The sequence below is a fragment of the Mustela putorius genome, unplaced genomic scaffold (assembly GCF_011764305.1).
Source record: "Mustela putorius furo isolate JIRA1106 unplaced genomic scaffold, ASM1176430v1.1 tig00003869_pilon_pilon_pilon, whole genome shotgun sequence".
Taxonomy (NCBI): Eukaryota; Metazoa; Chordata; class Mammalia; order Carnivora; family Mustelidae; genus Mustela; species Mustela putorius.
The window spans coordinates 22,976,919-23,121,097 of record NW_025422021.1 but is presented as its reverse complement, the minus strand read 5'-3'; the positions used below and the strand labels follow the sequence as shown (position 1 = coordinate 23,121,097).

Below are 144,179 nucleotides of genomic sequence, written 5' to 3'. Positions count from 1 at the left end.
TCCCTACTAACGACTAATTAACTCAAGTTGTTTGGTACCGTGCAGTGACTTTTACAAGGCTTAATTCATGTCAAATTTCACTTTTCAAACAGATCACATCAGCATATCCTTAACAATATTTATTGAGTTTGCTAGAAAGAATTAGAGTGGAGGTTGTTCTCTGGGCTTTCACTTCTGAAGGGGCTACTATGAGAAGCTTCAGTCTACGTGTGACTTTAAAATATTGTCTAGATTGTGTGCCTTGTCAGGCTTCCATTTCTTCATCCCAAACTTCAGTCTAGTTACCTGTAGTGTGTTGAAACTACACTACAGTAGTGTGTGTTGTAGTGTGTTGGGTATTCCCTTTCAACACCATAAGAGTCCTTAAATAAAGTGAAAGGCAGTGTTTGTCTTAGTCTTTCCCCATCACAGCTTTCTACTTTCACTGAAAGATGTTCAAAGTCCATTTCCATTCAAGATTTTTCATTCTCTTTTTGTGTTTGCTTGTTTGTTTGTTTTGTTTTCCCAACACAGGGATCAGATTGTATACTTACAGAAAGAGATAGAAGTCCTAACTGGTTGTACACAATTCCTATTGGGCTGTTGGTGCCCAGTTAATTTTCTTTACATTATAAATAAATATACATTAGCATGTTTTCTGTAATCTTAAGTAAGCTTTCTTTTATTCTATTTTTTCCCATAAGAGCCAAAGAAGCTGATCTTTTTGCTCACACCATGACTCAGGCATGGAGTTGTCATGCATGAAATTACTTCTTGAATTTAAATTATAGTTTTTCCTCAATATTTTTAGCATCTTGCTGTTTTTCAACCAAGGAGTATTCTCTTTGGAGACTTTATAGCTGTTTGTCATTGTGAAAATAGAAGACACCAACATGTGCCTTACAGGAAAAGCATATGTTCCACCAAACACAAAAGAATTCATTCAGGGAAAAATTCACCCTGACACCATCTACTTAAAAATCCAGACTGCTTTCATTCTGTATTTGACAAAACAAAAGATCCTAGCAAACTGCTATCTCCAGTGGATTTCCTGATCAGATATTTGAAGGGGTCTCTGGGCACCTGGGTGGTGCATTTGGTTAAGAGTCAGACTCTTGGTCGTGATATCAAGGTCATGAGATTGAGCCCCCAGTCAGGCTCCATGCTCAGCTCAGAGTCTACTTGAGACTCTCTCCCCCTCTCTCTCTGCCCCTCTCCATTGTGTGTGCATGCTGTCTCTCTCCTAAATAAATAAATAAATCTTAAAAAAAAAAAATTAAAAGGGTCTCTACATGCACTTTGAGATCCCTGCCTGTGATAACTTGTTATATTGGAAACAGAAAGATAAGGGCAGAGAAATTATTTAGTTCATTTCATGGGGCTTAAGGCTTAAGTTTTATAAATTACCTGTGTTAATATAAAAGCTTAATAATAGTTGTTCCTTACTACATCCCACTGCTACATAGGGACCGCAGATAGTCTGGGAGGTATCCAGGCAAAGTGGACAAACCCCCAAAATTGCCAGTCACATCCCTGTCTTGCTTGACATCTACAATTTTATGTGATGTTATAATATTTAAAAAAAATAATTCCATATTTTGCCTATTAAGGTCCAAGCTAAGCTAAATTGCTCAAGGTCTAAAGAACCAACTTCAGTTTTGAGATAAGATGCTTATGGCTGCAAAAGAAGAAATGAGTGATTAATTAATACGTGTTTATCCTGAACCTGATTTGGAAATGGCTTCAACATAGGTATCTTCTGAGAAGTAAAATCTAAAAGGCTTTGTGTTTCTTAGTCTCTTGAGTTTATCTGAAATATGTCACTTAAAAATCAATGTTCTTTTTATTGTCTCATTTTCTGAAAGAACACAATTAAAATTACCTTCATTACCTGGTAGATTTCTTTAACAAGAATTAGATAACCATTTTCAGCTTACATAGATGCTTAGAATTTTTCTATAGATCAAATAAATTTATAATATTATTTTAAAATGTATGTCAATAGTAAGCTTTTAGGATAAACCCATTTTTAAAACATTTACATTTCACAAGGTGCCTGACACAGATTTAGAGACACTAAATAAATCTTAGTGGACTGACTTATTAAGAGACTGATATCATTTTGTCAGGTCAAGGCATGCCAATCAGTTAGACCAACCTATGCAGTCTCAGTCTTGATGCTTCTGGAACACTTTTTAAGGTGAAACCCACAGATAATCAAGACTACTCCCTTATCTGCCTATAGCAGCTTTGAGCTTTTGAAGGATCTGTCTGGATTGCTTTTTCAACATCACACTCACAGAACATCCCATGCAAAAACTACCATCCATATTCAGTCAGACAACGTCTGTGTACAAAATGGAAGTTCCTCTCACCTTCTCTGAATGTCATTTCATCAACACTTGTTTCTTGGAGAGAAAGATCCGTGATAGCCTTATGAACAATAAAAAGATTCTCTTCTGGTTTTTCTGGGGGGAAAAATACTCACAAGATTAATACTATATTTAAGCAGTTTAAGTTTAAATAAATTATCAATTTAGATTCTAGCTACATAGATCGATTTGATTTGCAATTGTGTTCACTAAAAGTAACTGTTTCACTCTCCCAACTTATCCCTTCATTGGTTCCTACTTATAAACCTAAGGATAACCTCTCCTTTTCCATCTAGTAAGTTATAGAACCATGAATTCAGACAAGTTCAGGTATATTTCAGAAGGAAAACTTGAAATGCTGAATTTTCTTCACTTAAAAAATATCGGGGCTGTCCATAATAATAATAAATAATATAGTTAACATTTAACCAACACTTAGTAATCCTCACAACAACGCTTCAAATATCAGTACTTATATTTCTTTCTGCTAACTGGGAAAGCTAAGGAGGCTGGGGAAGTTGTCCAGGGTCTAAAGCTATCAAATAAATAAGCCTGGAATTGACCTGAGGCAGAGGGTTGGTCCTTAGTCATCCAGCCACAGTAGAATAAGAGACCACATTTGGGCAAGGACATGGGTAGGAGGATGGACAGCACATTTCCATCATAACAGTTTATCAAAAGAATTACGAATGAGTTTACAAATTGAATTGAGCAAATCAAGGAGAAAGGAAAAATGCTTTACCTTTTAGAATCTTCTCATCCGTGGACCAGTTGCCTACAATATTCCCTTGTAATTTTTCACTTTTCTCTTGATTTCCTTCTGTGGGTAGGTCTTCAAGATGGGGTTCTACGCGGTAGTATGGTGGGGTACCATCCACATCACTAGCTTCCACATTTGTTTTAGTGATCGATTGTTGACCACTTTCGGGTGGTGTGTCCCCATTGCACTCAGCTGGACTGAGTGTCCCTGGAACATCTGTCATAATGTAGAGTTGAGTCCAAGGACGCAGAGAGAGCTATGAGGAAACTGAGTGAAAGGATCCTTGATAGATGTGTTCTCTCCCCTTCAAGTTCTGTAGTTCCAACTCCTACTCTAAGAATACAAAGTATTTGCTTGAGTACCTGGTATCAAGCTGCTTTTCCCAAAGGTGTCCAAATAGAGCTTAGAACAGAAGCAACAGGATTTGTCAGATTTGCCACCAGCCCAGAAGCAAGCATCCAGCCAATCACCACCTTCTTTGTCTCTGAGCAGCCCACTTGCTGAATTAATGGAAGCATTTTGATTTACATAAACAAACAATCTGAGGCAATCAGGCTTTTGTGTTGGCCTGTAGAAGGGGACTTTCAGCTTGTCAGTCCCCCTCTGGGAACAGAGATTTTTGTCCCTTTTCATAATGGCCCTTTGTCATTTTCCTTGTAACAGGAGCCACAATTGTTCCACAGCTTTAATCCAGAGAGAATGACCACCTTGAGGCATATTAGTTCTGTGTAACCAGCTTAACATTTCCAAACGGATTTTGTTCAAGTAAAACCTTAGCTATTTTGTAGGGGATAATGGCATCGTTTCTTATTCATTAAAGAATAAAATCAGCTTATCAAAAACCTGTAAATAGGACAACTTTATTGTAAGTGGTTCTGGCAGCAGATTCCATGGTGTGCTTCAGGAGCCCAGAGGAAAGACCTAAGGAAAAAAAACAAACAAGAAACTCTACCATTTTCCAATATCAAAAATTTTACATTTAGATAATTCATTTGATCTGTAACTTCTTACTCTCTAGTTTATTTATGTTTATTAAGGCCCAAACTATCCTTTGAACCTGTAATATAATTTTCTCCATGGAGTTTTCCCTTTCCCCTATCAGATTTATTCTCAATATTCCCTACTGATGTTGCATGATGCTGGTAAAATCATATAGCACCAACATAGCCTGCCCTTGGGGAAAACAGATAATTATGGAAAATATCCACTACTTACCAACCTTTACTTTTTTAATTTTAATTATAATTTTTTTAATTTTTAAATTTTAATTTAAGATTTTTAATTTTATTTTAATTTTTAATTTTAATTGTTTTAATTTAATTTAATTTAATTATTTAATTTATGACACACTGAAAACTCATTAAGTTTCAATGGAAACACATTAAAGACTCATATGTTATTTTCCTTGTGATATTGAAAATATGAATTCAAATACACGTTCACAAACAAAATGTGCAAAATTTTTTCATGGCAGTGAATAATTCACTAGTTTGTTTTCTGTTAGAAACAAAATGAAAACCAACTTCTTAAAAGTTTAGGTTCTTTTCCATAAGAAAATTTGACTCATGGTACTCCAATAATTTGAGAACTAGAAAAAATTCCTTTAAGACTTAAAGGAGACAGAGCAATAACATCAAATAAACTGAAAAATAAAAGTGTTAGTTTGAGAATAAACTCTAATAAAACAGTGTGATTCCTTGTAAAGTAGATCAGCATTTTCTAGTGATTGGTTATCTAGATTAAATCTAGATAAAATCTAGATTAAAACCATACGAGTTGCTCTGACAAACAGGAGCAGAAAGATGGTAGTTTAATGTCGCCAAATGCTTTAAAAATAAGAATTGCTGCATTAGTTTCTCAGACTATCACAATGATCACTAAGTTAAGAAACCAGGTTTTTTGGTTTTTTTTTTTTAACTTAAATTCAAGTCACTTAACATACAGTGTAGTACTCGTTTCAGAAGTAGAATTTAGCAATTCATCCCTTACCTGTAACACACAGTGCTCATTACAAGTGCTTCCTTAATAACCATCGCCCACTTAGCCCATCCCCTGCCCCGCTCCCCTCCAGCAACCCTCAGTTTGTTCTACAGAGTTAACCCTCTTATAGTTTGCTTCCCTGTTTCTATCTTATTTTATTTTTCCTTCCCTTTCACTATATTCATCTGTTTTGTTTCTTAAATTCCACATATGAGTGGAATCATATAGTTTTCTCTTTCTTTGACTGACTTATTTCATTTAGCATAAAACACTCTAGTTCTATCCATTTTGTTGAAAATGCGAAGATTTCATTCTTTTTGGTCACTCAGTAATATTCCATTATTATATATGGGATTATATTCCATAATATTTCATTATATATATATAAACATATATAGGTATATATACAGATATATCACACATATACCATATGTATATCACACACATATATCATATACATATCACATCTTCCTTATCCATTTATTAGTCTATGTATTTTTAAATTTTTTTTCTTTAATTTCCTGGTTAACCCATTCATTTTTTAATAAGAAGTTCTTTAACTGCCATATATTTGTAGTCTTCCCAAATTTTTTCTTGTGCTTGACTTCAAGTTTCATAGCATTGTGGTCTGAAAATAGGCATGGTATGATCTCTATCTTCCTATACTGGTTGAGGCCTGATTTGTGACCCATTGTGTGATCTATTCTGGAGAATGTTCCACAAGCATATAAAAAAAATGTGTATTCTGCTACTTTAGGATGAAATGCTTTGAGTGTATCTGTTAAGTTCATCTGGTCTAATGTGTCATTCAAAGCCATTGTTTTCTTGTTGATCATCTGCTTAGATTATCTGTCCATTGCTGTGCATGGGGTGTTAAAGTTCCCTACTATTATTGCATTATTACCATCAGTTTATTTAAGTTGGTTATTAATTGATTTATATATTTAGTTGCTTCCAAGTTGGGGGTGTAAATACTTAAATTATCACATCTTTTTGTTGGATAGAGCTCTTCATTATGATATAGTGTCATTCTTCATTTCTTATTACAGTCTTTGGTTTAAAATCTAGTTTGTCTGATATAAAGATGGCTACTCCAGCTTTCTTTGATGTCCATTAACATGATAGAAGGTACCCCACTCCCTCATTTTCAATCTGGAGGTGTCATTGGGTCTAAAATGAGTCTTTTGTAAGTAGCATATTGATGGGTTTTGTTTTGTAGTTGTTTTTTTTTTTTTAATCTATTCTGATATCTTATGTCTTTATATTTGAGCACTTAGTACATTTACATTGAGAGTAATTATTGAAAGATATGAATGTTGTGCTAGTGTATTATGTGGAAAGTCACTAGCCTTATAGATTGTCTCTGTTCCTTTCTAGTCTTTGTTGCTTTTGGTCTCTCTTTCCCACTCAAAGCATCCCTTTAGTATTTCTTGCAGAGCAGACTTAGTGTTCATGAACTCCTTTAGGTTTTGCTTGTCTTAGAAACCCTTTATCTCTCTTTCTATTCTGAATGACAACCCTTCTGGATAAAGTATTCTTGGCTGCATATTTTTCCCAATTAGCATGTTGAATATATCATGTCACTGCTTTCTGACCTGCCAAGTTTTAGTGGACAGGTCTGCTTCACACAGACACACTTTATGTGTCTACTCTTACAGGATAAGTACCTTTTGTCTCTAGCTGCTGTCAGAATTCTCTCTTTATCTTTGTATTTTGCAAGTTTCACTATGATATGTCTTGGTGTTGACCTGTTTTGTTAATTTTGAGGAGAGTTCTCTGGGCCTCTTGGACTGAAATGCCTTCTTCCTTCCCCACATTAGGAAATTCTCAGCTATAATTTGTTCAAATAAACATTCCACCCCTTTTTCCCACACTTCTTTTTCTGGGATTCCTATGACATATACATGTCTTTATTCATGATTTAATAGCTTCCTTTCTGTCTTATTTTCAGCTTCATTATTTTCCATAATTTTATCTTCTAGATTATGAGATTCTTAAGGGCAGGATGTGACAAAAATTCAACAAAATGTCCAGCTATAAACATAGAAATGGAGAAATGCTCACATTAACTTTAAACACCTGACTCCAATCATTCACAATTACCTCAAGACTGCTGTACACTTCAATTCAGGGGTGCAGCGGAGTCTAGAGAGTTTAGTTTATCTCTCTCTTACACCTAGATTTTTGTGACCCTATAGCAATGTGCAATTTATACTTTAGTTTTTATGGGAGTTTCATTTTTCTTTTTTTGGATTATCTTCTTTCTGACTGCCTTGGTTTGACCTTTTTTAATTTTATCTACCATTAGAATTATTTCATATTTGGAACACAGAAAAATAACTCAGAGTTCTGTGTAATCAGAATGTTCACCTCTATAAAAAGCATAGTTTTAATGTTGTCCTATGTAATAACCATTTACTTGTAACTGGTTTATAACATGCATTATCTTTCATACAAGCACATGGCAACACAAGATACATTTAGTACCAAGATCTGTGCTAGATCACCAAGATCTACCAAATAAAATATAAGGTATTTCATCCATAAAAAGTAAGTTGTCACTGATTGTTTGTAATGTTGGAGAAGAACAACTTTCCTGTACCTTTCAAGACTCTTTTTTGGCCCAAGAATTAAATTGATGTGAGACAGATTAATAAGAGAAAAGCAAATGAAAGTTTAATAACACATATACATCCTATATACATAAGAGAGACCCAGGAAAACTAAATAACTCTCTGACACAGCTGAAGCCATCAGTTTAAATACCATCTTTAGCTAAAGATAAAAGATGTTAAGGACGGGGAGTCAGTTATGGAAGCTTACCAGGAAAAGCACAGTAAATAAGGGTAGGTTTGTTATGTGGATTTAAGTCATTGTCTTCCCCATTGATAAGAGTTTCTAGAGATTGGGTCACTCTCTGCTTTATGGTGGAGCAGCAAGACTCCCTTACAAATGGAAATTCCCTTTGTAAATGTGAATATCTCTTAAAATGGGTAATTTGTACCTGTTTTTTCAAATTCCTTTTTTCTATAGTTTCTTAAAAGCTTAAAATAATCAACATCCCAAAATCATATATTGGGGTAACAAAAATTTTTCCTCCTCCATAACAACCTATGATTTGCACAGTATGTTAAAATTTGCACTAATGATTCTTACTTCAAATACTATTGCATAATCCCCACTCATGAACTATGACTTTTTTTAGATGGTTTAGTTGGGTGTTTGTCTTCTTTCCTAGTTATTATGCTTAATGATAAAGGACATCATATAAATATAACCATTATCAAGTCTATAACAAAATATGATAATAATGAAAGAATCATCACCTAGGAATGGAAAGTATCAAAATAAAAGTACATAAATATCCACACTCCATTTGTCAAGTACCAAATGATTAATGTTAAGACTATGTTGGGTCCAGAAATAAGATTTCAGGAAAATCATAAAATTCTGACCTTTAATAATATGTAAAAAGCCAAGCCACAAGTCAATGTTATATCTAAGAGATGACCAATGATCACTGAATAACAACAATAAATCAATTTGAAAGATCAGCTTGGAGACAATTCTTATACAAAAAGATTTATATGACTGAAAAAGGGGTACTCTAACAATCAGGCTTGAAATAGAAGGGTAGAAAAACTAAAAGATCTATAGATCAATCTATTGCGATCTGTCTATCTACCATGCCATGGCCTAGGAATCAGAGAAGCTGAAGGAAGCTCCAGAGGAAGTTGGGGTAGTGCTGTCATTCAACAGGTAAGCCAACAGGTTAATAAGAGTGTGTGATTTACAAAACAGTTGCTGCTTCACTTTTGCCCCACAAATTTCACACAAGAATGTCTTTTTTAGTTCACATTTCTTTTCCTGGCAACAATTAGAAAAGGGAATTTTGGGAAATGTAGTTTAGACTGGCCAGCTTGACAAATAGCATCAGCACCATGGACTTTCAGCACCTCTCTGAGCCAATGTGGTACCACATGTAAATTTTCAGCTCAAAAGTCCTACCCATAACCCATAGAATCTTCTATATGGAATAGGTAATGCTTCAAGGGAATGTGCAGTACTGAAGGAGATGGCATAATCTGAATTGCTTCACTTAAGGGATTAACGTTCCAAATTAAAAGAGCAACCCAGCTAAAGTGAACAGAAATATAAAATATAACATAATAGAGTCTATCAGTATCCCTATATTTCACTTCAAAAAAAAATTGCCTGCCTCTTAGTATAAATTAAATAAAATTAATTATCTAAGATATCATCTTAGTACCTTGTGCTTATATTTGTGCCTGGTCTAAAATAACAGCTGCCATTTTGGCACTGTCAGATCTTAAAGTATAGAGGATGTTCTGTGGTTTATTTTGGGGGGGGGGGGGTTGTGTGTGTGTGTTTTTGGTTTTTGGGTTGTTTTTTGTTTTGTTTGTTTGTTTGTTTTCCCCCAGAAAGCCAATAGTGAAGCCTATGCATAGCATGTGAGTTTTAAGAATTTAATGTAATAGAATTTGAAAATTTAACCATATATCACAAGAGGCATGCTTTCCAATCTTGGAGGTAAGTCAGGATTGGGGGCTGGGGGATGCTTCTCATCTCTGTAAAGATGAAGCCTCTCTTATACCTCAGTAAAGGTATATCTCTGTGTGGTCCTAGAGTCTGTGGCCTGGAGTCTCACTGAGTCACTGTTCTTTTTAAGGAAATATACTGGAAGAAACAAGCTGGGTATTTGTTGAGGATGAGAGAAGAGTATACCCTGAAAGAAGGGAGCCACAACATAAGTCCCTGTGGCCAAGATAAGGAGGGGTGGGTGGGGCATGAGGATGAGAGCATCAACAAGAATTAAGAAGAACCCTCAAATAAAGGACAGATGGGCATTATCATCAGTGACCCCTACAGTGGTCAAGATGATGGACTCAGATATCAGGTGATCTGACAAAAAATCCTAGCTTTGCTGCTTTTTAACCCTGGGCAAGTGTACGAATCAGGCCTATTTGGGTTGTAGATGATAGAAAACTGATTTGAAGAATCTTAAACTCTGTGAACCTAACAGATCACTTAACTAGAAAGCCTAGGGTTGGCTTTCTACTTATTTGGATCCAAGCATTTAAACAGTGTCACAGGTAACCTTTCCCTCTCTATCACAAACAAGATGAATATTAGAAGATTAGGAGGTACTTGGGTCAACCTCAGGGTTCAGGCTTTTTCTGGGTCCCCTATCTCCGCTGAGTATAGTAGACTGAATGATGGCCACCCCAAAGGTGTTCAAGTCCTAATGTCTATAGCATGTGAATTGTTACCTTACATAGTAAAAAGACACTTTGCAGACATTAAATTAAGGAACTTAAGATAGAAAGATTGTCGTGGACTATCAGATCTAAGGTGATAATCACAAGAATCTTGATAAAAGGGAGGCAGGAAGGTCAAAGGGAGTGGTAGGAGATGTGCCAAGATAGCAACAATTTGGAGAGAAATTGAGAAAGAATCCTGAGCTAAAAACAGCCCAAAAAAGCTGGAAAGGCAAGGAAACAGATTCTCCCCTGATGCCTCTAAGTGAAATACAGCCCTACCAACAACTTGATTTTAGACTTCTAAACTCCAGAACTGAAAAAGAATAAATATGTACCATTTAAAGCCACTAAATTTGTTGTACTTTGTCACAGCAGTAATAGGAAACTAATACACTTAGTTTCTTGCTTCTTTGCCTTCATTTCCATTGACTGTGTAGAGGAAGAAAATTTAACTTTCCAACCATTTGTGGGATATATAGTTTTGAATTCCAGCTATCTTGGACTGTTTGTTATAAGATAAAAAGACCTCTCATAATAAATTGTATTTTCTTCTCTCTCATCTTTTTGATGGTACAGTTTTGACTGAAATTTGTAGCAGTTTGGGTGGAGTTCAATCACTGAAGGGATCTTTTTTATCAGTAGAAGACAATGTGGAGGCTTAGACATGCCTGCTCCTGAGACCTGTGTACATACATGGAGTTTAGATCTAATGTGGCTTCAGTCCTGTCCCTTCTCATAGTCCCTGGAAATATTTTAGCTATTGGCACCTTTAAAACGGCTTGTTATAGGGGATCATTGTAACTAATGGTGGCATCTGTTCCATCTAATAACACACACTGGGATGAGTACCATGACTTCATCCTTCTTACCTGGGATTGGGATTAGTGTGTGAATTCCAGTTTATGCTGACTACAAATACCCCATTGCACTGACTTGATGGAAACTAATCCTTAAAAAGTATGAAATAATAGGGTAGCTCTGTAAATCCTGACCCATGTACCTATCTCCCACACGAATCCATGTAGTAGAGAATGAATTATGTTTGAGAGTACTGGAGAGCAATTGCACAGATAAAAAAGAGGGAAGCCCCAGAAAATAAGTTTAAAAGTATACTATCCTGCATGCATAAGGGAGTGTCCCCAGTAGACTGGATTCTCTACAGCTTTTAGCCAGGAAGTTATAATCCTATTTTACCTACAGTGGGATTTTCCATGATGTTTTTTAGTGGAAAGAATTGTTTCTCTATTCATGAAGCGTCCATAAGTGCTCAGTAGATAGAAGTGGAATGTGCACAGCGTTTACAAAACCACAGAAAAAGAATTTTTAACTGTACATGCATATAGACTACTTGGTAGTTTAAAGGTATTTTATAATCCTCCTGGGGAAGCAGAGCTGTATGAAAGTAATATCACTATCAGCAGCATCTTTCCTGAACTATTTTGAATGTCACTAGGAGTTTAGGGTAGCATGTTGTTTTTCAGTGGAGAAAAGCAACAAAATAATTAGACACATTTTTCCTTAAAGAAAAAAAAAGCCATCTCTGCTTTTGTAAGAAGGTGATAGTGTTGTAACCATGAACAAATATAATTTTTCCTACGATGCCTCTGATAATTTGGCTCAGTTAACTTTGTCTCAGGGTACAAAAGAAAAGTTCTCGCATTCTTGATGAGTGAAATAAATCTACAGATACATTAGCAACTCTTGTAAAGCCTTTGTGTTGAGTCCAAGGAACATTGTATAGCTGTGTAGATTCTCCCGACCGTTAGATGAACAGGGTTTGTGGGGCAGGAGCCAGTGTTTTTAAAGCTTTATTGACTCACTTACTCATCCCCAAGCATTTGAAGGCAAACAGAAAATATACTTCAGGAGCTGAACAACTCAAGACAAAAGTTGTTAGTCAGCACACTCACTTAGTGGGGTTGACACAGTTAAGTAAATTGGGACCCTCAGATTTGTTCATGTGGACCATTTAATAGTCTTCTGCTACTATCTACAATCCTTTGTCCCCCACCTCCAAATTGAGATATTGTGAATAATCCCATAATACATTATCTGGTTTACTGCAGATGTTCAATAAAAATTGAATTTTTTAAAGATTCTCTCTTTGCCATAATCTACTACACACGCGCATGCGCGCGCACACGCATGCAAAGTTAGCTTTTGCCCATTTGCTCCATTGTTTGTCATTTTAAGTACAAACTCACAATGCGATGCAGCTACTTTTTAGGTTTATTACTAAAATTTGCCTCGTTCTTTTTCCTACCCTTCTCACTGACAGCTATTCTGTATTACCAAACATGGTTTCCTATTTCCATGTCTTGGCTCATTCTTTTCCATACATGGAACCCATCACCTAGCAACCTCTTCACTCTGTACATAAGTCAGAGGCTTGTTTCAAGGCCTATCACAAAATTATATCCTCTACAAAGTATATTAAGACACTTTTACTCACATTTTCTACTTAGATATTTTCTTTGAGCCTCCTTCACAATTAATCTCAAAGTTTTATTGAAACCTCATTATTTTGCCTTGCATTATTATTTGTACAATTATTTTACCTCACTACCAAAAACTTTTATGTTGTAAGAAATATCTCAATTTAAATCTCATTTTTGCACTGAAAATCTATATGAACTTAGGCAAATTACTTAATTTTCAGCACCTCAGAGCATCCAAAGAGTGCTAACCTCATGGAATTTTTTAAAAGATTATGTGACAAAATATATGTGGATAAACTATTACAGTATCTGACACATAGTGAGAGCCAAATTATAATAGCTATACTATTTATTAATATATTATCAGTTCCTTGCAAGTTTTTTATGATTCTTTTTTATTTTTTTCCTGCAGGAGCAAGCATTGCACCTGGTTCATGGTCTGTGTTACATACATACATACACTTTGAATTGTCCATAGTGGTTTCTATGTGACAGTAAAATTCACTTGAACATATCCCTGACCCAATTTTCCACCCTCCTTTTATAAATTTGTCTTTATTAAATATTAGGGATTCAGGATCTAAACATTCGTTGAGTTTTCTATAGTGTAAGAATTAGAAGACACCACCTACTGGTCAAAAGATAGAATTTAAGTTCAAAAATGAAACAGCTCTATGGCTAACACAGAAGGCTGTTCTCATCCACCTCCTGGCTGCTCACTGGACAGACCCTTTCTATAAAATGTACATTGGCTAATGTATTAACCAATGTACATTGTATTAGAAGAGTATATAAATATCCTGTAGTAGAGGGGTTTCTAAAGTCAGCCTTAATCTAAAAGTGAATATTTTTGGTCAAATTTCCCAGAGGAGGAGCATGTGCTCAGACAAGATAAGACTTGTTTGACTTGTTTGACATATTTGACATATTAGGGCCAGATTCTGGCGAGATAGACCCAATACCATCTTTCAGTGTGCTGCTTAGCAGCAGATCTTGGGCAAATCATTTAACCTTTGGTCTGAAAACCTGAGATTATGATATGATCTGCCCCGGGAGGCCTCTTGTGAAGATTAAGAGAGCCCAGTGGCTGGTGTCTGACACATGCTCTGGAAAGGGCCTGACACTGTGATTGAGCTAAAGCAGGGCATGCTGGCTCTACTCAGTTGTCATCAAAGTTCAGTTTGCCCCAAGTCGTCTGAGCTCCTCATTTAAAATATGGATTTCTACCAGATGTCAGATATTCTGATTTGCTTAGGGCCCAGAATATGTATTATAAGCAAGTACCTGGGTGATTCGGGTATACATTCTAAGAAACAGCACTACATTTTCTAACCTCCAACACACCCATAACCAAGGAAAAAGTAAAAGGCGGCAACTGTCTTGGAGGACTTAAAACTTAAAGTCTTGAGAGAAACATCTAGGAATAGTAATCATAAAAAATAAAAGTCCTAAGAGTCATAACCAACACACTCCAGCAGTTATGCACCAAAACTGGTCATAGAGCTTTTGTTCTTTCTTTCTTTTTTTTTTTTTTTAATGTTTATTTATTTATTTGGCAGAGAGAGATCACAAGTAGGCAGAGAGGCAGGCAGAGAGAGAGGAGGAAGCAGGCTCCCTGCTGAGCAGAAAGCCCAATGCAGGGCTTGATCCCAAGACCCCCAGGATCATGACCTGAGCCAAAGGCAGAGGCTTTAACCCACTGAGCTACCCAGGTGCCCCTCAAAGAGCTTTTAATACAATAGGTCTTTACTCTTCAAAACAACCCTTTGAGATAGGCACTCTTACTGTCTTCATTTTATAGAGGTGGAAACAAGGAATTTTAAGTAACTTGCCAAGGTCTTTCTGTACGGAACACAGCCAGGAGCCAGGTTCTGAACCAAAAAAAGTCAGGCTCCAGAGCCTATGCTCTTAAACTCAGATCCACTCTTTATTAAATGTTTTCAAACATTATTCTCATTTAGTTGTTATAGCATGACTATAAAGTAGTCAGCATTATTCCTATTCTATAAATGCAAAAACTAAGAGCCTCAGAAGTTGCATGTTTTACTCATTGTTTTACAACTATTAAGTGCCAGAGTTAGAGTGAAAAAACAAATCAATGGTCGAATAAATGGGAAATGCTACGAGTTCTTTATCCTCTTGGCAAAATCATGATGAACTTGAGCACATTAAAGATTCTAAGACAGTCTTCAATAAAGAAAATGGTTTACCTAAGGTATTTGAGGTTTGACCCTTTTCTTCTTTAATACCCAAAAACATTTTAGTGAACTGTTTTAAATATTTTGAAAGCTGATCCTCACTTTTGAGTCATGGTAATCTAAATGATGACTCAGAGCCCCACATATTTTTCATGTCATTGTTAAGGATCAGCTTACCTGTCCCGTCCTTGAAAAATGTGTTTTGAACCCAAGAATAGGAATTTAATTTTCTTCCTCCTTTATTACCTTTGGTTGAATTCATGTTATTGTTTTAGCTTGTCAATATCACAACTCTGTCATCCTGTCTGGTCACTTGGTATAACTCATTCTTAGACTGGCTCACCATATTTTCTTCATCTTTAGACAAAGAATTATAAATGTTAAACAGAAGAATTGAGAACTTCTATTTTCACCTTCAATATGTAATGAAGTTGGAAGTCATTCCTTCCATCCTTATGATGAAAATGTCTGGATAAACTAAAACCCAGTGACTTTTCTTGTACCCATCAGAGAACTGAGGTTTTAGGACAAAACATCACTCTAATCTGGAGAGACATAGTTGATATGTGTTTACTTAGAGCAGAAGATACTGGAATCCTAAACCATGAGGAACATTTACAGAGTAATTTTGACAATTTGTTAGAGGCTGAGTGAGGATTAGTGTGTGAAGAACAATTTCTGCATGTCACAATCTTAGGGGTGACCCCACATATCTATGAGCTTTACCTCCAGGAACCCAGCCAGCTTCTCCCTGTGAAGACCTGAGAAAGATTCCCTATTGTCTGTGGCAGAAACTGCAGGAAGAATCACCAGTGTGAAATATCCTGGAGTCTTCTCCATAACAAAAGCCTACCCGTGGGGGTGGAGGTCGGACTGCCCTGAGCCTTATTCTAGCTAAGGGAGGTCATTCCCCCAGACAAGCCCACTCTAGCCTTCCTGTACAACCTAGGGAGAAATCAAAGTTATGCCACTGAATAAACAGTTGTGAAGGTGACAGTCCAGAGATACAGCACCACCCCACAAAGAAAGACTGAGATTTAATCATGAAATTATTAAATGCTTCCAGTCCCCACACCTTCCCATCATAGCAATGGGCCTCTGATATAACAACAGTGGTTTACAGATGATAGAGTTGCAAGACAAAAGCTCTCTAAAAAAAGTACATAGAGAAGCCCAAATCGGGAGGGGAAGTATTTAAGAAACAATGTGAAGCCTCTGGTAACTAAAGTTCTAGTGAACATTATAGACAGCCCAACTGCTAGCCAGATTGACACAAATCCTTTCATGGAAGTCTTATTACATATTTACCTGACAGGTTTTCAAACAAAATAATTACAAAGCACCAAAAAGTAAAAATAATACAGTCTGAAGAGACAAAGCAATCCTCAGGAACCAGACTCGAATATGCCATAGATATTGAAATGATATTGAAAATCAGAATGGGATTTTATAATATAATTTCAATGGCTAATATGTTAGGGGCTTTAATGGAAAAATTATACAACATGAAAGAACAGATGAGTAATGAAAGAAGAGAAATGGAAAGTTGAAACAAGAATCAAAAGGAAATTCTCAAAATAAAGAAAAAAACCCTGTTCTAGAAATGAAGAATGCCTTTAATGGGCTCATTAGTAAACCCAATACAGCTGAGGGGGGGAAAAAATCAATAAATTCAAAGATGGTCAATAGTGACTTCCTGAACTAAAATGCAAAGAGAAAAATGATAAAAAAAAAAAAATAGAACACCTAAGAACTAGGGAATAATTTCAAAATTCATAACACATGTGCAATAAAAAATCAAGAGAGGGGTCTCTGGGTGGCTCATAGACTAAGCCTCTGCCTTCAGCTCAGGTCATGATCGTAGGGTCCTAGAATCAAACCCCCACATCCAGCTCTCTGCTCAGCAGGGAGCCTGCTACCCCCACCCCCCGCCCACCTGCCTCTCTGCCTACTTGTGACCTCTGTCAGTCAAATAAATAAATAAAGTCTTAAAAAAAATCAGGAAAAATAGAATTTAACAGAAGAAATATTAGAAGTAAAAATGGCCAAGAATTTTCCAAATTAATGACAAACACCAAACCATTGATCCAGGGAGATCAGAATTCCATGCAGGATAAATAAGATAAAAACAAACAAACAAACAAAATCACCTCATCATATCATATTTAAACTGCAGAAAACCAAACACAAAAAGGGAAAGTCATGGGGCACCTGGGTGGCTCAGTGGGTTAAGCTGCTGGCTTCGGCTCAGGTCATGATCTCAGGGTCCTGGGATCGAGTCCCGCATCGGGCTCTCTGCTCAGCAGGGGGCCTGTTTCCCTTCCTCTCTCTCTGCCTGCCTCTCTGCCTACTTGTGATCTCTCTCTGTCAAATAAATACATAAAATCTTTAAAAAAAGAAAAAAAGGGAAAGTCATGAACAAAGCTGGAAAGCTAGTGAGGGCGCCCACCTTGTCTACAGAGGGACAAGAATAAGGATGACAGCAAACTTCTGCAAGCAAAAAAAGAGTAGAATGTAATAGTTAGATTACTGAAGGAAAAAAAAAGTCACCAACCTAGAACGCCATTTCTGTGAAGTTATCCTTTAAAAGTGAATGAGAAATAAAGACAATTTTGTTTGTCACTCAGGCAAACAAAAGCTGAGTGAATTCATCACCAGCAAACCTGTCCTGCAAGAAACGTTAAACATGGAAGAATCCTGAGAAGTAACAATAAGAACCTCCTCTTTGGATGACAGCATTCTGTTAAGCACCCCTTGTTCAGGCATATGTGCACTGCCTTGCAATAGGGGATTATTTACCACTGCTTTAAATGCATACTTCTCCACCCTTTCCCCAGACACTTTATGAAAAAATTGCAGTGTGCCTGTAGAATATCAGATATACTCAGAAAGCAAGCAACGGCTTTTTGTTTGTTTTTCTTTACTAAAAATCAAAATGATGAATTATGTCATGAATTCATCATAGTGAACTTTTGCTAATCGTCTTCTAGGAGTTTATGAATCATCTCTTTAAAAAATTCATTCTGGAAGCTTGCCCAAAATTAATTTAAAGTTCACTAATCTGGAATGGCAGAATACACTCTTTTTTTGCTCCTCTTTTTAAAATTTGAATCTACATTTGCATTTTCCTATCTTTCATCTCCCCTTTGTCCTTAAAATTTCTTCATATATCACTGTCCTCATTTGCACCCCAGGATATTGTACTCTGGGGTTTGCTTTTCCCACTGCAGAAAATTCAAACTCATTTTTAGCAGCAGGTGTATCTTACACTACTTTATCCCATCTTCATCTTTATTCTTCCATACCAGTTCTCACTCTATAAAGTTTAGCAGAAACTCTATAAAGTTTAGTAGAAGTCAGTCTCTTTCACAGAAAAGATGAAGCAAAATAAGAATTAAAGAGTACTACTCTGCTATGTCAGCCGGCGGCTTTATCCCCGAATTGTGACATATTGTCCTATTCCTGAGCTCATTCTTTTGATGATCTTATTCTTGTCCTAAATGTAACTAAGATCTTTTGCTCATCTTTGGTTTTATCATAAGTTACAACCCATTTTGGACCTGAGCTTTTCTAAATCTGATCTTCAGATCTTTGCTTTCTACTGTGTTGTCACCTTATATTTATTTAACACTTACTCTCCCTTGTTTCCATTGCTCTAAATCAGAGGTCATCAGAAAGTCTAGTACACTTCCTATACTGCCACCCACATTGAATATCTTTCTTCTCCATACATCTAATTCACTCTATACAGATGCAGATAAATAAAATTTACTTCCAATCTAGAGCCCTCTTGAAATGATTCACTAGTAGACACTGACTATCTCTCTAGTTAATAAAATGCCTATCGTCAAGATATTGAAATAAGGGAAATTAGTTTCTTGATGAAAAAATATTTGCTGATTTCTATTCACTTATTTGAGATATTTCATAATAAAAGAGTTCAGTGAAATAGAGAAAGGCAAATATTGTATTATATCCCCTACACATGGACTCTTTAAAAAGCTGAGCTCATAGAAACAGAGAGCAAAATAAAGATTGCTAGGGGCTGTCACTTGGAAGAAATGGGGGAATATTGTTGAAAAGTTCAAACTTCCAGTTATATGATGAATAAGTTCTGGAGAGCTAATGTACGGCAACATGATTATAGTTAATTAGACTGTATTATATACTTGAAAATTGCTCCAAGAATAAATCTTAAATATTCCCACCACACACACACAAAAGGTAATTATGTGACATGATGCAGGTGTTATGTAATGCTAATGGTGGTAATCATTTCTCAACATATAAGCATATCAAGTCAACAGACTGTACACAATTTGTAAGTCAGTTATATATCAATAAAGCTGGGGAGGGGAGGATAAAAAAGAGCTAGAAATAATAGTTGTATAAAATATAACATAATGATATAATACAATGATCTTATAATGAAAAGAGCTTTGTTTTTCAAAAACTAGGTTTGTCTGTTGTCTAACACTGACTAAACATAGAAGGGATCTTTTAACCTCTTTGTGCCATTGCTTCCACAACTCTAAAATTGGGTTAGTAAATAAATACACATGCTGTTAGTGCTGATCTCATAAGGTTCTCGTATGGGTACATAAAATAGTGTGCAAGAACTTGACCTTGAAACCTCAAGAATTCCAAAGTGTGAGATCTGATGCTTTAGATGGCTGTTGGACATGGATTAAATAACATTATTAAGTCACATTGTAAGAAAACTATTTCAATTCTCTTTAATCTTTCTAGTTATATAAAGAAGAAAATCTCTTTTTGGTGCTACTATGGTTTCACACCTGTCTAGCACTTGTTAATCTCCCTTTTAAAACAGAGAGAAACTAGGTCAGAGGCTACCCTTCAGCTGGCAATAGCATTTATCTCTGATTTAATTACATTATTTTGTTTTAGTTGTATTTATTGTTAACACTACCTTCTATTTATGGCAAGCAATTTTATTTTCAATTTCCCATTTATTTTTCAAATAAACTAATTTAACCTTTTTTTAATTGATTTTTTAAAAGATTTATTTACTTATTTGACAGAAAGAGAGAGAACACAAGCAGGCAGAATAGCAGGGAGTGGGAGAGGCAGCAGCAATCTCCCTGCTGAACAGGGAACCCAAAATGGGGCTCCATTCCAGGACTCTGGGATCATGACCTGAGCCAAAGGCAGGTACTTAATAACTGAGCCACCCAGGCACCTCTAATTGATTTATTTAAATAACAAATAAAACCTATTACAGATGTGTTCAGCTTTGGCAAAAGTCATGAACTTAGTATATAAAAGACTGAGGAAATATTCTATAATTCAAAGTATATGCTTCTTTTGTATTATACAGTATTATCAATAAAGCAATATTCTTAATATGAATTACTTCTTATTACTAAGAAAAAATAGTTCTTTAGTGCTTGGTACAGGTTCTCAGACTGATTCTCGGAACTTCTTACATATAATTTTAGAAGTATTCATCAATAAATAATAAAAATACAACCTGTATTTGATATCTGGTTTTATCTCCTTTAGGTTAGTGGTAATATCCTGCCTCCTTTGCACGTCCTACATTAACCATCAGAATGTTGAGTGCACAGCTGTTGCTAAGTAAATATTCAAATGTTTGAAATGACATTTAGGCATATAGGGGAAGTTTATGTTTAAGATATCAGTGCCTCTCAGCTCTCCTCAAAGTACCTCCAGCTATTAACTACCAGGACAATTTCCACACCTAACCTGTACTTTCAAATTTGAAGTTATAGGTCAGATAAATTAGAGACGAAAGAATCCAGTTGGGAATCACAGAATCTTCAGCTATATATTGATTCTCTAACATGTGCCAGTACCCTGCTAACAGTCTGTGTGACGACTAAGACTAGATCAAGGAACTGTACTTTTCTCCGTAGTTTATATATGCTAAGCCTTTTTACCACGCTATATTGTCTCCTCTAATTCCTTCCCAATCCAGTCCCTTCTCCCCATCACCATGACAACACATATCTTGTAAAGAGCGCTTTTATCAATAGTCATAAGGTGAGACCTTTGATGTTACTCTTCAGGGATCTCATCTACATCCATACTCTCTGTGGGCTGCTGATATTTCAATGTCTGAAATACTTGAATCCTATATAACTAATAAGAAAGGGAAAATAACCCCTCTACATTCTAATCACAAAGGAAGTTGCTCAAAGTCCTAAGCCAAAAAGAAATGTAAAATGTTTCCAGAACCTCATCATGGAAGATATTTAAATATTCATGAGAAGCATTATTTTTCATTAGAATATCTAAAAGGAAATCCAAAAGCTGCAGAGGAAGGCCAGTCAGAGGTAGATTTAAAATCCTCTGCCCATGAAGCCAGGTTAGTAGGTTCATACCACTTCCAATTGATTAGCTGCTTCTTTAAGCCTATATAATCCTCTCAACTAGTACTATGCTTTTGCTTTATTTCTGACTCTTGGTCTTAAGGCCCTTAATAAGAAAGTGACAGGGATGACTGCCAAAATAACATAATTGGCTAGAAGTCAAAATTCTGACATTTGTCTGGCATGCTAGATTGTTCATGGAGCCTCCGTTTCTGAATCCTCTGAACACTGGGCTGGCTGACTGCTCGCTGATAGCAAGCTTTCTAGCAGTCTCCATCTGCCCTCAAGTAGGAATCTGGTTTAACTACTTTGTGAAAGCCCAAGCACCATTTTGCTTTTAAACAATTTCTCCCATCATCCTCCCAACAACCTAGTGAGGTAGTGTTGCTGGCTGCTTTATATGGAGTAAGAAACCTGAGCTTAGAAAGTTAAATAAGTTATTCAAGGTTATGGAACTTGTGAAGGGCAGAGCAAGGTTAAAATCCAGGTCTGTCTGAATGCAAAATCCATTCTCTTTCTATTACACCAGCTAGCGCCATAATAGTGTTATTCATAATGTCAATCTTAAGAATGTCTTAGAATATTAAAAGGAGTATTTCAATTGACTTGCATCCAATATTAGCTTATCATTTGCCTTGAAAAGCAACTATTCTTCTTCATCTGCCCAATCAGGAATTTAACTCTCAAAAGATATTTAGTATCCTCTCTGGCAACTTTTGATGGTGAAACAGCTCCTCTGTTAAAATGCTATTATTGTTAGTTCATATATACGTAGCTAAAATTAAAGATGGTTACTATGCTCTTGTCCCCTCTGCAGAAAACAGAAAATAAATGGACTTCCAAGTCTTACTAATGCTTACAACTGGACCATCATTCAGATTCCCAAGCTTCTTCTGTTCAAGTTCTATTATTCTACTTACCTGCTGTGTGGGTGTGTGTTTGTGTTTACCATGAATAACTTTTGACCACTTCTTTTTGGTCAAGATCAAGAAAGTCATACCTCTGGAGCTCATTGTCAGCATTTCTAACACACCAATATCAGCACTTAGAATGAGCAGACTGCAAGTAATATTCCTCCTATGAATGTATATGAAGCCTTGGGAAATATTCTATACTCCCTTCAGCTTTCTCAAAGAAGACAAGATTTCAGCTAGAGAAGAACAAACTTGGGACAATTGGCTGTCTTCTGAAAGCTTCCATATATAAGTCTGTGACTCACAAATTCTGACCAGGAATGCAAGTTAGCACCTGTTTATTGCATATAGAGACAGCATGAAATATAGGGATTTTATATTTATATATATTTCTTCATGTTCCTAAATAGTGTTTTCTTCCTTTACCATATCCTTGGATCAAAACTCTATTTACTCTCTAAAACATACCCTCCTTCTACATTTAGGGTACCCTTCTCTGAATTCTTCTAAAAATACAACTGTTAAGTGAAACCCCAACATGACCTCTACACCAACAATGTTCTTATGAAGTTCTAGAAGTCCTTGGACCACAGTTTCCGGAAAGCCCACTATTACTATTTATTGGAACAGCTTATTATCACCACTCTTCAGTTCCCCATAAGAACAAACTGCCACATCTCTCTGAAGAGAAAACAATGCGTCCTAAGTCATAGGGAGCCTGCTATGTTCCCCACAGTGGTTTCTATTGTCTTGGTAAGACCCTGACTGATGCAGTGATGTAATTTAATAAGAAATGAGATTGAGAACTTAGGTTATCTGACTCTGAGTTCCATGTTGTTTCTACCAAGAAATAAATGGTATCCTTGTGGAATTAAGAAAATTTCCATCTCCTTGGGTACAAACTAAAGTTCAGCTTACAACTGGATAGCACCTAAGAGTCATTCTTATAGATGAAAAAAACGAAGGCCCAGAATTATTAAGAGACTTGCCAGAATCACCCAGATAGAAAGTGGCACAGTGATAACATGAACATGAGTCTTTCGAGTGACATAAAAGGAAACATATTAATTGACTCGTTAACTTCCGTGTCACCATACAGGAAGATAAAGTCCTGTGACTAGATACAAGAGGGGGACAGATTGGGGTCTTGCTAAGAAAGGGAAGACAAATCAGGATGATCCTTCACTTTACAGAGGAAATTAGGAATAGAAAGGTGTTAAAGATTAGCTGTCTTCTCCAAATGTTGCTCACATACTTCACACACACACACACACACACACACACACAACCACTTATGTGTATGTATGGAAAGGAAACTATGGTTCTAACACAGCTGCCTTCTGTAGGATTAAAGAAGAAAGTCTGCCCTGAAATAGTAAAGGAAACTGTGAGGTATGAAAAGGTAGGGATACTGATTTCCCATCTGTGCTTGAGAGGACCCAGATCCCCTGCACCCACTACCTGGCAGGTGAAGGGCTGAAGGATAACGTGCATATATAAAATTCTCCAGAGCAGTGACACCCAGCCTGGGGACTGCAGATTTCCAAAGAAAAGGAAAGGGTAGACTCAGAATAATTTCAAGAGTTCTACCCAGGGTCGCCTCGGTAGCTCAGTCAGTTAAGCATTTCCCTTCAGCTCAGGTCATGATTCCAAGGTCCTGGGATGGAATCCCACATCAGCCTTCTTGCTCAGTGAAAAACCTGCTTCACCCCACTCTCTGCTGCTCCCCCTGCTTGTGCTCTCTCTCTTTCTCTGTTAAATAATAAAATCTTTTTTAAAAAGAGCTCTGGCCATACACATAGTTTCCTAACATAAAATTTTCTGTGGACAAATTATTACCAGAGGGAGGCAATGAGAATGTAAAGTAGAATGGGTTCTAATATTCCAAATGACAATGAAGACAATGAGTTGTATTTTAAAGCAAATATGCTAACTCAGCCACATCTTCTCCCTGCTCTGGCTTCCTTCCCTTCACTACCTCACTCTTTTCTGGTCTGCACACCACAGCTGAACGAGCAGCTGGGGCTTTTTCTCTGTGACTGCCCCAGACACCTGGGTGGGGAAATACAAGGGAAGCACTGTTACTTCTATATAAAGAGAGGATCCACCAAAACAGAGAAGTTGCAAATATGGTCCTAATCCTTGTCCGACTTTCATGTATTTCTTTCAATTTCTACCACAGGATAAACAGAAAGAGAAAAAAGTCACAACAAAACAAAACCTGAAAAGTCTTTGCAAATATTGGCCAAGATCACATTGAGATTGGGTTCTTAATTAAAATAACTACTTTATTGCAACCAGTTATTCATCTCAATAAGTGAGAGCTGTGTGTCTGATTTAGAAGTTGGGTTGAGATAGTCAAAGAAAGTCTGCAAGTCCCTAGACCCAATGTGAACCCACTCTAGGAAGTGAGAAATAGATGGAGAGGCACATGAGGACTCCACAAGGCACAGCAAAGAAGACCAGGTCAATACGCTTGGCAAGCATTCTCAGGAAACAGCTGTTGAATTGAATTGAATCAAAACTGCTAACAAAGTGGAATTTCAACTCGATATTTGAACACAAGATGAAAATAACTCTAGGTAAAAATGAATACTGTGAAGAATAGAGAAAGGATCATAGAGGAGTCTGGCAATTCCATTGGAAAACTGAAAACAAATGTCAACGTTTTTGTGGAATTATGTGACTAAATATAAAAACATATGAAGAAAAATCATAGAGAGTGAGCTAAAAATCTTAGCAAAAGAATAAAATAAGAGAAAATCTTGAACTCTCTATGGGTCAAATACATCACTTTCTTTATATTCATTATAAACCTAGAAGATGAATATTATTATTTGTACTTTATGTATTAGGAGGTCATGATTCTAGAAGGCTCATAACATGCCTGAGGTCACAGAGATACTCATGTTCCTGCAAAAGTTGGTAAGTATTCTACAAAATGAGTTCAATGGTAAATAATTTTTTTTAAAGATTTTATTTACTTATTTGACAGACAGAGATCCCAAGTAGGCAGAGAGGCAGGCAGAGAGAGGAGGAAGCAGGCTCCCTGCTGAGCAGAGATGTGGGGCTCAATCCCAGGACCCTGGGATCATGACCTGAGCAGAGGCTTTAACCCACTGAGCCACCCAGGTGCCCATAAATAATTTTATTTTGAAAAACAGCTCCCACTGTTTCTCTCTTCTAGAGATTAGGCTCTAAGAAGTCATGTAGAGCTCAATCTTTTTAACCTTTTTAATATCTCTTTAATGCAGAACTTTTCAAACTTATAACATGATGGGAAATGTGTTTGTGTGTCTGTATGTGTCTGTGTGCCTGTGTACTTAATCCCTTTGTGAGCACATGATTGTTTCACTGGAAGCATTTTGGAAAAGGCAGCCAAAGGCTATAATAGAACTAAACCAATAAGACTAAATTTAATGCAGATAAATTTAAACTAGATATTAGATATTTTAAAAGTCCAATGACAAACAAAACAACAACAACAACAACAAAATTCAGGCCAACAGTGCATTTTAAAATGTCCAGGAGAAGTGCTACTGTAAGTCTAAAGATGATGACAAAGCTAAAAGTCAATGGAATCCATCAGAATCCTAGAGGAGAACATAGGCAGTAACCTCTTCGATATCAGCCACAGCAACTTCTTTCAAGATATGTCTCCAAAGGCAAAGGAAACAAAAACGAAAATGAACTTTTGGGACTTCATCAAGATCAAAAGCTTCTGCATAGCAAAGGAAACAGTCAACAAAACAAAGAGGCAACCCATGGACTGGCAGAAGACATTTGCAAATGACAGTACAGACAAAAGGTTGGTATCCAGGATCTATAAAGAACTTCTCAAACTCAACACACACAAAACAGATAATCATGTCAAAAAACGGGCAGAAGACATGAACAGACACTTCTCCAAAGAAGACATACACATGAAAAAATGTTCTTCATCACTAGCTGTCAGGGAGATTCAAATTAAAACCACATTGAGATACCACCTTACACCAGTTAGAATGGCCAAAATTAGCAAGACAAAAAACAACATGTGTTGGAGAGGATGTGGAGAAAGGGGAACCCTCTTACACTGTTGGTGGGAATGCAAGTTGGTGCAGCCACTTTGGAGAACAGTGTGGAGAGATTCCTTAAGAAATTAAAATAGAGCTTCCCTATGACCCTGCAATTGCACTACTGGGTATTTACCCCAAAGATACAGATGTAGTGAAAAGAAGGGCTATCTGTACCCCAATGTTTATAGCAGCAATGACCACAGTCGCCAAACTGTGGAGAGGACCAAGATGCCCTTCAACGGACAAATGGATAAGGAAGATGTGGTCCATATACACTATGGAGTATTATGCCTCCATCAGAAAGGATGAATACCCAACTTTTGTATCAACATGGATGGTACTGGAAGAGATTATGCTGAGTGAAATAAGTCAAGCAGAGAGAGTCAATTATCATATGGTTTCACTTATTTGTGGAGCATAGCAAATAACATGGAGGACATGGGGAGATAGAGAGGAGAAGGAAGTTGGGGGAAATGGAAGGAGAGATGAACCATGAGAGACTATGGACTCTGAAAAACAACCTGAGGGTTTTGAAGGGGCAGGGGGTGGGAGGTTGGGGGAGCCAGGTGGTGGGTATCATGGAGGGCACGTATTGCATGGAGCACTGGGTGCGGTGCATAAACAATGAATTCTGTTACAATGAAGAGAAAAAAAAGTCAACGAAATCTTAGACTACATTAATAAGAGTATGCTGTCTATGTCAAGGGAGTTTAGGTGTGTATATCTAGCTCAAAATGAAATCTTACAATAGAATGTTGACAATTTAAAAGAAAATCAGACCTTCAGAGTGAAGTTGAAAGTTCTGGGAACTATATCACATGACTTTATTGGGGACTCTGGGAATATTTTAATTGATGTAAATTCTTGACTAGAGATATGAGGTTGCTAAGATGTGATAGTTAACATTCTTCCCATAGTTAAGACTGTGATAAGGATAGTAGTATAGACTTATTTGGTGTTTTCTTAGAGTCCTGAACTAGGAGTAACAATTTATAGTTATAAGGGATTAAGTTGAGGTGTTATATAACAAAATGATTCAATAAGCTGTCTCAGAAGAAAACGGACTGTTGCAGGATTAGGCTTTTTAGATAATCTCTTGAAAGTCACCAAGGATCAGAGGTATTTTTCCAGTTACTTCACTTAATAGCAGTACATTCTGAAAATTCAGTAGTAGTGAAAAAGGAAATCTCAGAAATGCCATAGCCATGTTTAAAAAAGGAATAAAATTTGATTTACTGGTGGCCAAAATTGAATAACCCACTTTGATTATCAAAGAACTGTTTTTGTTGGCCCAATGGTGACTTTAGTCATTGACAATGTTTGTAACAGTGCTTCTTCTCTTTGCTGCTCTAATTGCATTGACCTACCTCACAACCCACTGTCTTTCCCTCTTGTGGCTTTCCATACTTCAAGGCAGGACTTGCCTCATGGCTTCTCCTCACTAGCTTCTCTGTTATTTGGTTTCTGACATCTGTTCTGAGGATTTTCTCTCCAACTTAATCTTAAAACCTCCTAGAAGATTATTTTATTGGATTGGCCTGTTAACATTCAGTAGAGTGCAGCACTGTTAGATTTCTCTTACCATGATCTTACAGATGGCATGCTCTAGTCAGCTGCCTTTGAGACAGCCATCCAGCCATGGTCTACTCAGCATGACCAGGGTGATGTGATCACAGGATAGCAAACACTGTAACCTATATGACTGATGTTCTCAGGAGGGGATTTAAATGGCAGACATTCTAAATGATCCATTTAATACCACCATCTCATAGGAATGCTCTAGAATGTACTTCTGTTTTGTATGAGGGATTAAGTAATATCTCTTGTATAGTCCCTTCTGATACCAATATTCTATTATATACTCTAACCCATTAATTTGTTCATATTGGTAAACTAAATCTTAGGTCTTAAAGAAATAATGGATTACTGGTACTATATTTAATACAAAACACATCTGAACATAATATTACTTTTTCCAATAAAAGACTCTAATCCAGACCATTTATTAATGAGGGAGACAAAAGAGAAATGAGAGTAAAATGTGAATATACATCAACAAAATAATCTATTTTCCATGTTCCACCTTGGCTCTTACTTGCTGAATTTAAGCAGATCTCAATATGTCCAAGATGTGGTTTCCTCATTTGAAAATAGAGAGACTCTGACCTGACTTTCAGGGTGTGAGAATCACATTTTATAACATAATTATGATGATTCCTTCATAATTTGGACAAATTTCTGTAATGTCTTAACCAATAATCCAGAAACAATTCACATCACGGGATCTTGTTTCCCTCAGTATCCAGTTAGCAAAATAAAGTCTTTTGGGCAACTGCAGTGTGCCTGTTTGATGCTCAGAAGAAAACTAAACATCTGCAATTTTCAAAGGAACAAAAGAACTTGAGGCATCCTTCTAGATGATGAATTTACTATGCCAGCAGCTCTACCTTGAAGCTTACCTTTCTCTTCATGGTCTACCCTTTGCTTTTCAGCAATGATTCATAAGTATAGAACCGCCAATTATTTTATATTTCATATTAATCTCTGCAAACCAAACTGCATTCCGATTTAGACAATAAATCCTAGAGGAAATACACAAGAGACTGTCATAACACATTTCTCTTTCAAAGAGAAGAAAATGGGTAACAGAATAAGGAGAAGCAACAGCGATGGGGATGAGGAAGAACATCTTCAGATGGGGTGATTATGGCGGGCCCTAAGAGGTGAGGAGCTGAGAAGCCTGCGGCCTGAACACTGGAGCACAAACTAGTCAAAGCACAGGGAACTACAGTGGCATGGCACATTTGGGGAAGAAAGGCCAGCACTGATTATTGCAGAAATAAGAATGAGGTTGGAGATGTGGTCAGCATGACAGACAACAGCCAGATTCTGCATGGGCATGTGCATGGTGATGAGGAGTTTGTACTGAATCGGAATTCAATGGGAAGCAATTAGAGTCCAAGCAATGAAGCAATGAGATCTAATTTACATTTTTAAGAGTTTACTCTGGTTATTTGGGGGAGAATGGAATTGGGGAAATCACTTCAGCTTTTGAAACATTTAGTAGCACAGACCAAAAACAAGCTAATGGCTTAGACTACTATTATAGGCAGGTGGGGAGAAATGGTTATGGTGAGACATGGTCAGATTTAGGACACATCATGGAGACAAAGCCCATGTTTGTTTGTTTGTTTGTTTTTTTAATTTAATTTAATTTAATTTAATTTTTTTTTAGTGTTCCAAAATTCATTGTTTATGCACCACATCCAGTGTTCCATGCAATATGAGCCCTCCCTAATACCCACCACCAAGGCCAATGGATTTTTTAATTGATGTGACATGTGAAGCCAAAATGAGGGATGAAGGCAGAAATTTCTGAACCTTGTCCCTCAGTTTATTTTATACTAGTCTGTGTGTTGCATAGTCTTCTGTGATCACTGTAGGAAGACCAGAGATTCTGAATTTTCTTCTTCCTTCCTATGCAATAACAGATGAGTATACTTTGTCTTTGCATTTTACGCAAGACTGTACCTTTTGCATGATGTTGCATTAAGCCCACAGCCTTATTACCTAACTTCAATGAAATTTTGTCAGCACAGACATGGATGATGAAAAGAGAACTCAAAATAAAAGTGAAAAAAATATTTAAAGGTGAAGAGGATGAAAGAAATATAGGGGAGAAGCCTGAAACATGTCTGGGGAATACAAAGAAAGTTCATTTCTGATCAGCTCCTGTGTATTTTGAACTTAGGAAGTTTTGAACTGAGCAAGTTCAAAAAGTGGTCAAGACAGATAAAGTGTCTTTGTTAATGAAAAAGTTTAAAACCGAATCTATTCAAGAGAAGAGATCGAGCAGTTCTCTACTGAATTTCTCAGTGGCAAAAAATAAAATAAAATAAAATAAATAAATTTAAAAGTAAATAAAAATTAAAATCTGAACCTAATCTTTTAAGTTCAATATGTTAGTTTTCTTAGTGAAAGTGGAGTCTAATGAACCAACTTTCATGAAAAGCTGAAAGGGAAATGCTGCAGAAAATTAGGGCTGGAAACCATTGCATTTTAAGCCTTTCCCCTCTATTTTTCTTTTTTATCCTCTTTGTTGGCTCATCTAGGAACCATGGGTTAGGGCACCAGGTCATGCAAAGGTCTGAACTCTTTGTAATGGGAGTTGGCAATAATCACATTATGTCTGTCAAAGCTTTGTATTTCTGGAGGTAAACTAACGATCAAGAGAAAAAGTCGGCAATCTGTATTGGTATTACAGAGATAATGACCAGGACCTGTTGTACTTAGTGGAAGAATAATGTGGGATCGCAAGCTAAGTCCTTGAGGTACAAATATGATTGCAAAGGCTTCCAAGAGAAAGCTTCTTCTTTGAGCTTCATGGTTCTTGGTACTTGGTAAACCTAGGTTCATAGCCTTATAAGTCATGCAGGAGGAATTTCAATATGAATGTTATGAAAGTAGACTTGGGTTGTAGAAAATTTTATAAAGCTTTACTTCTGTAAGTCTTGAGGTAATTGTAAATATCTAACTTTTATCAGTTCATTACATTTGGGAAATAAGTCAGCTGCTTTTAGCCATGGAATAAAGAGCAGAAGAAATTTAAATAGTGAGAGCTCTACACTCTTTTAACTCATTTTTTACACAGTTACAGAAAATATTTTGTCAACATGAATAAGTAAAACCAAGTGTGACTTGAGTTAAAATTGGAAGTATTGCTTCACTAAATAAGTATATAGAATTATTAGCAGTAAAATGGCCAAGGTAAATTGGATAATGGGGCTGGAGGTAGGGACTATTATTTTTGGTGACATAATAGTAGAGAACAAGTTTTCCTTTTTTTTTTTTTTTAAGTTCCTGTGTGCTCCTCTAGAAGCAATATATTCCATCAATGGAGGAAAAAGAACTAGTATGTAGGAATAGTAAAAGAAAAATCTGTGAAAAAAATGTCAAAAACAAAATGCTTAAGCAAGATTTTAGATTAAGATATATATGTGGGCTACTTTATAGGAAGGCCATATGGTATTGCCAAAAAAAAAAAAAAAAAAAAAGCGCAGAGTATCTAGTAAGAAGGACATGTTTGCATCCATACCCCAACATTTACCAGCCAGGTGATCTAGGTCCAGTTACTTCACCTTTCTGAGCCTCAATGTCCTTAACTGCAAAATTAATTAAAGTTCAAAAATTAATCTCATAGAGCTTTTGGAAGACATAAATGAAACATAACCTTAAAAACGCCTCATCCTTGGTATGTAATACCTAAAACATATTCACATCTAATCCAGTGTCTTCACTAGTATAGGTAGCAAAATTAGATCAATTTGTATTTAAAGGAAATCTGCATTATTCAAGAAATAAGAAAACTAAAAGAATTCCATATTTTCATTTCTCTTTAAAATATTGCATCCTCCACTGTAGTTATACTGAGGGATTTTATTAGTGGCAATGAATTAACTAACTCTTCACACAAGTATACTTCTTTCTGCTACCTTCGAGTCTCAGTATAAAAGATAATGGGAAACTTGCCCTTTTTTACAGGCTTAGGGATCAAGGAAATAAGTTAAAGTAAGAGGCTAAAAAGATAGGCAATTTCTTCTCTTTCAATGGTATTTTTAGAAAGGGGATCAGAGCTTCTAGAGAAGAGCATCAAATGTGGAATTATTTAAGGTGAGTTTTATTAGTTGGAAAGTAATGACGTAAGTTATGGGTACTCAAGTAGGATTATCCAAAAATAAAGAGAAATTCTAGAACCAATGGAAAAACTTATCAATTTCACCTTTTTAAAAGAGTTGGGAAGATCGATACCAAAGTGTGGCAGTTTTTAAGCATAATTAACATTTACTGAATCTTTTTTGTGGACCAGGCACTGTATTGAGAGCTTCTATTAACAATCACATATAATTACCCAACAGTGTTGTGAAGTATGTAATATTTTGACATACATTTTAAAATTAACAAAAGAAGCCAAGATCATACAAGTTTTAGACAGAGGATACCAGCCTCTGATTCCAAAGTCCTAGCTCTCAACTACCCCACTGCACCATTTGGCAGCCCTGGAAAATGTCATGAGCCTCTGTTCAAACATTTCCATTTACACAGTCTCCTGGTATTTAGCCATGCTTTGGGGGATTGAATTCTTCAAACAGAGCAGTACGATATGAGATACAGTCTAACAATTTGTTGTTGTCATTTTCTTTAAGAGCCTGTGAAATTCTCCATATTGGGCTTCCTATTTTTAGTGAATTTATAAACACAGTGAGCCATTTTCTTTTCCTCTTGTAAGTGGCACTCAGTCCGAATCTCAGTAAACTCCCATTGTCAGATTGATATGCAGGAATTCTCTCCTGTGGTGTAATCTCTTGTTTTCAGTGGAGGTAAGAGTTATTTATTGTTTCTGTAGCTAGCATTTATTGAGAGCTTAGTATGTGCCAGACATTGTGCTAAGCTCTCTGTATAACTTATCTCATTTGATTTTCACAGTTTTCTCCAGTTAGATGCTGCTATTGTCTCCGTGGTATGGCTAAGGAAATAGGCCTGGAAAAAATAAGTCGTTGTCCTGCCCAACATTACAAAGCTAGCAAAAAGTAGTGGCAAGATTTTTTTATTCCAGAGCTATCTGATTACAAATCTGAACTCTTAATCATTGTAAAATTCATTTAAAATCACATTTTACTAAGTGTACGTACCTTGGGCAAGACATATTGATGAGGGAACAGAAGGCTGGCTGAGGGCAAAGCAAAGGCTGGCTGAGGAAAAAGCAAAAGCTGACACCTTGCAACCTTCCCCCACTCCCACTCCTGGGTAGGACATACTGCGACGTTCTTTAGGAATCTCCCAACTATCTTAATCTGAGACGTTCTTTAGGAATCTCCCAACTATCTTAATGTTAATACCTTGATAGAGGGAAAAACCTTGACAATGACAAGACCTCAAGGCATATGGTATCTTATAGGTCCTCTTCAGCATTTGAAAGTTCTATTGAAGCCTCCCTTTTTCCTTACCTCCCCCAACCCCATCATACAAAACCTGCCACCCCTCACATCCCAGGGCAAGGGGTCTCTCTGCCCACAGTTCCTGTCCTGTGCTTTAATAAACCACTATTTTGTATCAAAGATGTCTCAAGAATTCTTTCTTGGTCATGGGCTCCAGACTTGCCCCACTGAACCTCACCTATATTCTAAAACTTCATCATTATAACCTCACTGAGCCCCAATCTCATCCTGTGAAAAATAGGAATAATAATATAACTGATGAAGTCCCAGAACCTAAGTCAGGTTCAGTGGGGTGAGGTTGGGAGCCGACGACTAAAGAAAGAATTCTTAAGACGTCGTTGGTGCAAAAGGTGATTTATTAGAGCACGGGGACAGGACCCTGGGCAGACGGAGATGCGGCTGCCCCAGGTTGTGAGGGTAGGCAAGTTATATACCCTGCAGTTGGGGGAAGGTGAGGGGAAGGGATGGGAGGTTTCAACAGAGTTCTCACATGTTAAGGAGGGCCTTCAAGGTGCCAGGGGGAGGCCTTGCCCTTATGGCTTGATCAATGTCGTCTTTAGGTCAGGCATTAACATCAAAATAATTGGGAGATTCTTGGTGGGGTATTATGATCTGGCTATCATTTACATTCCCTTCTACCTCAGTCTCCTCCAGTTTATGGTGGGAGGGAGACATTAGGGCTTCAGGAACCAAGAGTTATTTGCCTCTGAAAATTTGTGCTATTGATAAGGTAACCTCCCTGTTTAGGTTTCTAGGACATCTGTAGAGCAAGGGAGATTCCTGTTCTGCAGGATTGCGATCCCTGCAAGTGAACTATTTATCGTTTTATGGCAGTCAGGGGTGCCTGAGGAATGCTACACATATGGAGGGGAGTGGGTGAAGAGGGGGTGCAAGGCGCCAGCTTTTGCTTTGTCCTCAGCCAGCCTCCTGCTCCCTCATCATAACTAGCTCATAGAGTAAGATGAGTAGATATGATATAACATACAGGTAAGAGTTTAGAGAGTGCTGGAGCATATAAGTACTAAATAATAACTAAAATTTTAATTCTACCCAACAGTGTTTTTTTTAATAGAATGCTAAACTCCATACAAATACCTTTGGGTATTTCTTGAGATCCTTGAAGCATCTGGTTGCAATAATAAGAGTGAGATTTCCTAGAAAGACCTTGACACAATCACATATTGCAGTTGCTTGTTGATGGTTACTTACTTGAACTTGTCTTTTGCAACCAACCCCACTCTTCACGTGAATTAGTGTCCAATTCCTATGAAAACGGGAGGCCATAAGTGAAAGCCCCCATACTATTTCTGGTGTAGAAACAGAAATGCAAGGTGCCACTTCTTTATGATCAAAGTAATATGGAGCAAAAAGATTCTCTTAAAAATGTTTTTCCAGGAAGAAGTTAATAGTGTATGCATTCTTTTGCTTTGTTGTTCAGGTTGGCCACCTTAGATGGCATCTCATAGTATACCACATGAAATGGATACCCCCCAGGCTTACATTGAGAAAGAAACGGGTCTTGTATCTAGCCCTATCTTTCTAAAATTGTTTGATTTGGAGTTTCAAGGAAATAATGCAGATTAAAGACATTTTTCTGTATTTTTCATTGGAATCTACTAAAAGTTCCAAAAAAGTATTAAAATGGGAAGAATATTATAAGTTCAGAAAAGAGCTATACAGGGCACCTGGGTGGCTCAGTCAGTTAAGGGTCTGCCTTTGGCTTGGATCATGATCCTAGTATACTGGGATCAAGGCTCACATTGGGTTCCCTGCTCATAGGGAGCCTACTTCTTGTTCTTCTTTTGTCGCTCCCCCTGCTTGTGCTCACTTGCTCCCTCTCCTTCTCTCTCTGTCAAATAAATAAAATCTTTAAAAGAGAGAGAGAGAGAGCTATAAAACAGACAAACATAGAAAAAAAATTAATGGGAAAATACTCACACCTAACAATTTCTGTAAAATATGAGCCAAAGTGAAGGAGAAAGCTATAAACTTAATACCTCTTAAAGTAAGTAAAAGGATTGTTAAAGACTGTCCCAATGGCATTTTATATAAAAGAAGAAAAAAACAAGGGCATGGTAGTCCACAAAAGAGTTAGAAAATTGCCCTAAGAAAGTCAAAGTCAACACTATGCAAAGAGCATAGGAGAACCTGACACTAAGGCTGGGATATTTGACTTCAAAAAATCATCTGGAGGTAATATGAGGAGGAGAAGAATAAAAAGAGATCAAAGATCAGAACTATAGTAAAGATGAATGCGACTGAGCAGAAATAAATCCAGAATGATCACTTTTAAAACCATAGTAAGCCAAGAGGTTGTGCTGAAACCCAAGATGATCTTGGACAAGTTCACCTGCTCACCCTTAAAAGAAACTTGCTACAAGGTCAGTAAACAATGTTGAGTTGATGAGGATTAGTGAGGCAACCCTCCTGATCTGAAGATGTCCATGGCCCCAGCTTTCAGGCCACTGGTGCTTTTCCACATTGCTCTGAATCTAAGTGCCAATAACATTAATTTAGTCATTCAAGAAGAGTAAAAAAGCATGAAGATTCCAGCACAAAACCCTCTACCAGAAGCTACAAAAAACCTTTTATTTAAAATGAAAAAAAAAGGGCAAGCAAATAAAATTATACACTAAGAAGACAAGCTATCATGTTCCATGCTCTTATAAAATCAAAGAGATTATGAATTTTGAAAAAGGAGTCAATAAAGAGCTACAGTGATCAAGAACACACTGTGAAGCAAGTAACCCTCAGCAAGAGTCACGAGAAGCAATAGATTGTATCATTATGGTCTTCAGATATTGAAGCTATCAGATACAGAATATAAAATAGCAGTGTGCTAGATATTTTTACAAATAAAAGAGTGACTTCTCTTTTAATGTACAAGGAATCAAAGAGTAATAAAATTTGAAAAAGAATCAGGTAGAACATTTAGAGAATAGAAACATTGAACTTGAATTAAATAAGAGATAAGCACAGATGAAAGTACCATCTGAAAAAAAGATGTCAAGAATTAGGTGTCTTTGAAGAAAGCAAGATGAAACTTGGAAATGGAATATGCAAAAAAGACGTGCAAACGCAGAATGGATTCTGTAGCATACATCTAATTTAATACAAGGAGGGGAAGAATAGAGAGAATGAAGGAGAGGTGATATTCAAGAGATATGGCTGAAAAATCCCAGATCTGATGAGAGCTAAGATGCCTTAGATACAGAAAATGATACAAACGGCATTCAGGATAAACCAAAGAATTGAACAGCTAAGCCCATTTCAAAAAATGTGAAATTTTTTATATTAAAAAATGGGAGTTTTTCATTAGACTTTCACTAAAAAAATCAGTATTGAGAAGAAGGAAAATGATGTCAGAAGGTCTGCCTAAGATATAAGAAGAAAAGGTAAGGAATTAATAAAGATAAGAGTAATAAAAGTTTACAAAATAATCTTTGTTATTATTTAATTTGTATGGGTAGAAGATAGAACTGAAATCCTGAGAAACAATAGCATACAAGTCAAGAGAAGTGTGATCACAGTTAGTAGGTAATATCCTTGCTTTCTTCAAATGAGGAGGTTAACTGTGTGTGTTAACCTCAGACTTTGCTAGGTTATTAAGTACACATGGTACAAGTTCAAATGTGTCCATTGAAAGAACAAACTAGAAATGCATAACCTTAAATCTAACCTAATAGAGTAGAAAACAAAAACAAAACCCATTCGTTTAAAAAGTATTTTTATTTATTTTACTTAATTTTATGAATTTATTTATTAAAAGATTTTATTAGAGAGAGTGAGAGCATGAGCAGGGGGAGGGGCAAAGGGAGAAGCCAGGAGCTCCACATGGGACTCTATTCCAGGACCCCCAGATCATGACCTGAATTGAAGGCAGATGCTTTACCAATTGAGCCAACCAGGCATCCCTGTATTTATTTTTTTTAAAGGATAATTTTTAAAAGCATAGAAAAAGAAAATCAATAGTACAACATAAGATAGTGGGACACATACTAATAAAATAATTAAACAAAACAAATAAAACTAAATATTACAAACAAAAGATAGACTTTTTAAGGATGGACTATTAAGAATCCAGCTATGTTCTATTTATAAGAGACACATGGGAAAAATAAAGATCTAACTATGTTGAAATTGTGGCAAAGGACCTGACAAATAAATAACAGCTATAAAAAAGTTCCATAATAGCTATTCTATATTAGAAATATGGATTTTATTCCAAAAAACATTAGAGACAAAGATATCTCTGCACAGTGATAGAAGTTTCCAGTAGTCAGAAAAATGTAATAGTTCTAGATACTTATATATCTATAAAATAACTTCAAAATATGTAAAGCAAAATTTTTTTAAACATGAGAAATTGACAAACCTAACACAAAGTGAAAAACTTCTAAGAATTTGCCTCCATTTAACAACCAAGCATAAAAAATTGAATTACAGGTAATTCTGCATCCAGAAATTAGAAATTACACATCTGCTCAAATGCATATGGAGCAACAACAAAAAGGCAACCATGTAACAAGTTAAAAACAAATCACAGCTATTCCTAAATAGTAAGTATCATGAAAACTTTATTATTTGCATTGTAATTAAAGGATGAAATAACACAAAAAAATAAAGTATCCCATGCATTTGGAAATATAAAACACAACTCTGTATAGCTCATTCACAAAATAAGTAATTATAATGCAAATTTAAGATGTTTAGAACTGAACAATAATAAAAATAATACATATCAAATATTTGTCAAAATACATGGGATGCATCCAAACTAAGAATTAGAAAGACATCTCTAGCCTTAAATGATTACTTTATTCTTTTTTAAGATTTTATTTATTTATTTGACAGACAGAAATCACAAGTAGGCAGAGAGGCAAGCAGAGAGAGTGGAGGAAGCAGGCTCCCTGCTGAGCAGAGAGCCCAATGTGGGGCTTGATCCCAGGGCCCTGGGATCATGACCTGAGCTGAAGGCAGAGGCTTTAACCCACTGGGCCACCCAGGCGCCCCTAAATTATTACTTTAAAAAACACAAGTCCATCCTAACAAATTGGAAATATATAAGTAGACTAAATTAAAAGTAAGTCGCAAAAAGGAGAACATTTTTAAAAAGCAGAAATCCAGGGGAGCTTGGTGGAGCAGTCAGTTAAAAGTCTGTCTTATGCTCAGGTCATGATCCCAGAGGTCTGGGATTGAGTCCCATACTGGGCTCCTTGCTCAGCAGGGAACTTGCCTCCCCTCTCCCTATGCCCCTTTTCCTGCTTGTGCTTTTGTTCTCTCTCTGTATCAATTAAATAAAAATAAAGCCTTACAAAAAAGCAAATTCAATAAAATAAAAGACAAAATACAGTAAATACAACAAAGATAAAATGTGTACTTTAAAGACTACTGAAATAGGTAAGCTTCATCCAAAATTGAAGGGGGAAATGAGAAGAGACAAATAAATATTAGGATAAAGATAACCAAATATTTAACAGAGATTAAAAAGAAAATAAAGTCAAACTGTGAAAACTATTATACTTAAAAGCTTTGGAAATTTATATGACATGAGCAGAGTCCCTGACGTATGTGAATTATTAAAAACATCTCAAGAAAAAACAGAATTTTTAAAAAATTAACATATAATGTGTTATTAGCCCCAGGGGTACAGGTCTGTGAATTACCAGGTTTACACACTTCACAGCACTCATCATAGCACATACCCTCCCCAATGTCCATAACCCAACCACCCTCTCCCTCTCCTGCTCCCCCCCAGCCCTCAGTTTGTTTTGTGAGATTAAGAGTCTCTTGTGGTTAGTCTCCCTCCTGATTCCATCTTGTTTCATTTATTCTTTTTCTACCCCCCTAGCCCCTCATGTTACTTCTCAACTTTTTCATATTAGGGAGATCATATGATAATTGTCTTGCTCCAATTGACTTATTTCACTAAGCATAATACCCTCCAGTTCCATTCATGTCATCACAAATGGCAAGATTTCATTTCTTTTGATGGCTCCATAGTATTCCATTATATATATATAGTATTCCATATATTCCATATATTCCATATATATAGTATTCCATATATTCCATAGTATTCCATATATATATATATATATATATATATATATATATATATCCACCCCTTCTTTATCCATTCATCTGTTGATGGACATCTAGGTTCTTTCCATAGTTTGGCTACTGTGGACATTGCTGCTATAAACATTCGGGTGCACACACCTCTCTGGATCACTACATTTGTATCTTAGGGTAAATACCCAGTAGTGCAATTGATGGGTCATAGGGTAGCTCTATTTTCAACTTTTTAAGGAACCTCCATACTGTTTTCCAGAGTGGTTGCACCAGCTTGCATTCCCACCAACAGTGTAGGAGGGTTCCCTTTTCTTTGCATCCTCACCAGCATCTGTCATTTCCTGACTTGTTAATTTTAGCCATTTTGACTGGTGTGAGGTGGTATCTCATTGTGGTTTTGATTTGTATTTCCCTGATGCCGAGTGATGTGGTGCACTTTTCCATGTGTCTCTTGGCCATCTGGATGTCTTCTTTGCAGAAATGTCTGTTCATGTCCTCTGCCTATTTCTTGATTGGATTATTTTCTCTTTTGGTGTTGAATTTGATAAGTTCTTTATAGATTTTAGATACTAGCCCTTTATCTGATATGTCATTTGCAAATATCTTCTCCCATTCTGTCAGTTGTCTTTTGGTTTTGTTAACTATTTCCTTTGCTGTACAAAAGCTTTTGATCTTGAAGAAGTCCCAATAGTTCATTTTTGCCCTTGCTTCCCTTGCCTTTGGCAATGTTTCTAGGAAGAAGTTGCTGCAGCTGAGGTTGAAGAGATCCCTGCCTGTGTTCTCCTCAAGGATTTTGATGGATTCCTTTGTCACATTGAGGTCCTTTATCCATTTTGAGTCTATTTTCCTGTGTGGTATAAGGAAATGGACCAGTTTAACTTTTCTGCATGTGGCTGTCCAATTTTCCCAACACCATTTATTTATTTTTTTTAAATATGTGGGAAGAGCGAGATCATTTATTTTTTAAGATTTTTATTTTTTTATTTGACAGACAGGTCATAAGTAGGCAGAGAAACAGGCAGAGAGAGAGGAGTAAGTAGGGCCCCCACTGAGCAGAGAGCCTGATGCGGGGCTTGATCCCAGGACCCTGGGATCATGACTTGAGCCAAAGGCAGAGGCTTTAACACACTGAGCCACCCAGGTTCCCCTCCCAACACCATTTATTAAAGAAACTATTATATTTATTCTGTTGGACATTCTTTCCTGCTTTGTCAAAGATTAATTGACCATAAAGTTGAGCATCTGTTTCTGGCTCTCTATTCTGTTCCATTGGTCTATGTGTCTGTTTTTGTGCCAGTACCATACCGTCTTGATGATGACAGCTTTGTAATAGAGCTTGAAGTCTGGAATTGTGATGCCACCAACTTTGGCTTTCTTTTTCAATATTCTTCTGGCTATTCAAGGTCTTTACTTGTTCCAAACAAATTTTAGGATTCTTTGTTCCATTTCTTTGAAAAAAAAAAATGGATGGGACTTTGCATTAAATGTGTAGATTGCTTTAGGTAGCATAGACATTTTCACAATATTTGTTCTTCCAATCATAAGCATGGACCATTTTTCCATTTCTTTGTGTCTTCCTCAATTTTTCATGAGTACGTCATAGTTTTCTGAGTACAGATTCTTTGCCTCTTTGGTTAGGTTTATTCCTGGGTATCTTATGGTTTGGGGTGTAATTGTAAATTAGATTGACTCCTTAATTTCTCTTTCTTCTGTCTTGTTGTTGGGGTATAGAAATGCAACTGATTTCTCTGCATTGATTTTATATACTGACACTTTACTGGATTCCTGTATGAGTTCTAGCAGATCAGGAGTGGAGTCTTTTGGGTTTTCCACATATAGTATCATATCATCTGCAAAAAGTGTTAACTTGACTTCTTTGCCAATTTGGATGCCTTTAGTTTCTTTTTGTTGTCTGATTGCTGAGGCTAGGACTTCTAGTACTATGTTGAATAGCAGTGATGATAACGGACATCCCTGCTGTGATTCCTGACTTTAGCGGAAAACCTCTCAGTTTTTCTCCATTGAGAATATTTGAAGTAGGTTTTTCATAGATGGCTTTGATGATATGATGATATCTATCCCTACACTTTGCAGAGTTTTGATCAGGAAAGTATGTTGTATTTTGTCAAATGCTTTTTCAGCATCTATTGAGAGTATCATATGGTTCTTGTTCTTTCTTTTATTAATGTATTGTATCACATTGATTGATTTGTGGATGTTGAGCCAACCTTGAAGCCCTGGAATAAATCCCACTTGGTCGTGGTGAGTAATCCTTTTAATGTACTGTTGGATCCTATTGGCTAGTATTTTGGTGAGAATTTTCACATCTGTTTTCATCAAGGATATTGGTCTCTAATTCTCTTTCTTGATGGGATCCTTGTCTGGTTTTGCGATCAAGGTAATGCTGGCCTCATAAAATGAGTTTGGAAGTTTTCCTTCCATTTCTATTTTTGGGGACAGTTTCAGAAGAATAGGAATTAATTCTTCTTTAAATGTTTGGTAGAATTCCCCTGGAAAGCTGTGTGGCCCTGGGCTCTTGTTAGTTGGGAGACTTTGATGACTGCTTCAATCTCCTTACTGGTTATGGGTCTGTTCAGGTTTTCTATTTCTTCCTGGTTCAGTTGTGGTAATTTATATGACTCTAGGAATGCATCCATTTCTTGCAGATTGTCAAATTTGCAGGTGTAGAGTTGTTCATAATATGTTCTTATAATTGTTTGTATTTCTTTGGTGTTGATTGTGATCTCTCCTCTTTCATTCATGATTTTATTTATTTGGGTCCTTTCTCTTTTCTTTTTGACAAGTCTGGCCAGGGGTTTATCAATCTTACTAATTCTTTCAAAGAACCAGCTCCTAGTTTCGTTGATTTGTTCTATTGGTTTTTATTTTTTTCTATTTCATTGATTTCTATTCTGATTTTTATTATTTCTCTTCTCCTGCTGGGTTTAGGGTTTCTTTCTTGTTCTTTCTCCAACTCCTTTAGGTGTAGGATTAGGTTGTGTGTTTGAGACCTTTCTTGTTTCTTGTGAAAGGCTTGTACTACTATATATTTTCCTCTCAGGACTGTCTTCACTGTGTCCCACAGATTTTGAGCTCTTGTGTTTTCATTATCATTTATTTCCATGAATTTTTTCAATTCTTCTTTAATTTCCTGGTTGACCCATTCATTCTTTAGAAGGATGTTGTTTAGTCTACATGTATTTGGGTTCTTTCCAAACTTCCTCTTGTGGTTGAGTTCTAGCTTCAGAGCATTGTGGTCTGAAAATATGCAGGGAATGATCCCAATCTTTTGATACCGGTTGAGACCTGATTTATGACCCAGGATGTGATCTATTTTGGAGACTGTTCCATGTGCGCTAGAGAAGAATGTGTATTCTGTTGCTTTGGGATGGAATGTTCTGTATATAACTGTGATGTCCATCTGGCCCAGTGTGTTATTTAAGGCCTTTATTTTCCTGTTGATCTTTTGCTTGGATGATCTGTCCATTTTAGTGAGGGGAGTGTTAAAGTCCCCTATTATTATTGTATTATTGTCTGTGTGTTTCTTTGATTTTGTTGTTAATTGGTTTATGTAGTTGGCTGCTCCCATATTAGGGGCATAGATATTTAAAATTGTTAGATCTTCTTGTCGGACAGACCCTTTGAGTATGATATAGTGTCTTTCCTCATCTCTTATTATAGTATTTAGCTTAAAATCTAATTAATCTGATATAAGGATTGCCACCCCAGCTTTCTTTTGATGTCCATTGGCATGGTAAATTGTTTTCCATCCCCTCACTTTAAATCTGGTGGTGTCTTTGGTCTAAAAAGAGTTTCTTATAGACAGCATATTGATGGGTTTTGGTATTTTTAATCCATTCTAATACCCTGTGGTATTTTGATTGGGACATTTAGCCCATTTACATCAGGGTAACTATTGAGAGATATGAATTTAGTGACTTTTATTGCCTGTAAGGTAACTGTTACTGTATATTGTCTCTGTTCCATTCTGTTCTACTACTTTTAAGCTCTCTCTTTGCTTAGAGGACCCCTTTCAATATTTCCTGTAGAGCTGGTTTGGTGTTTACAAATTCTTTTAGCTTTTTTTTTGTCCTGGAAGTTTTTTTATCTCTCCTTCTATTTTCAATGATAGCCTAGCTGGCTATATTATTCTTGGCTGCATGTTTTTCTTGCTTAGTGCTCTGAATATATCATGCCAGTTCTTTCTGGCCTGCCAGGTCTCTGGATAAGTCTGTTGCCATTCAAATATTTTTATCATTGTATGTTACAGACTTCTTGTCCCTGGCTGCTTTAAGGATTTTCTCTTTGTTGCTAAGACTTGTAAATTTTACTATTAGATGACAGGATATGGACCTAGTCTTATTAATTTTGAGGGGGGTTCTCTGTGCTTCCTGGATTTTGATGCTTGTTCCCTTTGCCTTATTAGGGAAATTCTCTACAATAATTCTCTTCAATATACCTTCTACTCCCCTCTCTCTTTCCTCTTCTTCTGGAATCCCAATTATTCTGATGTTGTTTCATCTTATGGTATCACTTATTTCTCAGCTTTTCACCTCATGGTCCAGTAGTTGTTTGTCTCTCTTTTTCTCAGCTTCTTTATTCTCTATCATTTGGTCTTCCATATCACTAATTCTCTCTTCTGACTCATTTATCCTAGCAGTAAGATCCTTCATTTTTTTATTGCACCTCATTAATAGCTTTTTTTATTTCAACTTGATTAGATTTTAGTTCTTTTATTTTTCCAGAAAGGGCTTTTATTTCTCCAGACAATGTTTTTCTAATGTCTTCCATGCCTTTTTCGAGCCTGGCTAGAACCTTGAGAATCGTCATTCTGAACTCTAGACCTGACATGTTACCAATGCCCGTATTGATTAGGTCCCTGGCCTTCGGTAACGCCTCTTGTTCGTTCTTTCTTTCTTTCTTTCTTTCTTTCTCTTTGTGATGAGTTTTTCTGCCTTGTCATTTTATCCAGATAAGAATATATGAAGGAGTGAATAAAATACTAAAAAGGTGGCAAAGACCCCAGTAAAATGTGCTTTAACCAAATCAGAAGAGATCCTAAATTGTGGAGGGAAGAAAAAGAAAAAAGAAAAAGAAAAACAAGTTCAGAAAAAAAAGAAAAAAATTAAAAAGAGAAGAAAAATAAAGAAAAACTATAAAAAAGAAATATATATATATATACTTTATATATATATATATATATATATATATATATATATATTAGACTGGTGACTAGAACAGGTTCAACCACTAAATTTTGGAGTATTTTGGTCTCCTAGAGGAAACTATCTTTCAAAATTTTAAACAATGAAAAACATATATAAAGGTAAACATGATGAAGGGATGGAATATGACTATAAAGATGAAAAAAAATTTTTTTTAATTCCTAAAAAAGCAGTTGATTATATAAGTTGTTTGGAAGAATAAAGAAAAAGAAAGTGGGGAGAATTTGTTCAGGCTGGAGACTAGAACAAAGCCCTGTGCTATATTTAGGGTATATTTTGATCTATTAGAAGAAGTTGTATCCCAAATTTTTTTAGAAAAAAAATACCCTATGTGTATACAAAAATATAAATTTAGATACAATGAAGGATAAAAGCTGACTATAATAATGAAGGTTCAAAAAGGTTTTTTTTTTAAAGGTATTGTTAAGATAAACTAGATTTATAAACGTTAAAAGAAGAATGGGTAAAAGTTAAAAAAATAAAATAAAATAAAAATTAATTCACTTTGCAAGACTAAAGAATAATGGGGAGAAAGCCATGAGTTCCATGCTTTGCTTTCTCCTCCTCTGGAATTCCACTGTTCTCCTTGGTAAGTCAACTTGGTCATGGCTAGATTTCTTGCTGATCTTCTTGAGGAGAGGCCTGTTGTAATGATTCTCAAGTGTCTTTGCCCAAGGCGGAATTGCACCGCCCTTACCAGGGGCCAGGCTAAGTAATCCACTTGGGTTTGCTTTTGGGAGCTTTTGTTCCCTGAACGCTTTCTACTTTCCATAGAGTTCGGAGGACAGGATTGAAAATGGTGGCCTCCCAATCTCCGGCCTGGAGGAGCCAAGAGCTCTGGGCCCTACTCCTCAGTGTGTCCTCAGAGAAAAGCATTAAGTCACTCCCGTCTCCCTGGCCTCAGGCTGCGCTCCAAGCTCACCCAACTTGTGACCAAGTGTCTTTGTCTCTGGCACACAGAGTCCTCAAACCCCACAGATCCCAGAGCTCTTGCAGGGGAGTCCCCCAGGTCTTGTGGGGCTCCCGCTCACAGAGCATTGACCTGTGCCATGGATCACGATAAGGTAACCCTGAGTTGAGAGCTCACCCCTCAGCTCTGTCTCTGTAGCCAGCTTCCCTGCTCTAATACCTGTGAGCTCTGTGACACTCAGACATCCCCGATCCTTCTGTGACCCCACAGGACCTGAGACCACGCTGTTCCCATGTGGATTTCATCCCTGTTTAGCCTCTGGAGCAATGTCCCACAGTGGAGCAGACTTTTAAAAGTTATGATTTTGTGCTCCATTGCTCTGCCGCTTGCCAGAAGCCAGCCCCTACCCCCGTGGTCTATCTTCCCATTGCTTTGGATTCACTTCTCCACAGGTCCTACTTTTCATAAAGTGGTCAATTTTCTGTTTCTAGAATTGCTACTCTTCTTCTCTTTGATCCCCTGTTGGATTTGTAGGTGTTCGGAATGGTTTGATAAGCTATCTAGCTGATCTCCTGCTACCTGATGTCTCAGCCTGCTACTTCTCTGCCATCTTGACTCCTCCCCAATTTTTTTTTTAAGATTTTATTTTTTCAAGTAATCTCCCCCCAGTTCTGGGCTCAAATCCACAACCCCGAGACCAAGAGCTACATGCTCTAACTGACTGAGCCAGCCAGGCAGCTCAAGAAGAAAGAGAATTCTTTTTCTTTTTTTTAATAGAATTTATTTATTCATTTGACAGACAGAGATCACAAGGAGGCAGAGAGGCAGGCGGGGCGGAGGGGAACAGGCTCCCTGCTGAGCAGAGAGCCCAATGCGTGGCTCGATCCCAGGACCCCGGGATCATGACCTGAGCCGAAGACAGAGGTCTTAACCCACTGAGCCACCCAGGTGCCCCAAGAAAGAGAATTCTTGAATAGTCCTATAATTAGAGGAGAAAATAAAATAAAAATTTAAAGATTTTTCAGAAAAGTAAATAGACCCAGATGACTTTATAGTTGAGTACTACCAAGCTTTCAAGGAATAGATCATGCAAATCTTTCAGAAAATCCTCAGGGGTAGAGAAAAAGAGGGAATACTCCTTAATTCAGTCATTACACTAGCATTATCTTGATAGTCCCCAAGGCTATCTTTCTCCAACAAAAATGAATATGACTCAGAGAATAATTCATGGCAGATTCCAGGAAATTTAGGATAATCTTAAACCTCAGATGGGATGGGAAGGATGTGTGTGATTGAATATATGCAACATAGACAAGGAATAAGAAAATCAAGAATCACCAGCATGTGCAGGGATGATCACAGTGAACAAGGCCTTTTATTAAGATCCAATTAATATACTAATTAGAATAGAATCTTTAGAAAAGTAATTAGTAATTAGTAAAAAGTAAAAGTAAATTGAATTTTAAAGGGTTCTAGATATTAAGAACTTGATTCTTAGTTTTACAAAAATAAGTCAATGTACCAAAAGGAAAAGTAGATTTTGATTTATGAAGAAACACCAACATAAATAATGAAAAATGAAGAAAAACAATGTCAATCCAGAGGGAAAAAAAGAAAAAAGACTTGGAGAACAGAATAATCAGATTTTTAAACTATAAAAAGTGGTAATTCAAGAAAAAGAGAAAATATAAACCAGAGCCAATAGACACAGAACAAAATAGGAGTAAACTATCAGTGAAGTGAAAAAGAAGATGAATTTTTTAGGTCAAAAGATCAATCTAAACAAGCTTAATACATATACACACACCACTCACACTCCTAGTCTGATTCATAGGTAAAATTTTTCCAGGAAAGTTTTCCAAGAATAAATATCCAAGAATTCCAAGAATAAGTATTACAAAATATACTTTGTAGGAGGAAAAAAAAAAAAAAGCTGGCTTTGATGAGAAAAGGAACAACAATTTTCATTACCATCCTGAGAAAGGGCTGCCATCCTAAAGCATTATCCCACTAACAGAGCATGTGAGAAAGCAAAGCAGAGACATTTTGATGTATCAAAGGTTCAGAAAACATGCATCTGGTGAAATTCAAAAATAAAGTTGCAGAACATTATAATTGGTAAAATTCAGTTTATGTGACTATATTTAAATGTTTTATGGTTTTTAGATATTAAAAACTGCAATTTAACATATAAATTATAAATATTTCTAAGTGCCATTTAATTTGTAAATGTCCAAAGGTCTTTAGTGAGGAAAACTCACTAAAACATTAACAATACTTCTGAGGATGTGAGTTGAAGTTAGCTGGAAACATTTTTAATTTGATTTAATAAAAGCATAAAAGTTATTTGGTCACTGCCAAGCAACTATATTCGTGGACATTCTCATTGGAGGATAGTTTGATAATCCATGCTTGACTCCCGGTAAGTAACACATGCTTGTTCTTTTCTTCTGACACCGCACAGGGGATTTTGTTCTTACAAACCTGATGTTTTAAATTCTTTTTTGTTTCTAAAATAAGCCCAAAGGGCACACATGTTTCTATTGCTTTCTAAATGACTGCCAAATCTTCATGTGTCCCATGTTTAGTGATGCATACACAACATTTAAAAAATGTTTTGCTTTTAAGACAAAAATGCCAATAAATATCATTTGGATCATTTTGTGTATTAAAATTTTCCCTTAAAATAGCAACAATCAAAGCCTTTGAATTACACAAAGGTAAAGCATATGGATTTTTTTTTATAATCCCGCAAAGGGTCAAGTCATCCTAGATACTGCAAACATGATCGATCACACACTAAATCCAAAGATTTGGCTAAAAGCAATGAACTCAGCATTGGTCTGACAACATACCGTTTCTAATTTCAGTGTATCTTTTTACAAGAGGCTGGTTCATCTGTCATTACCAATGACAGAGGAAGGGGGAGACCCTCATTTGTTATAACTGGCCTGCAAATTCTGAGACAGATTCTAAGTCTCTTGAGTATTCAAATATAATCCATTCAAAACCTTCTGATTAACAATAGGTTTGAGCACCTATCTGAGGCCCAGATGAGACTTCCAGTCAGCATTATTTGATCCCAAGTAAGATAGAGGTTTGAGGCACAAGAAACCAATATTTTCTACATGCATAGACAATGCTAGGTACTGTGGTAAACATGAAAATGAATAAGTAAACAAATCTACCTTTAAAAAAGATGGCATTTTTAGGGGCATAAGAACATGTATGGCTATATATTATACATTGTCATATATAACAAAGAAAAAAAAATTAGTGCTTTTAGGAAAATGAAGTGTAAAGACCAAGGAAAGCTAAAGGATGGAGAACTCACATCAGGGAGGAGAAATCAAAGGGAAAATTGTAGGTGTGTGTATGGATGTGTGTATATGTGTGTATTTGCACATCTGTAAGGTGGTGGGGAAGGTGGCATCTGAGGCCATTTGTAAACAATTTGCTGAATTTGAGAAAATTAGAAATGAAGAGAGGGGGACCAATAAACTATTGGAACAGCATCAATAAGACAACAATGTCAAGAAAGGTTGGGGTGAAAGGAGAGTATAAAATATCACATTTAACCCAAGAGAATTTGACATCCATTTCATCAATCTACAAAATTTGCTAAAGTAGGTAATCATAGAAATCTCAAGATTTCACCTAAAATACACAAGTGTAGATTCATTCATTGGCTTACACCATGTTTTCTAAAATTCAGTCACCAACATTTTGACCTAAAACCAAGTCCTCTCCTTTGAGTATGGATTCACTAATTGAATGCCAACAGTATCATTTGCCTATAACGTATTATCCAGAATATCCAGCCCCAGTTTCTTTAAAGTGAAAGGAAAATTAAAAGACCCACATGAAACAATCTAAGTGCAGAATTTTGGACTTTTACTCCTTTCTCCTTATGTTTTATATTGTTCTGTCCAATCTCAGCAAAAATTTTTAAATGACAAGTACAGTTGGGAGCACAACCAAACTTTGGAAAGTGTACACCCCCTCAACAAGAGAAAGCAGAAATCATATGAACACACCAAGTGTGAATTAACATGGACGTAGAGAGCTTGTATTGGTCTGATGAGACACTTATGCAGAGATCTGTTTAAAAAGCCTCTACTTCACTCCAGATGCATGAGATGCATGTAGGGAAGCAGGGGAAAATAAAATTGTGATTATGTTGAAGGGGGCATTCTGATGTTTTGAGGTTTTGTGGTTAATCTGCTGGGCAGTGGAATATTCTACTTGGGAAACGACATGTGCTGCAGTTCACTTTAGCCTTGGAAAGATTAATCTAGCAATTGAGTAGGGTGAGCAGGAGTAGGCAGAGAATGGAGTAGGAGTGTGGATTGCATAAGGAGTTTCTTCAACAATCTAGATTTAGGTCAGAAATTGCAAACTGGTTTCCAGGAGGCTAAATACAGCTAACAAATATATTTTCTTTGGCTTACACCATGTTTTCTAAAATTCAGAACTGAGTTGTCAATGTTTAGAAACCATGTACAGCTAAGTTAAAAACAGAAAACCTGGAAAACAATTCAATGGAGCTGAGTAGCAACTGACCTTCTAGCCAGAAGCCCTGCTGTCCTCATCTCTCTCTGTTGTCCTGACACTGAGGCTGATTTGTCTTTTTCCTGCCCACACCACTCACTCATGTATTGTATTCACCCTAATCTTTGTAGTTACAGAAAAGTTTGTCCATTTGATATAATTGAAAAGATATCTAGGAGAGAGAAGGAGTCGTGGGGTCAGATAGTTACATTAGAAGCAAGGAATTTGGGGTACCTGGACAGCTCAGTCAGTTAAGTGTCTGCCTTTGGCTCATGTCATGATCCCTGGGTCATGGGATCAATCCTTGCATTTGGCTCTCTGCTCAGTGGAAAGCCTGCTTCTCCTTCTCCCTCTGCACCTCTTCCTGCTTGTACTCTCTCTTTCTCTCTCTCTCTTTTGCTCACTCTCTCTCTCAAATTAAAAAAAAAAAATCTTAAAAAAAAAATAAGAGCAAGGAATTCTGGCCTAGGAAAATGACTGAGGAATACAAGTGATATTTCACACTATGACAGAAGATGAGAACCCCAAAGAAAAGAACAGAGAGAAGGAACAGCAGAGAGCAGAGGATACAACCTAAGGACTGACTCTATTTAGATCTCTGAAAGAGGAATTAGAAAAGGAATAATCAAGAAGGGAGGAGTACAGCATTTTGTAATGGAGAGAGTCTGATTGCAGACAGCAAATATTACTAAGAGATTGAGAAAGACCTAGATTAATTGAAAAAAAATATTTTAACATTGTTCTTTAGAAGGCAATCAGTGACAAGAATGAGTGATGACATCGAGCTGGACAGAAACTAGATCACAAAGGATGAGCCAACAAGTAACAGGGTTAGAAGGGTGTGAAGACAGTTAAGATGGGTTATGTTAAAGAAGGAAGAAGATACAGTAACAGATTCAAGTGGAAATCAGACAAGAGAGGATTCTCATATACAGATATATACATATACATGCCTTTATGTGTATTTGTATTTACATACATCTCTAGATTTACACACATATTTAAAACATATGAAATTATGACAGAATTCCCTAAGCCTAGGAGTGGAGACAAGTTATCTTCAACTATGATTTTGTTATTAAGGGAAGCTACTACAGTGGCTCTTTAATTACTAAATGTAACCTAATGTCCTAGATGTAAAGAAATAATAGGACTTTTTATCAGCTAACAACAGCTGTTCCTGATATGCAAAAGTTGGATAATGTTGTTGAGTCAAGAAATTGGGAAAGAAACACTGATTCCTTTCTTAAGGCTCTAAAATTAGTGATTTAAGAACTCTGATACATTAAGATTATCCTTAATGAGATCCACTCACAGGAAAATTATCCAAAGGTGACTTCACACAAGGAAAGGAGTAGTCTCAACAGATGGTCTTTGCTCAACATCAGAACCCTGGTAGGCTTTCAAAGAGGGTTGCTCCAGTATGAAAATTCAAGACCATAACTCCTTCAAATTCAGCCATTTTATCATGAAATAGGTCTTGAGGACAAAAGACTAAGCATACAAATTAAAGCTTAAAAGAACTGCCACCTTGGAAGCTCCAAGCTGAATTAAACACCAGATGACCTAAACTGGCCTCTTTCCAAAAAATCCCAAGATATTGAAGCCTTGGGATCAGAAACAATATTAGTGCCTTGAATTCTGGAAGGGAAGATGTCAGTAACAACATTTTGTGACACCAGAAGAAGCAACAGTAACTGAACCTGGGCTGCCTACTAACTTTTTACACTCTCCATTTCTCTTTTCAGGAAGTTTGGAAGCACGACCGACTAAGGCCCCAACATTCTCAGAGAATTTGGGGAAAAAGATGGAATAGGATCCATGAATGATAGTTTCCTTTTGCTAGGCTGAGAAAATTAGAGGCTCACAAAATGAATTACAATGTTAAGACATAGGACCTTCTTTTTACTCTATGCTGGAAAAGCAGATTAAATTCAAACAAAGAAAAATGGCAAATATTTATAGGCCTATTGGAAGGAAACTGTGGGTAAGTAAAAAAATATGAAATGTGGGGGAAACATGGATTCACATCAATCAGTACATTTTTTTCAGAAACAGGGGCAGAGGGAAAGGGAGACAGAAATCATAGGAAATAAAAGAATTGAGGGCATTCTTTTCAGATGCCTTCCATTTCAGTGAAGAAGGAGTCAGAATCACTCCTTGTTGAAAATTGAGATTGGAAAGAGTAAAAGTTTCACACAACCATGTTGGGAAATCTAATAGGAAACTACTAGAGGGTAGTTGTGTTCTAAAGACATTTAATTTTTGACATTTTTCATAAATTTTTTATACTTTTTTCCTTTTTCACTCAGAGTCCAACACTTTATCAATAACAGAGCTGGCAGAGAATAATGAGCTTCTAGAATAATGTTTCTCAAAGAATGGTTTCTTAGCTATCTGTGTTTAAAAAGAAGATTCCTAGACCCCACCCAGACCTATCTGATGGAATTTCTGGGCTCTAATGTCTCAGAATCTGCATTTTACAAATTTACCAGGTGGTTCTTATGCAACAAGGCAGTACTTGTCTGTTGTTTTAGAACCACTCTTGGTTCATGTCTAGTCCAGCATGTCTTATGCATGACTACTCACCCACATCCTGTTTTGAATCAGTGGCTGTCTATAGTTTTAAAACTAAAATAAACAGAGTCACACACTGTGGTGAGGAAATGACAACTGTGTCTTCAAGCTAGTTAGGATCAGACTCCTACTCATTATCATCTTCTGCATTTTACCTATTTATTTAATAAAAACCGAGTAGAGAGCCCGGACATGGACTTAAAATTCTATGGTCAAATAATCTTTGACAAAGCAGGAAAATATATCCAGTGGAAAAGAGACAATCTCTTCAATAAATGGTGCTGGGAAAATTGGACATGTATAAAAGAATGAAACTCAACCATTCTCTTACACCATACATAAAGATAAACTCAAAATGGATGAAAGACCTCGACTTGAGACAGGAATCCATCAAAATCCTAGAGGAGAACATAGGCAGTAACCTCTTCAACACTGATCATAGCAACTTCTTTCAAGACATGTCTCCAAAGGCAAAGAAAACAAAAGTGAAAATGAACTTTTGAGACTTCATCAAAATCAAAAGCTTCTGCACAGCAAAGGAAACAGTCAACAAAACAAAGAGGCAACCCATGGAATGGGAGATGATATTTGCAAATGACACTACAGACAAAGGGCTGATGTCCAAGATCTATAAAGAACTTCTCAAACTCAACACCCAAAAAACAGATAATCAGGTCAAAAAATGGGCAGAAGACATGAACAGATGCTTCTACAATGAAGGCATACAAATGGCTAACAGACACATGAAAAAATGTTCATCATCATTAGCCATCAGGGAAATTCAAATAAAAACACTTTTAAAAAATTGACTAGACATCATCTACTGATGGTCAAGAATGACAGTTATCATAATTAAGCATAATTATGTAATTTGATAGCATTAAACTGCATTATCTAGTCAATTAGTTTATTGTTCTCCAATCTTTTTTTTTTAAGATTTTATTTATTTATTTGACAGACAGAGATTACAAGTAGGCAGAGAGGCAGGCAGAGAGAACAGGGGAAGCAGGCTCCTAGCTGAGCAGAGAGCCCGATGTGGAATTTGATCCCAGGACTCTGGGACCATGACCTGAGTCGAAGGCAGAGGCTTTAACCCACTGAGCCACCCAGGCACTCCTTGTTCTCCACTCTTTAGTTGAGATAGTGATGAGGTTGAAAGATACAATATCTCAATTCTGAATATTTGAGGAAAAAGCAATTAGATAATTTCACTCTCCAAACAGCATAAATACCATTCATCTCATTTTCTTGCTGGCACTATAGGTTCATTAGCATTTGGAGATTCGGGTTATAAACAATTGTAGCAAGAATGGAAGACACTGTCTTCAAACATCCATGGAAAAGGGCAGTGGGTAATAGGCAGTATATTGTACTTTCATCACTTTGAGCATGGACATCAGTAAAGAATTTGTAATCCAGCCAGAATGTTCCCAAGTTATAACCACCAAACTGACACTATTGTAAAGTAAAGGAAAAGCTTACTTTAAATCCAGGTTATTTGCTTGGATGGACAATTTTTTTAATTTTTATTTTTTTATTAATATATATTGTATTATTAGCCCCAGGAGTAGGTCTGTGAATCCCCAGGTTTACACACTTCATAGCACATACCTCCCCCCCCCCCGCACAATCCTCAGATTAAGTTTCTTATGGTTTGTCTCCCTCCAGATCACATCTTGTTTCATTTATTCTTTTCCTACTCCCCAAATTCCCCACATTACATCTCACTTCCTCATATCAGGGAGATCATATGATAATTGTCTTTTTCTGATTGACTTATTTCACTAAGCATAATACCCTCTAGTTCCATTGGATGAACAATTTTATAATTTCCCTTATCATATATCTGACTTGATGTCATAGTTTGAAGTTCTTTGCACTCCTTTCTTAACTGATTAATGTACAAAAATGATCACATTTATAACTTCAAACTGAGTTAGGTGGCCCTTGAAAAGACTCTTAAAATATATTATGTATCTTCTTTACTTTAGAATTTATCATACTCTAATATGTGTCTTCTGACACAACTCTAAGTATTGAAGTGAGAGACTTTCATTTTGAGTTTCTAACACTGTTCCCACTAATTAAAATTGATCCATTGTTCATTGACTTCTTGACTGATTGAAGAAACAAAAGAAAATTGAACATAAACACTCTTGCTAGTCAAAATTCTTGTCCCTTTAATAAATGTTTCTTTAGCTAAGGGCTACTGAATTATAAGAAGGAAAATTGTACATGCCACCAAAGGTGAATTAAGTTGTGCACCTACAAAAGTCTAGCAGACAGCCTCATGAAAGATGTCACAAAGTGGCATTCTTTATCATGGAGGATTTAGTTAGTAGCTGGTATCCTCACTGCTGGAGATTTAGAAACTTGATTCTGCCAGGATCGTTATTGTTCCTTGTCATCTGCCTTTTCTCTTTGGCAGTTTTAAAGATTTTCTCATTGACTTAAGTGCTCCATGGTTCCACTATAATGTGTGAGTGTGGGTTTATTTTATTTACCCTGTTCATAAAAATGCAGTCTTTCTCAATCCCATAATTCATGGTTTGTTTGTTTTTAATGGATTCTGTTAAATTTTCATCCATCAGCTTTTCAAATACAGCATCGCTCTCATTTCTCTGTTTCATTCAATGTATATTAGATGTTTACATTCTCTCTTTCTGGGGAGCCTGGGTGGCTCAGTGGGTTAAAGCCTCTGCCTTTGGCTCAGGTCATGATCCCAGGGTCCTGGGATCGAGCCCTGCATCGGGCTCTTTGCTCAGCAGGAAGCCTGCTTCCTCCTCTCTCTCTCTCTGCCTGCCTCTCTGCCTACTTGTGATCTCTGTCTGTCAAATAAATAAATAAAATATTTTAAAAAAATAATTCTCTCTTTCCTATCTGTAACCTGTTTTTAATCCTTTTGCTCTTTTTATCTTTCACTCTTTACATTAAGGTAATTACCTAGATCTTTTAGTTAACAGATTGTCCGTATTTATGTTGTATGTGCAGCTCCTTCCTCCCATCCAGAGGACTTAATTTCAATGACAACGTTTTTAGAATAAAAATGTGTTTACATTTATTTAAATCTTACCAGTTAATCTTGATATTTTAAAAATTCCACTATGGGTGGCGCCTGGGTGGCTCAGTGGGTTAAGCCGCTGCCTTCGGCTCAGGTCATGATCTCAGGGCCCTGGGATCAAGTCCCGCATCGGGCTCTCTGCTCAGCAGGGATCCTGCTTCCTCCTTCTTCCTTCTCTCTGCCTGCCTCTCTGCCTACTTGTGATCTCTCTCTGTCAAATAAATAAATAAAATCTTTAAAAAAAAAAAAATTCCACTATGGTTTCTACTCCCTCCTTTTATTCTCTTTAATTAAATTCCATGTACTTTTTTTTTTTTTTAAAGATTTACTTATTTATTTTAGAGAAAGAATGAGCAGGTGTGTGTAGGTGAGCAGCACGGGGAGGGACAGAGATCTCCAGCAGACTCCCCACTCAGTGTCGAGCCTGAGGTTGGGCTCATTACCACAACCCTAAGATCAAAACCTGAGCTGCAACCAACAGTCAGAAGCTCAACCACCTAAACCACCCTGTGCCACCCACACACATACTTATTTTTAATAAAATTTATTATTTGAACAATTTTGGATTTACACAAAAATTCTGGAGATACTGCAGAGTTCCCATATACCCTGTATCCAGTTTCCCCTATAACCATCATCTTACGTTATTAAGGTACATTGGCTACAGTTAATGAATCAATATGGATACATTCTTACTAAATGAAGTCCATACTCTATTCAGAATTTCCTTTTACTTATTGTCCTTTTCTTGTTCCAGGGCGCCACACATGATAGCCCATTACATTTAGTCATCATGCACAGTTTGACTTGTCTTGGCTATGACAGCTTCTTAGACTTTAGTTGTTCTCTAAGACCTTGATCATGTTGAGAAGTATCAGTTCGCGTTTTGAAAAATGTCTTTTTTTTTTTTAAGATTTTATTTATTCATTTAACAGAGATCACAACAGGCAGAGAGGCAGGCAGGATTGGGGGGAGCAGGCTCTCCGCCAAGGAGAGAGCCTGACGCCAGACCCAATCCCAGGACCCCAAGACCATGACCAGAGCCGAAGGCAGAGGCCCAACCCACTGAGCCACCAAGGCACCCCTGAAAAATGTCTTTTAACTAGGATTTGTCTGATGTTTTTCTTATTAGACTCAGGCTATGGATTTGAGGTAGAAGACCACAAATATGTAGCCCTTCTCACTACATCATATCTCAAGCATACATAAACTGTCACTTTTGATATTGATCTTGATCACCTGACTCTGTTTGTCTCATATCTCTGCTGTAGAGTTACTTTTTTTCTTCCCTTTCTATGCAGTACTCTTTGGAAGGAAGTGACCATGTTTAAGGAGTGAGCTGTTATGCTCTAGCTCCTTGAGAGTGGGATATCTTACATAAGTTCCTTGAAATTCTTCTGCATGGAAGATTTGTCTCTCCACTCTATTTATTATTTATTTTATCATAAATACTATGTAATAAATAAATATAGTAAATATTCATCTATTTATATCAATATGGACCCATCCATGAATATTTACTTTATATCCTTGGCTACAGTAGAAGAGGCTGCTTTTTTAATTAGTTTGTTGCACAGACTTCCAAATTTGGCCATTGATTGGAGTCTTATTCAATTGATTTCTCTCCCTTTGATATATCTCTCTTATTGTGAGGTTTTGTTTTATATTTTAAATACTTTAAATATTAATATTTAAAATAAAAATACTTAAATACTTCCTTAAATTCTGGCACTGTAAAATAATCCGGGTTCTTATATATTTCCTGCCCCAGTCCTAGAATCAATCATTTACCCAAGGAATCTTGGTTTCTTTTATTGGAAACAGTGTTAGATATCAAGATGTACTATGTGCTAGTTAACTGAACACAATTTAAAAAAAAAAAAAGAAGGAACCAAGATCTTGATAGTAAGTTTGCTCATTCCTTCTATGTTTTTTCTGCTGACAGCAAATTAGTATGTATATTAACCCTTGTATATAACATATCTATAAATATTTTTCTATGTAACCATCTGTATCTATATTAAGCTAATATTGAGTCATATTGATGTCCCTATCTCTAATAACCCAATTCTGCATGGATCATCCTAGCCTCTTCCTTTACTTACCTGTAAACCACTGTTCCAACAGAAAATACCCTGGCTTCTATCATCAGTCAGTCATTTATCAGTTGTTCAATTCCAATATATATGCACAGCGGTATCGATGGTTAACAGCCACCTCCATGGGAAACAATATTTTCAACTGGATGAAAATGTTTATGTATGGTTTCTTTTGCCTTTAAGTTAGAGACTCAAATCATTTCCAAAGTCCTTCTATTATCTTAAGTAGGTTTTTTCATACATTAGTTGTACATTCAGAGTGTCTTGTCCCATTCTGCTTTCAATCCAGGCGTAAACAGTAGTTTTCTAACAGTTCTGAAGGCTGCTTCCAGATCTAGTACAAGATTAAGGTTCCATGGTGTTTGGTTTCTGAGGAGATCTCTCTTCTGGCTTGCAGATGGCTGCTTTGTCCTCAAATGGCCATTCCTACCTGAACCCTGCATGGTTCTCTCACAGTTCTCCAGAACTGTGAGAAAATAAGTTTCTCTTATTTAATCTGCTCAGTGTGTAGTATTTTATCGCAGTAGACTAAGTAGACTTAAGCAACTCTATAAAACTCACCAGGGTTTCATCTATTCAACTTTCTCCATCCTACCCTATCCTACCCCCAGACCCCAGGAAACCACTGATTTATTTACTATTAAGTATGACCTCTTCCAGAATGTCATGTAAATGGAATCATATAATAATAAACCTTTCCAAATAGTTTCTTTAACTTACCAACATGCATTTAAGATTTATCATGTCTTTTCCTGTCTTGATAGATCATTTTTTTTAGACCTGATCATATTCCATTATATGGACATACCACAGTTTATCCATTAACCTATTGGAGGATATGTCAGTTGCTTCCAATTTTGGGTGATTATGAATAAAGCTGCTACAAACATCTGTGTGTGGGTTTTTGTGTGAACATAAGTTTTCAATCAGTTGGGTTAATACCTAGGAGCACAATTGCTGAACCATATGGTAAAGCTATCTTCAGATCTTCAGCTTTGTAAAAAAAAAAAAAGGAAGAAAGAAAGGAAAAATGCCAAACTCTCTTCCAAAGTAGCTATACTATTTTGCATTCCTACCAGCAATGCAAAAGCATTTCTGTTGCTCCACGTCCTTGCTAATGAATTGGCATTGTTAGTTTTTTGGATTTCAGTCATTCTAACAGCCATATAATGGTATCTCATTGTTGTTTTAATTTTCAAATCCCAAATGACAAATGATACTGTATTCTTTCAATGCATTTATTTGTCATCTATGTATTATCTTTGGAGATGTGTCTGTTCAGATGTTTGAACATGTTTTAATTACATTGCTTGTGTTCTTAGTTTTGAATTTTAAAAGTTCTTTTTATATTTTGCACACAAGTCCTTTTTCAAATATGTTTTTTGCAAACATTTTCTCTCAGTCTATGTCTTTTCTTTTGGTTTTCCTTACAGTATCTTTCCCAAAGCAGAAGTTTTTTGATTCTAATAAAGTACAATATATCAACATTTTCTTTCATAAATCATCCTTTTATTGTACCTAAAATTCATCACAAAACCCAATATTTAATAACCAAACTGATTTTGATTTTCCCTATGTTATCTTGTAGAAGTTTTTTACTTTTATGTTTTATATAGAGGTCTATAATTTATGAAATATATGAAATGTGTAAGGTCGTGCATATGGATGTCCAATTATTCAAGAGCCATTTGTTGAAAACTATTCTTTCTCCATTTAACTGCCTTTACTCCTTTGTCTAAGGTCAGTGGTTATATATGTATGGGTCAATTTCTGGGCACTCTATTCTGTTCTGCTGATCTATATGCTGTTCTTTTGCCAATACCATGCTGTTTTAATTATTGCAGATTTATAGAAAGTCTAGAAGTTGAGTATTGTAATTCCTCCAACTTTCTCCTCCTCCTCTTTTTCTTACTCCTCCTCATTTTCCTTCTTCTTCCTCACTTTGGCTATTCTGTCTTTTGCCTTTCCATATAAACTTTAGAACCAGTTTGTCAAGTCCTATGAAACAGTTTACTAGAATGTTGATTGGGATTCATTAAATCTATAGATTAAGTTAAGAAGAAGTCACATCTTAACACTATTAAGTCTTCTAATCCATGAACACAGAATATCTCTCTACTTATTTATATTTTCTTAGACAGAGTTTTTGAGTTTTTCACACACAAATACTATATGTATTTTGTCAGGTTTATATTTAAGTATTTCATTTAGGAGGTACTATTGGAAAGTTACTGTTTATTTTCAAACACCAGTTCTTTATTGCCTGTGTAGTAACTTGTATTCTATGACCTTGCTATACTCACTTATTACTTCCAGGATTTTTTATTTGTTTATTATTCATCATTTTCCAGATAGACAATCGTGTCATCAGCAAACAAAAGTTTAGTTTCTTCCTTCTCACTTTGTATGCCTTTTGTTTCCTTTCCTTGAGTTAGTACACTGGCTAAAACTTTCAGCACCATGGGAAATAAAAGTGGTAAGAGGATATCCTGGGTTTGTACTCAATCTCAGGGGAAAAACAGCCAGTTTCTCACCATTATGATATTTACATATGTTCTTTATTGAATTGCATATGTTCTTTGCTTATGTTCTTTATTTGCCCTCTATTCCTAGGAAATATATGTCTATATTCTTTCAAACTTTATTTTCAAAGCTTTACTTTTTCTAGTTCTGATAATTCTGGTATTTGCATTACCTCCTGATTTTTGTTCATGGTTGATTATTTCCTTTTGTGCTTTGTAGTTTTGATTATGAGAATTTTGTTTTTCCATAGAATTCCTGTCCTGTGCTCATAAAGATGTACCCGTATAGAGGTGATAAATTTCATCATGCCAATCACTGATTCACTTAAATACACTCAAATTCCCTGAGAAGAATTTTAAGACAAGTAACTAGCTCACACTTTAATATTCTTTTAAAATTTCCTATCATTTCATGCACTTGAGGAACAAAGTCAGGAGATCAGAAACAGACCTACCTGGGTTCAGTTTCCTACTCAGCATTTTGGCTAGTTATACAATCTTGGCCAGGTTCTTTAATTTCAGAGATCTTACTACTTTTCTATTAAAAATTATAACATTTTTATATTTGCTTTATATTTGCTCAAAGGAGTTTAGAAAAGACTAAGTATATTAAGTTTGTAAGCTCCTTGAATTATGTTGTGAACAGATCCTAAGTTACCTCCTTGATCCCTACCTCTTCATGTTCACGTCTTGCATAATCCCTGCTCCTTGAGTGTGGTCAGATCCTATGACTTGTGTTTAACGAACATAACATGACATGGTTGGTAGGATGGTACTTATGTAAATATATTCTGCTATACGGCAAAGATGAGAAGATGTCACTCCTGTGGTTACATTGCATTATTTAAGACTATCTTGTCTGCAGTTTCTCTTTCCACTGCTAGCTTTTACTAAACAAGCTGCCATGAATCCGATGGCACAAAGAAATGATTCTGACAACCTGAGAGAGCTCCCTAGTGTATCATTCCCCAGTCAAGCCTCTAGGAGACCCTGAGCAGACTGAGCTAAAATTTGCCCAGACACATGATCCACAAAGAAACTTTGAGGTAATAAATGTGTTTTAAACCTCTAAGTATGTAGCAATTTGTTAAACATCAGAAAGTTAATACAAATGCAAACCCTCAATTAAGTAGGTCATGCCTTTTAAAAACCTCAAAGAGGTAAGTATGAAGACATTGTCCTAGATTTTTAAAAAATCTGCCTTGAAAACAATCATCTCATTTAAGGTAGGTAAGTAAAGAGATAGAGACTGAGAGATAGAGAGATGGGGCAAGGGACAGAAAGGGAGAGAAGAATGTTCTGACACTGAAAAATAGTATTCTTTATTTCAGGAAGGTATTGACATTTTTCACTGCCCATATTTCTGTAAGGAAATGTATTAAAAGTACCAATAATTTTGTGATCTGAAGGGTTCAATACAGTTTTTATGTATTATTTACTATGCTTAGATTATACACATCTATAAATACTTATACTATATGATCAACACACACAAACTGTGCCCGTTTGATTTCTTTAGTTCAAAGTTGATTTTTAACACTGTTTACATGCAACTAAGATATAAAAGTACTATAAAATGGAAAGTGATAAATTAAAGATCATTTTAAAAAATAGAGTACCAACCTGTTTGACATGGGGGGTGATGTGATGTTCCTTTAGCCACAGGGCATTCTCAATATGTTTGATTCGAATTTAGTTTATCAATGCCATACTACAAAAATGCATTTTCATGACCAATTGTCAATTAATGAAATCCACCAATACCACATATTTAACAATTTCAGGTAAGCAAAACCCAAACACTTCACTTTTCAATTCTTTTCCCAGTAAGTTACATCAAAGTGAGTCATTGTGCACCAGAAGATTAGAGAAATGAAATCTTCTAAAGTCCCGCCAAGGTCAGATACTCTGAAAAGCTATGCTGTGAGAAATTTACCCACATTTCCACTAAAAAATAGCTAGTTTTCTTATAACTTGTGAACACACAAAGCATGACATACCCTTCCTTCCTGTACTTTGGTTAAAAACTGCTTTTCTTTTTTTTCCAGAACATCTCAAACTCTTGACTCTAGTTCTTCTTAGTTTTAGTTCTAGTTCTTTGCTCTGTCCCTTCCCTGAACCTTTTCGGGTTTGGTATTTACCGTAAGGAGGAAGAATTACACTATATTTAACACTTAAAACCATGAGGAAAGCAAATAACCCATAATCTGCTTTCCCAGATGACTTGTGCAAGTTCTCAAAACACTGATGTGTTGTGCAAGTATTTAAAGTCATCTTTCCCCAAATAAACAAGATTCTTTCTTTCCCCTGGATTTGGCAAAACGGGATTAACAAGATATGCTGCATTCATGGAAGCAGATCTTTAACATGATAATTCTAGTCTACAGTGGGAAACAAGCAGTATCAGTCCAACCACAACTTGGACTTGCAAGACTTTGTTGCAATACATAAATGTATTGTTAACCATGAAGTTATTAATGAGCCTTTATTTGAAAACTTGCTTGTGGAGGCCAAGAGAAAGAGTCATTCTAAAAGTCTGTTTGTTCTCTTATTTACCAAAGACAATCTTTATCCATGCAGTATCTACAATTGTATGCTCTAAGTATTCCATGAGGGGCAGGGGCTGGGAGGAAGTCCTGTGGAGATGACCACACAGAACCAGTAAAAGAGTAAACAGTATCTAGATAGACTGAGACTAGACCAGAGCCCAAAAGAACTGGCTTTCAATTTCAGTCCTGCCACTGGCCATGGGAACTTCTCTGAATTCCTCCTCCTTATCTGTAGGGCTAACACCTGTCTAACAGAGTTGTTTCAGGGATCACATGGAAATCGTCTTTAACTTACTAGGTATTCAGTAAATTGTGGACAGCATTGTTATTTTTCCTGCAAAACAATGCACCCTGCTTTTCATATGAATGATTCCCTGGCTGAGCCCACTGGATAACTCAGAGTTCAAATAATTAATAGAAAGTAGGGTCTTTTTTTTTTTTTTTAAAGATTTTATCTATTTATTTAACAGAGAGATGGATCACAAGTAGGCAGAGAGGCAGGCAGAGAGAGGGGGGAAGCAGGCTTCCCACTGAGCAGAGAGCCCAATGTGGGGCTCGTTCCCAGGACCCTGAGTCAAAGGCAGAGGCTTACCCCACTGAGCCACCCAGGCGCCCCTAGAAAGTAGGTTCCAATTAGAAATCTTTTTATATTTTATTTAATATTCATTTCTTACCCTACAAGCTTCCTTACTTTCCCATTTCTTTCTTAAAATGACTCATTCTTTACTCAATTTATTTAAGTATGGTTACATTCAAAGTCACTTATCAAATGTCTCTATTTCTCCCAAACACACACACACACACACACACACACACACAGCTTTAAATCAATAAGGACTATTTATTACATTGTTGGCATTATCTACTATAGAATATAGAGTAGTCATGAATATGGCCAGAATGTAGAGCAGTCACGAGCTGCTGTATCACCAGAACAGAGAAATCATGGACTTGAATGGGTCCTGAATAAAAATGTGATTGAAAGCCTGAAGTGATACCAACATAACCAATGGACAAAAGCGTGCCAAGGCAATAACTGTTTGGAATATATAATATAAGGTGAGGAATAATGTGAAAAAATCTACAGGAGGAAAATCCATTTCCTGGCTCTAATTTTTCAAACTACAGACATTAAAAAAAAAAAAATACAAAGCTATATGCAGGATCTTGAGAATTCTAGACTCTCCATCAACGTTTAGGCAGAACAAAAATTAAATCGAGTAAGAATGACATTCTTACCCATTTTGTCTAGGCTGTCTATCTAAAAGCCCTTATCATAATCTGCTCAGTACCCATCTTAGACAACACGTTCCCATGGATCCCAAACCTTCATATTGAATCTTACACTTCCTGCTCTTTTTGTATCTTATACCTCCTGCTTTATTGTTGCTGTGGATGTGAAAAAAAGCTAATGATCCTCTGGTTTACGATCCTTCACAGATGTAAACAGAAACATTCAAAATGATCTATTGTTAAGCCTCCCTGGAGGCTACTGATCTTAAAGAAAGTTTTATGACCTACAATGAACGTATGGAAGGTAATCCAAATAATTATATTCCTTCACTCTTTTATTTACACTTGACTCTGAAAAGTTCTCAATTTTCCACATAATCTAGAAAATCAATATTTACCCTTGCCTTCTCAGGAAACATTAGAATGAGCAGGAATGTCCATTAATTTGTTATATTTTCCAGTTTATTACTCAATTCCCTTACTTTCTGTTTATAACCTGAGATTTTCTGGTTAAAAAAAAAAAATTTAAGAAACAAAACTTATGGTACAAAAATTTAAATAAAGGTCACATCATCCTAGTATGGTGTTTCAGTTTTGCAATCCATCTGCAATTTTCCACCAGGCTGAGTGGATTTAGTCTAAACAAGTCTAAAGATATTTATGAAATAAGCTACTATGAAAGGTCAAGACAAGCCATCAAAAGCGACTCTCTTCCTCTTCCACTGCACGGTGAAGGCCAGGGATGAATTTTAAGAGTTGTTTCCGGACACTTCCCCTTCTGTTTTTCCGGGGCAGGGTCCCAAACATGTTTGAGAAGTTGCCCTCCCACAAGGGTGACATGGACCCACTGCTGGCAGAACTAAAACTTCGGTCCCTCCTGGAAACAGACCTCTTCAGGAAATCGTCCCCATCCTTGGGGACAAAGCACTCATCATCTGTGCTTGTCTGTCGACTGAAGCCTCCCTTGCTTGAATCCTCAGACACACACGTCTGGTAGCCGTCCTCGCTGTCCACTGTCATGGAGCTCAGACAGCTGCTCTCACTGGATAGTCGATTCCGATCCAGGAGGGTTGAGCCTGACCCCGGCAGCATTCCAAACAAAACCGACTCATCTATGTCCGTGTTTTCAAAACTTGGGCAGTTACCTTTGTCACCTAGAATGCAGAAAACAAAAGACTTCTGTGGAATGGATAGGAGAATCACTCCCTACCAGCAAATACACCAATATTTCTCTTGAAAGGGTGCAAGAAAGAGTAAAGGTGAAAAATATTTTTCACTGAGCTTCACCTGTATGAGTAAGTGACTCTTTATGAGGCCACTCAATGAACCTTAGAGTGGGGTTTCCCAAACCATTGTTCATGGACTAGCTTTCATGTGAAAGGGTTCCACAGTCACAGAATCAGTCATGCTGAATTAAATAAATGTAAATAGATTCTTCACATAAGAACAGTCATCTCCTCTGATAGTGTGCCAGTGTGACTTGTCAACCTCCAAAAGTATCATTTCTTAAATGGAAGTGATCCTGCAACCTTTCACTAAAGTCCTCACAGAAATGGCATTCTGAAGACTGTACTGGGAAAAATATAAAAAATATAATATACTTAAGGGAATGCCATCTTATAAACTTCCTCCATTAAGTTCTTCTGATTTTCAGTTACTGAAATTTTTAAATAATTCTATGATTATCATAACATCACTTGAAGTATATGGGAAACACAGTTATAAAACCTGCACCTGTATGCTGATTTATAGAGAACTCAAAGGTGTTTACAATAGAGAGGATATCTTCCAATCTCAATATTCCATGTTTCTTCCTAGAATACTTTAATACTGAAATGCTCTGGAATGGTACAGTACCCAGAAAACAGCCCTGTCTTCAAATAAGTAGCAATTTATCTATAGAAGTTGACTTTTATCTGCTTAGCTGAATTTTTTTTTTTTTTTTTTGTCCAATCAACCTTTCATAACCTGTATCTGGGCTTTCCAAACTCAAATTTTAATCGCACCACCAACATCCTGTCCCTACCTCCACTTGCTTGGGCACTATCTGAGCTGGCTGGTTTGCTACTTAAAGGAAGTGGATTATTTGTTATACCACCCTGAGAACAACATAGTTAGAAGGTAACTCTACTTCAGGAAAAGTAATAGAACATTGCAAACTCAGAAATGGTTATACTTTGTGCTGATTATTTCTCTACTGTTGCTCTCCTTTGTCCTTGATTAGCAATACGAAAAGAGACTGATTTTCCACTTAATCTGCAAGGTTGAATACAGCCAGCTCTGCACTGACTGGCCAGAATGCTTTTCTTTTTTACTAATAAAACCTACCTTACTTCAATGGGTAATGAGTTGATGAATTGCTTTTGATCAGAAAGCAATTGAGAATCTCAAGCCCTGTATATTTATTCTAGAAAAAGTAAACTACAGAAATCCTTCAATTTCTCAAAAAAAAAAAAAATGTATACAACAATGGCTTTAATGAGGAGTCATTCCCCTTAATCTTGAACTAAAGACCTTCTCTATACAAGCTATTCCTATAGAACCCCAGGACTACCTATACATTTTAGGCCAAACCCCATCGCCACTCCAGAATGTTCGAGAAGTGGGGGCAAAGTTTTCCCAAACACCCTCAAGTCTACAAAAATCCAGGAGTAGCTGGATTTTATACCTCTATCCTGCTAGGAAGTTTCAGATCCCCCCAAAAATCTACTAATAATTTTTTAGCATATTAATTTTAAAACATACCAAAGAGAAGTAACTTACATAGAAGTTTCATTTAAAAAACAAAATTTCTACACAAACCTCTAAGCCATACATTAGTGCCTAATTATGAATTAAATATATCTTTTTTTCCTGTAAATAAATTATTACTTGAAACAAACATTCTAGGTTATAAATAAAGACTTTAGCTCAGTGGTATCTTGAGAAGGTAGAACCTACATTTCACACCCACATAGCTAGTGGTTTCAGTGAATTATTTGTACAAAAAAGTTCATTCCTCAGGTAACACCAGTCACATAGCAAATGTCAGATCAACAAAATTTTATTTTATTTTTTTAAGCAGGCTCCATTCCCAGTATGGAGCCTGATGCAGGGCTCCAGCTTACGACCCTGAGATCAAGACCAGAGCCGAGATCAGGAGTCCAACACTCAACCGACTGACTGACCCAGATGCTCCCAAATCAACAACATCTGAATTCAACCTTTCCCTTCAGAATTCACACAGTGGCAAGAGCCATGCCTTTACTGTGAGAATGATCATTGGTATTTCTGATGGGTTTACAGGCCAAGAAGAAGCATTTCTCTGCATTCACATAACTTGTATAATATGAACAAATGATAGGAGCTCTACCCAAGAAGCATGCTACCATTCCAGCCTCAATAATTTCTGAGAACTACACAAGCCACACACATTCTCAGAAATTTAATTCATCTACAGCAGTAGTAGGAAAACCAGGCTGTCATTCCTACCGCTCTTCTAAAATCCCAGGTACCTCTTGCACATATGTGCATATATACAAGTGTGTACAAGTTTTTGTGTGCATATGTGTTATATGTATGGAGGAGGGGATGTGACTTGACCTACTCATCCTCCAAAAACATAGGTCACTCCAAAGGTCAGGCCAAAAAACACAGTCTAGATCCATTCTTGATCCATGCTAGACAATTTTTTCCTATAATCATGATAATCTTGCAATAACTTAGAGGCAGAAATACCAAAAAGATGAATGTTAGTGTGGTTTCTGAACAGGAAATTACATTTACCATGAAGCAGACGCTGTTCCTGTAACTGCAGAGATCTGAACTCCACCCATTTTTTCTTCAAGGTTTGCTGATAAAAAAGAAAAAAAAAGTGTTAATAACTGGGAATTCCCATTGAAGATAACAATTTACTTCTAGATGATGAGATTTATCATAATTTTTTTTTCTTTCTTTCTAACACTAACAACTCCTCCCATTCATTGGAAGATTATTTTCTACATAAAAGGGAGATACTGGGAATACTGCTTTCTCAGGAAATAATCTAGTAGCATCAAGTTAAAATACTAACATTGTTTCAATAGAAACAACAGACAAGAGAAACCATGACATTTATTTATTTGTATATTTTTAAAAATATTAGAGAACCAGATTGTTTGGATTTGTGTCCATTTACTAACTGTTGAGGCAAGGATCTACTCTCCAGGCTTCCCTCCCTCCTCCATATATAAGATGAAAGCAATAACAGAACCAAAACCCTGGGACTGTCCTGAGAATTCGGAGAGTTAGTAGATGTAAATGTTCAGAACAGTGACTAGAGCTTAGTAAATTGTTCAGCAAATATTATCATACTGTAAGCCTGGGGCATTAAAGCTCTGTTTATTGCTACACACCTATGTATTTTTCACAGCAAAAAGGGGAAGCCAGCCTGTCTGAAAGGCTTCCTTAGTAGGCTAAACTTAGAACACTGATAAGCACTGTGACTTCTTAACTGCTTCCTTCCTCCGCTGCCCAGCACATGCGAGCAGTGGCCCAGGATGGTAATGAAGGGGCTGCTGTCACGGTCCAGACTGCTCACAAGGCCTGGCCCGGCCCATCAAAGGGGCTGAGGTGATGAGAGACAAAGCAACCAGGCAGAGGCCATCTGTCAAGGACACCTAGAGGCTCATTCTCCCTCCCACCTTTTGGCTTTTGCCCAGCCCCTTCCTTGCCAACTCAGATCCCCACAGCAAGCCCAGCAGGCAGGCACAGCTCAGCTTTGCCTATGGACACTTCATCACATGGAAAGATAGCCCATTGGCAACAAGTACTCCTTTGTAAAAAGCAGTCTGGGAAAGGTAGATGCAGGCTAAAAAGGAAAAGGGGGGATAAGTATATTTGGAAAGGGAAGACCGAAGGAAAAGCAAATCATACAATTTTAAGAATGTCATCAAATGCTTAAGGGAAGAATGGCTGGTTCCTCAGTTCCAGGGGCTGAACAATCACAAGGCAGGATTCTCCAAGCCTTGATCACAGTAACGTCTAGGATCAATCTTTACGGTTACCTATATAATCTGCAAGCACTAAACCAAAGTTGTAAGATGCCTGGCTTAGTTAATTGCTTGTTCTTTCTTCACTATAGCATAGTCAGTATGGCTATGAGACTGTTGGGCTCTCTGAGTCACAGCTCCTTTTATCTGTGCCAACTGTGGTCCTATGAAGGTCAGAGTTAAGGACCACAGAGAACAAACAGAACTAGCAAGGATCTAACCCCTTCCTTCTCTCTTAAAGGGGTCTTTCTCCTACAAGAGAATAGAGTCCAAGAGAAGAGCATAAAGATTGTTTGACAGTCAAAACTAAATATGGAGAAAGGAGGAAATTGTATTTTTGCACTAGCTATTCAGAAATACAAAGTCAGGCTTTGCCAGATAGCTATTTTTTTTGTGAAAATAAAGGTTTTTAAATATCTAATCTGTTGACTTGGCCCAGTCATCTAAGTACGTCATCACTTAAACCAAGAAAACACCAGTGTAAAGAGCAGATGTGCCAAAGTGACTAAGAGTTTTAGTCTCTATCTCAGCTTCCCCATTTTCCTCACAATCTGTTTCTGCTTGTTATTAACATTACATTTGTTATTTGGACAAATGAGACCTTTGACCATTAGAAGAAAAATTAAAGCATGTGGGAGATCTAACCATACCAGGCCCTATCACCTCATTATACTTAGCTCAGAGCTCAGAGCCTGGTATATAGCAACTGCTTAGTAAATATTGGTTGAATGAATATATCAAAGAATGGCTTCCTGAAATAAAACTCAACTATCACAGATGGATATTTTGAGTTGGATATATTTCCAATGTTTTCAATATACATGAGACATATAGCTACACATTTCCATCTTTATTACTTTTACACTGCTTTCGTGGATAACATGCTGTTTAATTTTCCTATCAGTCCTACAAAGTTCCAGATTAGAAAATAAAGGTGTGATGTAGGGCTATAAACTCAGTGAAAAGCAGAGCTAAATTGAAAAACAGCTCCTCTAGCTAGCACAGTGGATGTGCTGTTTTCATGTTAAACAACTGAGTCATAGGTTATAAGAAAGGGAATCCCTGAAAACATAGCTCAGAATGGACCCCCATTTCTAAAGAAGAGCTTGTGACCTCTGGAGTCTTTAAAAGATGAATTCATAATTACACAGGACACACAAACTAAATGTCATCTTGTGAAGGGGAAGCCAACTTGACCCTGGTTGCAGGTCAGATCCAGACATTTATGGTTCATGAGGTAAACTGGAAATCACATAATTTCAAGAATAGAAAAGGAAAACAAATGCAAGAAGATAGGCAAGGATGAACCCAAAGATCTGCCAGACCTGGAAAAACAAAAACAGGTAGCTAAGAATTTGGATCCTGCAGCAATCTATAATTTAAATGCACTTATTTATCAGGGCACAGGACAGAGACAAGTTTCCTGTTTGAACCTTGGCTAAGCTCTACTACCATGAAGGTGGGGTGAGAAAAACTGCTGCTGGTGGCCATGGCTCATGTAGAGCTCGTGTTTGGAAAGGCAGGAGTACATAAATGCAGCCTATGACTTCAGCCAAACAGCACACGAATCCTCTAGAAAGACAGGCTAGCTGCCAGATCTGGCTCTGGGTTGGGAGCCTTGAAAATGCAGGGTAGAGGCAACCCAAGTACAATATGGAGTAGAAGGCAAAGACCACGATGCATGGGAAATAAGCAATATGAATTCCAAATTGTATGAAAGACAACAAAGTTGATAGTCAGTACATAGATTACCTCAAAAAAAGAAACAAAGAAAGAAAGAAAGAAAACAGAACAGTGTCCAAAGAATACTTTAAAACAAAAATATTAATCCTTTGAGGAAGAAATGAGATTAATGTCAATCAGAACAAGAAACCTGAAACAAAGAAATAAAGCAAGAACAGATAGACATGAATGATCTGAAGTTAAAAAATGAATTAACTCTTAAAATTCATGGGAACAACTCATTCTATACAGAATAAAGACATTACTGAAGAACTCAACAAGAACATAAGAAAAAAGATAAAGTCATACAAAATATGAAAAAATGGTTAGGAAACAAAGAAAATAAATCAAAAGACTCTAAAAATATGCCTAACAAGAATTCCAGAAGATAATTCAAGGAATGGTGAGGAATATATATTCAAAGAGATCAAGCTGATAGTTTTCCAAAGCTGAAGAAATTCACAAGTCCTTGGATTGAAAAGGTACTGTAATTTCTAAGCAGTATAAATTTAGAAGTGAATCTAGACCTAATCACATTTCAGTGTATTTTTTAGATCAGTAAGACAAAAGAACATCTTAAAAGTAACCAGAAACAGGCAAAAGAATGCCACAAATTGAAATACCAGTTTTTGAAAAGATTCAAAAATAGAAAATCCTCTAGTTGGACTTAACCAAGGGGGGAAAAGAAGAGAGAGATAGAAGGCATAAAAAGAAAAACACAAGAATAGAATTTTTTTTTATTAACACATAAAATAAATTTGAAAATTTTAAAAAATTTAACAAAAATATTAATTCAATAAAACTGGCCCAAATAAAACAAAACAAAACAGAAAGCCTGAGATAGCTTATAATTAATAAAGAAACTGAAACAGTTTAGTATTCCCACCAAAAAGAACCCTAACCCCAGATGATTCAGATAGTTACAAGAATTCTACCAGAGAAGAAAAAGGGGAAGATTCTCTCCAGCTCATGTTAAGAGTCCAGTAACCATGATACATCCAAAACTAAAGAAAGATAGTTTGAGAAAAGAAAATTGCAGGCCATTCTACCTATAAAATAAAGTTACATTCAAAAATCCAAAAGAAAAGGGCGGAGTCAAGATGGCGGAGAAGTAGCAGGCTGAGACTACTTGAGCTAGCCGGAGATCTGCTAGATAGCTTATCTAAAGATTGCAAACACCTGAAAATCCATCAGCAGATCGAAGAGAAGAACAGCAATTCTGGAAATAGAAAAACAACCACTTTCTGAAAGGCAGGACCGGCAGAGAAGTGAATCCAAAGCGACGGGAAGATAGACCCCGGGGGAAGGGGCCGGCTTCCGGCAAGTGGCGGAGCAACAGCGCAAAAAATCAGGACTTTTAAAAGTCTGTTCCGCTGAGGGACATCGCTCCAGAGGCTAAACCGGGGCGAAGCCCACGCGGGGTCAGTGTGTATTTTCCTTACTCCTTCATATACTCTTATCTGGACAAAATGACAGGACGGAAAAATTCAACACAAAAAAAAGAACAAGAGGCAGTACCGAAGGTTAGGGACCTAATCAATACAGACATTGGTAATATGTCAGATATAGAGTTCAGAATGACAATTCTCAAGGTTCTAGCCGGGCTCGAAAAAGGCATGGAAGATATTAGAGAAACCCTCTCGAGAGATATAAAAGCCCTTTCTGGAGAAATAAAAGAACTAAAATCTAACCAAGTTGAAATAAAAAAAGCTATTAATGAGGTGCAATCAAAAACGGAGGCTCTCACTGCTAGGATAAATGAAGCAGAAGAAAGAATTAGTGATATAGAAGACCAAATGACAGAGAATAAAGAAGCTGAGCAAAAGAGGGACAAACAGCTACTGGACCACGAGGGGAGAATTCGAGAGGTAAGTGACACCATAAGACGAAACAACATTAGAATAATTGGGATTCCAGAAGAAGAAGAAAGAGAGAGGGGAGCAGAGGTATACTGGAGAGAATTATTGGGGAGAATTTCCCCAATATGGCAAAGGGAACAAGCATCAAAATTCAGGAGGTTCAGAGAACGACCCTCAAAATCAATAAGAATAGGCCCACACCCCGTCACCTAATAGTAAAATTTACAAGTCTCAGTGACAAAGAGAAAATCCTGAAAGCAGCCCGGGAAAAGAAGTCTGTAACATACAATGGTAAAAATATTAGATTGGCAGCTGACTTATCCACAGAGACCTGGCAGGCCAGAAAGAGCTGGCATGATATTTTCAGAGCACTAAACGAGAAAAACATGCAGCCAAGAATAATATAGCCAGCTAGGCTATCATTGAAAATAGAAGGAGAGATTAAAAGCTTCCAGGGCAAACAAAAACTGAAAGAATTTGCAAACACCAAACCAGCTCTACAGGAAATATTGAAAGGGGTCCTCTAAGCAAAGAGAGAGCCTACAAGTGGTAGATCAGAAAGGAACAGAGACCATATACAGTAACAGTGACCTTACAGGCAATACAATGGCACTAAATTCATATCTCTCAATAGTTACCCTGAATGTTAATGGGCTAAATGCCCCTGTCAAAAGACACAGGGTATCAGAATGGATAAAAAAACAAAACCCATCTATATGTTGCCTCCAAGAAACTCATTTTAAGCCCGAAGACACCTCCAGATTTAAAGTGAGGGGGTGGAAAAGAATTTACCATGCTAATGGACATCAGAAGAAAGCAGGAGTGGCAATCCTTATATCAGATCAATTAGATTTTAAGCCAAAGACTCTAATAAGAGATGAGGAAGGACACTATATCATACTCCAAGGGTCTGTCCAACAAGAAGATTTAACAATTTTAAATATCTATGCCCCCAACGTGGGAGCAGCCAACTATATAAACCAATTAATAACAAAATCAAAGAAACACATCAACAATAATACAATAATAGTAGGGGGCTTTAACACTCCCCTCAATGAAATGGACAGATCATCCAAGCAAAAGATCAGCAAGGAAATAAAGGCCTTAAACGACACACTGGACCAGATGGACATCACAGATATATTCAGAACATTTCATCCCAAAGCAACAGAATACACATTCTTCTCTAGTGCACATGGAACATTCTCCAGAATAGATCACATCCTCGGTCCTAAATCAGGACTCAATCGGTATCAAAAGATTGGGATCATTCCCTGCATATTTTCAGACCACAATGCTCTAAAGCTAGAAGTCAACCACAAAAGGAAGTTTGAAAAGAACCCAAATACATGGAGACTAAACAGCATCCTTCTAAAGAATGAATGGGTCAACCGGGAAATTAAAGAAGAATTGAAAAAAATCATGGAAACAAATGATAATGAAAATACAACGGTTCAAAATCTGTGGGACACAACAAAGGCAGTCCTGAGAGGAAAATACATAGCAGTACAAGCCTTTCTCAAGAAACAAGAAAGGTCTCAGGTACACAACCTAACCCTACACCTAAAAGAGCTGGAGAAAGAACAAGAAAGAAGCCCTAAGCCCAGCAGGAGAAGAGAAATCATAAAGATCAGAGCAGAAATCAATGAAATAGAAACCAAAAAGACAATAGAACAAATCAACGAAACTAGGAGCTGGTTCTTTGAAAGAATTAATAAAATTTATAAACCCCTGGCCAGACTTATCAAAAAAGAAAAGAAAAAGGACCCAAATAAATAAAATCATGAATGAAAGAGGAGAGATCACAACTAACACCAAAGAAATACAAACTATTATAAGAACATACTATGAGCAACTCTACGCCAAAAAAGTTGAAATCTGGAAGAAATGGATGCATTCCTAGAAACATATAAACTACCACAACTGAACCAGGAAGAAGTAGAAAGCCTGAACAGACCCATAACCAGTAAGGAGATTGAAACAGTCATTAAAAATCTCCAAACAAACAAAAGCCCAGGGCCAGATGGCTTCCCGGGGGAATTCTACCAAACATTTAAAGAAGAACTAATTCCTATTCTCCTGAAACTGTTCCAAAAAATAGAAATGGAAGGAAAACTTCCAAACTCATTTTATGAGGTCAGCATCACCTTGATCCCAAAACCAGACAAGGATCCCATCAAAAAAGAGAGCTATAGACCAATATCCTTGATGAACACATATGCGAAAATACTCAACAAAATACTAGCCAATAGGATTTAACAGTACATTAAAAGGATTATTCACCACGACCAAGTGGGATTTATTCCAGGGCTGCAAGGTTGGTTCAACATCCGCAAATCAGTCAATATGATAGAACACATCAATAAAAGAAAGAACAAGAACCATATGATACTCTCAATAGATGCTCAAAAAGCATTTGACAAAGTACAGCATCCCTTCCTGATCAAAACTCTTCAAAGTGTAGGGATAGAGGGCACATACCTCAGTATCATCAAAGCCATCTATGAAAAACCCACCGCAAATATCATTCTCAATGGAGAAAAACTGAAAGCTTTTCCGCTAAGGTCAGGAACACGGCAGGGATGTCCATTATCACCACTGCTATTCAACATAGTACTAGAGGTCCTAGCCTCAGCAATCAGACAACAAAAGGAAATTAAAGGCATCCAAATCGGCAAAGAAGATGTCAAATTATCACTCTTCGCAGATGATATGATACTATATGTGGAAAACCCAAAAGACTCCACTCCAAAACTGCTAGAACTTATACAGGAATTCAGTAAAGTGTCAGGATATAAAATCAATGCACAGAAATCAGTTGCATTTCTCTACACCAACAGCAAGACAGAAGAAAGAGAAATTAAGGAGTCAATCCCATTTACATTTGCACCCAAAACCATAAGATACCTAGGAATAAACCTAACCAAAGAGACACAGAATCTATACTCAGAAAACTATAAAGTACTCATGAAAGAAATTGAGGAAGACACAGAGAAATGGAAAAATGTTCCATGCTCCTGGATTGGAAGAGTAAATATTGTGAAAATGTCTATGCTACCTAAAGCAATCTACACATTTAATGCAATTCCTATCAAAGTACCATCCATATTTTTCAAAGAAATGGAACAAATAATTCTAAAATTTATATGGAACCAGAAAAGACCTCGAATAGCCAAAGGGATATTGAAAAAGAAAGCCAACGTTGGTGGCATCACAATTCCGGACTTCAAGCTCTTACAAAGCTGTCATCATCAAGACAGCATGGTACTGGCACAAAAACAGACACATAGATCAATGGAACAGAATAGAGAGCCCAGAAATAGACCCTCAACTCTACAGCCAACTAATCTTCGACAAAGCAGGAAAGAATGTCCAATGGAAAAAAGACAGCCTCTTCAATAAATGGTGCTGGGAAAATTGGACAGCCACATGCAGAAAAATGAAATTGGACCATTTCCTTACACCACACACAATAATAGACTCAAAATGGATGAAGGACCTCAATGTGCGAAAGGAATCCATCAAAATCCTTGAGGAGAACACAGGCAGCAACCTCTTCGACCTCAGCCGCAGCAACATCTTCCTAGGAACAACGCCAAAGGCAAGTTCCAGAAGCAAGGGCAAAAATGAACTATTGGATTTCATCAAGATCAAAAGCTTTTGCACAGCAAAGGAAACAGTTAACAAAATCAAAAGACAACTGACAGAATGGGAGAAGATATTTGCAAACGACATATCAGATAAAGGACTAGTGTCCAGAATCTATAAAGAACTTAGCAAACTCAACACCCAAAGAACAAATAATCCAATCAAGAAATGGGCAGAGGACATGAACAGACATTTCTGCAAAGAAGACATCCAGATGGCCAACAGACACATGAAAAAGTGCTCCATATCACTCGGCATCAGGGAAATACAAATCAAAACCACAATGAGATATCACCTCACACCAGTTAGAATGGCTAAAATAAACAAGTCAGGAAATGACAGATGCTGGCGAGGATGCGGAGAAAGGGGAACCCTCCTACACTGTTGGTGGGAATGCAAGCTGGTGCAGCCACTCTGGAAAACAGCATGGAGGTTCCTCAAAATGTTGAAAATAGAACTGCCCTATGACCCAGCAATTGCACTATTGGGTATTTACCCTAAAGATACAAACGTAGTGATTCAAAGGGGCACATGCACCCGAATGTTTATAGCAGCAATGTCCACAATAGCCAAACTATGGAAAGAACCTAGATGTCCATCAACAGATGAATGGATCAAGAAGATGTGGTATATATACACAATGGAATATTATGCAGCCATCAAAAGAAATGAAATCTTGCCATTTGCGACAACATGGATGGAACTAGAGCGTATCATGCTTAGTGAAATAAGTCAAGCAGAGAAAGACAACTATCATATGATCTCCCTGATATGAGGAAGTGGTGATGCAACATGGGGGCTTAAGTGGGTAGGAGAAGAATCAATGAAACAAGATGGGATTGGGAGGGAGACAAACCATAAGTGACTCTTAATCTCACAAAACAAACTGAGGGTTGCTGGGGGGAGGGGGTTTGGGAGAAGGGGGTGCATTTATGGACATTGGGGAGGGTATGTGCTTTGGTGAGTGCTGTGAAGTGTGTAAACCTGGCGATTCACAGACCTGTACCCCTGGGGATAAAAATATATGTTTATAAAAAATAAAAAAATAAAAAAAATTCCAAAAGAAAATATTAGCAAATCAAATATAATTATTAAAAACAAGTATAAATTATGATCAGTTTGAATTGTTCTAGAAATGCAAAGGTGGTTTTACATTAGAAAATCTTTAAATGTCATTCACCATATTGACAGATATTTTTAAAATAAATAAACAAGAATAACACATGCACAAAAAAGTGTCTGATAAAATTCAATACACAAACACTATAAAAACTACCAGGAAATTTAGTATGGATGAGAACATCTCAAATCTGAAAAGTATATTCATAGAGCTCATTCCTGATGGGAAAAAGTGGAAATTCCCTTTAAAATAAAAACAAAACAAGGATGCCTATAATTATAGTTTCTATTCATCACTGTTTTGTAAGCCCTACCCAGTGGAGTGAAGAGAGAGAATTTTATGTCATCCTTAACAGTTATTATCTTCACAGAAAACCCCAAATAATCTACAGATAATTTGTTAGAAATTATATAGTTTAGAAATAGTTTGAATCCTATAATTTGAATAACAGCATAAAATTGGTTTTACAAATCTATACATCAACCTCAATCAAAACTTTCATTGTTTTTATGAAGAAACTATAGTATGAACAAAAATCATGAGTAGAAAAGAATACATCTAGTGAGAAATGTATAGTATCTATTCGCATAAAAGTATAACACTTTATTGAAAGACATAAAAAATTAAAAATGGTTAAAATTATGAAAACTTTTCCTCTAAGATCAGGAAGAAGACAAGGATGTCCACTTTCACCACTTTTATTCAGCATAGTACTAGAATTTCTAGCCACAGCAGTCAGCCAAGAAAAAGAAATAGAAGGAATCCAAATTGATTAAGGAGAAAGTAAAACTGTCAATTTTTGTAGATGATGTGATACTATATATAGAAATCCATAAATAATACAACCAAAAACCTAATAGAACTAATAAATAAACTTAGTAAATTTGCAGGATACAAAATTAAAGTACAGAAATCTATTGCATTTCTATACACTAATAATGAAGTAGCAGAAAGAGAAATTAAGAAGACAATCACATTTATAAGTACGCCAAAAAATATAAAATATCTAGGAAAAACTTTAACCAAGGAGGTGAAAAGATCTGTACTCTGAGAAATATAAGACACTGATGAAAGAAACTGAAGACAATACAAACAAATGGAAAGATATACCATGCCCATGGTCTGGAAGGATTAATATTATTAAAATGTCCATACTACCCAAAGAAATTTACAGAGTCAATGTAATCCCTGTCAAAATCCAAGTAGTATTTTTTACAGAACTAGAGCAATAATCCTAAAATTTGTATGAAACCACAAAAGACCCCAAAAAGACAAAACAGTCTTGAGAAAGAACAATGAAACTGAAGGTGTCACAATCTCAGATTTCAAGACATACTGCAAAGCCAAAGTAATCAAAACAGTTTGGTACTGGCACAAAAATTGATACATAGATCAATGAATAGGGATAGAGGGCCCAGAAACAAACCCACACTTAATGGATAATCAATCTATGACAAAAGAGTTAATAATATATAATGAAGGAAAAACAGTCTTTTCATTAATTGGAAATACTGTGCAGCTACATGTCAAAGTATGAAACTGGACTGCTTTCTTACACCATACACAAAAATAAATTCAAAATAGATTAAAGACCTAAATGTGAGACATGAAACCATACAACTCCTAAAAGAAAACATAGCAGCAATCTCTTGGACATTGGTCTTAAAAACTATTTTGGGGTATGTCTCCTCAGGCAAGGAAAACAAAAGTAAAAATAAACTATGGGACTACAACAAAACTAAAAGTTTTGCACATCACTGAAGCAAAAAGGAACCTATGGAATGGGAGAAGATATGTGCAAATAATATATCCAATAAAGGATTAATATCCAAACTATATACCACTCAACATCAAAAACCCCACATAATCTCATTTAAAATGGGCAAAGAACCTAAATAGGCATTTTTCCAAAGAAGGCATACAAATGGCTAATAGATACATGAAAAGACATTCAACATCACTAATCATCAGGGAAATGTAAATCACAACCACAATAAGATATCACCTTATACCTGTCAGAATGGCTAGCATCAAAAACAAGAAATATCAAGTGTTGGCAAGAATGTGGAAAAAAAAATACTCATGCACTATTGGTGGGAATGCAAATTGATGCAGCCACTGTGGAAAACAGTATGGAGTCTCCTCAAAAAATTGGGCGCCTGGGTGGCTCAGTGGGTTAAGCCGCTGCCTTTGGCTCAGGTCATGATCTCAGGGTCCTGGGATCGAGTCCCGCATCAGGCTCTCTGCTCAGCAGGGAGCCTGCTTCCTCCTCTCTCTCTCTGCCTGCCTCTCAGTGTACTTGTAATTTCTCTCTGTCAAATAAATAAATAAAATATTAAAAAAAAATTAAAAATAGAAGTACCATATGATCTAATAATTTCACTACTGAGTTTTTATCCAAAGAAAACAGAAACACTTTTTTAAAAGGATATATGCACTCCTAAGTTTATTGTAGCACTTAAAAATATAACCAAGGTATATAAGCAACCTAAGTGTCCATCAGTACAGGAAGGGATAAAGATGTGGTATACATACACAATGGAATATTCCTCAACCATAAATAGGAATAAAATCTTGCCATTTGTGACAACAGGGATGGGCCTCCAGGGTATTATACTAAGTGAAATAAGTCAGAGAAAGACAAATGCCGTATGATTTCACTTTCATGTGGAATGCAAAAACAAAAAAACTACCCCCAGTTCAAACAAACAAAAAAGCAGAAACAGATTCATGAATAGAGAGAACTGGTGATTGCTGGAAGGGGAAGGTAGTGGGGGCATGGGAAAAAAAAAAAAAAAAGATGGTGAGATCGTCCATCACTAAGAAAACACAATACTATAGAGATGTTAAGTCTTCAAATTGAGCTAGCTATACAAAATGTAGTATCAATCAAAATTCCAAAATTTATTTATAGAACTTGATAATCTGATTCTAAAATTTATATAGATGATCAAAAGAATTAAGAATAACCTGGAGGGTTTGTTCAACCAGATACCAACATTTATTACAAAGGTATAATAACTGAGTTTAAGAGTGACAATGGATCAGAATATGGAGCCTATAACAAAATCCATGCATATATGAAACTTGCTTAAAAACAGAAACTTCTCTGCAAGTCATTTTGGAGGAAAAGAAGGACTAAAAGAAATGGTACTAGGAGAACTGAGTATTGATATGGAAATTAAAGAAAATCCTCTCATACCACACATACAAATCAATTTTGGACAAATCCAGGACTTAAGTGTAAAAAAGAAAACCCTAAAACTTTTGGAAGAAAATATAGAAAATGCAGATTACCTACAAAGGATAAACAATAAAAGCTCTTCCATAAGCAAAAATATCAAAGGCACAATACATTTAAAAGGCTAAGGAGGCAAAACATCAACTGAGAATTAAATCACCTAATAAAACTCTCCTTCAACATGAGCAGTGAAAGATTTGTTTGGATAAAGAAAGCCCTGCTTACCCTTCCTTGCAAGAAGTACTACAGCAAAAAAGAAAGTAAACCCAGAGGGAAAAAACAGAAAACAGCAAGCACTTCAATTCAATTCATTACCATATGTGTTCACTACAAGCTACTCAGAACAAAAATACATAGTTTTCCATTCTAAAAATTGATAAAATTCTCCAAAGTAAAGCAATAATAGGAAAGATGGGGCCTTAAGATGCACATTTAAATATGTTAATGTCCTTATGATGTTCTGGGCAAGGATGGGTATATTGAAAAATGTATACTTCATTTGAAAAAATTGGTAGCTACGAATTTTTAAATTTCAAGAGAAAAGACCGAAGGAGCAGAAATTGCCTAGAAACATGAAATGTGTTTTTTGTAGAATGCTTTATTCCATGAAATGTAGACCTATTGCTCAGTTATGTTTTAAATAACACCACCAGTTTATTTTGTACATTTCTTTCCTTTTTCCATGAGAAGGTGAAAAGGCCAGGTTTACTTAAAAAAAAAAAAAAAAAAAGATCCTCACTAATACTGTCTTTTTTTGTAAAAACAAATTCAGTTTTGACAGTTTTAAAACTTGCCTATAATATGAAGCCCTGTTTATTCCATACAAAAATTTAATGATAAAATGTTAGAGGCATTCCCTTTAAAGTCAAGAATAAGATTATCACTATTTGCAGGAATCCTGATCAATGTTGTAAGAGAAGAAAAATAAATTATAGAGTTGACCCTTCAATAATACAGGGGTTTGTGGTGCTGACCCCTGCACCATCAAAAATCCATGTATAACTTTGCCTCCCTAAAAACTTCATTAATATAGCCTAAGGTTGACTGGAAGCATTACTGATAACATAAATAGTTGATTAACACAGTTTTTTTTTTTTTTAGATTTTTTTATGTTATATTATGTACTGTATTCCTACAAGAAAGTAAGCTAATGAAAAGAAAATATTTTTAAACAAATCACAAGGAAGAGAAAATACATTTGCAATGTCAGACCTCATTTATAAAAGAGCAAAAACTTCATATAAGTTGACCCAAGCATTCAAACCTGTGCTGTTCAAGGATCAACTGTAAGGGGGCAAAACTTTCAGTATCTGCAGATATTATGCCTCTATGAAAAAATCTGTAAGGGAATCTACAAACACTGGAGTAGAGTTCAGCAAGACTATAGGATTTAAAAATTTACACAAAAATTAATAGCGACAAATTAAGAGAGCTTTGAAAATTAAAAAATCATGTTTATTGTAGCAAAAAAAACTTAAAAGGCACCTAAGAATAAACATAATAAAAGCTACATAAAAGTGTATAAAGAAAAGATAAAATGTTTTTGAAGTACATAAAAGACCTAAATTAAGAGGTCAGGATCCTGTGTTTGAAGTAGGAAAGGTGAAACCATGAAGGCCCCGATTGATATTTATTCTATAAATGTCAATTCCTATCAAACTCTGAACAGAGGAAACTTTCAAGGAATTTTACAAATTAATTCAAAATATCCAAAGGACAAGTAAAATGACAAGAGTATAAAATCAGTATTGACGCAAAAGGAAACAGGGCTCATCGATGAACTAGGTATGAGGGGAAGAAGAATACAAGATAAAAGATGACGTAGTAACTCTACCCTCGTGGGCTCAATAATTAAGAAATGCATACTTCATAAAGAAAATTCATAAATGCCAACTATTGCAAAACACAGTCCAACTGCGCAGCCTGCCTGTAAGCGCTGGGGCCTGGCCACCTCAGTGCCACGCAGGGGAGATGTCTGGGAAAAAGAGAGGTCATGGAGTCTACAGGATCATGACTCAAAGGCACACGAATGAGGGTCTGCACTTCACAGCCTGGCAGAACCTCACCAGTCTAGCAAACCAAGATTTTCAAGACCCTCAAAAAGCCTTCTCAGGGAATTTTCTCTGAACTCTCTGCATTGTGTACTATCTCCCGGAAACTTCATTTTTTCCACTTCAAAGCTGATTGCGTGTTTGCCAATGAAAGTTGATTCAGGGACAGCCACAGGAGCAGAGGGGACATGATTTTTGTAGGAAGAATGATGCAGGGCAGAAGGATCCAGAAGAGGACAATGGAAAAGCAAAGCTTCCGGGCCCTCAGGCACACTTGCAGCACGGAAAAAGCAAGGAAAAACCAGCAACTCCTCCTTTGTTCCCCGCCCCCCCCCCAAATATAAATCAAGAGAGATCACAGGTGCATTAGTGAAAAGTTCTTCAAGTGATGTGCCTTCCTGTTGCCTTCCTGAGCCTCCTAGAAACACAGAAGGAGGAAGGAAGAAAGTGATTTGCCCTGGTTTGTGGAATTGAATATTCCTGTAAAGGTAATTGCTTTGCTCTTGATAATTCAGCAGTTTAGACGCATCACGACATTTCATCTTCAAGGGCTATTTCAATCCGTCAAATACATTTTTATTCTATCACTCACACATTCAAGGGTGAAAAGTGTGTCTCACTGTGTTAAATTAAATTACCTTTAAAACTTGCAGCTTTGCTTCAAGCTCTGCTCTCTTGAGAATCATTGTTCCATTAAGAGTCTCTATCCTGTTTTAAGAAAAAAAAGGGGGTAGGGGACAGGAACAGCATGAGTGATCCTTTCAAACAAGTACCATCCTTATGAAGTACTATACTTGGAGAGCAGACTATACTTTAAAAAGCAACATAAATGTTATAATCCCCACGGCACTTCAAGTATCTGGACCTAGGCCGAATCTTCTGACAATATGAAGGGAAAGGAAATAACAAAACAAAACACAACAAAAAAGACAAAACAAAACAAAAATCCCCTAGAGAGGGTGGTTGAAAGAAAATATGTTGGCTAACTTGTAAACTATAGCTTGTTTTATAGACGCCACTACATGGCAATGACTATTGTTCTCTACTGGAATTTATCCTTTTGGGCTCTGACTGAAATCACCTATTTTATTCAGTGACTACTTCCCGGGCATCTACAATGTGCCAGACTTTAGACCCCGTGCTAAGCATGAGGGATCCAGCAACGAAACAACATATAATAGGCATCTGCAAACAGTATAATCATCATGCCATTTCTTGGAAAAGAGAAAAAGTTCCTTCTTTCCTAGGATTCTAAGAAACTGTACCTCTGTAAATTGTCTTAATTTGTCAACTAGAAGAAACAGAGCCAGAACCACTATAGATAATAACCTTCGTATCATTCTCACATCTCAGAACCTTTCAAGTTTATAAACTTCAATCCCAGAATTATCAATTTAAAGGTGTTCATTTCTTCCTACACCAAATGTCTTTCTAAAAATAAAAAGACTTGTTCTATCCTGACGGATTTGATTTATTTTGTGGGCTCATGCTGATGCCTTTATTTTGACTATTAAGTCAGCAATCTGAATAAGATAACAAATTTCATGTGTGAGTCACACACCTAGGCATTTTTAAAATAATGGTTCAAATTCCATCTGATAAGTAAGCTGTAAATATTATATTAAGATGCAGAAATTTTCAAGTCATGGTAAAACAATAGCATGAAACACCAAGACCTGTTTTTCTTTATTTCTAATAACATCATTCCCAAGATAATGAGATGATAATGCAAGCCAGGATTTTGTCAGCTTTCTCATGAGGGTGGTCTTGTCTCTGGGCACTGGTGAGGATCCTGTGAATCTGTTTCAGTAGGACTCCAACTGCCCATCTGACCGCCCAAGCAACAGAAGTCTATGCGCAGAGCCACAGGCACACATCGGTTGTTCTCTTCAGTATTTAGACAGATGTCTCTCACTTTCCTGATCTCTGTATCTCCTTTCGTCTCCCTCCATTATTCCTTAATTATATCCCTGCATTCTGCCCACTTCACCCATTTGGAACGTAGCTTTCTGACTCTAACTGCTACCTTTTCCCTTTGGATTCTACATGGCTCCAACCTCACAGATTCGTTTCTCTGGAGCAAAGGGCACACCCATCCTCTACCCTGAACTCATAAGATCCAGAGTTGGACTAAGTCCTCTACTATCACGAGTCATCTTTCAAAACTACTCCCACACACACCCAGAGCATCTCTGAAGTTTTAGACTAGGATCACTGACGAGCATCCCACAGATTTTCTATGGGCAGCTTGCAAGGAGCAACTGTGGGGCAGCTGAAGAGAATGGATCCTGGCATCCAGAGCAGTTGGCCACATCCTAGCCCAGTCACTGACGAGATCACTGATCTCCACTCTACCTAACTTAAGCTTCAGTCGCTTTCTCTAGAAAGAGAAATAAAACTAACCTCACAAGGTGGCTGAGAAGAATGAAGAAGGTAATGCAAGACCCTTGGGCTGAATAAATCCTAAACTACTTGGCCCGACAAGACCCATCACACTGGTTGTCTCTCTCTCTTGGACATGCCAAGCCCATTTTGAGAGTTCAGAGACCTCCCTCTTGGCCTGAAACGCTTTCAGCAGGAGTTCACATGACTATTCTTTCTCTTTCTTTAGGTCTCAGTTCAGATTTCCTCTCCTCAGATAAGATCCCTTTCAACACCTAAACTACACAGCAGTCCTCTTACTCAGTATTCTATCCCATTCCTTATTTTACTTTTTTAACAGTGATTATCATAATTGAAATATCAAGATTACTGCTTCTAGAGGCTTTCCTTGTCCATCTCCTCCCACAATCAATAAAGCAGTACAAGAGTTTTGCCCATGTCTCTCCTAAGCCTATCGCAAAGCTGGGAACATAGTTTTTGTTCAATAAATATCATTTAAATGATTGAGCAAATTCCATCTTTCTACTAATTACTGAAGTCTTACTAGGTTCTAAGGATGGTATGGTGGAAAAGTCAGTCAAATCTCTAGTTGAGGAGGCCACTCTCCTATTAGTAAGTCTGGAATATTAGTAGGTGTGAATGTGTGTATTACAGGGCAGAAAGGATTGAGCAGACTTTTTCCTTCCTTCCAAATGGGACACTAGAAAAGAAAAACAATGGGCTTGTGGTATCAGAATAAAAACTTCAGCCCTTCTGACCTTTCATTTGTTCTAACCACAAGATTGTATCAAACATGGAAGTTGGACCAGTTCCTCTCTGACCAAAGAGAATGTGTGCCAGTTTCATTGAATCTGACATAAAAAAATAAATTTTCTAAATGCTATCCCTCCCACACAGACGTTTGAGCTATTGATGTCCTCTGACTTCAGATGTTGACAGTATGTTCAAATTTGAGGAAACCTTGAGAAACAAAAGGAACTGATAAAGAATATCTGTACCCAGTCCCAAAGCTATGGTGCATGGCCTCCCTTCTTGTGATCCTGAACAAAAGCCTATTCATTCACTCAACAGGCATTATGAGAGACCATAACATTTTTGAAGCCCCTAAAGGAAGCAGATGTATAGTTACGTTAGCAGGTTTCCCGAAGATCTGATCAGGTCAACAACTTGTTTGTGGGTAAAGCCTTCTGTGTTCACGCCATTGATATTTGCAAGGACATCACCTGGGAAATGCCAAGAAAAGTGAGTTGTTAGAACAATTGTTTAAATAACCCCTCCTGACATCCAAATAAAAGAAGCAAGCCCCAAACTCTAGCAACATGAAGGAGTGAAGAAAATTCGCAGCAGCAATCATATCACAACCTTTGACATCATAACATTTTTCTTGCCATTTAAATAATTCCTAACACAAGCAAAATTACAAGTTACCAGTCTGCAGGCCCGCATAGTGTGCCGGGCTGTCCTCCTGGATTTTGCAAATCAGAGTGCACATCTCTGAGGAGCACGAGTTCTGGTTCTGGAGCCTGTAAGTCTGTAAAAATTAAAGTGATACATAATTACTATTCAAAACTCAAAATCTACGTGTCAAAAAATAAAATGGTATTGATTTCCTTAAGCAGTATAATAGGTAAGTACCAAGAACAATTTGGAAAGGCTTTCTTGAATATGAACTGAAACAAAAATACCAAACTTGAAATTCTATAGTGCAATCTGTAGCCAGCCCTATCCATTAGAAGGGGGGGGATGGGCACCTGGGTGCCTCAGTCGGTTAAGCATCTGCCTTCAGCTTTGGTCCTGATCTCAGAATCCCAGGATCCAGCCCCATGGGGCTCCCTACTCCTCGGGGAGTGTGCTTCTGCCTCTTCTTCTGCCTGACACTCCTCCACGCCATTCATGGTCACTCTGATTCAAGATTATGTATGTTCAAGCCTAAAAGTCCACCTGGTGCTCTCATTATTATATATCTATTAACAAAAATGAGGTTTTGGGGAGCCTGGCTCAGTCATTAAGCGTCTACCTTTGGCTCAAGGGCTCAGGTCATGATCCTAGAGTTCTAGGATCGACCCCTGCAAGGAGCCTGTTTCTCCCTCTGCCTGCATCTCCCCCCTGCTTGTGCTCACACTCTCTGTCTGTCAAATAAATAAATAAAAATCTTAAAAAAAGAAAAATCAGGTTTTTTATTTCCCAATGGGATAAAACAATAGTAGCCAAAAGCAAAGAGAAAAATCTCTGTGTATTTCTCCCAAGCTAAAGCACTCATTACAGCAGCATATGGAACACTACACATCCAGGAAGGGAGATATGCCAACAATAATTATTTTAAATCAGAGCTCTGCAAATAATGACAATCTGCCCTGCATTTTTTCAAAAGTACTATAATTGACGTGATTACCTTCTTGTCTAAGTGCTTTCTGCTATGCCTACCCTGAATACTCACCCGTTCATTAGCCCCCCAACCAGATTATAAAAACTTATGCTTCATCTCTTGCCTCAGTTTGGCAAAAGCACCTTGTTTTTGTTTTTGTTTTTGTTTTTGTGTCAAAGTGTACCAAGAATACTGCATAAATATTGCTAGACAGAGTGGCCCAATGACCTATAACAAACATATTTGCCTTTTTCACACATTTAAGTTATAAAACCTCGTTCCACTGAGAATCAAAATCAGCACCTGAGTGAAGTAATGTGATTCCTAAAATTAAACCACATTACAGCACCGCTTCCTTGTGGAGAAGTTAATGACTGATGTTCGTTCCTTCTTATTATACATACAGGCTCCAGAACCAGAAGTCAATCATATGCAAGCAACTCCTAGAAACTTGATTTTGTTAACATCGAAAAAATTTCTATTCTCTCTGCAAGGCATGTTGAATCCCCCATATCGTAAAGGTAGACAGAACCTTTTAAAGATCAGTTAATATACTTCCCATCTATAGCAGAGACCTCTTAAACAGCTTTGCTGCCAGGAAGTATTCTTGCTAGAGCCTGGACACTTCCAGGAATGGAAAGGCAATCCGGTTCATGGGGTACATGGGCCAAAGCTCTAACAGTCACTCCTTTGGGAAACCACTGTTATAGCAAATCTTGTTAGCAGTGAGCATCTACCCTCTAGGTCCAGAGTAGAGGACGGGCAAATGTGTTGATTTACACAGTTGGCTCATATGTTTGCTATAAGGTTTTACAGGTGAGATAAACACGATACCAGGCGAGGTAGGCACAAGGCAAAATTTATTAAAGGTGCCCTCGGTCAAGGTTCCGCCAAAGAGGAGAGTTGGGGAAGTCGCACCGGGTGTCGAGTGGGTCTTTTATCTGGGTTAAGACAGGGAATAGGTTCTCACAGCCATATAAGGTACGGTATTTGGGGATTGGAGGGTTGGGGGAGTCCTGATGTTCCAGTTTCTTGCGTAGGTATCGGGTTGTGGAGACTTGTGGAGTGTAGAGACTCCACACTTGTGGAGACGTGACCTGGGCATACATCCTTATGGCGGGAGAGTCAAGGATTAGGAAAGTGGGGGAGGGGACCTGGAAGATGGCGGCCCTGCAGTCATTTCTATTGTTTCTCCTGCATTCCCGGAGCCACCGACCCAACATTTGCAAGCAGTGTAAAATGTGTGGGTTGGGGATGGAGAAGAAAAGGCAGAGCACCCAATGTTATGGGTAGAAATAATTTCCCTCTCTCTCACCCGGTCTTCTGGGTCCCATTTTTAGAAGCCAGTGACATAACAATCGCCTCTAATTTCTTAGAGGTACAAAAGTCACACTGCACTCCCTCAGGCCCAGTGACCTTCATGCAACGCCTGCCATTGGCTGATCTACTGGTACCGGGCACATTACTCAGTAATTTCTAAGATGTGTTATTTCATTGAAACTCCTAAAAACCCCACAGGGCAGCACTGAGAGAGTATGAACTTGATATGTGGGAATCTGATGTTTGTCTGCTACCATACCATGTGATTCTCATCAGCAGTATAAACCTAGCACCCATGGAAATTCAAAGAGGAGGTGCACTTGTTTCTTTTCCAACATGCCCTTCACTTGGGAGACCAGAACCCAAATACATGTTAACAGTGGGCACTCAATAGGAGTACTTATGGCTCTATCTGGTCTTCCAAAGGTTCCCAGGGCATTTCCCCCACTTGGTGGCAACTGCAAATCTGAGGACTGCTAAAGACTAGATTAGGGGGCAGAGCTGGCAATGGAAAGCACACTCTAAATGGGAATTGGCACAGGAGAGGGTTCCTGCTTCCCTGGCACATGCTGCAATTCTGAAGTGAAATCATCAGCTCAGCGTTGACCTACAAAGGTTCAAGGTGCTGCAGCCTGCTGTCCACTACGGATAGTTGTGACTCTTGCTTCATGTAGAGTCGGCATTTGTGGTTTGGGGGAGAAACACAGGGAAACAGTGACATATATCACAAAAGAATGAGAAAAAAGATCCCCATTTGTCACACTAAGTAGAATACGTGAGTGGTCATTGATCCTGTCTCCAGTAGCAACTGCTACACATCCTGTGGATAATTCTCATTTAAAAAGAAGCAGTCACAAAGAGTGCTACATCTCTCCAATGGAAAAAGAGTGTTCCGTGCAAATGGGGAATAAGTGAGAGTACTATGCTTCTAAACCCTGAGAGAAAAATTACAGATTACACCAAATTTAAAAGTAGAATAGTTCAGAAAATAGAAAGTAGGACGCCTAGGTGGCTCAGTGTCTTAAGCCTCTGCCTTCAGCTCAGGTCCTGGGATCGGGCCCTGCATCGGGCTCTCTGCTCAGCAGGTAGCCTGCTTTCCCCTCTCTCTCTGCCTGCCTCTCTGCCTGCTTGCGATCTCTCTCTGTCTATCAAATAAATAAATAAAATCTTAAAAAAAAAAAAAGAAAAGAAAAGAAAGTAGAAAGTATCTTTCTTCCTCTTGCAGCCTTCTCCCTCCTCATTCTGTTTCTTTATTCAGAACATATATTTTACTTCACTGTTTCCTGTTCCTCATCTTCAAATACACACCGATTTTCCAATTTGGAGGTTGATATTCAGTCACAAAAATTTTCTGAAAGCAGCATCAAAGCTAAGACCTAAAAGCTGATATGCACTGTAAAAGTATGATTATGCAAAATATACCTAAAAGAAATGCAAAAGATAGAAGAAAAAAATAATAATACTTAAGCTAGTACTGTTGCACTTAATTGTATTAGGCTTCATTTGAACTGATTCACCATCTTTACACATATGGCCATGAAAGAGCAGAGAGCAAATGAGAAAATGGAAATGAAATTCTTAGGCTATTAGAAATAGAAACCTATAAAGACTCTTAGGAACATGCTAGAGCATGAGACAACATGCAAGTAAACCCAACTTTTCTAAATTGTTTCAAATAATAATTGTAAGGTGTTGTCATTAAGAAAAAAACTCCAGGGGCACATGGGTTGCTCAGTCGGTTAAGCCTCTGACTCTTGGTTTCAGCTTGGTCATGATCTCAGGGTTGTGAGACTGAGCCCCACATGGGGCTCCACACTCAGCATGGAGTCTGCTTGGGAGTCACACTCCCTCACCCTCTACCCTTCTTCCTGTTCACGCACACACATACTCTCTTTCTCTTTCTCAAAATAAATAAATCTTTAAAAAAAAAAAAGTCCAAATTTTTTTCTGTATATCTGAGATGAAAGCTTCAGTATTTCAAATGTAACAGGAGATAGATATGAATACATGCAGCCTCATACACACAAATTTACATGCTTTCAAGTATTTCTTGAATACGAAAGTATAGATTTAAAATCTCATATACAGTATAAAAATGATGATGCAAAACATATATGAAATGCAAATATATAAAAATGCACATCCGGGGGCACCTGGGTGGCTCAGTGGGTTAAGCCTCTGCCTTAAGCCTCGGGTCATGATCTCGGGGTACTGGGGTCGAGCACCGTGTTTGGCTCTCTGCTCAACAGGAAGCCTGCTTCCCCCTCTCTTTCTGCCTGCCTCTCTGCCTGCCTGTGGTCTCTCTCTTTCTCTCTTTCTCTCTCTCTGTCAAATAAATAAATAAAATCCTTTTTTTAAAAAATGCACATTTGTAAAGAGTCCTTCACTTTCTCATTTGAGACCTGGTAGATACCAAGCATTTCTGATCGGTAGACTTACAGGAAAACTAAAGCAACTGAGAACAAGAAGGTGAGCATATCTCAGAGGTTTTATTTCAACTGCTTCGAAGTTTTCCTTCCTTGATGATACCTAGCATCCTGAGAAACTACCCCAAACAAACCACAGCACATTGAATAAAAGTCACAGTGTTCATCACTCTCTAATCCTGACTTCACTCTTTCTTTGCTAATATCAAACTATCAGAGCTACTTTCTTCATGAAAAGTCTGGAAAATTGAGTGGTGGCTGGGTGGCTCAGTTATTAAGAATCTGCCTTCAGCTCAGGTCATGATCCCAGGGTCCTGGAATCAAGTCCCACATCCAGCTCCCTGCTCAGCAGGGGGACTGCTTCTCCCTCTCCCACTCTCCCTGCTTGTGTTCCTTCTCTTGTTGTGTCTCTCTCTGTCAAATAAATAAATAAAATCTTAAAAAAAAATAAAATAAAACCTGGAAAATAGAAAACTGCCCACCTGAATTTCAAATCCAAATGTTCCATTATCTTGTTTTTCCACAGTAATGAGCTTTCTGTAATAATAAAGTAGAAATACACATGAAGATCAAAGTTTCACACTTGGCACGTTCTTATCATGAAGTAACTGTCACAGTTATAGATGGCTGACATTCAGGTAAACTGTAGTATTTAAGACTATGTGTGTGTGCATGTGTGTGTGTGTGCGTGTGTGTGTGTGTGTGTGTGTGTGTTAGTGCATGCTGGTAAGAGAACAAAAAATATATGAATCTCTTTACCTTTGAGACCAGGAAAAGTCACCTAAAGAACTTGATCTCGTCAAAGCAAGCTGAAAAATATAACAAGCACACCGTTATCAAAAGGTCCTAAGACACATCTATAAAATGTTCGAAATCACAAAGGAATTTGTTCTTTATCACCTTCCTTGGCCCAGATTTGGGAAATGGTTATGTAAGGGTAGTAATTTCCATTCTCTACTGGGAGAAAAGGAGAGCCGAGAAAGGGAACGTTCAAGCATTAAAAGGCTAAAAGAGGCTCAGATAATAATATACCACGGCAAAAGAGTTCATGTAATGTGGCAAAACTCTAAAGCTTCCCAAAAAATGTCATATCTAATCTGTATTTAGAATAGCCCCTGAAAAAATAACCAGTGCATTTTATAATCACACAGAAATCCAAAGAAAACAACACCCATAGAATGGCATATAAAACCCAAATACTTGATACTTTTTTGATACTGATGAAATGACTGTATTTATTGTAAAAATTCAATATGTTCCTGTTTTTAGAAGGCTATAATAATCTGTAAAGAATCAATACATATAAAGAAATACAATTCAGGTGAAAACAGGGACTCAAAATCTCAGTTCTGCTTTATGACTTATTTTTGCAATAGTTTTGGAAAATCAATGAGATTTCCAGCCAAGAAAGGAAGGGAGCCTCAGAATGCTATAAACAGTATGAATACTGGCCCCCTACCCCCCTGGCCCCACTATAGCTAAACCATAGTGTTTCACTGCCACTTGTGATATACTTGTTGTCTATCAGTGAATATATTACAAAATGCCAGAAGAGCAACACATTGTCCAAACAACTACAAATAAGACAAAAAGGAGATGAAAAATCAGGAAAAAAAAAACACATAAAAGAAATTAATGCACAAACAAAATCCTTATTAAGGCATTTGTTCGGAGAGAAGCCTCTATCACTGATAATGAGTTTGAATTACCTAGTACCAAATGTCAGCATTCTCACAAACTTTCTGAAATGGCTCGGTGTTCAGAATTTGCTTATTGATCAATAAAGCTACTGTAAAGAAGAGCTGATCTTCCCTTGTTGATTCGGTGTAAATTAATTGCATTTTGTAATTCCTTGTCTTTTCAGTTCTAGGCCTCAAACCGTGTATATCATTCTGAAGACGGCACTAGGTTGGCCCAGATCCAAAAAATTTTCTAAATTTGGTAAAAAGTATTTGTTTTCCATTTGTAAGGACTCAGTGTACAAGGCCTCCAACAATGTATATGGTTTATTTCAGCCTGTTTGCCCTACCTAACACACACATGGGCAGGAACCGCTCAGCTATGCAATATGGTGCCTTCTTATGGAGGAGATGAACTTGACATTGGCCAGCATTCTCATCTCTCCCGAATACTGCACTCACATTGTCTTAATCTATTTTCATTATTTCTATCTGCTTGGCTTTTACCCTCATTTCTGATTTTAAGGTACTTAGGTAGGTCATACCTACTTATACTACCTGTTATCATAACTAGGGTTTCTATTCTAAAAATACTACTTTTGCTATCAATAGTCATCATATTATTCAAATATTCGTATATAGAGAGACAAGTATGTGTGTTTATGTAAGGGGTACGCTGGATCAAATACCTCTCTTCTATACATAATTACCGATATCCTTTGGGCCTCTTGGGGAATGTACTTATTTTACTTTCTACCCCAGTGCCTAGAGCAGGGCCTGGAATAGAGTAGAAACTTAAAAATAGCTAAATAGACAAACAGAAGTAAAACTACTAGACACCAATATAAGTAAATAAGTAGTGGTGAAAGATCAAATTCTCAAATTCAGGAGGAATTTTTTTTATTTTTTTTTATTATTTTTATTTTATTTTACTTTATTTTATTTTTTTTGGTGTGACTGAGAAGCAGAACATTTCATTTTAAGTAGTGGATGGAGCTACACAATCTAGTGCTTTTTTCCCAGGGCGACTGAGAGGGTTTAATGAAACAGTTTTGCAAATGAGAATGAGCCTTTCTCATGTCAGGAGAGTATTGCCATTTGGAAGGAGGAAGGTAGTTCTGGGAGCCCCTATAAAGGGAAATTTTTTTTTAAAGATATCCACTGAGTTAAAATACTTTTCAATTTTGTCCTTCAGAAGATTTTAAATATTCACAAGAAAATCTCAAGGGCAATCATTAAAAATATAAAATTAAATTTAAAAAATCCAAAACACAAGGCAACATTACAAATGAAAATCAAACAAACAAACAAAAGAACAAAAAAAGAAAAATCTCAATCCAAAAACAATAAGAACCATAGAGAAAGAACTAAAAGAAAGCAAAGAAAGATAGCAATGCCTTAATACATAACTGCCAAACAAATAAATGATAGCAAGAATTAATGAGTTATTAAAATTTCCACTCTTTCCTCAGCAATTTTAAATGTCCTTTTGCCAGGCAAATAATCATAGCATTGATGGGAACCTCAAGATTCCATCTGGTCCACCTGCAAACTTGCCTTCTAAATTAAAAAAAACACAACAACAACAAAAAACACTCTATTTAAATTCAAATCTAAAGTCTGTAAGTCCAGAAGACAAATCCAAGACCTCCACACAGAAGGAAACTGCCCCACCTTTCTCTTCCTAACCTTTCTATCTAATTGTCTGACTGAAAATATTTGCCTAGCACAATGTGAGATGCATGGCAGAGTCTCAGTTCCTGTGGACTGACTGATTTGGGTTATCAGTGACACACAAAAAAATCAGACTAAGTCGAATTATAAATTAGTTTCTACTCTGGATAAGCGACGAACCTCTTTTAGGCACCTAATATTTAAATAAAAAAGAATTTAAATAAATTAGGAACCATCAAATTCTCTGACACGTGCCTCATCTTGACACAAAGCCTCCTTGTCTTTGATCTGGGCTGTCAGACTCAGGCAATGTGGAAAGGAATGTTCTCAGGGTTCAACCTTGTTCACACACCAGACTACCTGCTAAAGTGGGAAGAAGTGTGCCTGCGGCCTTATGGAAGGTCTCAGCTTTGGAAGATGTTTTCCTGCAGCCTTTCTCCTAGAGTGCGCGGTCCGGCTCTGGGATCTAACCAGTGGAGGCAGTGCTCCCGAATGCCCTCAAAGCCAGAGTCTTTTCTCAGGGTTGCTGTGATGACACCGAGTCACACGAATGAGGAACCAGTGTGTGATGAACAGCATATGCTGGCAACAGCTGTCTTTTATTACACATTATCTAATATGAGAAATCTAGGTTGGGCAATCTGGCAGGCCTGCAAATTACACATTCAATTACCGCCTTTGATTAGACAAAGCTCCTTAACCCCTCACTGCCACTGATAGAAAGATGCCTGGGGGTGAGCTTATGATTCCTCTTCTTTTGTTTTTAGTGAGATGACTTAAAAGTTCAGGCATTGATATTCAAAATGTAATTTTTGCTGCTGTGCAGTGATTCACAGTGCTCCTCTTCAGTAGGATGCCAAGACCAGATATTTCTGCTGTCAGTTTGCAAAAGATAGGGGTTAGGGCTAGCCAAAGAGCCGCAGGCAGGGAGGAGCTCCAAGTTCAATCCTGTAGCCACTTCTGCTGCTAAGTAACAGATTGTTACTTCCTGGTCCCCACTCAGTGTGCTCATTTCCTGAAAGTTCTGGGGTGGGGAGAGGTTCCTTATCAACAGAGACCGTGTTTCTTTTGTTTCCACTGTTTCAAAAACCTACAAGTTAGATGCCCTGCCTCCTTCTCACTGATGTCTTCCATGAATATAGCTTTTTTCCCTGTTCCCCTTTTAAGCCAGGAGCCTTGAGAGAGCAGGGTGCTGCAGACTATGCTAAGATACTTGCTTAATGGAGTGGACTTCAGTTTCCTAACTCATAAGTGCCCTTAAGGAACTCAAAGATATGTCGCGGCTTCCCGCAGAAGTCTCATTGTGGACTCATGAGCGTCTTTTCTAAGAAAAACTGCGGGCTCTTGATTCCAGGTGTGTCACAATATTAGATTAGAGGACACTTTTCAAATTCTATTGGAGTGAAATTCCTACAGTTTTCTACCTGAAGTATTCATTGGATGCTTAAAATACTTTGCTGCAGTTAGGAACACTTGGGAGTTTTGGCTCCAGATGGGGCTGGAGCCAGAAATTAGGAGAAAGCTCCTGGAGGGCGGAGTCCACCCCAGAAATACACACTTAACAAAATTCTGTATCTGAGCTTTTACGTGAAATCACCCTTCAGAAGCTGCGTTGGAGCAATAATTAGATAACCCCAAGACTGGCAGGCAAAGGCAGCCTGTGGTACTACTGAGGCACATTCTAGCTTCTGGCCTGGTCCTCAGGCCCCTGGCTCTTGTGACAGCCTTTGGTGAACACTGGCTTCCTGATGCAACCTACTATCCTCAGACGAGTGTCCCATCAGGCACAATCACTACGCCTTTGGCATCACCACATTTACAAAGCCTTTCCTCATTTCCTCTGGTCTCCTTCCCACTGTGTCTTCCATTGCACGGATTTCCCCCCCCCTGAAATCATGTTCAGAAGTAGAAGCTGCACTGCGATGTCTATCACCTCCTACAAATACAGGTATGGAGATAATATGCACACACAGAAGTCTATTTTTAAGCAATTCTGAGTGTAAACACCCAAATGCTTCTGAAGATTCATCTGAAACTAGAGGCTCCCCAGATAAAGCTTTGCAGAAACCAAAGCCAACAATAACGAGAAGTATGAATTGTTGACGTCAGCCTGAAAGTGTCGAAAATAACAGTGGGCAGAGAAACACCTGCTCCTGGGATTGCCTCACAGGGATCTTGTTGCCTGCAATTCAATCGGTGCCAAATGGGTGATTATTGTCTCAAAACCACTTAAAAGAAATGAACATCCATTTGGAAAGTTCTGAAATGTTGGGATAAATTTGCATCGAGTCTCATTGATGATAATTGGACAGAATCAGAAGTATCATGTAGAAGAGGCTTGTTTTGCTTTCTTTTTTTCTTACAGTAATTCTCACAACAGGATGAAAAACCTGTTTGAGTAGGGTTTACTATGGGAAAGAATACAAGAAAAGGGAGAAGAAAAAACCTAAAAAGAGGAGAACATCAGATAAATTCATCGGCGTGGGAATGTGTGCATGTATATGTTCACTTGTATGTGTTATATACGTATGCACAGTAAGTGTGTTTCATCTGTCTCAATCCCCCTCATTATCTCCTTCGATAACCTCCTCCTGCTTGCCCTCTCTTAGTCCGCGCGTCTTCACCCATGCTTAAAACCAGATGTGACTCCTCCAACTTCACTGCCTTTCACACCCAAGTTTCTGGGTCTCCTCTCCATTTCATCCACTTCTTCTTTCACCAGTTACTGCAAAAGTTGCGCCCTCGCCACTCACCCCTACCCACTTACCGACACACCATGTTTCTCAAGTGAGGTTCCTAAAACCCTCTTCTGCTCAAACACACCCAGTGGCTCCCTGTGCTGGTCAAATGACGACTTCATCAGGGGAAGTGTTCAAATGTTTCGTAAAGCAGCCCAGCTCTGAGGTCTCCCCTCCCCTCCCACAGACACTTACTGGGTCCTCTGGACACGGTAATGTGCTGTTACCTCAAGGTGCCCTGAAGGCCCCCAGATCTGTGCCTAGGCATTAATTATTGCCTTGTTCTGGAATACCTTGCAATCACTGGAATATGTATCCTTCAAGGTTATCTTAAAAGGCATGTCCTTGGCTTTGAGCATTTATGTTGTATAATGCCTATTGGTTCTGCCTACTGAATTTTTAACCCTACAAGACCAGGAAACGTGTTCTTCTCATCTCTGTACCTCCTACACTGCTCTATATCTGAAACCTGAATAAAGATCCTGGTACTTCCCACAGCTGCTTTATTTTCAGGCAAGTAGTAAATTGATAGAAATGCTCATCATTTGATTAGGCTTAATGTCATAAAAGCATTTGGGATTTAAAAAGATCAAAAATCCATGCCATGGCAAATTATGCCTTTATCTTCATTGTGAAAAATAATGAGGAATCAGCTATATACATCACTGAGAAAAGATCATGACTCTCCCTCTATGCCCTAACTCTCTAATCCTGAAATTAGGAGGCTTATGAGGAGCCCGTGATGCACAGTAGGATTTGAGGACAAAACTGCATGCTTTAAAGTAATTCTAATTCTAAAATCAGATATGTCCTTGCAGCATGATAACAAGTTACATAACCAAAAACTGGAGAGGTTAAAATATTGTTTGAAAAATTGGAAATTATAGAATGAAAGAAACAAACTCAACTGGACATGGTTTTTTCTAAATAAGTTTTCATCTCTAGGGAAATACCTTGCAATAAAAATGAAAAACAATAGCATAATTACTGAGCACATACCACACATCAGTCATGTGTTAAGCACTGCACACTTCCTCACTTAAGCCACAGAAGAACTTCTTGGGGTGGTTCTATTGTTATCAGCATTATAGAAAAAAGAAGACTAGGGACGCCTGGGTGGCTCAGTTGGTTGGACGACTGCCTTCGGCTCAGGTCATGATCCTGGAGTCCTGGGATCGAGTCCCACATCAGGCTCCCAGCTTCATGGGGAGTCTGCTTCGCTGTCTGACCTTCTCCTCACTCATGCTCTCTCTCACTGTCTCTCTCTCAAATAAATAAATAAAATCTTAAAAAAAAAAAAATCAAAAAAAAAAAAAAAAAAGAAAAAAGAAGACTAAATCTTAGAGGGGCAAATGACTTGCCCAAGGTCCCGCATCTAGAAAGTGACTGAGCTGGTATTCAATCAGCCATTCACACATCCAATAAAAGCCTTAATTCCCAATAACATTAGGAAAGTGTCTGTGCCCCAGCACTGAAAATAATGTAGTCAACAAAATTTGTCCTGAAGAAAAAGTACTCTCCTTGGATTGGAAATAACTATCAAGGAGTGCACCTGGGAGGGAAGGAATCAATGAGACACATCCAGGGGGAAAAGATCAATAATTCTCAAATTGGCCATGTCTAAATGCACTAAGTAAGTTCGATGTACTTAACGATTTTCATTTTACCTCGATACCTCTTCACACGAGAAAAACAATCTCCTTTCAAATTTTTGCCTGGAAAAAATTTTTTTTATTATGGTCTTAAATCTTTTGGACTAGTCCACGAGCTCTGGGGGCTCCCTGTCTCCTTCCTCACCCATACTCTTAGTGACTAATTCCAAAGCCTCTAAAATACAATTTCGGTGTGAAGCCAGACAAATATATCAACTCTGAGCTCAAGAGAACGTGAACACTTAGAAAATACAAAACAGTAATCATACCTGCTTTCTTCCCCGAGGCAAAGTAGCCACAGTGTCAGCCAGCATTTGAATCCGTCTATTATCATCCATTTGCAAGCTGCCCTTGAGCTGGGGGTAAGAACTAAACACTGGACCAGCACAGTAGTCCGCCAAATTGCCATTGCTACCCTGTTGTGTGAGCCTTTGTAAAGACATTGTGAATAAAGATTACTCCAGCTCGCACATGGTTGAGTGGCCTTGCGGGACAGGGGAAGCTAAAAGTCTAATTCTCTGACAAGCAGTCAAAAGTAGCAAAGCAGAAAGAGCCCATGTGACTTCTGTGGTTTTAGGTACTTGTTACACAAACCCTATCTTGCAGTTCACTCCCATTTCTCAAAGTTTTTTTTTTTTTTTTTTTTTTTCTTTAAGCTCCTGGAAGAAACTAGTTTTACCATTAAAAAACAGCAACTTATTTTTTTTCTCTTTCAAACAGCCAGAGCTCTCATGCTTTTATGTTCTACGGCAAGTTGTGTTCAAAACACCATCTGCCTTTTTTTTTTTAAAGGAAGAAAGAAAAATTTCCCCAAGTTCTGCCATGTGTTACCCACACTTTCTCCTACTCACTGTGGCAGTGCAGTGTCAAAGTCAGGGTATGCAGACACTGAGTTTTGTGGATAGAAGCAAGAAGCACAGGGTCCAGTCATAATGTCTCTCATGGAGTCCTTATTATATACTGTCCCTGAGGTACACCCTAGCTCATTAATGTTCATCAAAAACACATTATGTCTGCCACTTGGGCTGTAACCATTCAGAATTCTTCTGGTTGCCCTTCTACTACTTCGTCCTAACTAAAATGATCCATCATCTTTATAAGAAACAATGAGGGGGAAGACCAGCACACTCAGAGCTCAAATTTGGCCCTATCTTAGACAGCACTTTAATGCAGCATCAGCATGTGGTCCTGGGGGAAGAATGGAAAGGACAGGAAGATATCAGGCAAACCATGATGGCACAAGAATGTTGCCTCTTGGTCCCTGAAGGCTCAGATGGGCCAAGGGCACCATCATGAAGTACAGAAGATCACAGATACTTTTTCCAGTGGGGGATTGGAACACATAGTTTCAAGAGGACTGGTTTCAGAGGAAGAGCAAGGGATGTAAGTAGAGGAAAGAATCAAAACAAAAATCAAAAAGAGAAGTTTTACATACGACAAAAAGTCAACTGCGGTTGTCAAAATAATTTTGAAGGTCAAAAGTAGAATGTAAAAGAGTAGAAAGTTGTGAACTAAAATGGAAGTCAGGGTGAATTCAGCTCAAGCAGAATCTGCCAACTATAAATGGTAAAGTCTTCTCAGTTAACAGTGCTTCAAGAGATAGAGCTACTTCAGGAATTTTTAAAACCTGATCACAGCATAATTCACTATAATTGGAATTGGATTATGACATGAACAAAATGATGTCTCTGAAAACACAAAAATATCTAAATCAAGGATTATAAATGTGTGTGCCTTCAGGGACAAGGTGAGTAAAATATTATAACATAAATGTATAAAACAAAAGAGAGTGATAGATACTTTGGCAACTAAATAATATGTCAATTATGAAAATATTTAGTGTGTGTGTGTATGAGAGAGAGATTTTCAAACATCTCTAGGCTCTGATTTAAGTACAGGACTTAAATCAACACTGTTAATTGAGGACAGCAGTCCACCTGTCCCCTAGGGATTTATGAAGTTAGGTAAATATTTTAGCATTTCAAAATGTCAAATGGAGATTAAACATTTGCCTGATATAAGACCATATAGACCAACTGACAACCAAGTGTCATACATTAATGCTAAAATTGTATCAATTTAGTATGTTATAATGATCTTAAGCTAATATAAATTACAGAAGTATATTATTAAATTAAGAAATTGGAAAATGAATTTTTTTTACTTAATTTATGAAATGTGGTTTGTTTGTTTTTTAAAGATTTTTTATTTATTTATTTGACAGACAGAGAGATCACAAGTAGGCAGAGAGGCAGGCAGAGAGCAAGGTCCCTGCTGAGCAGAGAGCCTGATGTGGGGCTCAATCCCAGGACACTGAGATCATGACCTGAGCCAAAGGCAGAGGCTTAACCCACTGAGCTACTGACATGCCCCTGAAATGTGTTTAAGGAGTAAAATTTTTCAAATCATGAGATCCATGACTATACAACCAGAGACAAAAGTAGATCTGACATTCAACCAGCACATACCAGTATGGTCACATTTGTTAATTATAAATTTAGACTGAATCTATTTTGATTGGCCGGTTCCCTGTTCTGATTGTTAAAGTCCTGTGTCATACCAATTACTAAATATTTTGAACAACATCCCATATAGTTTATGATAAAATGTGGGGAAACACTAAACTTTTTATACAAATATGACTTCAAGCCTCAAACACTAGACTCACAAATGTGTTCTACTATTTACAACTACTTTTTTCTATAGAATTTACCTCAGGACAATTACAGTGTTCTGAGCTCTCTTCCTCTTTATACTCCCCTTTATATTATAAAGGTGATTCTAAAAGTGATTCAGATAAAGCCATCTACCTACTCAAAAGATTTCAGAAATGCCTCAGTGTTCATAAAATAAGATAAAACTTTTGAAAATTGCAGTTCTATCTAAATTCATTCTCTGAAATGTCATATTACTTTTTCTTAGATCTTTCTCTGAGACTTAGCATGTTATACTTAAATTATACTTTGAAAGCAAGGGCCATTTTGTATCTTTAAATTTATATTCATGTCCTATGTATAGAAAGTGTTCAAGAAATGTTTGGGGTTTTGGTTGTTGTTGTTGTTTTTAAAGATTTTATTTATTTATTTGAGAGAGAAAATGAGAGAGAGAGAGAGCAAGCCTGTGAATGGGGGCAGAGGAAGAAGGAGAAGCAGACTCCCCTGCTGAGCAAGGTGCCTGATCTAGGTGCTAGAAATATTTGTTACTAAAAAGAAAAGGACAGGGAAGTAGATATTTAACAGAATGAATTAAATAATATTCTTCTAAGGCAACAAAGAAGAAAAACTAAACTAGCTGAAAATGTTTGTATTACGCACTCATATTCCAAAGTGCCACAATCTTCTGTAAGGAGTAATCTGAGAGATTTGAAAAGAATCTCTTCTAAAATGTGTTTCTCATCTATTCAGAAAGCTAACATCCCATTATTGGCAGGACGGGTATTCTTATTTGAGGCATTTTGTTCATAAATATGCAAATACTCTTAGAATGAATCAATCTTTAGTACAAATTAGATGAATCCTGAGGAGCTGGAACATGGAGATGTTGTACTAGAGCAGGTGAGAAGGGTATGACAAAAGTACAGAACACAGAAAGGCAGAGTTCTAGAAGACAAACTTGGCCAACTCTGTAACCTCTATGAGACTCACAGACAGTTATAGGAAGGTTGACAACAGGGGTTTCAGTGCCTAACTGCTCAAATCCAGGCTCTACAATTCAACAGTACTGTGACCTTGTGAAAGTCACTTAATCTTTCTGCTTTGGCCTGAATTGTGTCCCTCTACAGTCATGTATGGAAGCTCCAAACCCCAAGATGACTGTATTTGGAGATAGGCCCTATAATTAAGGAAGTAATTAAAATTAAATAAAATCATAGCATGGAGTCATGAACCCATAGGATTAATGTCTTTCTAAGAAGAGACATCAGAGAGCTAGTGCTTGCTAGCTTGCTCTCTGTCTCTTTGCCATGTGAGGAATAGAGAGGGGGTAGTTTTCTGCAAGCCAGAAAGAGGGCTCTCACAAGGAACTCAGATACTTTGACTTCCCAGCTATAATAAACCATAGTAACTCTAATAAAATTTAGTTGTTTAAGCTGCCTAGTCTGTGGTATTGGTCCAAGCTGACTAATATGCTCTCTAAACCTCGGTTTTTACATATCTAAAATAAAAATATGTAGGGAGAAACAGATCAAATAGTCGAAGCATAGCACTTGATACAAAGTAAAGTATTACTACTGAGTTTTAAGTAATAAGAATTCAAAGGAACAATTTCAGAGGAAATTGCTTGAATTCTCTACATAATTATCTACTACCAAATGCTCCTATATGCAGCAAGAATGCCCTCATCTATCTGAGAGCAGTCTAGAGGCTAGAATATATGTGAAAATCCTTACTGTCATATACCAGGCAGATTATGCTTGCAAAGCATTGCAGAGCCAATGTCTGAAATTTCTAGATTACCTTTAGCCCAATTCACCTCTTCATTAGTGTAGATATGGGAGAGAAGTAAGTTGTTCAAAAAATAAGAATTTCTTTGTGTCCTTCAGATTTAAGATAGTTGTTGAGTTTGGGCTTTTTTTTTTGGCCCTTTGCCTTTATTTGCATAGAAGGCCTTTATTGGGTTCCTGGAATACCATAGGGTTTTGTTTCGGTTAGGTTTTTCATTTTGCTTATTTTTTTTATTTATAATTTTGTCTTTCTTTGTACAGGAAGCCCATATTTGGTTACATGGACTGACAAAAGAGACAGGATAAAGTCCTCCAGACAATATTTGATTCTTTTATATTTGAATTTGCGTAAAGTAGATTTAGTTTGGTAAGGTTACTCTCCTATCTGAGAGCCAACCACCAGTGACCACTGTTTTGTCCTATTTCTCACCTTATTTGAATTACCGAACTGGGTAGATGGGGCTCTCTATCTTCCCCAAACACTCAGGGTGGGTCACTGGGATTCTGAGAGCATTCCTGAAAGAGGAGGAGAGCCTTTTTCAGAAAAGGGTAAATTACAATCTGGCCTAGTTCTGAAAAATAGCAAACTCAGGAAAGGGAAATAACAGAAAAAGAGGTCATGAAGTCCCTGTATGGGAAATCTTAATGTGGGTACAAACCAAATATTAGCTTAGAGTTGTGACATAAAACCACACATACATATGCATACAACTTTAAATCTAATATAAATAATAGCTAACACTAGATCATATCCATAATGGCTTTTTAAAAGATTTTATTTATTTATTTGACAGAGATCACAAGTGGGCAGAAAGGCAGGCAGAGACAGAGAAGCAGGTTCCCTGCTGAGCAGAGAGCCTGATTCGGTTCTTGATCACAGGACTTTGGGATCATGACCTCAGCTGAAGGCAGAGGCTTTAAGCTACTGAGCTATCCAGGTGCCCCATATCTATTATGTTTTACTACAAGTGCAAGGAAACAATTTTCTGATCTTTTAAAGCTTAATCTAATCAAATCATGAAGCTATGGGTAGATTATAGTATCAGCCAAGAGATTTAGCTACTGAATCTGGGGCCTTAAACAGATTATCTAGATCAGTGTTTCATGAATCCACTCAGTAGGATAATTTTAAGCCTTCTTTTAAGTGTAAAAGTACATGATCTTGATACATTCATTTTGTGTATTTATCACATAGAAAAATCATTAACTGCATCTTTAATTTCTCTTTTAATTTTATTTATTTATTTATTTGTTTGTTTGTTTATTTTGCCTTAACCTCTTCAGGTTTAGGGTGAGTCATCTGAGTGTAGTGAAACATGCCAAACAAAGATCGATCTCTGGGAGGTTCCATGTTAAAGCTATAAAGTTATACGTGGGCCACTTGGAGATAATAGGTATGTGTATAGGGTTTTTATGGCATCTTTGCAGATGTGTCAATGTTATCTATACAAAATGCTCTGTAGGTAAAGAAGACAAGTCTTTAGGAGACAGTCTCTATCATAATTTTACGAGTGTACTCCTCCAAATATAAGCAGATCCTTTTTGTAACCTGGAGAAAAGAAGAAAGTAGACGTGACAGCTTCTGCGATTTCCAGCCCTGATCTTAACCACAGTAGTTCTGCATTTATTTGCTTTAGACTGTGCTCCTGCTTGTACCACATGGTTTTCTTGGGTTAAAAGATTAAAATTGAATAAAAACAACAGGCTTAGAGAAGAGAGAAAATAATCAACTCATACTGTGTGAACATCAGTAGCCTTTGAAGTCACTTTATAAGAATGTCTCAGTCCACAAATGAGTTTCCCAAAATCCAAACATGTCTCCCTTTTAGAGGGAAAAGCCCTAATGGTGAGACAGGGTCCATGGGAATGAGCCCCAAATGAAAAACATTGGGAACCTAGGTACTTTCTGTCTACCGCTGTTGTTAAACTGCTTCTGCTACAGAGCAGAACCAGGATGTGGCGGGGACACAGCCTCATATACAAGCCAGACTCAAAAACAGAGGACCCCGGCTCCAAAAAGCACCAATGAGCTTCCTGAGTTTCCTGCCAATATTGACCAATCGGGACAAGGTTCTTCCAACCAATCAGGAAGAGGCCCTTACAACCAATCAGGACAAGGCTCTTCTAACTGGTTAGTAAGAAGGCACTTTATCCACATAAGCCGGTCCTGCCTTGGGTTTGGGGATTTCTGCTTAGCTACTGCCTGTAGGTGCTCTTACTACTATAACAATAGTAAAAAAAAAAAAAAAAAAAAAAAAAAAAAAAAAAAAAAAAAAAAAAAAAAAAAAAAACTCTTTAAGCATAAATGCAAAGTAACCAGCATTATCGGTAGTTAAAAGATTCCTAATTCAGGATTTGTTGAAAACAGTTTTTAAACAATCCTTTCTTCGTGAATTTATTAAGACAGAGGTAGAGAAGGTTTAACCAAATTGAGGTACATTTGCATCCCAAAAATGTCATCCTATGAAATGAAGATGCCTTTCTGAGAAGTATTAAATCTCTAAGAGAAATAGAGTGGCCACCTATTATGAGTACTTTCCTTGCTTGAGAGGTATTATCTTACCCACAACAACATACATATATATGTATATCTCTCTATATAGATATTATTGCTCTAATAACCATGAAATAAGTGGATAATATCAGCTAAACCTAATAAAAAATGGGTGGTTTCCATTTGTATATAGGAGTAATTCATTGAAATGAGTTTATTCAAATCCATTTCAAAGAGTAGGACCTTAAACATTTGGGCAAGAAGATAAAATATTTATAAATAGATTATATATACATATGTGTGTATCCATATATATGCATGCGTGTGTGTGTGTGTGTGTGTGTGTGTGTGAGTGAGAAGGAGAGGGAGAGAGAGAGATGAGATAGAAATCATAAATAGACCAAAGATCATAGAAGAAATTGAGAAAGTAGCCAGAGGTCTAACCTTTAAAAAATATTGAGGTCCAGGGGCACCTGGGTGGCTCAACGAGTTAAGCCTCTGCCTTTGACTCAGGTCATGATCTCAGGGTCCTGGGATCCAGCCCTGCTTTGGGCTCTCTGCTCAGCTGGGAGCCTGCTTCCCCCTCGTCCTCTGCCTGCCTCTCTGCCTACTTGTGATCTCTCTCTCTGTCAAATAAATAAAATCTTTAAAAAAAAATATCGAGGTCCAGGTGATTGTCAGTGCTATGCCAGTTTTTCAAGATAGGGATAGTTTTATATTAATTGTCACAGAGCATAAAACAAGATGCATTCTATAAAGCTAACTAATCTGATCTTAAACTAGATACAGAGGGAGAAAAGTAAGGAAGGATGGAAGGAGGAAAGGACAGACAGGAGGGAGAAAGGAGAGGGAAGGGGGAAAAAACAGAAGGGGAGAAAGAGAAGGAGAAAATTTAGTCAATCTCACTTATTAATTCTGACACAAATATCCTAATTAAAATATCTAATTATGGGGAGCCTGATTGGCTCAGTGGGTTAAAGCCTCTGCCTTCGGCTCAAGTCATGATCTCAGGATCCTGGGATCGAGCCCCGCATCAGGCTCTCTGCTCAACAGGGAGCCTGCTTCCTCCTCTCTCTCTCTGCCTGCCTCTCTGCCTACTTGTGATCTCTGTCTGTCAAGTAAATAAATAAAATTGAAAAAAAAAAATCAAATTGAGTCCACTAGTGAATTAAAAATAATGCCTCTCAACTAAGTAGGAAGTATTCCAGGAAAACAAGGATTGTTCAACATTAGGACATAAAATATTAACAGAAATCACTAAGTTGCTGGATGATAGAAGGTTTCAATGCAATAGATGGTAAATCTATCAAGATTCATCTTTGCTTTGGAAAATCCCAAGTAGGGATTTGAAAACTCCAAGTAGGAATAGGGGAGGAAAACTTTTTTAACATAATGAAGAGTATCTGCCAGAAACACCCACCAAATATCACCCTCAGTGTTGACATGTGTTTCCACTGGAGTGAGAAAGAAGACGGTGATGACAATAGCCTTCGTGCCTGTCACTGTCGTACCTTGCTTCACAGATAGGAGGTAGAAAATGTGTAAAAAGACAAAACTGTAAGCTTTAGTGATGATATGGTTGCATAACTAGAATATTTAAGACAAACCACAATCCCCCGAAGAATAGACTTCGATGATTTTAAGTGTAGGATTCAAAGAACTACATATAAAAAGAAATGAATTTATCATACTGCAGCAATGGATGAAAAGAACTGTATTAATGGGGGGAAAGAAATATAATCAAAATAGCCAAAAGCTATAAAATAGAAATGAACCTTGGGTGTTTAAGATTTGATGAAGTTTATAAAGTCTAACCTAAGAAAAAGGAATACCATGTTCTTATATAAGAAGAGTCCTTCTTATAAAGCTATTATCCCCGCTTCCTAAGGTAGCCAATGTACTGCAAATCAAACTCCCCACAGGTTTGGCTGGTTTCTTTTTCACATTTGACATACATTCATAGCCTCATCTGAACAAGAAAGTGCACAAGACTAGCCAGGAAGAATTTGAAAATAATAGTGGTGGGTGAGAATGGGCATTGAGAAAACTGCCTTACTTGTATCAAAAGATATTATAAGAGTTAAAACTGTCACGTAGAATTTTCTAAGCTCAATAAAAAGAATGTTAACAAATATAACATTGGCAAATGAATAGAGATTCCCAAAACATATCCATGTATATTCAGAAATGTATCATATCCTCAAGGTAATTTATTTCATTAGAAGAAGAGTAGACCTTTCAATAAATGGAGTTGGTACCCACCTGGAAAAAATTAAGTCATAGTCTTTTATTACAATACAATAATAAATTCAAGATGGCTTCAACAGTTAAATATAAAATTAATTTTACATAGGTGAAATAATAACAGAAAATACAGAATATTTTAATAACGTTAGGTTGGGAATGGTTTTTCTAACAGTACAAAAGTCCAGAGAGTGTTAGCAACATAAAGATTAAAAATCTGTGTTTACTAAAAGCTATAATTTACATAAGTTAAAGAGGGGAAGATAACAAGAAATTTTTTGTGATATACCATTAGATTAATGCCATAATTTATAAAGAGTGCTTAAAGTTACACTTTACAAAAAAGTACTTGAATGAGCAAAAGCTGTGAACAGATAATCTGCAAGAGAAATACAAAGCATCGGCACATTTATTAAAGGATATTCAAACATGTTAGCAATGAGGAAACTAAACTTGAAATAATAGATGCAAATTTTTGCTCACCAGATGAACAATAAATAAAAATGGGTCATGTCTAGTATTGGTAAAGTTACAATTAAGTGGGCTTTTCACACTTTGTAGGAATGTAAATCAATAAAGCTTTATTAGTAATGTGACAGTTTTGAAATTAAAGCATGCATACCAGGAATCCTACTTCTAAGAATTTACCCCACAGAAGTACTCTTACACATGCAGAAAACAGTGCAAAAAGGTTTCTTGTGGCATTGCTTGTAATTTTGAAAAATTGGAGTTTTAAATGTATATCAACTGAGAAGTGTCTAAATAAGTAATGGTAATTCCATGTAATATTCTACACCCATTAGAAAATATAAAAGAGTCATCCTTATGCATAAATAGCGTTAAGGCAAATAAAGCAAGAGAAAAGAACAATGTAATAGAATCCCATGCTTTTTCCTTAAAGAAAGATCACATACAAATGTGTACTCTAACATATATAAACCTAAAAAAAAATAAAACACCTCTGCACAGATACGTGCCAACCTGTGAGTAGTGGTTCCCTCTGGAGAAGGGGACTGGGGGCAGGGAGGGAACAGTGTGAAGCAAGACTGACAAAATTTATTCTACGTATGGTTTGAACCTTTTATAGTAAGTATGTGTTCATATATTAGTTGGTCAGGTTTAAAAATACCAATAATTCAGGGCTGCCTGGGTGGCTCAGTGGGGTAAGCCTCTGCCTTCAGCTCAGGTCATGATCTCAGGGTCCTGGGATTGAGTCCCCCATCAGGCTCTCTGCTAGGCAGGGAGCCTGCTTTCTCCTCTCTCTCTCTACTTGTGATCTCTCTCTGTCAAATAAATAAAATCTTTTAAAAAAAAAAATACCAATAATTAGGGACGCCTGGGTGGCTCAGTTGGTTAAGCGGCTGCCTTCGGCTCAGGTCATGATCCCAGCATCCTGGGATCGATCGAGTCGCATATCAGGCTCCTTGCTCGGCAGGGAGCCTGCTTCTCCCTCTGCTTCTAGCCTGCCACTCTGTCTGCCTGTGCTTGTGCTCCGTCTCTCTCTCTCTCTCTAACAAATAAAATAAAATCTTAAAAAAAAAAAATACCAATAATTCACAGAGAATTTTTAAAAGTCAATCATATTTTGTTGATAATAATATCTTTGCATTTTCTGGGTCCTCGCAGTTGTTTGTCGATGAGAATTATTGGATGTTTGCTGTTTGTTGATGAGCTAACATTTTCGTTTGCTTAATGGGATTTTTTTCACCCATTTAGGAAATTCTTTCATATTTCCTTATCATTTTCTTTCCACCAAGTAGACTTCTTCTTCAGGAAGGACTACTGAAGTCCCCACAACGGTATAGCAAAGGAGACGAACACAATCATAGGCCACCAATTTTTATGCAGGTAAAGGGTATTTCTCAGCTGCCTAGTTCAGTTCTCGTTAGTCATTTAACACCCTTTCCCTTCCCCACAGCACACGCAGAGTTCCATTTCAAAATCCAAATCTTTCATCAAAATTCAAGGTAAACAAGTAATAGTGTTCCTTCCTCTTTCCTTAGCTACACACCCTGTGTCACTCTTGGTGCTCGGTTTTTTCTTCACTTGCCCAGGGCCTGTGGGCAGTGCCAGCCCTACAGAACAGGGAAAGGTTGGGGGTGGTTAGAAAGTAGTTTCTTAGAAAACCAGAAGCGTATTTGAGACTGGAATTTTGTGTACTACTTGGAAAAATAAAATACCTACCTAACAGGTAGGTAATTTCCTCCTGACCTTTGAGTAAAATCCGAACTCCTTAGCCTGTCCTTTAAGATTGTGTATGTTTTAGTAGATCCTATGACCTCGTATCACACCACATCCTGGTTACAGGGGCCTTTCCTCTGACCCTCCAACAGAAGGCAGTTTCTGCTCATGGCTTTTTGCATTCACTCTCCCCTCTGCCTGAAACAGTGCTCTCCTCATCAAATTTCAGGTGTCTTGTCCTTCTCTCTCTCTCTCCAAATGTCAGCACACATATTACGTACTGGAGAGGCCCCAACTATTCCCAACTGCACGGATAAAGAAGTTAAATAAGTCACATCCAAATGGAACAACTCTGTAGAGAGTGTTTGCCTAGGAGTTCTCCAAGTGGACAACTCTCCACTGTACTGAACATCCAGAGCTGTCTGGATCAACCCTGCCACCTGTAAGGGACTTGCCTTTGACAATACTAAGAGAGTCAGCAGAGAGACTAGAAGGGAACAACTTAATGGAATGTTCCTCACCTTCTCCATTTTTGTCTTTAGAGTCTTGAGAGGTGGGGTATACATGTGCGTATGTGAGCAGCAGAGGGAACTACAGAAGAGTAATAAGGTAGCTTCTTGAAATATCAGAATCCTCTATCTTACTTCTATTCCTGTATACTTACAATAAGAAAAAGAGACATGAACTCTTAATTTCTCAGAGATTCAAATGTAATACAGAGAGGAATCGTATATTTGTTCTTTCTTTCTATGTGCCCATAACTTAGCACAGAGCCTGACTAACAATGGGCACCAATATATTTTTCCCAACTTTATTTAATTAAAATAATAAATTCAAGTAGATACAGCATAGGTAGTGAGCATAGGAGACAAACCAATAACAATGCATCCCTCTTTGGTAAATCCATAGTATTTGTTAGAATCTTCACTATAGAATCCACTAAATATAGAACTGAAAAAAAAAAAAAATCCTTGAAGTCATAGGAAGACTGAGAGCCATCTCATCTAACTCCCTTAATTTTCAGGTTAAACAAACAAACAGACAAAAAAAAACTAAGGCCTAGGAAATGTAAGTCTCACTGAAGAGATAATTTCATGGCAGAACTATGACTAGACTACTTGCTGTCCTTCAATTCTGTAAGCATTTACTGAATATATAATCATAGTAATAGCTAAGTGATGTCCTGAAGTATTTACTCTCAGAAACCCATGAGAATGGTATTATATTTATCATCCTCTTTCAGATGATACTGAAGCTAACAAAGTCAAATAATGTTATACCTAGGACAGCCAAAATTAAAATCCACATCATACACTTTGAATGACAACAGTGTAAACCACTGGTCAATATTGCTTCCACAAAATTGCTCTACCACTGTGGGGACATAAAGATGAACCAGGTATGACCTCTGCCCTCATGGAGATCAGAATCCAGGTAGATAATAGAAAAAAGTTTCAGTATGATAGCAAACAAAACAATAATTCTAAAAAATACCAGGGTTTATCAAAGAGGAGTCAAGTATTTCCTCTACTGTAGCTCAGCTCATTCGCCCAAGAAATTTGCAATCAGATAGTGATATGATTTGTATATATTAACCATAATAAAAGAAAGAGTGCCAATTGTTAGTTATTTGAATTGTGTCTCCCAAAAAGATATGTTGAAGTCTTAGGGCCTTGCAGATATAATCACGATAAGATGAGAAGTTGGGTGGGCCCTAACCCAGTGTGATGACTGGTGTCCTTATAAGAAGACAACATCACGTTGAAGGGAGACACACAGGAATCAAACAAGGTGACAGAGGCAGATTTGAGATGGTAAGCTTTGTAGTTGCAAGTCAATGAATACCAGGAATGAATGGCCACCAACAGAAGCTGGGAAGAGGCAAGAAAGGGCTTAACCCAGAGTCTCAAAGGGTGCCTGGCCCTGATGTCACCTTGATTTCAGCCTTCTAGTTTCTGGAAATATGAAAGAAAAAATTCTAAGCTAAGCCACTAAGTTTGTGGTCATTTGTCATGGCAGCCCTAGGAAACTCCTACGCATCCATTCTTCCTGTATTTAGAGATCGTATAACAAGGTCAAAGGTGAAACGTGCTGTCAGTCTCAAGAGCAGGTGATCACTCATCACCTCTTTGGTCTGCATATTGACTCAGAACACAATGAAAGGGCTTGGAAGTCACAAGTATTGACATTTTATACACAAATTCATGACAAAGAATCATGCTGAACTTGGAAACAATGACACTTTCTCTTTAGCCAAGCTCTGAACATTCTTTTTTTTTGCTAATGACCTGGGTGGGGCTGGCAGGAAGGTTGTGTAAATGAATGATTTAATCTAAGATAGGTGGACAGCTGGACTGGTTACCAAAACAAAAGCCTTGGGAAATTGCCATGAAGGCTGGACACTAAGTCACCAGAGGCAGCCAGCTAGGGCTTTTCCCTCCTCACCAGTGGAAAAATACAGAACCTACTGCTTCTCTGGACAAGCACCTGATTACATGGTCTTGCCAGTGGCAGCCAGAAAGAAAGCAGACCACTTGTCTTGTTGGGCAAGGATGCGATCTATGTCAAAGAGTGCTGACTTCCAGTGTTGAGCAAGTTCATCTATTACTATTTGTACACCCATTTACCACTCTGATTGTAAAGAGGAATTGTCAAGATAAAAGGAAGTTAATTAATTAAGATAATTATATCAATTTAAATTATTTATTTATGTAAATAATAATTTGAATTAATTTGAGTAATTTAGATAAATTAAATTAAAAGATAAAAGTATCTTAATTATTAAGATAAAAGTAAGCAAGGATTGAGTAAATACAGTAGTAGCGATCTAGGCTCCAGAAGATCTTGCTTCCTTTCCCAATTCTACCACCTACCAGTTTTAGGGCTTTGGCAAAGTCAGTGCCAGTTGGGGGTATGTTTCTCCATTGACCCAAGGCAGGGAGGAGTGCCACATCATTATGAGGATCAAAATAAATGACATAGGAAATGGAAAAGTTCTATGAGATTATAGTCTTACAGGAATTTGAGGGTCTTAAAGTTCCCTGGAAGGTACTGGCATTTGACACACAACCTATACTCTTCTAGTACAATATTTCTAAAAACGATTTTGGTCCAATACCATTACACACACCAGTGTGGAAGTTGTATGAATGCCATCACATCAGCTACAGACTAAACTTCAGAGGACTTCAAATAGTTTTCAGCACCTTCCCTGGCCTGTGCCCAGCACCCTTTCACAGCTGTGTGTCCCTGTGTGTGACCTTACACGTACACTGCTATGAAAGGAGTAAGGTCACCCTGTTCAGCTTGAGCTCTTAGGCCCCTGGACAGATATGTGCTTTATTTTCCTCACCTATAAAACAGGACCAAGTATACCACATATCACCTAGTAAAACACAAGAGTACTCAGGCAATAGTATTGTTCAATAAATGCCTCCCACAATCATCATTATTGGTACTCCTATTTGCCTTACCGCTACCCTGTGTTGCTGTTTTTATTTCATACAAACGTTTTTTGCCCACCTTCTTACCTTTTTTTTCTTTTTAAAGATTTCATTTATTTATTTGGCAGAGATAGACACAGTGAGAGAAGGCACACAAGCAAGGGGAGTGGGAAAGGGAGAAGCAGGCTTCCCACCAAGCAGGGGGCCTGACACAGGGTTGGATCCCAGGACCCTGGGGTCATGACCTTAGCTGAAGGCAGATGCTTAATGACTGAGCCACCCAGGCACTCTGTCCACCCTCTCACCTTTGTTTACTACTCATTGTTCACCTGAATTTACCTACTCTAACTCTATCTGGAGGATAGAATCCTACCCATTTTCCCAGGTCTGACTTAAATGCCATATCCTTCATGAAGCCTTGCCTGATATCCCCAAGCAAATATGAACATCACCTCCTTAGGGCATCCAAAACCCAAGTTGGAGATCTCTCTTATGATGAATTACATTTTCTCTTCTCCCTTAATAAGTTGTGAGTTCACCTCCCCACCCCCACCCCAAGACAGTTTTTTCCTCATTCATCTTTGTAACCTTCTAGCACTTGGAAGAGTGACTTTCTCATAAGAGCTGCTCAGTAAGCATTTGATGAATACATTCATAACCTGCCCAAAGCTCTGGCAGTTGATTTATTCTCCTGGTGATTCTTTACTGTGGGCAATGTAGGTATTTGATGAATAATATTTACTGTGTTTTTAATACTCAAATGTAATTTAGGTTTTCTGGATTGTTTGGCTTAATTGTAATGAGTATGAAATAATTTGGCAGTTTGAAAGGGAAATGTAATACAGCACTAATATACATATTCTACTTTTTTTCTATGATGGTAAGGCACCATCAACTGCAAGATGTACCATGGACTTACTATATTTTTCAAGGAACACGTCTACCTTAAATGTACCCATAGCTTGTAGGAAGCATCCTAATATCAGAATTGTAAACTGTGGAAAAGATATGCCTTAGAACGGAAGGAGTGCAGCCAGGGCGCTTTTTACACAACATAGGCCCTCGGTGCTCCACGCTACACACATTAAACTAGATTCCCCTAGCCTAGATGCTATGGAACACAGCTTCTCATTTCATTTCATTTGTCTCATACTTCTCTGTTTCTATTTGATTGAACCTCATGTTTTTGTCACTCTGCCTCTTGAATGTCTAACATCTGACCCCCTACCTGCCTCTTCCAAGCTCGGGCCCTGGGTTCAGCCTTCAACACAACAAAATGGCAGGCAACAGGTCTCCCTATGTACAGTCTTGTCAATGTAACTATTCCTATCCAAATGTGTCAAAGCACAGGCCTACTAAATTTAAGTTTAGACTTCTTAGACTTGCATTAAAAATTCACTCACTATCTAGTTCTCACCTAATCTTCCTCTCTTAACTTTTAATTTAAATAAATTTAGAGGCCCCAAGACATATAAGCCTTACTCCTGAGAATACATCTAGCACTGCCATACCTCTGCATCTTTGTTTAAACTGTCCTTTCTTCCTAAAACCCAATCCCCATTTCTATTCATTGAAATTTCCCTCACTGCTAAGAGCTAAGTCCAAATACCATATCCTCTGTGAAATATTCCTGATGGTGGCCACAAGCATATCTCACTGGCACTACTGAACTGCTATAAAATTTAGTATCTGCCCCATTCTCACAGCCCTTGACACAACACCATATATTCTAGATGCTTATTTGAATAGCAGAGAACTTTTTTAGGATGAAAAAATGGAAACAATGACACTTTAGGATGAGAACCCCATTATATATATATATTTGTCACCTTCATAGGCTTAAACAACGTGTTAGTTTAGTAAAATTTAAATAAATATAAATAAATAAATAAATAAATAAATAAAAAATAAAATATGAAAAAATACGATTTTTAGAACAGAGAGTTTTCAGTTGATTAGATGTCACATGGAGGTTTCGGAGGTGACATGGAGGGAGACGGAGCAGATAAAAATTACTCAAAATAAGAATTTTATTTCAAGCTATCTCATAAGTTCATTTGGTGAGGCACTCAGAAGTGTGGCAGAGGAACAGTCGAATACTTAAGGATGCACTAGATGGTAAAATAGCCGTTGTTCCTGACCAATTTCTTTTGTTCAGACCAAGAAGAAAATACACAAAGTAGAAGGGGTAAAATATTAAAAATTCTTGGGATCATGGAGGGGGAACACTAAAGTGTAGGTAATCGCTAAAATATCTGCTTTAGGTTAGCAGTGTCCGAAAAAAAGTTTCCACCATTTTACAGAAAAGAGAAAAGGAAGGGAAAATATACCATTTTATGGAAAAAACAAAGGAAGCATTTTATGTTTTCCCTGCTGGTAGTTCAACTTCAGCCGACAAACCCTATTAACAAGGAGAATTTCAGCACCACCCTCTTCTGTAATACTGGAGAAGAATAAAAATGAAGTCTGTATATGAGATGCATCTGCAGAGAGACAGTAATTACTGGCCAGGACTGATTAAAATTCTCACTAGGACCTCAGAGAAGCACTGATCATGGCTCGGCAAAGAAAGGAAAGCATCGCTACTGCCTTCCAGAGCACGTGTGGAGTGAGGAACAAAGACAGCAGAAAATATCACTGGCTCCTAGCCACAAGCTAAGAAAGTGAATGAAGGAAAAGCCAGATTGTATCGATCTGTCACTCCTATCTATGATATGATATTCAACTCATAATCAGTGTGTAGGACAACACTTTCCCTCTCTGTAAGCAGATTGTTAATATTCCCTAGGTCTTTCTCATGCTACTGCATTTCATTTCCCTATATAACAGCAATCATAGGGGCAAAGTTGGTTTGTGTTACATATCTGTCTCACTCATACACCTGGTAAAAAAGTTCTGTACATATTACACAACTGATACATAGCCAAAAATGGAATGTTTCCTTCCCTCTTCACTCCAGAAAACAGACTCAGAGTTTTACTCCCTGAACCAGGGATTGCAAGGTGTTTTTTTTGCCAGGCTGTTCACTCCCACCTTCCCCTGGCCTAGAAAGCTGGTTTACTAGTTGGCTTCTCTAGCAAATTTTTTTTTAGAATAAATGCTTTTGAAATATTCTTTCCAAAATGCAGGGATCACATGAGCAATGGTATTCGCTCCAATTAACTTTGATTTGTTTTCCAGTAATTGCTAACTGATGACTTTATTAAACTTATGTCTCTGAATTTTTCTAAGGGTAAAAATTTCCTTCAAGAGTAAATGGTTCACAAGTGCACACCATTATAGATTTGTTACTCTCTACTGTATCACTTACTGTTTGCTCTCCTTTGCTTAATGGTTTAGCTTTTGGAACATGGTTCACTCTCCCAAGGAACAAATGGAAAATCAAACCACCTAAATCAGTGAACTCCCCAGGAAAAACAATGTACTTGAAAATGCTTGGAATGTTTAGGGACACACTGAGAGGTAATACGGCTCTATTCATTTTCAAATGAACCACCTGGCTTAGAGTAAATTTCCCTTTTCCACATCACATTTGAAATGTGATTTCCTTGTGAGCGAGAATCAAGTCATGGAAACCATGAACTAAATGGGATTTTGAAGATCATCTAATCCTTGCTTACCAAACTCTAATTCCATGGGTGCCTGACAGATTTAGGTTTAGATAGGAATGTAATTCTGTGTTACTTTCTTCTTAAGTACTGGTAGTCTGTTAGTTTTATTTAATTTTCTACTTGTCTTTTCCTTTTGCCTCCACTTTTTTGCAAAAACTATAACAAGGTTTGCAAAGAAACATAAAATTGGCATGCAAACAAGATTTGAGAAGAAGTGGGGCAGGCTGAAAGGAAACCAGTGAACTCCCCAGAAGAAATTATACTTGGCATTAATTTTTCTATTTACATACTTTTTTATCTTTTTTTTTTTTTTTTACAGCTGGTATTTGAAAAACGCAAAGAATAAGCAAGACACAATGGGCATTGCAAAGGAAAGGAAAAGAAGATAAGCATTGCACCCAAATGCCAACATCATAGACTGAATAAAATTTTCACAAATTTTATGACTATTTCTTCCCTAGCTTTAAAAATGTTGTACATGCGGGGAGCCTGCTTCCCTCTCTCTCTCTGCCTGCCTCTCTGCCTACTTGTGATCTCTCTCTCTGTCAAATAAATAAAAAAAATCTTTAAAAAAAAAAAAATAAAATAAAATAAATAATAATAAAATAAAAAAATAAAAAAATAAAAATGTTGTACATTTCTCTGTTACTAAAGCTTACTTCATACACTGTGCATTCTATCTGTATTCCTGGTAGATGAAAAGCCATTAGAAAGTTTGACCTGGGGGTATCTTAAAAGTAACTCAATACAATGCCTTCATTTTACTGCTATGGACAATTTGAACAAAGAGGTGAAGCCACTTGCCTAGAGACACGTGGACCCCTGGGAGTTACTGCAGAGTAAGCCACAGGACTTCCACTTCCCAGATCAGTGTTCTTTCTGTCAAATTGCACCACCATCATTAAAACCTACTTTGCCTCTTTCTCTTCTTTCCGCATAAATCCAGCCTTCTAAACCCTCCACCATTTTTATGGTCTTTCAATTAACCTCTAAGACTCTGAATGGCATAAGATAGCAGGTAACTTTTCAATAAACTATAGAACAATCAGTTCATTTGCTTATAATGGTATCTAATGTTCCAGCTGCCTAACCTTACTATTTTTCTGTTCCTCTTAATAAAAATAGTTCTTCACTGCTATTTTCTGACTTAAAACTAAATTCTCATACGTATTTCTGTTTTTGCTCTTTTCCTACTTCTCATGTGCTACAGATCAGACTGCTACAATTTCTGAAGCCTGACACAAAAGTCGTTCAGTACTCAATCCTGCTGCCTACTGCCTGTCAGCCGTCCATCAATTCAAAAATGAATATGTAGGAATGTATTTCACAGTCTTGGCAGGACAAATTTTTTGAAGACTCTGACTGATTTACAACTTTTAACCAAATTGCTAGAAATATACTCTGACAAAAAATAACCCTCAATACTAAAACATAATTATAGGAAAGCAAAAAAAAAAATTTACTCTTTGGTACCTGCAAGAAGTCTGAGATAAAACAACACTACCTGAGAAATAAACTCAGGGTTTTGGAGGGGCAGGGGTTGGAAGTTTGGGTGAGCTTGATGGTGGGTATTATGGAGGGCGCATATTATTACATGGAGCACTGGGTGTGGTACATAAACAATGAATGCTGGAAGACTGAAAAGAAATAAATAAAATGAAGAAAAAACAATAACAAAAAACAACATTACCCAAAATGCTGATTTTCTTTTGCCTGTTCTTTCAAATTAAATAAACTAAAATACTACCTTGTACTTGATTATTTGATGTGGGGTAGGAAAGGAGATAGATTCAACCATGGTAACTGGAATTTCATTAGAAAATAAGATTAATATAACTGAAGCAATAAAAATCCATTGAACTAAAAGTGCACACCAAATTAACATGCCCTTTTTTCATGAGAAGGAAAAAAGTTATGAGTACGGAAGGGGTCTTGCACTTTAATAAATATTCCCTCTCCTAAGACTTTGTTGTCTCAAGTGGAAAACTAGGGAAATGCAAACTCAATTTAATATACTAGTAATAAAGTGTAAAAACTACACCTGGACACTGCCACAGTCTTTTTGTTCAATATGAGTCTACACAAGACTAAGAACTCGGGATGGTCATTCCCAAAACGTTCCAAGTGTGCTGCTTAGAAAATTATGTGTTTTTGCCTCTTGAAGAATAAAATGAAAAGAAAGAAAAAGAAAGCAGAACACAATGGGAAAGAGAAGGAAAATAAGAAATAAAGAAGAATAAGAAGGAAAGTAGTGGGAAGAGAAAAAGTCATAGACTTCCTGAGTTAGGGAAAGACTCTTTCAGAGGGAAGAAGATGGTTCTACTTAACACCCAAATCATTTTTAGCTTTATGATTATTGTCTGTCTACCCTGCTGTCCTTTTCAATCACCTTTCTATCCGTACTACAGTTCACCTAGAGTCATGAAATCAAAAAAATATATATTAGTAAAGCAAAAAAGTCCTCAGGACATCCCCTTCCTCTGCTACATTTGACAGACAAGGAAATTTGTCTGTGAAAGAGCTGAGGAGAATTAAGGCCTAAGATATGTACATAGACCAAAATATTTAAGGACTTCCCATGTCAGCATATCTGGTATTAGATTTGCCCAAGAACACAGAAAATTCTTCTAAACAAATTAGAAGAAATAAATTAAGCTGAAACAAAATTACTCAGGGTAAGGGAGTGATGGCCCTGGTTTAAAAAACCAGTTTTACAATAATTTACCGCTGAATATGTAGAAATTATGTATTGCCAGACGTCAAGTGCTTAATCCCATGTACCTGAAAACACTCAAGTTGTAGGACTAAGAATGTCCTTTATTATTCTTAACCAGAAAAGCCAGAGTTGAACTGATTGGTGAAAAGCAAACTTCCCCCACTTGGTTTATTTCATATAGAAGACACTTAAATACAGAGACTAACTTTAGAGTAAAGAAAGCCCCAAGTTTAGCCTGTCATAAGTTGTGGATATTTAAAAGAAGTTGAGAAGAAATCAGGAAGAAGCAAAGACCTGAATTACATGGTTTGGATAAAGGATGAGAGCTGACCTGGTATTAGCTTTTTCGTGGACTAAAAGAGGACAAGACTTAACATCCTCAGATGTCCAGACAAGAGCAATCAGTTATTACTACTATTTATTTATTTATTTGACAGAGAGAAATCACAAGTAGACGGAGAGGCAGGCAGAGAGAGGGGAAGAGAAGCAGGCTCCCTGCTGAGCAGAGAGCCCGATGCGGAACTCGATCCCAGGACCCTGTGATCATGACCTGAGCCGAAGGCAGCGGCTTAACCCACTGAGCCACCCAGGTGCCCTAGTTATTACTACTCTTAAATGATAACTTGAGGTGATATTTTCTGGAAAGGGAAGACCACACAACATTAGCATATACTGTCAAAAAATTTGTAAAGTCTCTTTTCCTGAAATTTTATAAAATTAGGCAAGACATCTAGGGAAGGGGGGGTTGGGTGAAACCCAGTGATTACGTAGAAGAATGGAGTATCATCAACTACCCTTCTCACACTAACTAGTCAAGCAAAAGATCAAGAATGCAAAATTTAAGAAAATTTAAATTTTATTCTCTTTAAAAAAAAATTTTTTTTAAGCTGTAAAAAAAGAAATTCCCTTCATCTGTCTCCTAGCATTTACAGAAGAGAGCCCATTGTTTGCCTCTGTAAGGACTGAAGGATATTGCCAAAAATTATCAGTTTGTGGCATGACTAGAGTAACCTAATTGTCTTTGACTCATTTTTAATCTGGGTGGATGTGGTGAGAATGGGCTGATGTTGCTTAACAGCATTTAGTGTTGGTGTTAAATATAGAAAATTCACCAAAAAGATTCTTATCTACAGAGGAGTGGAAAACATTGTTACACATGATGAAAGAGTCAGAGAGAGCGAGAGAGGAAGGTGGGAAATGACCCCCTTCCTGCCACATATTTCATCTGTGAACAAAGCTCCCACTGGCTTCAAAAAAAAAAAAAAAAAAAGAGATCTGAAAAAGCAAGTCCATTATGAATAACATTACCCCCAAGAAAGTATACATTACCTGAAGGTAGGGATGGAAAAACGATGCACTATTCAAAACTGAAAACAGGATAACTAAATATTGTTATAAAGTACAAAAAGAATCAGTTCTGAAAGTGATCGTTCTTAATGCAAGGGAAGAAAGATTCAGAACAACACATCAGAAAAGCAGTTTTTCTTTAAAAACAGCAATGTTGTGCAATTTCATTATGCAATTTTCTGTGACCCTAATTCTCAGGCTAGCTCACATATGGGTTGGATCTTGACAGTATAGTTGAAGATCGACATTGTGGTCTCACATCTCAGAAGCACACCATACAATGGAATCACCTCTAAAAAGACATGAGGAAAATAAAAGCATTAGATATGTATATATACCGAAAATATTCAAGGGCTTCCAATGTCAGCATATCCAGTGAGCAACTAACGGTGTTACTACATATTAGGTATTTTTAATCTACAAGAGTTGATAAATTCTAACACATAAGTGCAGTCACTGTACATCCAGTGTTTGAGCAAACAGTCTTATCATCATTCAACAATTATATCCCTTAAGTATTCTTTATTCAATCATATGTAAAATGTTTGACTTGGAACATAAAACCATAGTAGTAAGAAAACAAACCAATCATACATTTTCCACACTTGCTTTACACACTTCATATAAAGAAAAAGTTGAGTTGATAATCTGGATTAAATTTAACTTTTACCCCTAGAAAGAATCTGTAAAAATTCAATCTAAAATAACAATGTTTAGCAAAGGCCTACTGTATATCCGGCTCTAAGCTAAGGAAAACAAATGCTGAAGTTTTTAAAACATCATCTTTACCCAGAATGAGCCTATAATCTAGTAGGAGATCAATATACCTACTTCCACAGAATAAAAGACAGAATGGTACAAAGAATTTCAAGAAGACAAAACCAAGAGATTAATTTCTCCTTGGGATGGGATAGGAGTTGTCTTTGAAGAAGAAGACAAGTTTAGAGATATTAGTATAATTTCAAAAGTTAGATATGGTGGTCATGGAAGAATCAACATTCTGCTTGTGGACGAGAGTACAGAGAGAGTCGTCAGGAGGAGAAAATGCAAAAAATTGATCAGAGATGGTAACAAGGCTGGTGTTTCAGAAGTGTGGGCCGCTGGATAAGAGAGAGCTACCAAACACCTTACCAGGACTGGATGGATGGAGGCTCTATCAACTATGCTAACTACTTCGGAATTGATTCAATAGTCAAAAGGGGAATCACTGATTTTTTGAGCAGAGGCATAAGTCAACTAGATGGAGATTTTAGGAGGATTGACTTGATTATAAGATAACTGGAAGGGAGAAAGCTAAAGTCCAGTTTGACTAATGCCATAATCTTAGAAATAGACAATAAGGGCTGAACTAGAGCAGTGTCATGGAGGAAAAAAAGGGAAAGAATAGAAGCATAGGAGAAGGATAGGAATAGGACTTACAGAGTGACTCTTAGATGTAAGGTGCAATAGGAGTGGGAGTTGGATTCTGATACATTCTGGGTGATAGGAAGGATGATGATACCATGGACAGTGATGGCAAGGAGCCTAATGATCTTACGCCACTGTCTGACTCCAACTTCACTGCCACCTCTGGAGCTAAACTCTAGTAAACAACAAATTCTAGGTCAAACTCTGAGGTCCAACAATTAAATCACATTGGGAAATCTAATTCTCTCTTTAACCAGTACTACAGAAGCCATTTCTGGAGGTCAAAAGTATTAAGATTCTGTAGTTTTCTAAAAAGCAATAGTTCTGAAAGGTACACTAAATATGTGTCTGGACCTTAACTAGATAATTCCAGTCTGACCATCCCTTCAGACTAATGTCCAACCAGAGAATCTGAGTTGAGCATCCAAAGACTGTCATCGAATTTGTTTCAGTTGTTTCCTTTTTCTATATGAGACAACTACTAATGGTTACCAAGAAGTAACACTCTCCTAGTGAATCTTATCAGTAGAAGAAGAATGTGGAGTGATTGGCAAGCAACTGAAGGTTGGCCTTTAATGACCTATTCAAAAGTAATGTCTTATTAAAGTAGTTTGAATGTTAAAAATAATAATAAACTAAAGGGGAAATGGAATCAAACAAGACAACGGGTACCCATATGGGGGGAGAAGTCAATGTAGACGATATGACAGGAAGCTCCTACAGGGAGCCAGAAACAGTTGGCCAAAGATAGTGCCCTTGTCTCTGATAGAATTTTTTCCAAAGGCACTTAAATATGAGTACAAACTCTTTTAAAGTTATATTTTGGGGTCTAAGCTCTTATAAGCACATTGTCTCAGAACCTTAGTGATTCCATGTTCTCACACTACCAAGGCCAAACTAGGAGGAAGAACAAAACACTTGGAGCTCGAATGCCCCAGTTAAAACCCCGATGAGGGAGACTACAACTCTGTGTATTGCAGGTGTACATGAGAATGTTGGGGGGAAATGGGTGAAAGATTATTGCCAGGGGTCAGCGTGGTCTGATTTGGGATTTTCGCTTTGAGTGATGTGACACCAAAGGACAACAAATGTGCCAATGTCTAGTGAGCAGAGGAGGTAAAGAGCTGAGTGAGAAAGCCACGTGTGAGAGGATGAAGGGCAGGAGGAGAGGAGAAGATAGAGAAATGAGAAAGACAAAATAAGACATACTGGGAATGGGTTTTGAAACAAATTCTGTGAGTAAAGACTTTGCTCTGTGTTCACATCTTCCTATATGTAGCTTGCTCTGCTTTGCTTCGTCAAGAGGTATGTTCTCGATGCCAGACCTTGTGGGTGTTATAGACCTTGTGTTGGTACCAGAAGGCCAACAGAGATACCATCATGTCCAGGCTTTTCTCTCATAGACACCTATTATAACTATTTTTACAAAGTCTAGGAGCCAATAGGACACAGCCTGGACCTTGGGCCACATCTTTTTTACCTGGGCTTTCACTTTCATCCTCATTAGCCACTGCCAAACCACTGTTCAGGCTTTTGAGGAATTCATGGGAGCTTCATGAGAAAAGGGCAGACCTTTATGCTCTGCCTGTGGTCCCTAGAGGATGCAGGTTTGGTGCACCTGCTCACATGAAACTCAGCACAGCACTAGTCCCAGTTTCTCCTGCACAGTCAAATGACACTTTTCACACACATTTGGGGCAAAGAAGACAGCTCAGAGACATCTGCCAGCTACCATAAGGGAGTCATTTTATAAGCACCTTCTCAGCAACACCTAGCAATTGTCTCTGGTGAGATTTTATACTTCAATCATCCTTTTGAGGTAATGGGGAATATCTTAACGAGCACCAGCCACCACCTCTCCATCCTTGGTAGCCCAACACAGTACAGAAAAATTCTTCCTTTTCCTCCTCCTAACTGGGATTCAACAATTCGATTTTGTGGACATTATCTGAGCATCTGCTATATACAAAGCTATGAGATAAATCAGGACAGTAGAGGGATGAGCTTAATATGAAAAGCTTCTTGAGGCAAGTTGTATTTTTTAAAGTGGATTCATAGACATAGTCTAACCACACACTTTCCTTACCATGTGATTTTGGAAAGGCAGAATATACATTCCATCCTCTTGAGTCTGTAGAAGGCTATAGCCACTACAGAAACAATGCTCTGTGACATCCAAAGATATGTTATAAAAAAGTATATATATATATAGTTTCTGCCCTGTTTTCTTGGGATGCATGCAACCCAGCCACCATATTCTGAGGAAGCCAAGCAGCTCCCCAGAAAGACCATGTGTGGGAATCCCAGCCACCATCTCACTTGAGGTCCCAGCTGGAAGGGAACACAAACACCCGCATATAAGCAAGTGAGCCTTCACATGACTCCAGCCCCAGCGTCTGAGCCATCCCTAGTGATAATGAGTGGAGGAAAGATGATTTTACTCCCAAGCCTTGCTGCAATTGCAGATCCATGAGAAATTAAAAAAAAAAAAAAAAAGCTGTCATTAGTTTTACCTCTGAATCTTGGGATCACTTGTTACTTAATAATGGATAACCAGGACAGACTGCATAGCATGAACTCAAGTGCTCACAGTCAATTTAGAGAAATAAGCACGTTCACAAACGACTATCATATGTCAAGGTATAACACAAGGACCTTAAGAGATCCACACATGAAAATGAATGTGCACACATATGTGTGTACATCCTGGTTTATGCAGAGGCAATTTCTGAATACACTAAAATTAATGGTAGTTACCTCTGTGGAGCAGCCCTTGGGTTGAAGGGCTATCTCCTCATATGTTTTAAGCCTTGCCTTATTTATACACATACTTACTTCTATAACTTCAAAAACAGTTTAAATGTCTAAAATAATAATTTAAAAAGCTGGTGGGGGGGGCGAATGAACTAGTGCTTCAAGCACCTTATGGGGCCAGAATGCCGTGAAGCGATGAGAGCTACTGGGAAGGGCTGCATCTCCTCTCCATGCCTCAGCATTCACCTCTGTAGGAAACAGTGCCAGCCTTGTCAGGTTCTGTGAACATTCAAGTGCTACACAAGTCCCTGACCTGAGGAAGGACTCAACCAACATGAATACAAAACTTTAAGCACCTCTGAGCTGCTAAGTGTTGTTGTGGCATGTGGACAGAGGGTCCCAGGTTACAGAATCAGACTGTTGCTTTAGGAAGAGAGACAGTCTCTCTCCTCTGAAGATGAAAGAGTAAAAAGAACCAGTGTTATTAGGTATATTTCAAAAGAGAGTGTATGACAGCAGTGACTACAAAGTTGTTAAACTTCTGCCAATGCCACATTGACTAAATCCTTTTCCAAAATGTGAAGAGACCACTAACTTAAAACTTTCCATCCCAATTCCCCATTCTGCTTCCCTTTCATGGTTTTCATTGGGTGTAATAAGTTGCCTGCCTCTTACAGACGACTGCCATCCACAGGAGGAGGCCAAGATTAGTGCTTACAGTATGTTTGCATCTAACTTTCAGTTTTTCCCTGTATTTTGAGAAGCTGGGCATTGTTTCAGTCATACCAGAGGAACGCTGATCTTTCCATTTGTTCTCATATGTAGTTTCCCCACTGGAGTTATATAGGATGGTGTAGGTCACCCAAAAGATAGAGAGGGTTAGGTTAACGTCTCCTTCCCTAGAATGCCCCATGTTCTAAAATGTTTGTGAAAATGGTCTAGTTCTAAGGGTATGAAGGGTTGGAGTACTCTAAAAGAAATGGAGAAGGTGAAGTTGCCCATGAGATGACATGATGCGAGAGTATTATCATAGTATTTTGATAACTGACAATGAGTTATCTAAAGTGCTGTATGTTTCAGAGCAATGGCATCATCACTATGCTTGCAAAGTCAAATGAGTAATGAGCAGTTCCTCTCTGACTCAGAAACTTCTGTTGTTTCCTGTTTGATTTAACTTCCCCAAGTATCTTAGAAACAGATGAACTATTATTTCAGCTCCTTAAAGGCAACTGGGCTTGATGTCTTTTCTAATGAATCAGGTATTTGATCTCTTCCAAATTTCTGGCATTTCAGGCACAGTTTCAAAGCTCCATTTTCCTTTCCTTACTTAGAGATGATACCAGCTTCTCAAATGCAAGAGAACTGTCTACGCTCACAATGAAATAAGCAACAACAAAAATAGTAAAAGAAAGAAAATCATGCTAAATGTGGTCAAGAGCCAACTTATTCAATTTTACTAAAATGTAGCCACTTTAAATCCCTTTTGGTATCAACAGGGATAAAATTAAATAAGCCAAGAGAATGACTATGTAACAAACAAATCTTGCTGATTCCATCACTGGGTAGTGAGTATGAACAAATGTCCGTGTGAATTGTAATGAATATACAAACTGTACAAGCTGCATACTCCGAGTTCTCCCTGACACATAGGGTGGGATTGGGTAGGGACACAAAGCATCCCTAATTAGCTCTTTATGAAGTTCTTGAAGGGGAAAAGCATTATCTACAATGATTCAGTGACAACACTTAGCAGGGACTTCTGAAAATTGGTTCAGAAACCACCAGCAAAATCATCATCATCATCATCATCATCATCATCATCATTGTACACAGGATTGATGTGATTCTCTACTCATAGCCAGCCCTCCTCCAGACCATTTTCCCCTGCTTTCCATTGTCTCTTTCTATGGAAACATGCTGGAAAAGGAAGTAAAAGGAAGGTTTGTGTTCAGATAGCAAAGAGTCAATGAATCTCTTTCATATATCTTAAGTACCCTTTTATCACAAGTCTTTAGCACAAAGTCTGCATGAACAAGAAGGCTCTCCGTCTAAGATAAATAAGGTCTGAGGATCTCATGTAGAAAATGGAACTGTAGTTGCTAACATTATATTATATAATTGAAATTTGATGTGAGAGTAGAACTTCAATGTTCTCCTACAACAAAGAAAGGGATAAATGGGGCAGCAATAGGATGATTTAGCTCAAGGAGCGAAACACTTTCACAGTGTGTGTATATGTCAAATCATCCTGTTATACACTTTAAATATCTTACAATTTTGTGAATTATACCTCATTAAAGTCAGGGAGAAAGATGTCTATTGAAGTTGACATTACTTCAAAACAACAAGAGATAGAGCCCCACTAACTCATGGCCTGAGGTTGAATACATGTTCTATTCTTAGCCACACAGTCCATACCTCTTTCCCCACCACTAAAATTGCCTCTTCAGTGATCTGACTAGGACCATTTTAACACCTGCTCTATCTTCATCCCCTCTAGGTAAGGAATTTCTACACTTTCTAATCCATTTGTCAAAGTGCACAAATGCACACAGCCCCTCACCTAGCATAGGCAGAAACTTTTTATTTAGTTAGTGTTCTTTATTTTATATATTCTTAAAGTAAGTAAAATTTTTTCCATAAAAAGTGGTTTCTAAAAAATAATAAAACTCTTAGAGTATGTCAAAGAGTCCCAATACTTACAGGGCTACATGGAAATTGCCTGTGTTAACAATGTTGGTCTGATAATCCAGGTGCCTCTTTCCCTGTCCCCAAGAGCTGTGGTTTCAATGACAGTACCTCAGATTACCTTTTTGGCCAAGAAATAACATCTCTAAGCCCATGACAACCAACACTCAGCAGACAGTACAAACAAAAACAAAAAGAAAACAAAACAGAAAATGAACGCCTTAGTGACACTCTTGCCCCAGGAAGGACTATTCAGGGCTCCCCACTGACCGCTGACTCTGAAGTCTTCCAGACTGTGTTTCTTCTCTAACGAGGCCCACTTGCCCCCAAGAAGATCCTTTGTTAGGCTTGTATTATGAACTGCATGTTGACATCCCCACCCCCGCAAATTTATATATTGAAACCCTAATACCCAATGTGCTGGTATTTAACACCGAGGCATTTGGGAGGTAATTGGGTCATAAGGGTGGAGCTCTAATGATGGAATTAGTGCCTTTATAGGAAAAGACAAGTGAGCTTGCCTCTCTCTCTCGTATTTTCAGCATATGACACAGAGCAAGAAGAAAACGGGCTCTCAGCAGAACCCAACCATGCTGCCCCTGTGATCTTGGGCTTCCTAGTCCCATGAACTGCGTGAACTGGGAGAAATAAATGTTTGCCAATGAAGTCAACAAGTCTGTAGTATTTCTTATAGCAGCCCAAGACTAAAATACTTGAAACTTATGAGAACTGTCCAATACACCAGGCCATTCTAGTCATGTTGCTGCTGCTGGTAGGTCACAGACCAAAAAATTGCGAAGACCCGTGGGGCTTCTAATTCACAGGGATTATATACCGAGCCCAATAGCACTTTGCTGCTACATATTGTATATTAACTTCTAATATGTTCCATAAACTGAGAATAATAACCCATGAACCAAAAAATTTTAAGCTCTCTGTGTCTTGGTAACCTCACATGCAAAATGAAGATAATATATTTGTGTTTGCAGGATTGTTCTGCAGATATGAAAAAATGCTTCGGACTGTGCCTGGAATATAGTCACTTAACAATAATAACAACAACAAAATGCTTTAGTAGTAGTGGTAAGAAGAGGAAGGGCAGAAGTAGTTGCAGTAGTAGTATCAGCAGTACCAATAGTAGTAGAAGTACAGAAGATGCCTGGTTGGGCGTCTACCTTTGCCAGCTCAGGTCATGAACCCAGGGTCCTAGGATCAAGTCCCATAGCAGGTTCCATGCTCGGTAGGGAGTCTGCTTCTCCCTCTCCCCTTGGTCCTCCCTGTTCATGTTTGTTCTCTCTCTCTCTCTCTCTGTTTCAAATGAATAAATTTTAAAAATCTTTAAGAAGTACAAATAGTAGTAATAGTACAAATAGCAGTGGCACTAGCTGTAGTAGGAGACATAGAAGTAGAAGTAGTAGGACTCTGAGCAGTAGTGGAAGTAGTGGCTGTTGATATAACAGCTGTGGTAGTAGAAGTAGTAGTAGAAGTAGTAGTTGTAGTACAAGTAGTAGTTTACTAACAGTAGCAGCAGTGGGAGGAATAGAAGTACAAATAACAGGAGTAGTAGAAACCGTAGTAGTGATTGTAGTAGTTGTGCAAGTAATAGCAGGGGGTGGGTAATCATAACACGAACGAGGATATTTGGACACTACAAGAAGAATGCTGAGAAGGGAAGAGTTAAGTGGAGACCCTGGACATTACAGGCAGATCAAGTTGAAGAGCAATCATGGCAAGCATTAGGAGAGGAAGATTCAAAGAATCTGAGGAGAACAAAAAGAAGGCATCCTGGGGAACTGCCCACACAGATCCTCTCAGATGGGGTTATTCATGAGGTGGGTCCATTCTCAGAGGTCAGTCTGGGCCTCACACTAAGTTCCAAAAAAGTGAGATCTGTAGTCCGACACCAGAAGAAAGCCAGGATCCAGCAAGACACATTCAGAACTTTTGTTCACAAAAGGAAAAAAAAAATCACCATTTATATATAGTTTTTGTTCAACATGTATTTAGTAACACTTAGAAAATGCTCCCAAATTTTAACAAAGCCAAACACCCCCAAAACCAGCTGATTAAGGTTGTTGTTTTCCCAGAGCCTGGCCAATTTCAGTTTGCATGATTTACTGCCCTCGCACCCTGGTGCTTCTGGAATCCCTGTGTGTGCTCTGGTCATCTACATTGTGCAAGTATGTGCCTCCCATGGAGGAAGGACCTGAAAGTGTCAGACCCACACAGTTTTGCCTCTCTCCTTCAGGTTCTAGACTGCCTCTCCAGGAAACATTCCCTGACCAATCCTTTCTAAAGCCATTCTGAGCATTCCTCTTTTCAACATGTTTCCACATCATGAGGGATTTTTCTTACCACAACATATTATTAACTGGCTCTTTCTTTTCCATATTTTCTAGTAGGTTGTAAGCTCCCTCAGGGCAGGGTCTCAACTCTGTTTTACTTGTGTCTCTCGCACCTACCAGAATGCCTGGCGATTGGCACTCTCTTCAGATTTGCTAAACAAATTACTGAATGCTAGAGGTAGACGCAGCGACAGGGTTACCTGACAGGTCCATTGCACCAGGATTTCTAACAGGGCACAAAGGGGTTTATATGACATGGAGTACAACCCCAGGCTAAACTAGCCCCACACCTCTGAAGAGACTGAGTGACTGCACAGGCATTTGAACCCACCTATAGACATTCTGATTTTTAAATTAGCATTTTACAATTCTGTTCGTGACTTCTATATTCACAAAAACAGTAGCTAAAATCACAGCTCTACTACCCGTAGGCATGTGTTCACTGAAAGTCGAACTGGCCCAAGTGACAAGACGGTCCTATAAATAGGCACAACACCATTTGAAAATTTGGCGCTTGGGAGACAGTGTTTGGTGACAGCCAAAACTGCCCTTAGAGAGAAAATAGAGATGAAGAGGAAAGAAAGAGAGCATGGCGGAGTGTGAATTCACACGCACCATCTCCTAGGAGCCACAGAGCAAAGCCATGAAACAATGCTCACGCCACGATGACTCCTGCTTTGGCACTGACGACATCACCTTTTCAGATCCAACAGCCAGAATCGCCTATCCTGGGCTGATGTAGAAGCCCACGGGATGTTACTAAGGGAGGAGAAAGAAAATGTTCTTCTCTAAATAAAACAGCTCAGCGATGACTCAATGGAAATTTCAGCTTTAGATACACCTTTTTTCTGTTCAAGTTTATTAGAAATGATTACAGTCATGTTTGAACCAAATACATCGATACCTCCCAAAAAGGAATAGAAAGACAACACTCTTTTCTACCATGCCTACATACATGTCCACTCACTATGGATACTTGGGATTAGGTGCCAGTAGGCAGGCTAGCGCAAGGGAACATAGGAAGAGATCCCAGAGTAACTTAAGGAGAAATAAACTGAGAACATAAACTTGAGTGCGGACCAGGGATCCAGTATGTTGAAAACAAGCATGTTAGCGTCCAACTCTGGAAGGGTTTGAGATGAGAACTAAAAATGCAGGGAAATAAATCCTCCTGAATACGGAGCAGCAGAGACTACAGGAGACAAATATATCCAACTTCCCGGGGTTGGGGGTGGGGGGTCGGGGGGACAAGAATTTGTAAAATGTAATTAGACCTTCAAATTTCTCTAAGACATTTTAGAAAATCCAATTGAAATGACAGGGAGAAAAGCTGTCCAATTCTGTGTGTGTTTATAGAAAAATGAAGGCAACAGCTAATAGACCAATTACGTCTACCTTTGTTGCAGCCTCCTCCCCAATTTTCAATATAATGTGAATTAGAGAGTTCACAGACTTAATCAAAGAGAAATGTTAGAGACCGAATTCCAAGATTCATTTCTCTGAAAACATCTTAGCCAGACATTTTAGAGGTAACACTGAAAATCTATGTGACACCTGTAAAAACAAGAGTTTGAACAGAGAACTGGTCTGTTTGAGAGAAACACTAGCTTCTATCAACGTATCCCAGGGGATGGATTGGCAGCTCTGACCAAAGTTAAGAGAGAGAAGCAACTAACTGTCCTTGCATTTTTTCTATCGACTATTGTTTTTAAATGAAACAAGATGGGATCCGGAGGGAGACAAACCATAAGAGACTCTTAATCTCACAAAACAAACTGAGGGTTGTCAGGGGGAGGATGTAGGGAGAGGGTGGTTGGGTTATGGACCTCGGGGAAAGGTATGTGCTATGGTGAAGGCTGTGAAGTGTGTAAACCTGGCGATTCACAGACCTGTGCCCCTGGGGTTAATAGTACATTATATGTTTATTAAAAATTAAAAAAAATTATTAAAAAAAGACTATTGTTTTGAAGGGGCTGACCAAGAGCGTTAATGGTTTCATTATTTTTATTCACTCTAGACTTCTTCCTGCTCTGTCATCATCTCTAATTTGAGATCATACTTGGATGCCTCTCACCATTTTCAATGATCTGCCCTTTTTCCTTTGTCCCTGTATTGCCCCTCTACTTCTTATTTTTTTATTGGAAAAAAAATTTCCCCCATTATTATCTCTGTTTTAGGCAGCTTCTGAGACATAGAAATCCCTACCACTACTTATAACCATGGTGAACACTTTTCACGATCCTTCAAGTCCTTTCTTATTGTTACTATTTTTGACTGGATGCGTAAATAATTCTGTATCCTCTTTTGTTACACTTAAAGCACTATCTAACGGCCATGTTGTCTTCTCACTAAGAACTACTCAAGATATGATTTTAGTGTGGTGGGATAGCGCATTCTATAGCTATGCTATATTTTCCAGTTATTACCAACTAATCCAATTTTATTAAATATTAAGTAGTTTCTAACATTTCACTATTAGAAATGATGATGTGATGAAAACTTGAACATAAATATATGCCCACATGACCATTTTCTTAGGATAAATCTTTATATAAAAATACTGATTTGAAAAATGTGGCTGTTTTAGGGGTGCCTGGGTGGCTCAGTGGATTAAGCTGCTGCCTTCGGCTCAGGTCATGATCTCAGGGTCCTGGGGTGGAGCCCCGCATCTGCCTCAGCAGCCCTGCTGAGCAGAGAGCCTGCTTCTCCCTCTCTCTCTGCCTGACTCTCTGCCTACTTGTGATCTCCTTTCTGTCAAATAAATAAATAAAATCTTAAAAAAAAAAAAAAAAGAAAAATATGGCTGTTTTCAAACTTCTGATGGCTATTGGTAAATTATTTTTAGGCAGGTTGTACATTGTACATTGAGAGGAACCATGAGAGACTATGAACTCCAGGAAACAAACCGAGGGTTGTAGAGGGGAAGGGGATGGAAGGATGGGTGAGCCCGCTGATGGGTATCAAGGAGGGTACATACTGCATGGAGCACTGGGTGTTATACACAAACAAAGAATTGTGGAACACCACACAAAAAACTAATGATGTACTGTATAGTGATTAACATGACATAGTAAAAAAATTAAAATAATAACAACAATTATGGGAAAAATACTGGGAAAACTGAGGAAATCTAAATGAAGTCTGTAATTTTGTTATTAAAAAAAAAATAAAGGTTGTACTTGAAACCATCCATCCACCCTGCAGAGCTCCTGACAACCTTGATTATTACCAGTTAAAACTTGCTCTGTGAAAAATGCTACATAATTTTTGTTGTAATTTGAATTTTTGAAAATTTGCTTTTCTTGTATTATTAGAGGGTGAGTATGTTTCATATTTTGTTAGCCACTTCCATTCCTCCTTTGTGGTTTCCTTACAGGTGTGTATGGCAAATTACGATTTCTTAAATATGTTTGCTGTTTATCTTTTCTTCCAGTCTTATGAAATGCAGAAAATTTTTATTTTTTCCATCAGTATTTTCCTCTGTGATTTTCATAATTCCTCTTAAGTTTAGAAAATCCTTTTTCGTCCAGAGATCAGATGATACTCATCTATATTTCTTCCAAGTTATTTTGGTTCAACTATTTAGATTTAACTCCTGAATTTATTTGGGATAAAATGGATAATTATTTTTATGGAAGGGGGGTACACTAAACTGAATTTTTAAAGTCTAAATAACTACTTTCCCCAAGTAATGTTGTAAAATTACCACCTTCTCTTTCACTGATTTATGGTGCTTCATTTTTCCTATTAAGATTTTCTACATTCTATTTCCAGTCTATTTTTATTATATTAAGAGCTCCAATCTTTAGCTAATGCAATGTTGTTCTTACTATTTTGTTTTTTGTAACCTAGTAGAGTGATAAAGAACTCTGCTCTGGAGCTAAGTGCTTGTTCTCTGATTTTAATTCTACCCCTTACTAGCTAACTGACAATGGGCTGGTTATGGCCTTGCTGTGATTCAGTTTCCTTCTCTGTAAAGTGGGCATACCAATATTTGTCTCCTCACGAGGTTGTGAAGATTACATTAGTTTGTAAAATAATGAGCTCAGACCAGTGCTGGAAACGTAGAGTGTGCCACAAAAGTGCAGGCTAGTTGTTGTCCTGTTAACAGGGCAAGCCCATGTAACCTTCATCTTTCAAAATTTTCATAACTACTTTAGCTATTTTTCCTTGCATTAAGTTTTCAAATGGAAATAGATTTATTTATTTTCTGATGATAAACAACACATAGTCACTATAGGAACAACTTTCACAAAAGGCATGTATGTAATTTAAAATCACTTATATTCGTTGTGTGCCACATCTCATGTTGATAGTGGGTGTCTGAGAGACCGAGGCACAGAATGGATGTCCACACTAAATGTGAAATAAAATTGCAGTAGCGAAATGCCAGTTGGGCACAAGTGACTAAATACCTCAGAGCTATACCATGTCTGACTTGACAGTTCAGTTCTGTCTTTCTCGGCTTCTTGTACGGACTAAAGACCAACTGAAGTCGTGAACAGAGAAAAGAGTGTTCTAAGAAAACAGAATCCCAGCTGTCATTTTTTTAGGTAACAATGACTCACTGTAGAGTTACATCATTCAGAACTGTAACTGATGCAGAGTTCTCTGCAGCCTTGAGGTTGGCTGGCTGTACTATCGAGGAGAAGGCTTCCAGGAAGAGGTGTCTGCACCCCTCCACCTGGGCTGCTGCCTAGTCATCTCAGGATCAGCATCCCCGAGCATACAATACAGAGAGGAGGTAGAAGACTAAACTGCATCTATCATTTGCTAGGCGTTCTCTGTCCAAGGGATAGCCAAACATAGAACAGATTACTTGGTCCCATACAGATGTGAAGAAATCTGTTATGCATTTGGAAAGCAGATTTCTCTTTTTTGGTTACCTGTGACTCTTTATTAGAATAGTTTTAATATAAGTTAATTTTCAATAGACTTTATTTTTTAGAGTCAAAAAAAAAAACAAAACTGTACAGGAGGTATAGAGTTCTCCTTTACCCCTTACCCCTGCACATGGGCAGTCTCTCCCACTATCAATGTCCCACAACAGGGCATCTGTTACAATTACTGAACCTACACTGGTGCATCATTATCACCGAAAGTCCATAGTTTACATTGGGGTTCACGCTTTCTGTTATACATTCTATGAGTTGGAAAAAATACCTAATGACGTGTATCCACCTTTGTAATATGTACAGATTAGTTTCATTGCCCTAAATATCCTCTGCACTCTACCTAGTCATCCCTCCCTCCTCCTAAATCACTTCTCTTTATGGTCCCCATAGCCTTTTTGAGATTATATAGTTGGAATCACACAGTATGTAGCCTCTCAGATTGGCTTTTTTTTTTTCTTTAAGATTTTATTTATTTATTTGACAGAGTTCACAAGTAGGCAGAGGCAGGCAGGGGGGTGGGAAGCAGGCTCCCCACTGAGCAGAGAGCCATATGCAGGGCTCGATCCCAGGACCCTGGGACCAGGACCTGAGCTGAAGGCAGAGGCCTTAACCCACTGAGCTACCCAGGTGCCCCTCTCAGATTGGCTTCTTTCACTTAGTATTATGCATTTATTATTCCTCCATTTCTTTTCATGGTTTGATAGCTAATGAGCTATTTTAGCTATTTTTAGAGCTATTTTTAGCTAATGAGTATTTTTAGTACTGAATAATATTATTTTATTATTATTATTATTAGAGATATCACATAGGCGGAGGGAGAGGGAGAAGCAGACTCGCCACTGAGTGGAGAAGCTTCTGTGGGGCTCGATCTCAGGACTCTGAAATCAAGAACAGAGTCAAAGGCAGAAGTTTAACCCACTGAGCCACCCAGGTTCCCCTTAGTACTGAATAATACTCTATTGTGTGGACATACCACAGTTTATCTATTCACCCACTGAAGGACACCTTAGTTGTATCCAAGCTTTGGAAATTATGAATAAAAGTGTTATAAACATCTTTATGCAGATTTTTATGGACATTAAGTTTTTTTTGTTTTTTTAACTCACTTAAGTAAATATCAAGGAGAGCAATCATTGCATTTGAGGGTAAGAGTATTGTTAATTTTGTAAAAAACTGCCAAACTGTCTTCCATAGTGGCTGTACTGTTTTGCATTCCTACAAGCAATGAATGAGAGTTCCTGTTGCTCCATATGCTGGCCAGCATTCGGTGTTGTCAATGTTTTAGATTTCATTGTACTAATGGGTATGTAATGGTATTTCATTGTTGTTTAAATTTGCTATTCCCTAATGACATTTGATACTAGGCATCATACAAAGGCTTATTCACCATCTGTATATCCTCTTTGAAGAGGAGTCTGTTCAAATCTTTTGCACATTTATTTCATCAGTTTGTTCATTTTCTTATCATTGAGTTTTAAGTGTTCTCGGTATTTGGGGGATAACAGTCTTACAAGAGATATGTCTTTCGGAAGTATTTTCTACCAGTCTTTGGCTTGCCTTTTCATTGTCTTGACAGTGTCTTCTATAAAGAAGACATTTTTCATTTTATATCAATTAATTTTTGCCCCAAGAAGTATACACATGTAACAAAGCTGTTAAGTGTAAGTCTTTCTGCCACCCTCCAATGAGTCATTAGGACTCCAATATTGGGATGAAGAAGCTGGAGAACAGCTGCGGCTTCCATCTCCTTCCAGGCTCCCCGCAGGAAAGGGTAAATGGCTCTGCTGTTCTCAATTGCCGCCTCAGACTGTGCCCTCCCCTTCCCCAGGGAAGTCTAAAAGCATGGCTGGAGCCAGAAAAGAGAAGTAGCAAGTCTTCAAGGCTGTGTGGGTCCCTTGACGAGGGTGGAAGAGAGTGCTGGTATTTGATCCACTCCCTGAAGACACACACTTACTGCTAAGCCCAGTTCAGGAGGCACCAAGAGAACTATTCTTCAATCCAGGGAGGGAGGTTGTAGGAAGGGGATGCCAGTGTGCCCTGGCTAACTTTGACATCTGCATAAGCCGTGGCCTCGTCAATTTACTTACTGTATCTATTTAAACTGAGGGTAAAAAGAGCTGTGGAGAGAGGACAGAGCCCTGGGGAAACTTGCAACCTTTTTCTGTGGACCAAGCAGACTCAGGGGAAGATGCTAGTTGGTCCTGTCTTCCCATATTCCATGAGCAAGCATGGGCTGCTGACCAAGAAGACCTAGCAGGAGGAGGCTGGGTGGTAGTGTTGAGGAAGTGAGGTGTTATGTGGATAAGATCATACTGGAGGTGGATCTCCCAGCTCACTAATTTGGAGAGACCCCAAAGAGCACTCTGAAAACTGCCATAGGGATGCCTACCTTACACAGGACCACAACCCACTACTCAACATTAACCAGAGATAGAGTCAAAATTCTGAACAGAAGAAGGACGAAAACTTCACCATGAAATGTAAGAAAATTGTCCTTTTCTTCTCTTTCCTCCCTGTCCCAAATCTCCTCAAATTATAGTAGCCTTGGAGAGGGAGAGAGAGCCTTGTATCCCAGAGGCATACCACAGCCCATCCTTCCATGTTAAGACCTATACTAACAGATGATGTCAAAGGACATACTTTTAAATTGGATTGAGATTGAATTTTTTTTAAAGATTTTACTTATTTATTTGATAGAGAGATCACAAGTAGGCAGGCAGAGAGAGAGAGGGAAGCAGGCTCTCCACTGAGCAGAGAGCCCAAGGCAGGGCTCGATCCCAGGACCCTGAGATCATGACCTGAACAGAAGGCAGAGGTTTAAAGTCAATGAGCCACCCAGGCACCCCGAAACTGAATTTTTATAACACAGAATCAGTGTGTTTTGTTTTCATTTTTTTTTATAGAAAAAACAAAGATGATGGTATCTGCCCAAGGAAAAGGGAAATTTGACCAGGCTTAAGTAACTGGAGAAAAAAAAAAAATTGTCACTTTCATGTATATGCCAGCAAGCAAGTTCAGACTAGTCAGTAACTCATGTCTCAAATTAATAAATAAGTAAATAAATTTCATATATATTTGCTGTTAGGAAAAGAGCTCCCTTAACGTGCTCACAAGTGAAAAGTGAAGGAGGGGACAATACACACACTTTGCATTGTATTTTTGAACAATAGAACACCCTGAATCCACGAGCAAACTCTACAGGCTTACTACAAATGCACTTAGTAGACAGATATACGGTATTTTACAGGACTAGAAACATGGATTTTAGAGTTAGAAAGACCTGGATCCGAACCTCAGTTTTACTATTTGCTATTTCTGTGGCTTCTTAAAATGTTCAAAGAAAATCTCCACAATGATGCCTCCTAACAGGGTCAGTATAAGGATCAAGGAGGAAATCAAACCAGCCTAATACCTAGGAGAGCATGAGAGCCCTAAAAATGGTGACTCCTCCTAACATTTCTTTCTTCATCACTTATTTGTCATTGCCATGCATTATCATGGTTATTTACTGAGAAGCTATCAGTAGCATCCAGAGAAGTAACAGCACTGGTTAAAATACATTTAAGTTGAAACTTGAGTTTATGGAAAATCACTGAAAAATTTCTATTTCAGAATAAACAAAATTCTTCAAAAGAGCTAGTCTTTGGCAATACCTTAGGTACCCCAGTTTAGGGACTATCTCCCAGGTGAAAATATGAAGCTACTGGGATTTGTCTCACCATCTATACCTTATCACAGTGCATCAGGATCAGAAGGGCATTCGGGGTAGCAAGGAAGTTCTAGGGACAGTCTGGTTGCATCACACTCCCACCGGTTCCTCTTTTCCCCCATCCATTAATTTGTTGGCTGTTTCAGTCATAGAGTGCACTTAAGTGCCTCTAAATTTTATCTTTGTCTTTGAAGAAAGGCACCTAACTAAGGTATCAGCCTGTTTCCTCTACCCTTCGTGCTTCATCTTGGGAGAGTACCTTGGCAACAGTCACAAGCAAGCGAGCCAGCCAGTTCAGTACGACCCGACATCACACTGAATTACCAGAAAAGGATTTCATTTCATTACAGCCTTATGATTTGTAGTCCCTGTTCCTTTCCATTTTTCTCCTCATTCATTACTCCTTCCATGTAGGGTGAATGGCAGATAAGAACAAATCACTGCATTTGATGCATTTCACTTTGTTCCCTTCTAGAAGTTCTTATAAAGGTTTTCCTGAGAAAAATCAATGAACTATTGACTTAAATACTATTTGGGGATCAATTCCAATTCCAATTAACTGTGCATCTGGGTTCCTTATTACCACTCCTGGGAAACATTTGAGAAAGTGTTTCTCCCACCCTCATGTTTATGCATCTTCTGGTCTATGGTCTATCTTCAGAACTTGCCCCTGGACCTCCAAGATCTAAGAGCTAGCCTTCTGGTTGGTCACACCTTAGCTCTGTCTGCCCCAGACCATTTTCCTGGCCACAGAGGGCTTAGCACTGATATTCCCCCTTCTCTCCCCACCGCAGGTGGTAGTATTTACTAATTGCATTATTTTGTGCCACTCTTCTAAGTGCTTCACGTCCATTATTTCTGTAAATCCCAGAGGTAGACAATATGGTTGCCCTTTTTTAAAAAGGAGAAACCTGAATTTCAGCCAAGAAAAGCACATTGTGCAAAGCCACAGGGGATTCAAAGCCAGGTCTGTGTGACAAAGACTCTACCTCTTCAACTCACCTGCCGTGAGTGTCTCTCCGAGCCAGGCTCCTTCCTGATGGTCTCTGAACCAAGGGTCCTCTGATAAGATTAACAAGCTAGAGAAAGCCCACACATCTATCTGGAACGTGAGGTCCTTCAATACCTGCCTCTTTTACAAGCTGAAGATTCCCGGGGATATTCCCCCACTTCCCACCCTCACTTCCCACCCCAGCTTCCTGAATCAGAATCACCACAGGCAAGACCCCGGAACTTAAACACTTGTCATTCTTAAAAGTGTGAGATCCCCTGTCCTGTGCCTTTGACACCCTATGTCCTTTAAAAAAGCTTTCCTGACGATAATGCCCTGACCCCTGGTGGTGTAACCCAGAAGTGTGACTGCCCTCATGAGGGTCTGAGGGAGCACTGGGTGATCTGCTCCCTGCTCACTCACTTTTGGGCTGCAACTTCTATTGGGTTTCAGCTGCCTCTGTCTGAGTTCTGCTTGCCTTCTTAAGGCCCATCACACAGAAAGGACCCGAGAGAAACTAGCTTGCTAAACTTTTTATTTCTTGCAGCAGCTACAAAAAGAGATAGCTTTTTTGTTCAATAAATTTTTTTTTAAAGATTTTATTTCTTTATTTGATAGAGATCACAAGTAGTCAGAGAGGCAGGCAGGGAGAGAGGAGGAAGCAGGCTCCCTGCTGAGCAAAGAGCCCGATGCGGGACTCGATCCCAGGACCCTGAGACCATGACCTGAGCTGAAGGCAGAGGCTTTAACCCACTGAGCCACCCAGGTGGCCCTGTTCAATAAGTATTTGTTTGTTTATTCTTTGTAGATGATACAAAGTTAAGGACACACACACACACATACACACAGTGGATTTCCATGAACACACACACAGTGGATTTCCATGAGTGGCCTTACACAGTCTTCATCACTAGTGTTTGAGTGCAGTGCTTAGCCAACTTAAACTTGGCTCCTCACCATCTTTCTTTTCTCTAAATAAGAACTTCCACCTTTCTAGTCTATTCTCTTCTCTTTTCCCTTTTCCTTGCTGTAATTTCGCACTTCCATATCTATTGGACCTTCTGGCTATGACCAAAAATGGTCAGGTTGTCACAAACTTAACATCTGCTTTTACAGAAGACATTCCTACCACCAAGGGAATTCACTGACCCTATTAGCAAATCCACCTACCCTATTAGTAAAGAAAAAGTGGAAGAATTCTAGTAACAAGAATAACAAGAACAAAAAAGAGAGACTGAGTAACAAAGAGAAGAAGTCCAAAATATTTAGGAAAGAAACCTTAAATGAGGAATTCCCAGCAATACTTCCTCCAATATTTTATTTACCTTAGTATATTACACTTCATTAAAACGTGTTCACTTCCTCCTCTCCCGACCACAAGAAAATAACACAAAATGAGAATCAACCCACACATTCCAAACTCAAACTTACCATAGAACTTTGGGTGGCAAATCTCAGACAGTGATTCCTCCTGGTCTCTGAGCCGGGGCTCCCAAGATTTCCTGCTGTCTTCTCTCCGAGAACTTACAGTCCCCTGCAATACCACAGGACACTAACATTTTGAAAAAGAAATTTGATCTCTCCCTAATTCATACTGCCCTCCTCCTCTTTCCTTGAAGGGGGATCCCATCTGTTTATTTTAAGATGTGGGCAAACTGCCTAGAATCAAATACCTCACAAATAAAGAGGAAAAAAAACCAACAAGAAGTCAATAATGCCTATGTGATTCTCAAGCCCCAAACAAATGGAAAACCAGGGTCCTTCATTTGATAATGAATCAGGTGGAGAAGGAAAGCACTTCTTATCTGGAGTCGCTCCCAAATAAATGTTTCACATGTGGCTTTAATGAGGACATTAAGCTCTCAGAGTTTCAAATGCTGCTTATATAACTATACAATAAACTCTGCTTGTGTTTGTTTTCAGATTATTGAGCCCAATTTAATTGGAGAAAAGTTCCCTTCTGTAATTTTTTTAAACAAAATATAAGACTTTTGGTTAACTTCATGCTGTCAACTAAAGCCAGACTTACCTGAGATTTTTTTGGAAACAAAACAGGCATTGTTTATGTGGCTTTTTTAACAGGAAACCAGGTTCGTTTTTGTCCACATGACATCCATTTCCAGTCCCTAGGAACAATATATAGAGAGAACACATTTGGTACATGTACAGCAACAAGCATACAAATGTGTATCGTGGAAAAAAAATATATGTAATAAAAAATTTTCCACACACAGAGGAAACCTCATGAGTTGGTTTGGAAAACAAGTCACTTCAAAGTTGTGGAAAATGGAACTGTTCCTGCCTTTAAGGCAAACCCTGTCACTGATAGTCAATTTGGTTATTCTGCCTGTAACCAGCACTCCCTGCATTCCTTTGAGATATTTGTTGTGTGTGATCAGCTGAAAGTCAATATATGATAACCTGAAAAAAAAAAAAAAAAACAAACAAACCTCTTTTTCTCGAATTTGTTCATAAGGGACAGCTGTTCTTACTAAAACAAAACAAAGCAAAAACAAAAACTCGTTTCCCAAGTCACACTTGAACTGCTTAATTATTGAGTTCCTAAAAATAAATGCGATTTTTGTAGTCATAAGTACATTGGAAAACACTGAAGCCAGTATCTGTTGTGAAATAGAACCCCTTTATTTGTCACTATCAAATATTGAAGAATTACAGAGAAAGTAGTCCTAACAGTTGCAAGTTCTACCCATATAAAAGCAATCGGCTTATCTTAGGAGTTCCTTGTAATGAAACTGTGTTTTTTGCCAGTTACTAGTCAAAGCTTCGTATTATGTATTTAAAACTATATACACAAAAGAAACCACTTGTGCTGGCTCTTACTCCCAGTTGCCCGTATGATGGCTTCTAGTTCACCTTCAGAATCTAGTCCTCACAGATTGGCCTGTCTAACCTAACAGCTTCTTCCATGGCGGGACAAGAACCTACATCCCTCTCTACTCCTGCTGCTCTAAGAGTCCTTAGGATTGACCCGAATTCCATTACCCCGGAGTCTCTTAGGAGGCCTGAGAGAAATCTTTGCTCTGTCCCTACCTCTCCTGGAGTACTGAGGTGGCTGGAGGAAGGCAGGAAAAGGAGTGCAGCTGTCCTCTGTGAGATCCTGGCCTGGCATAGGGCTGGGGGAGGGCACAGTGCGAGCAGCTGGAGGAAGAGAAGGAGGAGTAATTCACGAGCCACTGCAAACATGACACGGCGCCAACAAAAACACCATTCTTTTTCCCAAGAAGTTCAAAGCTCTTTGCAAACATTAACTCATGAGCCCAAGTAGTCATGGAGCAAGTATTACTTTCTTTTGCCCTTGGATAACCATGGCAAGCCAAGTCACAAGGAAAGGGAGTGTATGCATTGTCTCGTTAGTCCTCAGGTGTTTACTGAGCACCTGCTATGTGCCGGGGACTAGAGACAGAGGCACAAACGAGACAGACACGGTCTGTGCTCCTACAGCTGCAGCGGGGGCGCTAAGCACGAAGCTATGCCACTTATACTTATTTACACTTTACTTTTGTTCAAATTGTTTAATGGAATGTGCTCCATTCTTCAGAATGTCTATAATGAGCTAAGTGCTGAGCAAACATACAAAAGAAAAATTTTTTAAGCTACTGGTAAATTTCATTAAGAGGATAGGGATTGGGAATATCAATTCAAAGTGCTTTCCCTTAAGATGCCATAAATGAAGCTTTATTGGAAGCAATCTTGTCTCTCATGATGCTTATGGAATGACTATAGTCAGACAAGTAGAGTTAGGATCAGTAATGCCATGCCAAGCAGTTTGTATAAATAATCTGGCTTTTTAAAAATGATTGGTCAAGTGAGCAAGCATGTTTGGCAAAGCAGAAAGCTTTTATCCACAGGTCCTTTCTTGATCTCCTTTTTATTTT

General features: G+C 37.7%; 2 protein-coding genes across 5 annotated transcripts in view; both read right to left on the bottom strand.

Annotated features, from left to right (window-relative positions):
- Positions 1–3,589, bottom strand: part of ERMN (ermin) — a 7,688-nt gene extending 4,099 nt beyond the window's left edge. The window contains exons 1-2 of the mRNA XM_004743891.3: positions 3,094–3,589; positions 2,355–2,447 (exon numbers count right to left, since the gene is read on the bottom strand). Coding sequence (XP_004743948.1) covers positions 2,355–2,447; positions 3,094–3,334 — 334 coding nt within the window. The 5' untranslated portion in view covers positions 3,335–3,589. The remainder of the gene's footprint in view (positions 1–2,354; positions 2,448–3,093) is intronic.
- A 59,942-nt stretch (positions 3,590–63,531) lies between these two features.
- LOC101682836 (cytohesin 1 interacting protein) lies at positions 63,532–143,465 on the bottom strand. Of its 4 annotated transcripts, XM_013051948.2 has the most exons (11): positions 143,335–143,465; positions 142,313–142,409; positions 141,715–141,817; positions 131,304–131,447; positions 92,034–92,083; positions 91,757–91,811; positions 86,592–86,694; positions 86,293–86,386; positions 83,420–83,489; positions 67,897–67,963; positions 63,532–65,285 (listed from the first exon to the last, which is right to left on the bottom strand). In XM_013051948.2, the coding sequence occupies exons 4-11, from the start codon at positions 131,304–131,306 to the stop codon at positions 64,828–64,830; spliced, it is 900 nt and encodes a 299-aa protein (XP_012907402.1). In that variant the 5' UTR covers positions 131,307–131,447; positions 141,715–141,817; positions 142,313–142,409; positions 143,335–143,465; the 3' UTR covers positions 63,532–64,827. The 4 variants fall into 4 exon arrangements, with proteins under 4 accessions (XP_012907402.1, XP_012907401.1, XP_004743949.1 ...); XM_013051947.2 differs by lacking the exon at positions 131,304–131,447; XM_004743892.3 differs by lacking the exons at positions 131,304–131,447; positions 141,715–141,817; positions 142,313–142,409; positions 143,335–143,465 and adding an exon at positions 99,287–99,617.
- Positions 143,466–144,179: the final 714 nt, after the last annotated feature.

What these genes read in the sequence shown, in the direction of transcription:
- LOC101682836 (XM_004743892.3), bottom strand. Translation starts at nt 99,460, where the DNA reads ATGTCTTTACAAAGGCTCACACAACAGGGTAGCAATGGCAATTTGGCG. An exon ending in TGCCTCGGGGAAGAAAGCAG is followed by an intron (nt 92,084 to 99,286) that starts GTATGATTACTG and finishes TATATTTTTCAG; the next exon opens with CTTGCTTTGACGAGATCAAG. An exon ending in GGAACAGCGTCTGCTTCATG is followed by an intron (nt 65,286 to 67,896) that starts GTAAATGTAATT and finishes TCTGCATTCTAG; the next exon opens with GTGACAAAGGTAACTGCCCA.